Genomic DNA, 144,179 nt, shown 5'->3' with positions numbered 1-144,179 from the left:
TTCTTGCCACTCTTCCATAAAGGCCAGATTTGTGCAATATACGACTGATTGTTGTCCTATGGACAGAGTCTCCCACTTCAGCTGTAGATCTCTGCAGTTCATCCAGAGTGATCATGGGCCTCTTGGCGTGTTCCTTGTTCTTCATGATGCTCTCTGCGCTTTTAACGGACCTCTGAGACTATCACAGTGCAGGTGCATTTATACGGAGACTTGATTACACACAGTTGGATTGTATTTATCATCATTAGTCATTTAGGTCAACATTGGATCATTCAGAGATCCTCACTGAACTTCTGGAGAGAGTTTGCTGCACTGAAAGTAAAGGGGCTGAATAATTTTGCACGCCCAATTTTTCAGTTTTTGATTTGTTAAAAAAGTTTGAAATATCCAATAAATGTCGTTCCACTTCATGATTGTGTCCCACTTGTTTTTGATTCTTCACAAAAAAAATACAGTTTTATATCTTTATGTTTGAAGCCTGAAATGTGGCAAAAGGTCGCAAAGTTCAAGGGGGCCGAATACTTTCGCAAGGCACTGAACATATATAAAAATTGGGCAGGAATGATTGTTGAGGATGGCTTCATTGATCACACCTTTGAATACACATTGGATAGATATTATGGAAATTATAGATTTTCTGTAAATCTTTCTGGGTAATGTAAGTGTATTGCCTATTGTGAAAACGTTGTAATCTACTGTAATTTACGGTACTGTAGCATGTTACTTTCAGCAGCAGTACTTCTAAGGGCAGTTTGAAACATACTGTATCTTGCATTGCTTGCTTTTGGATTAACTGGTAGTTAAAACAACTAAATTGAAAATATATCCTATTGTGTTTCGTGTGTGTGTGGCATGGGCCCTCAGATCCTCAAAAAGTTATACAGCTGCACCATTGAGAGCATCTTGACTGGCTGCATCACCGCCGTTAGTGTGTTGGAGTGTGAGTGTAGCTTGTGTGAGTGTGTGGGTAGAGTCAAGTGAGTGTGCATAGAGCCAGTGCAAGAGAGTCAGTGCAAAAAAGTCCAGGTAGCCAAAAAAGTCCGGGTAGCCATTTGATAAGCTGTTCAGCAGTCTTATGGCTTGGGGGTAGAAGCTGTTCAGGAGCCTTTTGGTCTCAGAAAGATCAGTCTATGACTTGGGTGGCTGGAGTCTTTGTCCATTTTTGGGGCCTTCCTCTGACACCGCCTGGTATAGAGGTCCTGGATGGCAGGCAGTTCGGCCCCAGTGATGTACTGAGCCATACGCGCTACTCTCTAGTGCCTTGTGGCCGGATGCCGAGCAGTTGCCACACCAAGCGGTGATGCAGCCAGTCAAGATGCTCTCATTGGTGCAGCTGTATAACTTTTTGAGGATCTGAGAGCCCATGCCAAATCTTTTCAGCCTCCTGAGGGGGAAGAGGTGTTGTCGTGCCCTCTTCACGACTGTGTTGTTGTGTTTGGACCATGATAGGTCCTTAGTGATGTGGACATCGAGGAACTTGAAGCTCTCGACCCACTCACTACAACCCCGTTGATGTGAATGGGGGCATGTTCGGCCCTCCATTTTCTGTAGTTCATGATAAGTGCCTTTGTCTTGCACATGTTGAGGGAGAGGTTGTTGTCCTGGCACCTCACTGCCAGGTCTCTGACCTCCTCCTTATAGGCTGTTTCATTGTCGTCGGCCGCGCAGTTGTAGGTGAACAGGGAGTACAGGAGGGAACTGAGCACGCACCCCTGAGGGGCCCCCTTGTTGAAGGTCAGTGTGGCGGATGTGTTGTTTTCTACTCTCACCAATTGGAGGCACTCCGTCAGGAGGATCCAGTTGCAGAAGGAGGTGTTCAGTCCCTGTGTCCTTAGCTTAGTGAAGTGTTTGGAAGGCACTATGGTAATGAACGTTGAGCTGTAGTCAATGAATAGCATTCTCACGTAGGTGTTCCTTTTGTCCAGGTGGGAAAGGGCAGTGTAGAGTGCAGTAGAGATTGTGTCATCTGTGGATCTGTTGGGGCGGTATGCTAATTAGAGTGGGTCCAGTGTTTCTGGGATGATGGTGTCCAGTGTTTCTGGGATGATGTGAGTCATGACCAGCCTTTCAAAGCATTTCATGGCTACAGATGTGATTGCTACAGGGCGGGAGTCATTTAAACGGGTTACCTTGGCATTCTTGGGCACAATCTGTCTGGCCCTGCGGAATTGTGAATGTTAATCTGTTTAAAGGTCTTACCCACATCGGCTACAGAGAGCATGATTATACAGTCATCCGGAAGAGCTGGTGTTCTTCTATGCTCGCTTGACTGAAAGCGAGCATAGAAGGCATTTAGCTCGTCTGGTAGGTTCGCATCACTGGGCAGCTCTCGGCCAGGTAACCTTTTATAATCTGTGATAGTTTGCAAGCCCTGCCATGAGCATCAAAGCCGGTGTAGTAGGATTTGAACTTAGTCCTCTATTGACACTTTGCCTGTTTGATGGTTCATCAGAGGGCGTGGCAGGGTTTATTATAAGCGCAGCTTAGTGTCCATTTCCTTGAAAAATTGCAGCTTTAGCCTTTAGTTCAATACGGATGTTGCCTAATCCAAGGCTTCTGGTTGGGATATGTACATATGGTAAATGTGGGGACATTGTCGTCGATAGACTTATTATTGAAGCTGGTGACTGATGTGATAAACTCCTCAATGCCATCGGATGAATCCCGGAACATATTCCAGTTTGTGCTAGAAAAACAATCCTGTAATTTAGCATATGCTTCATCAGACCACTTCCGAATTGAGCGTGTCACTGGTATTTCCTGTTTACGTTTTTGCTTGTAAACAGGAATCAGGAGGATAACGTTATGGTCAGATTTGCCAAATGGAAAACAAGGGAGAGCTTTGTACGCGTCTCTGTGTGTGGAGTAAAGATGTTCTAGAGTTTTTTTCCCACCTAGTTGCACAGGTTACATGCTGGTAGAAATGAGATTAAACACATTTTAGTTTTCCTGCATTAAAATCACTTGCCACTAGGAGCGCAGCCTCTGGATGAACATTTTCTTATTTGCTTATGACCCTCCTATGCAGCTCGTTGAGTGCGGTCTTAGTGCCAGCATCGGTTTGATGTGGTAAATAGACAGCTACGGAAAATACAGATGAAAACTCTCTCGGTAAATAGTATGGTCTACGGCATGTCATGAGGCATTCTAACTCAGGTGAGCAGAAACTTGAGACTTCCTTAATATTAGAGCTGTTGTAGAAAAAGACACACACCTCCCCCCGATCTTACTGGACTCTGCCGTTCTGTCCTGCCGATGCATAGAAAACCAGCTAGATGTACATTATCCATGTCCTTGTTCAGCCATGACTATGAGGATCTGAAGAGAAGAATGGGAGAAACTCCCAAAATACAGGTGTGTAGCTTCATACTCAAGAGGACTCAAGGCTGTAATCGCTGCCGAAGGTGCTTCAACAAAGTACTGAATAAAGGGTCTGAATACTTATGTAAATGTACATTTCAGTATTTTTATTTTAGGGTTAGGGTTAGGGTTAGATACATTTAAAAAACTGTTTTTGCTTTGTCATTAGGAGGGAAAAAAATATTCAATCAATTTTAGAATAAGGCTGTAACAAAATGTGGAAGAAGTCAAGGGGTCTGAATACTTTTCGAAAGCCCTGTATATGTTTTTTGGGGGGGTTGGTTATATTTCGCTGGTTGTTTGGGATCAAAGAGAGGTGATTAATCCATGAGGGACTATACATTTGTTATCCTTTTTGTTCAGTCAGTAATTACTATGATTAAAAAAATACCCCAAAAGATTTTGAAAACTTAATGTGAAATGTCTGGAAAACAAAGATATGATAAATGAATTGAAATTTGAAACACAGAAAATATGTGAACTGGAAATATTAACAAAAACTGACCTGTGGGAAATTATGAAGTCCAGAATATATATATATTTTTAAATCAAGTGCCAATATTTATATAAACCACAAAATAACAGATAGGCCTATATAGAGATATTTAAATGATATCTTAAATCTCTTGTCTTTGAATAGGGACATTGTCCGTAGTTTGTAGTAAATAAGCTTAAGTTACTTGTTTTTCCTCCTTTTCTTCTTTTCTCTTCCCTTCTCCAGAGAGACCCGCTGTCTTTTCAGACCTTCCGGGATGATGTGAGTGCTGGTGGTTGGGCCATCATTGGGAGGTAGGGGAGGAGGGGACGTGGTCGAGGGAAACAGGGAGGGATGGGAAGAAGGATAGGGACTTTACTGGGTCCATTATTTTCTTCTTCTGCTGTCTTGGCTATCTCTCTCCTGGGCTCTGTCACCTGGACCAGCAGCTGTGACTGCACACACTGCCACAGCGTGAGCGGTAGTCTTGCTGACTGTCTGGGGTGCTGGGTCAGATGCTGCGGGCTCACTTTCTCTCTCTCCCTCCTAGTCAGGCCTGGGATTAGAGGCTGCACCTGTTTTTACCATGCCTGGGTAGGCCACTGGACATTAAAATAAGCTTCTTCAGTACAGTATTTTGCTTTATGGCCCAGGCCAGCACATTTCCAACATTTAACATTATGACCATCTCTGACCTGGTGGTCCAGACTCTGACATTGCCAAATCTGGCATTTCAGGTATTTTTCTAGAGAAGGTGCTCCACCCAGAGCTTGTTATTGAAGGGAAGCTTTGTACTGATTGGTCTGCCAGCCACACTATAAGTATATTGTTACCTGAGAAACCTAACTACAATAACACACATATGAACACGTTATGTAAGGGCAGTGGTGGAAAAAGTATCACATTTTCATACTTGAGTAAAAGTAAAGATACCTTAAAAGAAAATGACTCTCAAGTGAAAGTAAAAATCACCTAGTAAATACTACTTGAGCAAAAGTCTAAAAGTATTTGGTTTTAAATGTACTTAAGTATCAAAAGTAAAAGTATAAATCATTTAAAATTCCTTATATTAAGCAAACCATACGACACTATTTTCTAGTTTCTTTAATTACTTACGGAAAGCCCAGGGCACAGTTCAACACTCGGATATAATTTACAAACTAAGCATTTGTGTTTAGTGAGTCTACCAAATCAGAGGCAGTGAAGGGATGACCAGTTATTTACACCACTGTGTAAGGGAACATATTGAAGGGAACATAGGGCTGAGGGAACATAGGGCTGAAGGAACATAGAGTCCCGGGAATATAGGTTGAGGGAACCTAGGGCCAAGGGGACATAGGGCCCAGGGAACATAGGGCTGAGGGAACATAGGGCCCATGGAACATAGGGTCCAGGGAACATAGGGTCCAGGGAACATGGGGTCTAGGAAACATAGGGTCCAGGGAACGTAGGGCCCAGGGTACATATGGTCCAGGGAACGTAGGGCCCAGGGAACATAGGTTCCAGGGAACATATGGTCCAGGGAACATAGGGTCCAGGGAACATAGGTTGAGGGAACATAGGATCCAGGGAACATAGGGTCCAGGGAACATAGGGTCCAGGGAACATAGGTTGAGGGAACATAGGATCCAGGGAACATAGGATCCAGGGAACATAGGGTCCAGGGAACATATGGTCCAGGGAACATAGGGTCCAGGGAACATAGGTTGAGGGAACATAGGATCCAGGGAACATAGGGTCCAGGGAACATGGACTAGGGAACATAGGGTCCAGGGAACGTAGGGCCCAGGGAACATGGGGCCCAAGGAACATGGGGTCTAGGGAACATAGGGTCCAGGGAACGTAGGGCCCAGGGAACATGGGGTCTAGGGAACATAGGGTCCAGGGAACATAGGGTCCAGGGAACGTAGGGCCCAGGGAACATAGGCTCCAGGGAACATAGGCTCCAGGGAACGTAGGGCCCAGGGAACATAGGGCCCAGGGAACATAGGATCCAGGGAACATAGTTTGAGGGAACATAGGATCCAGGGAATATGAGGTTCAGGGAACATGGGGTCTAGGGGACATAGGTTGAGGGAACATAGGGCCAAGGGAACACAATGTTATAATGTCATTGCAGTTTCACAACCCAGGTATGCAAACAACACTAGGGAGATCACATTAAATGTTTTTCTTCACTGCTCTAATTTATGCTATTAGATTATTATATTTCCTGCTAAGAATGTGTTGTCACCTAGCTAGCTACCTACTCCCTGTACTCGCCCAGTAGCCCAGCCTAGCTACCTTGTTTTCACAGTGAAACTAATCCTCACAATTGAATCAACTGTTCCTCCTCCCTGAATAGGGCTGAGACCTCATAAGAAAGAAATGTCACCGGTCTTCATTTTGAGCATTCCTGTCATAGTGAGTCATTGTTCTGCGACCTTGTTGATTCTTATTGATTGTTTCGTCATTGTTCAGCAGTTTCTAGACATGTAGTATCTGGATGGGTGTGGTTTACCAGAACCATGTTTGTATGGCCTAGATCTGCCATACCATGAATCACCACAGATAGTTTTTTAGGTTGGATGACTATATATAGGCATCAGTGGAGAGACAGGTGTGCATCAGCACCGCACATAGATGTTTATTTTCCTTTCCTTCTCACTGTTCTGTTCTTTCAGAATGTTCTTATAGCCTTCAGATTGATCTTTGTGATTTTTCTATTGGTGACATGAGCCTGTCTTCGATGGAGAGGCACTACGGCCATTTAATGGCTAAACTAACCCTCTGAAATCTCACTGGGTGAAATCATCTGGCTAGGTTCATTTGAAAGACAGGCCCAGCAGGAGTCTCACCCATTTTGACTGGTGTCCAGACCAGGGCTTGCCTTCTGGGGTTTTTGTTTCCACTGGGGGGAATAATGTGTCACCACCAAACTCAGATAGCCTGTCTACACAGGAGGCATTGCAAGTCTGCATATTATTCTGGTGCCTCACTTTGACATGGGGGAATAATTGAAAGACACTGCTCCCCTAAGTCTCTCCCAAGCTGGGAAAGTTTGGGGAAACAGAAGTGAGAGAATGGTAAAGACATCCAGGTCAGACTGAGTTTGGTATTTTAAGGGCATTTAACTCTAAAATCCCATGATTCATTTCATGAACCAGGGCCAATAAAACGTACATTTAAATCAAAACTTAAGTAACAATCACAAAGCAAAACAAGGATAATATACCTCTCAAATTCACTCTCCAGACACATTGTTGGCCCCCTCAACATTAGGAAAGGATAGCAGCGAGTTGGGATGATTCATTATATCATGGCCATTTTCCAGAAATCCCATTAATCCCGTGAATTTATTTGTTCTATGTAGACCCCCCCCCCCCCCCCCCCCCCCCCCAGTCCCCCCTACTGTTTGGGAGGCTGTGGATGCACATTCAGTGTACTCAGAAACATTCCACAGGCCCATCTGTCTCTTATCGTTTCACAGCATCACTTCCTTCTCATAAAAACCAGGGAGACTGGAGAAATGGAGCCAAGTTCTGAATTGTGTGAGTGTTTTTAAAAGGCCGTACGTGCCTATCAGACATCACCACTGCCTGTTTGTTTACCTTGTCCCAGGACCCCGGCCCTCACTTGACCTGTTCTATGCATCTGTCAATTCATTGGCAGTAATGATACATTGCAACTTGCAATGTTAAGTGATATTTTAAGTGCATTGTTAAGTGACATTATCTTGACAAATGAATGGGTCTATGCCATTTTGTCTGACCCAGTACATTGACCAGGTCTACTTACTGTCTGGAGTGGATACGGGGTGATACGGCCAAGGTCGATGACCGTCTCTCGGGAACATGATGTGCTGCACGTCTCCCCGGAAGTCTCTTTAAATTCCTCCACCAACAACTGATTCCTCAGCTACACTTGACCCTGATTTGTTCTGTTCTCTGTTTGCCAGAAATCGGTCATACTTACAGTGATTTTAATAAACATGATTTATTGGTTTGGACAGTAAGTAACGTTGATTATGTAAGGACTGAACGAAAACAGCCTGAATAGCGTTCATAAGCAGCCTGGCCATGCAAAATCATGTCAAACCTGTCCTGTGGCAGTTCAAGTTTAGCTCTGGGAGTATTTCCATTCAAGTATTCTATTGACGTTTGAGAGGAACGCCAACTCCACCCAGATTAAGACAGAGCAGAGCTTCCAATTCAAGTTAACTCTCCTTTACGAGTTCCAGTCATTCAGAAGGGTACTTCCTATGCTCCTTTCTAGGTGTCATCACCCATCCCTCTCGGATGTTCCTCGTCCTGTGAACAGCACCCTGGGAACAGCACCCTGACCAGTATTCTAAGGCTTACCTAGAACATAGTGTTTAACATGTAATCATAAAGGACACTTGTCATGACCGGAGTCCTCTGCTGAGCGGCCGGTTGTATATTTCCGACCCAGGTCCGTCACGCTCTCATGCCTGACTGAGTGAGATCACGTGACTGTTGTTATGTGTCTGTCTCTTTGATCAGCGCCTGGTATTGTACACCACAGTGGACAGATATTGGGGTCGTCAGCAAGGTCACTCTGCCCACAAGAAAGAGACAGCTTCAAAGGAACTGGGAAAACACTGAACTGACAAGATAAGCCAGATCTGCCTTGAATTACTGCCTTGAGTCTGTTCGCTAGAACTTTGATAATGTGCGAAGCGTGAGAAAGATTTTCCGACACATTACATTAATGTCGTAAAATATGTCATCCACGGCATGTGGTATAAGTATTTTGATCATGTCATTGTCTATTGAGAGTAGAGGGAGTGATTCATGGCATGTGACAGTAGGGTTGGTGATGTGTGTGAAATGCTCTCTGACTGCCCCAGTGTTGATCTGCTCTCCGAGTTGGTCCACAGACAGTCTCAGGCCTGTCTCTGAGTTTAACACTGGAGTGGCAGCAGATTCTTGTTGGCCCAGCCTTGCGTCAGCAGGGGGATTCCTCTGGGCTCTTTGTCTGTGAGCTGCATTCCTCCCGGTCCCCACGTGTTGCCATCCCCACACTCACGTGCCAGCACAGTGGCCCTGCTGCACACAGAGACACAAGCAGGGCCTGTGCTGCAGCTGAGGAGAGGCAGGGGTGTGAGAAACATGCACACTGAGGTCAGAGTTATGGTCCGGGAGGCGAAAAGTGGCCCACACCCAAATAACCTCAGCCTACAGTGAAGAGCGCTCCCTCTTCATCAGCACCCCTCAACCCCCTAACAGCCCTTCCTCAGGCGAAGAGACGGGACAATGGTGCAATTCAACATCTCTCAACACAAGAGCCATCAAAATGCTCAATTCTGCTCTATGTATGGAAAGGAAGTGTGGTCAGCCTAAGTTACCCGACTTCAAAAACACAACAGCAGGACTTTGATCTCATCGGGATGGGAGAAAAAAAACATCTGGAGAATCTCCACCCACAAGCTTCACCACCAACACCATGTAGTAATCTGATTATGAAGAGGCTGTTTAAGCTAACAGATGCACCCCTTCACCCCTCCCTCAATGGACCTTTTTGGAGGAGGAGTGTCGTCGTCCTACCCCCCCCCCCCCCCCCCCCGGACCCCTCCCACAACCAGAGGTGTATCCGTCTAGGGTGCAACAGTGGTGGGACATCTATTCTAGACAGGCCACTCCCTCTGGATGTCAGTACAAGGGACAGGGTGGCTGAATCGCAGCCAGTGTGTTGTATGGCCACATTTACAACATTTACAACACGGAGAGGTCTGAGCAAGGTGCAACACACCAGACGAGTAAAAATCTGACACCCTCTGAGATCCTTATAGTATATTTTGGGGGAGGCCATATTTCACCTTTCATCATCTTACACATCCGTATGTGTACATTTGTACCTAATCCTCTGGAGTACTGTAAAACGTGAACTTCTGTTGAAGCCTGGCTTTGTCAATGTTTCTGGTGGAAAATCTGGTCATCTGAGGGAATTGGTGCTGAGCGTTGATGGTCTGGTTAAGGGAGTAATGTGTTGAAAATCAGAGGGGGAATGGGGAGTTGTATGGTAGGTCGTTTTATCACCGGGGTCATGAGGGACACATGATTAACTGGCTGCTGACATGTGCTATAACTCATATATGTTGGGTCCTCAAGCTGGAGGAAACACTGACACTCTCAAGATGTGAGGTCGCCCTGAGGTGTCTGATAGGCCAAGGGGTGAAGGACTACTAAAAGCACCCAAAGAGTGGGTTTATGAGAGAGGAGAGAGCTACACCCTCATTTAGGGTTCCTAAAAAATCTCTAACTTGGGATTTAGGATCTACAGGAGGTGATCTGTTTGTGTGGAAGTGAACAAAACACAGGAAGCACAGGCAGAGGCAGCTGGGCAAGCGCCAGTACTGCTCCTCACCATTTAATGGGGTGAATCTGAATGAGTTCACCAGACAGACGAGCAGGACTGTGCATGATCAGCTCACACGGACAGAATCAAAGAACTACAGCGTGGAGAGAGAAGTACCCCCCAGCCCTTCTTCCTTCTTTCGTCAGATTCTGCAATGGTCTGCTTGTGTTGCCCCCCTCAGAGTTCTCAAGGACCCATCAGCTCTGCCCTCCTGACCTCATCTCTTCATACACGCTACGACCCCTCACTGAAGCCAGCTGTGAGCTGGATCTGGTCCAACGCCCCCCTTTCATCCAGCCACTTTGAGGTACCGCAGGAAATCCAGGAAATTCCGAACGGATCTGTGGTCCAGTCCAGTGTTCCACAGGGGGAGGTTCAAGTTAGGAAACGCTCGCTGTCATCTAATGTCTGTGGAACTGTAGCAACTATAGTGTAAGGATCATGTACACTCAGTGGTGATGAAGACGTTGCTCATGGCTTTGTTGTGGTGCTTGTATGATTATTCTGGCTGCTGTTGAGTATGAGGTAGACTACATTCCAAGGCCCAATATTAAGATTAAAAGAATTTCCCCATGCAGAGGTAGTTTGGACTCCAGACGCCAATGGTCATACTTTTGCTGTAATGCCAGAGTATGAGTGAGCTATCAATATTGTAACTGTGGACATTATGTATAGCGTCTGGATTACTCATATTGAAGAAGTAAATCAGTGAAACAGGCCACTTTTTATATTTTCCATGTATTTGTGGGGGAGAGGGAGAGTCATCATTTCATGGAGTCTGTGATGGAAGAAACCACATGGAAAAGGTGGTAAGCAAGTTGGGTCCACATTTATTTTGTTCTAGGTTTCATGATGCTTGTATCTAAACCAAGGTAGATGTTTTAAGATTCATTTGGAGTCTCTATAAGCTACAATATGAGGTCCTAAACGTAGCATGAAAGTGCAACCTTGTAGCTGTGTGGGTTAATATAGTCAAAATGTTTGCCTTGGGTTAAGTTGAGCCAATAGCCATGGGGTAAATTGAGCCAATAGTCACCATAACCCATACAAATTATAATTAAATTTGGTCAGTTTTATACATAATATGCATAGTATTTTTGCAATGTGTCATGCTGTCATAGGGTTTACGCCACACCGGCGGTCACAAGTTATGAAGGCAGTCAAATTCTGCCTGACCGTTTAGTCACGGTAATTAGGGTTAATTAGGGTCATTAGTAGCCTACAAAACTTGATAACTGCCTGGTACTCAGTACTCTATTGTCCCTCTAATCACTCTGACATCAATGCAAATGTATTCGAAAATCGAATCAAACACTTCATGAGAGCCCATGAACTCATGTTGTACAACATTTTTACAGGCTATCCAATTGCGGGAGAAAACAGAGTGATGACCTCTAATAAAAAGAGGAGGTTCAGCTTTCTATAGGCTAGGCCTACTATATTTATTTTTCAACTTTCCTAATATTAAGCACATTGCTTATATGTAAAGAAGGAGTATGCCTGACTGGCATGAAAATCAACCACGGGGAAAACATCCTCCATTCGTTATTTAAGTGCATAGATTACATATATTTTACAGCTGCCCCCGTTTCGATACAGGTGCATGATAATGGTCCATTCCAAATCAAAACAAAATGTCACACATATATTATTTAGTACATTTAAAGACAAGATGAAATCAAGAATAGTCTGACGGGTGAAAATAACAGCCTATCACTTGTGAATTATATATTATCACTTGTGAATGATGCCCAGCATCATTTTTTGGGGGTGCATTATGGTCACAAAGGGGATGAGGCTGTAAAATTCGAGGCATTATCAAGTGCTTGTCAAATTGTGAATGAGAGACTGATGTAGTGTGTACAGCCTGCGCAAAAAAAAACCCAGAGCTCATGCCTTTCAAACAACTATTTTCAAATCATCATTAGAGTCTTGTCATGCAGCCTTACAATGTCTTAAACATCAAAACATATAGCTCAATGTTTGTAGAACAACTAAAGATACATTAACAACTGTAAATTAAGCATATAGGAGTACATATTTCTTTGTTTCTTTGTTAACCATTCAACACAGAATGGCTGCATGTGTACACACCCTCAAATCGTTTGGAGAAAATATTTCTATTTTATTCAGCTTTGTTCAATTGTATTCTTCATACTATGAAATAATATAAAATAATGCCACATAATTATGAGCAAATCCTGTCTGCTAAATTAACCACTGTCGCCCACAGCCATTTGGCAAAGCCACATCAGACCTAACATAAGGACAACTCAGAGTATGCTTTTAATTTCTTCTGAAAAAGACCACATCTTCTTCATATCATGCTTCTTTAGACCTGTCTAAATTTAATAATGGATTTATTGTGAAGGTGTAGGCTATATTACATGGATTTATTAGACTTTTTAAAATGGCTGTAGGCCAGGTGTGGAAGCCAGGAGATGCTAAACGTGTTTATGTTAATTAAGGGCCGATTTCTGTGAGACCAACAGTTATTTGCTTGACAATCACCGCCACAGCCCTCTGCATATGAACTCAAGATAATGTATTTTTATTATTTCAGAGATGAATCATCATGCCCCGTGTATACAAATGTAAAACAAGCACGGATCTAGCCCCCTTTGATGTCCTTGAGAGAGCATCCAAGGGAGTGAGAGAAGGGAAGAAGTCCATTCGAGCAGCAGAAAGTGCTAAAGAAATGTACCGAATTACACTGAAGAAGTACACTGACAAATAATACAACAAACGTACCTGTGTGAAAGAGAGGCTATGATAGAGTTGCAGAGGCACGCAAGGTCTTATCTGATGATGTGGAGTCTGAGCTTGCGAAACATATCACAAATCTTGCAGACCAGTTTCGTGGGTTAGCTAGTAGCCTCAAATGCAGAGGAAATTGCCTATGAATTGGCACATGGAAACAACATCCCCGTCCCAGACAACAGGTCAAGAAATGGAAGGGTAAGTGGTATTGAACAGAGAGACCTATATTTGAATGTTGGCATTCATTTTAGATTTACAATATACCACACCCCCATTCCATGAATGAAACTTTGCCCTTCCAGCACCATCACCCACTCTCACAGGACATCACCCACTTACCCCAAGATGGCTCACCTTTCTCTGTCAATGTACCCCATAAATTGTGGCAAGCGACCACTTTTTTTGGACAAGCTATGTTTTCAAAACTGTTATGTTTACATTAATTTAGATTATTTCCAGGGATACACAAGATTCTGACATATACAGTACCAGTCCATTTTTTTTTTTTTTTAACAAATCCAAATATATTTGGGATTTTAGATTCTTCAAAGTAGCCACACTTTGCCTTGATGACAGCTTTACACACTCTTGGCATTTTCTCAACCAGCTTCATGTGGAATGCTTTTCCAACAGACTTGAAGAAGTTCTCACATATGCTGAGCACTTGAAGGCTGCTTTTTGTTCACTCTGCGGTCCAACTCATCCCAAACCATCTCAATTGGGTTGTCGGGTGATTGTGGAGGCCAGGTCTTCTGATGCAGCACTCCATCACTCTCCTTCTTGGTAAAATAGCCCTTACACAGCCTGAAGGCGCAAACCAGATGGGAGGCGCATCACTGCAGAATCCTGTGGTATCCATGCTGATTAAGTGTGCCTTAAATTCTAAATAAATCACTGACAGTGTCACCAGCAAAGCACCCCCACACCATCATACCTTCTCCTCCATGCTTCACGGTGGGAACCACACATGCGGAGATCATCCGCTCACCTACTCTGCATCTCACAAAGACACGGCAGTTGGAACCAAAAATCTCAAATTTGGGCCAAAGGACAAATTTCCACCGGTCCAATGTCCATTGCTCGTGTTTCTTGGCCCAAGCAAGTCTCTTCTTATTATTGGTGTCCTTTGGTAGTGGTTTCTTTGCAGCAATTCGACCATGAAGGCCTGATTCACGCAGCCTCCTCTGAACAGTTGATGTTGAGATGTGTCTGTTACTTGAACTCTGTGAAGTATTTACTTGGGCCGCAATCTGAGTTAACTCTAATGAACTTATCCTCTGCAGCAGAGGTAAACTCTGGGTCTTCCTTTCCTGTGGTGATCCTCATGAGAGCCAATTTCATCATAGATGGTTTTTGCGACTGCAAGAAACGTTCAACGTTCTTGAAATTTTCCAGATTGACTGATCTTCATATCTTAAAGTAATGATGGACTGTTGTTTCTCTTTGCTTATTTGAGTTGTTGTCCTTGCCATAATGCGGACTTAATTTTTTACCAAATAGGGCTATCTGCTGTATACCAACCCTACCTTGTCACAACACAACTGATTGGATCAAATGCATTAGGAAGGAAAGAAAATCAACAATTTAACAAGGCACATCTGTTTATTGAAATTCCAAGAGTGTGCAAAGCTGTCTTCAAGGCAAATGGTGGCTACTTTAAAGAGTCTCAAATATAAAATATATTTTGATTTGTTTAAGACCTTTTTGGTTACTACATGATTCCATATGTGTTGCTTCATAGTTGTGATGTTTTCACTATTATTCTACAATGTAGAAAATAGTAAAAATAAAGAAAAACCCTGGAATGAGTAGGTGTATCCAAACTTTTGACTGGTAATGTATGTAGATATATTTGTTAAAAAGAATACCTTGTTATAGTGATTGTCACGTTCTGACCTCTATTTCCTTTGTTTTGTATGTAGTTAGTATGGTCAGGGCGTGAGTTGGGTGGGCAGTCTATGTTTGTTTTTCTATGATTTGGGTATTTCTATGTTTCGGCCTAGTATGGTTCTCAATCAGAGGCAGGTGTCATTAGTTGTCTCTGATTGAGAATCATATTTAGGTAGCCTGGGTTTCACTGTGTGTTTGTGGGTGATTGTTCCTGTCTTTGTGTAGTGTTCACCAGATAGGCTGTATTAGGTTTCACGTTCCGTTTGTTGTTTTCGTATTCATTTAGTTATTTCATGTATCGTCTATTATTGATTAAAGAACATGAGTAATCACCACGCTGCATTTCGGTCCTCTCTCTCAACAAACGAAGAACGCCGTTACAGAATCACCCACCACCAACGGACCAAGCAGCGTGTTAACAGACAGGAGCCACAGGAGAGGCAACAGAGGCAGCAGCAGCAGGAGCAGCAGCAGCTGCAGTGGGAGAGGCTGCACCACCTGGAGAAATGGACATGGGAGGAAGAACTGGACGGTAAAGGACCCTGGGCTCAGCCCGGAGAATATCGCCGCCCCAAGGAAGAACTGGAGGCGGCGAAAGCTGAGAGGCGCAGATATGAGGAGGCAGCACGGCGTAGCGGATGGAAGCCCGGGAGTCAGCCCCAAAAATTTCTTGGGGGGGGGCTAACAGGGAGTATGGCTACGCCAGGTAGGAGACCTGAGCCAACTTCCTGTGGTTACCGGGGGGCTAGAGAGACCGGGCAGGCACCGTGTTATGCTGTGGAGCGCACGGTGTCCCCAGTGCGGGTGCACAGCCCGGTGCGGTACATTCCAGCTCCGCGTATCGGCCGGGCTAGAGTGGGCATCGAGCCAAGTGCCATGAAGCCGGCTCTACGCATCTGGTCTCCAGTGCGTCTCCTTGGGCCGGCTTACATGGCACCAGCCTTGCGCACGGTGTCCCCGGTTCGCCTGCATAGCCCAGTGCGGGCTATTCCACCTCGCCGCACTGGCAGGGCGACCGGGACCATTCAACCGGGTAAGGTTGGGCAGGCTCGGTGCTCAAGAGCTCCAGTGCGCCTGCACGGCCCGGTCTATCCGTCACCACCTCCACACCCCAGCCCTCCGGTGGCAGCTCCCCGTACCAGGCTGTCTCTCCGGCCCATCCGTCCAGAGCCTTCCTCTTGTCCGGCGCCTCTGCCGGAGCCTCCCGCCTGTCCGGCGCCTCTGCCGGAGCCTCCCGCCTGTCCGGCGCCTCTGCCGGAGCCTCCCGCCTGTCCGGCGCCTCTGCCGGAGCCTCCCGCCTGTCCGGCGCCTCTGCCGGAGCCTCCCGCCTGTCCGGCGCCTCTGCCGGAGCCTCCCGCCTGTCCGGCGCCGCTGCCGGAGCCTCCCGCCTGTCCGGCGCCGCTGCCGGAGCCTCCCGCCTGTCCGGCGCCGCTGCCGGAGCCTCCCGCCTGTCCGGCGCCGCTGCCGGAGCCTCCCGCCTGTCCGGCGCCGCTGTCCGGCGCCGCTGCCGGAGCCTCCCGCCTGTCCGGCGCCGCTGCCGGAGCCTCCCGCCTGTCCGGCGCCTCTGCCGGAGCCTCCCGCCTGTCCGGCGCCTCTGCCGGAGCCTCCCGCCTGTCCGGCGCCTCTGCCGGAGCCTCCCGCCTGTCCGGCGCCTCTGCCGGAGCCTCCCGCCTGTCCGGCGCCGCTGCCGGAGCCTCCCGCCTGTCCGGCGCCGCTGCCGGAGCCTCCCGCCTGTCCGGCGCCGCTGCCGGAGCCTCCCGCCTGCCCGGCGCCTCTGCCGGAGCCCCTCTGCCCCGAGCAGCTGCCCCTCTGTCCCGAGCAGCTGCCCCTCTGTCCCGAGCAGCTGTCCCTCTGTCCCGAGCAGCTGTCCCTCTGTCCCGAGCAGCTGTCCCTCTGTCCCGGGCAGCTGCCCCTCTGTCCCGAGCAGCTGCCCCTCTGTCCCGAGCAGCTGCCCCTCTGTCCCAAGCAGCCCCTCTGTCCAGTGGGGTCATTGAGAGGGGTGGGCAGGGTGAGTAAGCCACGGAGGCGGACAATAAGGCGGACTAGGACAATGGCGAAGTGGGGTCCGCGTCCCGCGCCAGAGCCGCCACCGTGGACAGACGCCCACCCAGACCCTCCCCTATAGGTCAAGGTTTTGCGGCCGGAGTCCGCACCTTTGGGGGGGGGTACTGTCACGTTCTGACCTCTATTTCCTTTGTTTTGTATGTAGTTAGTATGGTCAGGGCGTGAGTTGGGTGGGCAGTCTATGTTTGTTTTTCTATGATTTGGGTATTTCTATGTTTCGGCCTAGTATGGTTCTCAATCAGAGGCAGGTGTCATTAGTTGTCTCTGATTGAGAATCATATTTAAGTAGCCTGGGTTTCACTGTGTGTTTGTGGGTGATTGTTCCTGTCTTTGTGTAGTGTTCACCAGATAGGCTGTATTAGGTTTCACGTTCCGTTTGTTGTTTTCGTATTCATTTAGTTATTTCATGTATCGTCTATTATTGATTAAAGAACATGAGTAATCACCACGCTGCATTTCGGTCCTCTCTCTCAACAAACGAAGAACGCCGTTACAGTGATGCTGAATGTACCCCTCTCTCCCCTACTCAGTAAACTGTAAACACAAGTCAGCACAAAGCAGGAGAATAAACCTCAGCCCAAAAAGAGATTGTATTTGAAAATAACTATAATTTAATATAATTTCACATGATCACATATGTATTTATTATTTATTTGTGGGAATACTTGGTGAACAGATTTCCTAAATGAAACACATTGTTATCTGAATTCCTGGTTATTTTCTTATTTTTGACCAAAGAAAATCCCCTGCTGCTGACCCCTGATGTAGAACATAATGCTGAGTAAAAGGTATATAGAGCAGTCATTCAGAACTTGGGTATTAATCCGCCTGTGCTCTGAGTTACCCGTGAGACCCACGGTATGTGGACTACGCCTCACAAATTTTAACTGTTGTATATTTTATGAGGTATATTATGATTTTTGACTCTACTTTCAATGCATTTGCTGTTGGGACATTCCCCCTGACCCAAACCACAAAACTCTCCCTGTCAGTCTGGCTCTGTGGTGCGATGGATACAAGGTCCATGGCAACCTCTTAAAGATCTTGTTGGCTGGCGTTTAAAGCAACTTCTTCCTCCCACACTCGTTTATTCTCTGGGAAAAAACAGTGCTGGAGCTTTTTCAATTCCTCATTAGATTCTGTAACCAAGAAGGCTGTTGAGGATTTTGATTTGTGTATCCTCTGATATATTTGTTGTTTGTACTTTTGTAGTAGTGCACACTGTCTGAACATGTTTTATGGTAAGTGTTGTTTACCAGAGTCCTGTGTCAGAGTGTTAGAGCTGATAATAACCCACGTTCCATCCAACAAATTGTGGACAGTGAGTATACAGAGGCCTTAATCCTTAAGAGTCTATTAACGCACCCGTGCTACAATCTACGTTACATAATAAAAAATACCCATCAAAATCCGTCAGTTTATCACATGGACCCACCTATGTAGGTCTTCCCCATCTGCGGTGGAAGGTGGCCGAGCTACAGCGGTGTTTGTCCGACCAGGAGACATCCTGAAAATCGTCCTTCTCACAGAAACGTCTGTAGCGTCTGAACGGTTTGGCCTACAAAACTAATATGACCCCTCTATGGAAAGATGAGACTCACAGGTGTCAGGGTCTCGTCTGAAGGTAACCCATACAAATTCATGGAAGTATGGAGGTAGTTCTGTGGCAACAAAAATAAGGGGTTAAGTATGTGTCCAAAAAAAAAATATATATATATTTTGTGAGCTTTCTTATATCTCCTAGATATAGGACAGACACTTTACAACCTTATTCCTAATGATTGATTTTTTTGACTGTCTTTTTGCCATTTATGACTGTTCTACTCCATGCTTTTCTATGAGATATAGTAGTAAAGGCCAAACTCAATAAATATTATTTTTTGATACCTAAAAGGTTCCTTAAAATGTCAAAATCAAATAGCTAAATGATCCATGGTACTTAGTACTTTTAGAGGCATCTGCATGCTTCTCAGATGAAACAGTTTGGAAGAGTTTGTGGGTATATTATGATAACATTTTGTGACATTTTAGTTTGTTTTGGTCTTCATTAAGTTTTTTTTTCGACTGTTCGAGCACACCCCAAAAAATTCTCAAGGCAAGCTCAAGTCAGTAGCCGAAGTCTACGCCCCTTCGTCGGTGAACAGTATGGATTCTTCAATAAAGTCTTTGTTGTCATTCACCGAGAGATAACTCATTTTCATGCACATTTTTTCATTGAGAAACACTGCATCAAACATCTTGGTAAGATGTAAAATTGTGCGATTAAGATCTCTCCTGCGAAAACGTCAAAATTAATGACAGATTTCTTGAGTTATCTTAGATTAATTCGGACTATTTTAGGAAAGTGTGTACTGCTTGAAAACGAGTTGGACTTCAGGAAAAGGAGGGCCGCACAGGCCTCCATTAACATAGGCAGAGTTGTAGTGGAGCGTGTCGAGAGTTTCAAGTTCCTTGGGGTCCACATCACCAACAGACTATCATGGTCCAAACACACCAAGACAGTCGTGAAGAGGGCACAACATCTCCCTTTCCCCCTCAGAAGGCTGAAAAGATTTGGCATGGGTCCCCAGATCCTCAAAAAGTTTGACAGCTGCACCATCTAGAGCATACTGACCTGTTGCATCTCCGCCTGGTATGGCAACTGCTCGACGTCCGACCATAAGAGGGTAGTGCGCTACAGAGGGTAGTGCGCACAGCCCAATACATCACTGGGGCCAAGCTTCCTGCCATCCAGGACCTATATACTAGGCAGTGTCAGAGGAAGGCCCAAAAAATGTTCAAAGACTCTAGTTATCCAGGTCATAGACTGTTCTCTCTGCTACCGCACAGCAAGCAGTACTAATTCTAGGTCCAAAAGACTCCTTAACAGCTTCTATCCCCAAGCTATAAGACTGCTGAACAATTAATCAAATGGCCACCAGGACTATTTACATTGAACCCCCAACCCCTTTGTTTTTACACTGCTGCTACTCACTGTTTATCATCTATGCATAGTCACTTTATACCAACCTACACATACAAGCTACCTTGACTAACCTGTACCCCCGCACATTGACTCGGTACTGGTAGCCACTGTATATAGCATCGTTATTGATATGTCATTTTATTGTGTAACTTTTTTAAACTTTAGTTTATTCAGTAAATATTTTGTTATACAGCATTGAACAGCATCGTTGGTTAAGGACTTGTACGAAAGTATTTAGCGGTAAAGTTGTTGAATTCGGCGCATGTGACAAATACAATTTGATTTGATTTGGCTACGGCATCTCAAAATGGACAAACAGTACTATTGCCGCTTTCAAGGAAGGTCTTTTAAGGGAGTATGCAAAAACGCTTGTTTGGTTTGTCTAGCCGTTGCTAGGTGCCAGCCGAACTGAAGCCTGCTGATGCCTTTAGTGGGTGCTGCAGTTGGCAGGGGGGAGGAGGGAGGGAGGGCATGTTGTTTGAGGTTAGGTGGTGTTGCTGGTAGAGCCCTCTGCAGCACCATCTCTCTGTTTTTCATTTTGAAGTAGAGACGTTACCATATTATTCTAGGACCTTTTGTTTTTGCATCCTGGAAGTGTGTTTGTTACGCCTGACTGCACAAGGCGACAGCAGTGAAGTGACTTTTGTTTCTCCCTCATTAAACAATAAAAATGATTTCTTAATTGGCGGAAGACACAACCAAAAGCCTCTAAAATTAAGGCAAATTAATTTATCATAATATCTGTTATTCTCAGACGATGGTCTGTGACTGTGTGTGCAGTGTATTGGTATAAGTTTACAATGCTCTGTTTTGGAATCTAGTGTCTTATACACAGGGTTTCTTTTTTGAAGCGGTGGGACGGAGTGTTGTGTAGTGTCTCCAGCTGCTCCATGGTATTTCCGCCTGCCAGACTAGTGTTCTCTATCTCTCTCTCTGCACACCACTAATCACAGAAGCCAAATCAAACATATTTGACCATCTTTGGACCTGGAGTCAGGTGTTCTAACTTGACTCCTATCTCTCCACTTCCTCCTCTCCGCTCTCCATCTTCCTCCCTTCTTCCGCCACCTCTTCCACATCCTCCGTCCTTGTGTTTTTAATATTCGTCCTCATGCAGCTTCTTTCCTCCTTCTTCACTTCCTTTCTTCCTCTACAGTCTTTCCCTCTGTGTTTGATTTGGTCGTGACTGTCTAGACCAAGCCTTGTGCTATAGCCGTCTCCTATTACTTTCCCCCCATTTATACACCAGTCATACAGAAGCCCATACATAGGAAGTGTAGGCATACGGCTCAGCAGCTGAACCCTTCCCATTGAGAAAGGCTCCTCTCCCACGGTTTAGCAGGATGTTATGCTGGCCATCTAGAGATGGTGGAGACAAATACCAGGGCTTGTATGTTTGTTTTGGGAGATCATCTGTTTCTCTTGCTTTCTCTCTGCAATTATTTGTTCTATTTTTTCCACATCATCAGACAGCCAGGAAGAGACAATAGTAGCTTGTTTTGGTTACAACTAAACCCTGACACAGGCATGCTGTTGATGGATGGCCACGGGTGCAACATTGCGGTTGCCCAACACAATCCTCTCGTCTGGGCCTGCAACAGGCCTACAGTTTCAGCAATCTTATTGCATCTTGTTTGATCACATCTGACATCTAAACTTCAGGATGAGGCATAGCCAATGGTATGTACAGTAAATCTGGCCCGTGTCATTTCTAGGTCTCGTGTTGCCTTGTATTGGATTAGGGAGACAATGTGCCGGCTATGAAGGGGATGGAGTCTGGAGACACTTGGCTGCCTAAAGGAACAGCTGAGAAAGCTCTGTCTGTCTGTCTTCCTGTCTATCTGGGGCAGGGCAAGGCTGCATCTGCTAGAGCCATGCAGACCCTAGATGTCTTTATGATGGTGTAATAGCTGCATGTAGTTTGTGACCACTGAAACTGATCTGGGCAAACTGTAACATGCTTTTGAAAGCCTCTGCTCATGTGACCATTTGTGGCGTTAGCTTGACAAAGCTGAAACTATTGCATGCTTGTCTGGTTTAGCTAGCAGTACTGTATACGGTTTTCAGTAACTCACAGGTTTGGCTTCTCCTTTTTGCAGAGACGTTCCCTGAATCTCAGTGTAGCCCAACCAACATATTTCAATAGCATGGAATCAAGGTTGCTCATACTGTATCTCTACCCTAATCTGATTTTTTGTCACATTTTACAAGTAATATCAGTCCATACATGTATATATTGCCTATTTCAACCTATCTGCATGCTATAGACACACCTCAACACATGAAGACACGTGCAGTGTGTGTCTGATAACCATGTGCAGTGTGTGTCTGATAACCATGTGCAGTGTGTCTGATAACCATGTGCAGTGTGTGTCTGATAACCATGTGCAGTGTGTGTCTGATAACCATGTGCAGTGTGTCTGATAACCATGTGCAGTGTGTGTCTGATAACCATGTGCAGTGCAGTAGAGTTATCGTTTTCATCTTCCTCCAGTCAGAGAGGTCACACGGTGGATCATGGTAGGATGTGGCTGAACATCACTGCTGCCTTTACCCGAGAACGGCTTTCGTCTTCGCTTTTTTACTCTCTTTCACTCCTCACTTTCTTTCTCTCTCTTCTTGTGTCTGCTTTGCAACAACCCACGCAGCTTGAGCTCAGAGAGAGAAAACATCCTGTCCTCTGGAAAAATGTGAAGTCTGTTGAAAAGATGATTGAAACATCAGCACTGGGCATCCTGCCGTGCATCTACAGAGCTACTGTAGCCCACCGTGTGTACATTCTGGTGAGCGATAGCTCTATCTCTCTCTTCCCAACCGATTCAGACCTGTTTCAGTGATAAACACATTCTGCTGCCAGAACACTGTAATGTACTGGTAATGAAGCAGTGTGTGTGGGAGAGACAGGCCGCTGAGCTTCATACTCCTAGCGTGCCTCAATCTGTCCCTCATCATTGACTCACCTTCTCTCTCTCTCTCTCACTTTCTCTCTCTCTCTGTCCCATCATTCCTTCCCTATTAGACAGTGTTCAGGAGAGCTGAACTGGGACCAGCCAACCAGCCAAGCAGTGTGTGTGGGAGAGACAGGCCCCTGAGCTTCATACTCCTAGCGTGCCTCAATCTGTCTCTCATTATTGACTCACCTGGGACCAGCCATTCTAGTTTGATTACAGTTTTTCTCAATTGGTAAAACACAATATCTGAAACCTTGCTCCAATTCCTGAAAACATTAAACACAAAACCTCATCTTCAAGCACTATTTACATAACCTCTGACTCCTCTCGCAAAATGAAACATTCGCCTCAAAACAGTTTTACCTGTGTTCAAAATCAAACACTTCTCTCAAATCATAAACAAAGTAATCAAAATGATATACACTCTCAAGCAGTCAGTAAACAATACACCGAAAAATAGAAAACACATTGTTCAAAACATACAATTCTCAGGGAGAAGTACATTTGTAATCTAAAAAAATATTCATATTTTTCCGTCATGTCTTTTGATGAATGAAAACATGTTCTGTCATAGTAGCTCAAAATTGATCAGAAATTACTACCCTGCTTTGCTCTTTGCAATTTTGTTTTTTGTTCTTCCCCCTCCTTGTACCCCTATTTTTACAGTACTGTACCCTGCATCTCACAAACTTGTCCTTGTCTCTGTGATACTGTATTTCTCATTCTTTGATGATATGAACCTGCAACCAGTCAAAATCTATTGAGCAGTCAGTACTGTTAATAAATGGAAAGCACAATGTTCAGGGCCATACAATTAGTCCATTGTACAGTATACAGCCTACATTGCACTGTACTATAGTATACAATACTAAAAGGGACAAAAATCAAAGGAGTAAACATGTGATCAATGTGCTTCTTCTTGTCTTTGGGCTGGGTCAGGCCAGAGCACTTCGTCGACATCACAAGCAATATTGTCCCTCCTGAAGCAACGGGGGAAGAAGCCTCTTGTATTTTGGCCTCTCCTTCTCCTCTTTGTTAGATTGAAGCCTGCTGCATTGACAAAGAGGAACTCATGGGGTCTGTCTAAGGAATCCAAGTCAAATATTGTCTGTGTAGAAATACAATATACTGTATGTTGGATTTTGTAAGTCGTACAGAGACAGTGCTATACTGTAGAGTACAATTAAGCTTCTGATTCACATACATTGTATGTACTGAAGAGTAATATCATTCACATAGTATGTGTTAGTACTGTAGACAATCTGGATTACAGTAAATGTTTCTGAATGTACACTTACTTGCACATACTGAGCTCGCAGTTCTTTCACCCTTGGTGAGTTGCGCTCAAAAGGTACTCTGTATACTTGTTTCATTCGCATCCTGTTACGATGGAGGACACGGTCAATTGTGGAAATGCTCACACTGTGAATTCCCTGGAAGTGTGTGTTTTTTTGTATCACTCGTTCCTGGAATTCTCTGAGTCGTATTGCATTATCTTGAAGGACCATGCCAACTATAACGGCCTCTTGCTCCCGAGTGAATATAGCTGTCCTTCCACCTGCATGTGGCAGCCTTGCAATTCAAAAAAAAAAAATTGTGCAGTTACAAAACATATTCATGCAGTACAATACATACAGTGATTAACTTTATAAAGGTATTTTGAAACAGCTGCATATAGTGTAGTACAGTAAATTTGCAATTACAAAAATACAGTAGTATCCTGTACCTGTTCTCTTCTCTGAATGTCCTTACTATGGTGGACACAGAAAATCGGCTCAAATTGGGTTGCACTCTAAATCCTGCTTCCCTCATTGTCAGTCCATGGACAGGAACATGGTCTATAACTGTTGCTCGAATTTCATCAGATATTTCCACTCTTTGTCTTCCTCTTCGTCCTCCTCTTCCTCTTTCTTGCCCTCCTCCTCCTCTTCCTCCTCGTCGCCCACCTCGCATACTGTAACGTTTGTCGTCTTCCACTGATGAGGAGTAAGAGAGATCGGTACAATTTGCAGCGTGGTAAGTGTCCATTTTAATAAGACAAACTGAACACTACAGAAATACAAAATAACAAAGGGAAACAAATGAAACGGTCCCGTGTGGTAACAAACACTAACACGGAAAATAATCACCCACAACTCAAAAGTGAAACCAGGCTACCTAAATATGGTTCTCAATCAGGGACAACGATAAACAGCTGCCTCTGATTGAGAACCCTACCAGGCCAAACACAGAAATCCCAAAACATAGAAAAAGGAACATAGACAACCCACCCAACTCACGCCCCGACCATACTAAAACAAAGACATAATAAAATAACTAAGGTCAGAACGTGACAGTACTGGCTGACGGACGGCTCTGGCAGCTCCTGGCTGACTGGCGGATCTGGCAGCTGCTGACAGACGGGTGACTCTGGCAGCTCAGGACAGACGGGCGACTCTGGCAGCTCAGGACAGACGGGCGACTCTTGCAGCTCAGGACAGACGGGCGACTCTTGCAGCTCAGGACAGACGGGCGACTCTGGCAGCTCAGGACAGACGGGAGACTCTGGCAGCTCAGGACAGACGGGAGACTCTGGCAGCTCAGGACAGACGGGAGACTCTGGCAGCTCAGGACAGACGGGAGACTCTGGCAGCTCAGGACAGACGGGAGACTCTGGCAGCTCAGGACAGACGGGAGACTCTGGCAGCTCAGGACAGACGGGAGACTCTGGCAGCGCTGGGCAGTAGGAAGGCTCTGGCAGCGCTGGACAGGCGGGAGCACCTGTAGGGAGGAGACGGAGAGACAGCCTGGTGCGGGGGGCTGCCACCGGAGGGCTGGTGCGTGGAGGTGGCATCGGATAGACCGGACCATGAAGGCGCACTGGAGTTCTCGAGCACCAAGCCTGCCCAACCTTACCTGGTTGAATGCTCCCCGTAGCCAGGCCAGTGCGGCGAGGTGGAATAGCCTGCACTGGGCTGTGCTGGCGAACTGGGGACACCATGTGTAAGGCTGGTGCCATGTACCCCGGCCCGAGGAGACGCACTGGAGACCAGATGCGCTGAGCCGGCTTCATGGCACCTGGCTCGATGCCCACTATAGCCCGGCCGATACAAGGCGCTGCTATGTATCGCACCGGGCTATGCCTGCGCACCGGGGACACCGTGCGCCTCACGGCATAACACGGTGCCTGCCCGGTCCCTCTCTCTCCACGGTAAGCACGGGGAGTTGGCGCAGGTTTCCTACCTGACTTCGCCACACTCCCTGTGTGCCACCCCCCAATACATTTTTGGGGCTGCCTCTCGGGCTTCCAGCCGCGCTGCCGTGCTGCATCCTCATACTACCGCCTCTCGGCTTTCACTGCCTCCAGCTCAGCCTTGGGGCGGCGATATTCTCCAGCCTGTGCCCAGGGTCCCTTGCTGTCCAGAATCTCCTCCCATGTCCAGGAGTCCTGAGATCGCTGCTGCTGCCCGTTACCACACTGCTTGGTCCTTTGGTGGTGGGTGATTCTGTAATGTTCGTCGTCTTCCTCTGATGAGGAGTAAGAGAGATCGGTACAATTTGCAGCGTGGTAAGTGTCCATTTTAATAAGACAAACTGAACACTACAAAAATACAAAATAACAAAGGGAAACAAACGAAACGGTCCTGTGTGGTAACAAACACTAATCACCCACAACTCAAAAGTGAAACCAGGCTACCTAAATATGGTTCTCAATCAGGGACAACGATAAACAGCTACCTCTGATTGAGAACCATACCAGGCCAAACACAGAAATCCCAAAACATAGAAAAAGGAACATAGACAACCCACCCAACTCACGCCCTGACCATACTAAAACAAAGACATAATAAAAGAACTAAGGTCAGAACGTGACACATACGCACTCGTCCTCGTCCTCTCACATTGTTTCTTCTATCCATTCTCAGACTTTCTCCTTCCCACCTTCAACACCCTGTTTGCTCTCTGAACTGGCTTATATTGGTTGTGTCGCATCATTTGAAACAGGTCAAATCAATTTTGAGTGGTTGTGTTCAATCAATGACATATGTTCTCTATTTGTATTTGATTGTTGCCACTTGTGTTTACCAGTATGGATGACATGTGCATTAGCGAGACCTGCAAATTGTGTTTTACCATGTGAAATGGTTTAAGGTATTGACAACAGACTGCATAATTAGCTAAATGAGTCCAGGCAACTGAGAACTTTGTTCAGCCAATGGGTTTTAGTGTTTTAGCAATTGAGAAAAACTGTAACAGTGATGATCCATAGAGTCGGCCTGTTTCTCCTGTTGGTATACTATTGTAGGTGTGAAGAAATGACTAACATTATTCACGCTTATGGATGCCGCTCCCAGGCTGGCAAACAGGGGGTGTTAGCTTTGGCTGTTGTTCAACTCGGAGAGATGTTAGCAATTAGGAGTGTATATACGCCCTGGGGAAAAGGCTTGATAGATGAGGCTATTTGGGTCTGCCGGAGGAAAATAAATAGTTTCACCCCATTTAGACAGAGGGGTGTGGGGTTTGCACTAATTCAACCCAAACAGTAGTCTACCATGATAGCTGAAGGAGTTCCCCCTTTTTGGTCACCAAGGAAAAGTGAATTAGACTGGAACAAAGAGAGTACTTTTAGCAGTTAATGACCAAAGTAATTCATTAAACAGATTTTACCTTGAAGCAAAACAGGAACTCTCCAGGCCTAAGGTTAGATGCCAATCAAAAACAAGTTGGTATCTATTTGTGAGCTCAATATTATAAAGTACATATGTATATTTGTAAGTTTGTGAGGCAGTTGGAACGCATGTGAAACCTGAGTTTTTCCATGGAAACTCAAATGAAAACATTACATTATCAGCTGGTGATTTCAAAAAAATGAAGTGATACTGAAGTGATACAAAACAGAAACCAAACCCAGTTCAATTTGGAAGGTGTAAATATGTCACATCCATCAGATTGCATTGTGAATGTGACAGCTCTCACCTAGCATTAGAATCTAAATGGGAACACACATAAATGCAAATAAGTCCCTCCCTTGCCCTCCATTTGGCAAATCAGACCATAACTCCATCCTCCTGCTTCCTACTTACGAGCAAAAACTGAAACAGGAAGTACCTGTGACACGCTCAATATGGAAGTGGTACGATGAAGTAGATGCTAAGTTACAGGACTGTTTTGCTAGCACAGACTGGAATATGTTCCGGGATTCATCTGATAACATTGAGGAGTTTACCACATCAGTCACCGGCTTCATTAATAAGTGCTGTGGCAGAACAGATGTGACGGTTGTCGTTGGTGGAAGAAGGTGAGGACCCAAGCGCAGCGTGGTAAGTGTTCATGATTATTTAATAGAACAGAACACTGAATGACAAAACAACAAGAGACCGAAATGAAACCGAAACAGTTCTGTCTGGTGCAGACACAAAACAGAAAACAAACACCCACAACCAAAATGGGGAAAACAGGCTACCTAAGTATGATTCTCAATCAGAGACAACGAACGACACCTGCCTCTGATTGAGAACCATACTCGGCCAAACACATAGAAATATACCAACATAGAAAAAGGACATAGACTACCCACCCCAACACACTCCCTGACCAACCTAACACAAAGACATAAAAAAAGGAACTAAGGTCAGAATGTGACAACAGGAGGTTTGATCAAAATGTTTACACTGATCAGACATGGACACAAGTGTGATAGCTCAGTTTCAAGGGTGTTTATTAAATCAATAAAGAAAAGAAAATAATAGCTCTTCTCCAGGAGACCTCCTCCAGGTTACTGTTTTCTGGGCTCTGGTGTATTTCTGTCTCCTTTGGGGGGAGAAATGGATCCCTTGGTTCTAGCAGACGACTATATGTGGGCCAGCTGGAAAACAGTTCCCACAAATCGTTGGGGCAACAACAGCACCTCTCAAAGTTCCCCATGTTGGTGTGACACCTGATACAAAAGGTTATTCTTGATTTGGAAATGGTATGATATTATATCGCCAGTCACTCACCCCCGGAAGTAGCTGGCCATCCATCACTATCACATGGGCCCTGGCGGCTTTCAAGTTCGGGTACTCCCACTGTCCCCTCAGTTGGCCCATGGCAGGTGTCTCGGCTGGTCCCTCGAAACTGATGAGGGTGAGAATGAGCTCCTCTTCTGGTTGTTCACTGGGGGAGATTGGTTCCGGTGCCCCCTCGGACTTGGACTCCAGACCCGTAGATGCGGGTTTGGCAACCGCTTGGTTCCGGGCCACGCAGGCGACGGGCTATCCTCGCTCTTGTCTCCTGACGGCTCGTATCTTTTTTCCCAGTTCGTGCCTCCGCAGTGCCGCGAACAGAGGACAATCTCATCCCACAAGGAGGGGTCCCGGCAATTCGGGTACGGCACCCACCATCATCCAGCAGTTCCCTTGTGCCGTCACAATGTTGGCCTGCACGGTCAGATAACGCTTGGTGTCGCCGTGGACACAAGAGATGGACATCTCCTCGCTACGTTCGGTCTACTTGGCCAGCAGGTGCGTGTTTCCGAGCGTAACTCCCGGAGTCCAACAGAGCTTGGGTGTCGTGTCCGTCGACTTTCACTGGGACCATGGGTGCCGGTGGTTCACGGTGGGCCCAACATGAGGTGACGTAGTTTACTGCGTGGCCTGTCTCGTCTCCGGGGCTTTCTGATGGCACCGACTCCTCTCAACCCGGGCAATTCCATGCGAGGTATCCAGGGCGCCACACTCAAAATGCCTCCTTTGGTCTCCATCCACCAGGAGGTCCTCCAAGGTCTGGGACGTGTGTAGACTCGTCGCCCTTTTCATGTCATGGGTTAGCACCCGTAAGAAGTGATCCATGACCACTTTGTCTATGATGGAGAGGGTGAATACGTTGGTTAGGAGCCATGCCCTAGTGATGCGTAGTAGGTTGCTCATTTGGGGGGGGGGGGGGGGTCTCCTTTGCAGTCTCCTTTGGGGGGAAAAACAGAGCCCCCACGTTTCTAGCAGACTGTTAGGACGACTATAAGGGAGCAACCTCTCTCCCCGAAAAACCCCTGTGTGATGCCCTTCTGGCAGCTTTATGGGATTCGTATGGTTGGTGATCAACCCCTTGATTAAGCACCAGCCTCAATCAGCCCCAATTAGTCCTGGCTGGAGGGCCCGTCGAGACCTGGCACGTCCTGCAGAGGGTAAGAGGGTCCAGCAGAGGCTTAATCAGGTTAACATTCACAAGCGTGTGGGGCCAGGCGTAATACCAGGACACGAACACAGGGCATATGCTGAATATCTGGCATGTCTTCACCAGGGGTTGGAACCAAAATTATTTTTCAATTGTTTTTTTCTGAACAGAACCACAATTTATTTTCGGTTACATTGTACCGACCAGCAAAATAAAGTTCTGAACAAGTTTGAACCAACAACAAAAAAGTTACGGTTTACATAGTTCCTTTTCTGAAATTTTTTAACCAGTGAAATCACGTTTCTTTTTACATTTAGCTCATTAAATTACTTCACCAATCAGTGCGGTTGGAGCAGGCAAGCTAGTTGTTTACATGCACGCTGGACAGACAAGTGTAGCCTCCCCTTATGGGTGGGGAGAGAGCAAGAGAGGGTTGAGGAGCAGGTTTGAACCCCTAGGCATCTTGTTATGACATGCATTATCTGAATTAGGTCCACAGAAGGAGGAGGAGTGGCTAGGAGGAGTGGCTTCTATGAAGGAACTTTGAATGCCCTTTGTGCTAGCTAGCTAACAAGCTTGAGCTAGCTAGCAAGCTTGCTCTAGCAAGATAACAAGCTTGTGTGTGCAGAGCGGCACCAGAATAAAAAATATGGCTTACGTTTTTGTAGTTAATAAATCCAACATGAAACGTGATAACTAGGCCTATAGTCTCCTTAAATTGCATTGAAAAAGTTAATCCAGTCTTCTACACAGCTCAACATTCAACACCATAGACCCCTTCAAGCTCATCGCCAAGCTCAGGACCCTGGGATTGAAAACCTCCCTCTGCAACTGTATCCTGGACTTCCTGAAGGGCCATCCCCAGGCGTTGAGGGTAGACAACAAAACATCCCAGACGCTGACCATCAACAAGGGGGGCCCTCAGAGCCGTGTGCTTAGTCCCCTCGTCTACTCCATGTTCACCCATGACTGCGTGGACGCTCACAACTCCATCACCATCATCATGAAGTTTGCTTACAATACAATGCTGGAAGGACTGATTACCGATAACAATGAATCAGCCTATAAGAAGGAGGTCAGAGACCTGGCAGTGTGGTGCCTGAATACAACCTCTCCTTCAACGTCAGCAAGACAAAGGAGCTGATCGTGGACTACAGGAAGCGGAAGGGCGAGCACGCTGCATCCACGTTGATGGGGCTATAGTGGAGTGGGTCGAGAGCTTCAAGTTCCTTGGTGTTTACATCACTAAGGAATTAACATGGTCCACACACACCCACACACTTGTGAAGAGAGCATGACAGCACATCTTCCCCCTCAGGAGGCTGGGTCCTTAGATCCTCAAAAAGTTCTACGGCTGCACCATTGAGAGCATCTTGACTGGCTGCATCCCCGCTTCTCAAGGCAACTGCAAAGGCACCCGGCCGCAAGGAGCTACAGAGGGCGGTGAGCTCCCTGCCATCCAAGAACTATGCAACAGGCGGTGTCAGGGGAAGGCCCAAAAAATTGGCAAAGACTCCAGCCACCAAAGCCATAGACTGTCTCTGCTACCACATGGTAAGTGTTACCAGTGCACCAAGTCTGGGACCAATAGGACCATGAACAGTTTCTACCCACAAGCTACAGTGCCTTGCGAAAGTATTCGGCCCCCTTGAACTTTGCGAACTTTTGCCACATTTCAGGCTTCAAACATAAAGATATAAAACTTTTTTTGTGAAGAATCAACAACAAGTGGGGCACAATCATGAAGTGGAACGACATTTATTTGATATTTCAAACTTTTTTAACAAATCAAAAACTGAAAAATTGGGCGTGCAAAATTATTCAGCCCCTTTACTTTCAGTGCAGCAAACTCTCCCCAGAAGTTCGGTGAGGATCTCTGAATGATCCAATGTTGACCTAAATGACTAATGATGATAAATACAATCCACCTGTGTGTAATCAAGTCTCCGTATCAATGCACCTGCACTGTGATAGTCTCAGAGGTCCGTTAAAAGCGCAGACAGCATCATGAAGAACAAGGAACACACCAGGCAGGTCCGAGATACTGTTGTGAAGAAGTGTAAAGCCGGATTTGGATACAAAAAGATTTCCCAAGCTTTAAACATCCCAAGGAGCACTGTGCAAGCGATAATATTGAAATGGAAGGAGTATCAGACCACTGCAAATCTACCAAGACCTGGCCGTCCCTCTAAACTTTCAGCTCATACAAGGAGAAGACTGATCAGAGATGCAGCCACGAGGCCCATGATCACTCTGGATGAACTGCAGAGATCTACAGCTGAGGTGGGAGACTCTGTCCATAGGACAACAATCAGCCATATATTGCACAAATCTGGCCTTTATGGAAGAGTGGCAAGAAGAAAGCCATTTCTTAAAGATATCCATAAAAAGTGTTGTTTAAAGTTTGCCACAAGCCACCTGGGAGATACACCAAACATGTGGAAGAAGGTGCTCTGGTCAGATGAAACCTAAATTGAACTTTTTGGCAACAATGCAAAACGTTATGTTTGGCGTAAAAGCAACACAGCTGAACACACCATCCCCACTGTCAAATATGGTGGTGGCAGCATCATGGTTTGGGCCTGCTTTTCTTCAGCGGGGACAGGGAAGATGGTTAAAATTGATGGCAAGATGGATGGAGCCAAATACAGGACCATTCTGGAAGAAAACCTGATGGAGTCTGCTTCTATCTCAAGGCCATCAGACTGTTAAACAGCCACCACTAACATTGAGTGGCTGCTGCCAACACACTGACACTGACTCAACTCCAGCCACTTTAATAATGGGAATTGATGGGAAATGATGTAAATATATCACTAGCCACTTTAAACAATGCTACCTTATATAATGTTACTTACCCTACATTATTCATCTCATGTGCATACGTATATACTGTACTCTATATCATCGACTGTATTCTTATGTAATACATGTATCACTAGCCACTTTAACTATGCCACTTTGTTTACATACTCATCTCATGTGTATATACTGTACTCGATACCATCTACTGTATCTTGCCTATGCTGCTCTGTACCATCACTCATTCATATATCCTTATGTACATATTATTTATCCCCTTACACTGTGTACAAGAGAGTAGTTTTGGAATTGTTAGTTAGATTACTTGTTATTACTGCATTGTCGGAACTAGAAGCACAAGCATTTCGCTACACTTGCATTAACATCTGCTAACCATGTGTATGTGACAAATAAAATTTTATTTGATTTGATTTGAAAAGACCTGAGACTGGGACGGAGATTTGTCTTCCAACAAGACAATGATCCAAAACATAAAGCAAAATCTACAATGGAATGGTTCAAAAATAAACATATCCAGGTGTTAGAATGGCCAAGTCAAAGTCCAGACCTGAATCCAATCGAGAATCTGTGGAAAGAACTGAAAACTGCTGTTCACAAATGCTCTCCATCCAACCTCACTGAGCTCGAGCTGTTTTGCAAGGAGGAATGGGAAAAAATGTCAGTCTCTCGATGTGCAAAACTGATAGAGACATACCCCAAGCGACTTACAGCTGTAATCGCAGCAAAAGGTGGCGCTACAAAGTATTAATTTAAGGGGGCTGAATAATTTTGCACGCCCAATTTTTCAGTTTTTGATTTGTTAAAAAAGTTTGAAATATCCAATAAATGTCGTTCCACTTCATGATTGTGTCCCACTTGTTGTTGATTCTTCACAAAAAAAATACAGTTTTATATCTTTATGTTTGAAGCCTGAAATGTGGCAAAAGTTCGCAAAGTTCAAGGGGGCCGAATACTTTCGCAAGGCACTGTATACTACTGCTAACAAGACTGCTAAATAGCTAATCAAATGGCTACCCGGATTACCTGCATTAACCCATTTTTGCACTAACTCTCTTGCAGTGACTCTATGCACAAACACCGGACACTACCCACACACTAACACATACTTACACTAACACCCCAACACACACATACACACTATATACGCCCACACACATGCATACTGACGCCACTCTCTCTCTCTCTCTCTCACACACACACGCATGCACGCACGCACACACACACACAAAAACGTTCACACTCACCACATAAGCTGTTATTGTCTGTTATCTATCCTGCTGCCTAGTCACTTTACCCATTCTATATGTACAACTACTTTGTGTCCCTGCACGTCAACTCAGTATTGGTTCTTTTTATTTGCTATTCACGGTGTATTTATTCCTTGTGTCACTATTTCTATTTTTATTTAGCATCTTCTCTTTAACTCCGCCTTGTTGGAAAAAGACCCGTAAGTAAAGCCTTTCACTGTTAGTCTACACCTGTTGTTCACGAAGCATGTGAGCAATCTTATGGGAAGTGCATTTTTCACACTGATTTAAAAACGACATGTGTCTGATAACTACTTCAAACCAGGCACCTGGGTGACCCCCCTCTTCCTGTATGATTGATCAACGTCCCACAGTTCATCAGGAAACGTTTCATCATTGGCCTTTCCTTAGTGTTGGAAAAGCTGCAGCAGTAAAAGAAGAAGAAGAAGAAGATTGCGCTATAGGTGATTGACACCTTTCTTATTCAGCCTCACTGATCAAAATGCAACAACAATGGTTTGACTGTCATCATCCAAAACAAGATGGTTGGGCATGAAAGCAGTTTTAGGATAAAGTTGATGGTCTGCATGTCAAGAGTGATTTGCTGTTAAACAGGCTAAGTCAGTATTTCTCAGTATCAGTCACGTCCTCAGATAGTGGTAAATAATCCTATCAGGGATCTCACTTTGACAGCTTTATCTAAATCTTAATATAGCAACCCTACCCTTTGTCATCACCAATTCTAAGTTCCCATAGCTTATACTGTATGTTTGTCTCCATGAAGAAGTGACTTCAAAGCCACTCCAACTAACATGAGTAAATACCAGTGGGGGCTGGTGGGAGCTGTAGGAGGACAGGCTCATTGTAATGGCTGGAATGGTATAATGGAACGGTATCAAACAGATCAAACATATGGAAACCACGCTTGACTCCGTTCCATTGGATCAATCCCAGCCATTACACTGAGCCCATCCTCCTATAGCTCCTCCCACCAGCCTCTTCTGGTAAATACACATTGATGAAACCCCATTACTTTTGGACCTGACTGCTCTTTGTTCCTCCGATTACCAATGAGTGAATGATATCACTTTGACGTTCTCCTCCTTAATTTGCTCTTTCCCTTTGTTGTTTTATTCTCTACCCTCGGCTGCCAACGGTATTTGGAGTCCGTCTTTTTGTGCCTTTTCTATCACTTGAACGTCACCACGGTACGTCAGCAAGCTCTGTTGTGGCGAGTGACGCACAGCACCATTGTGTGGCCGGCGAGTGATCAGGACAGTACAACGGCTCCCCGCCAGCCTGATGGAGGGGACATTTGTTCCTTTTGTTAGCCACAATAGATGTGCCACAAATACCACAGGTTGGACAAAGAGGGTCTGGGGGGTAAGACATGAGAGGTGTGTGTGTGGTAAGGATCTAAATCAACCCTATGTGGTTTTATGTGGTGTGAGACCTTCCTGCTCCTTCAAGGCATCTTCACACTGAGGTCAGAACAAACACAGAGGAGATAGCAACAGTGTGTGACCTGGGCCCACCCTCATTACCTCATCGCTCCAGTTTCACAGAAGTGTCACCATAGTGACTCTGGAATGACATCATCCAAGATGACCTACTGTCAACTGGCCCAATCATTCTGCACTTGTAGAATGGCTTTAGGTACCAAACCTACAAACCTTACAAGGCTAACAACATTTAGATATTGTTTCTAGTCCCATCTGCCAAGGGTTTCAAACACCCCTGGATGACAGATGGCTTTGGCTCCCAAATACTGAGAGGCCAGAAGGACAAACAATGCCTTCAGAAAGTATTCACACCCCTTGACTTTTTCCACATTTTGTTGTGTTCCAGCCTGAGTTGAAAATGGATTAAATTGAGACTCAATTTACACTCACTCTGTGTGCAATAATAGTGTTTAACATGATTTTTTAAAATAAATACCTCAGCTCTGTAACCCACACATATGTAAGGTCCCTCGGTCAAGCAGTGGATTTCAAGCACAGATTCAACCACAAAGACCAGGGAGGTTTTCCAATGGTTTGCAAAGAAGGGCACCTATGGTTTTGGTAGTTGGGTAAAGAACATGACATTGAATATCCCTTTGAGCATGGTGCAGTTATTAATTAGACTTTGGATGGTGTATCAATACATCTAGTCACTACAAAAATATAGTTGACTGAAAGGAAGGAAACCGCTCAGGAATTTTACCATGAGGCCAATGGTGATTTTAAAACCGTTACAGAGTTTAATGGCTGTGATAAGAGATAACTGAGGATGGATCAACAACATTGTCCTGAACACAAAGCGTTATGCTTGGGACAAATCTAACACAACACATCATTGAGTACCACTCTTCATATTTTCAACCATAGTGGTGGCTGCATCATGTTATGGGTATGCTTGTCATTGACAAGGATTAGGGAGTTTTTAGGATAAAAAGAAACGGAATAGAGCTAAGCACAGGCAAAATCCTAGAGGAAAGCTTGGTTCAGTCTGCTTCCAAAAGGCACTTGGAGACAAATTCACCTTTCAGCAGGACAATTATCTAAAACACAAGGCCAAATATACACTGGAGTTGCTTACCAAGATAACATTGAATTTTCCGGAGTGGCCTAGTTACAATTTTGACTTAAATAATCTTGAAAATCTATGGCAAGACTTGAAAGAGGCTGTCTAGCAATGATCAACAACCAACTTGACAGAGCTTGAAGAATTCAAAAATGAATAATGGGCAAATATTGTATAATCCAGGTGTGGAAAGCTCTTAAAGACTTACCCAGAAAGACTCACAGCTGTAATTGCCGCCAATCAAGATATTAGTGTTTTAAATTTATATTAAGTACAAAAAAATACATGTAATTATTCTTCCACTTTAACATTACAGAGTATTTTGTGTATATGACAATTAAATAAATTTGAATCACACTGTAACACAACAAAATGTGGAAAAAGTCAAGGGGTGTTAATACATTCTGAAAGCACGGAATGTGCAGGTATGGTATTCTTCTGTAAACAAGCAATGACAGGCAATGCAGCTCATTCATCCAAGATGGATTTAGGCAGAGATTAACTAAAGTAACCTTTCAGGGCATCACCCGTTCATTACTGAAGATCCCATAGTGCGTAAGCAACAGTTTATATCTAAGAACCATAAACACAGCAGGTCGACAACCAGCAATCATCCTCCATGGGGATTGAACATGGTGTAAGTCTGCAACTGAAGTCGTTCACCCCTTTCAACATGGCAAATGTCTTCATAGGGGTAAATCAAGGACTCTGTCTTTGTGAACATTACATTCACTCTATAACTAGTCAAGAAAGCCCCCCATGTTCATTTCAAACAACAGCCCTATGGTTGGTTGCATCAAGTCATCACTAGCTCAATGTTTTCTGTCTGTAACCACTGAAAAAGATACTTACAAACTAAAGACATATGTCTAAAGACATAAGTGTGCCAGAAACTCCATCGTCACTCTGTCAATTCGACACTTTTAGATACAAAGGTGCTATCAGGAACCTACATGGGTTTTTCAGCTGTCCCCATAGCAGAACCCTTTGAATAACCCTTTTTTTGTTCCAGGAAGAACCCTTTTAGGATCCACAGATGGTTCTAACTGGAACACAAAGGGGTCTATCCTGTGGGGACAGCTGAAGAACTCTTTTGGAACCTTTTTTCTTCTTCTAAGAGTGTAGCGACATGTTCAGTGTGTGTCAGATAGGGCTTTGAAATGCGATGCCTCTCATCGTTGATGCCACACATGGCGTGTGTGGAGACGGCACACCCTCCTCAGACCGCCTGCCTGCCTGCCTGCTGGTGCCTGTCCATGACATGCTGCCTCAGCCACCCTAACGCCCTCTCTGTCAAAAAACAACCAAAACAGAGAGAAAAGGTCATGGTGTTCCTTCCCTCAGACAGAAAAGGAAAGTCACAGTAGTTTATCAAAGCAGAAGATCTCCACTTAACTGCTCCACGAAGGTTTCTGAGGAGCCTCATAAAGGAATAGCAGCAGATGCCTATCTACCAGCATGTGACAGGGTCTAGGCCTAGGGAGAAAAACACGTATATAACAAATATCCCCATTAACAGACCCTAGTGGCTCTAAAAAAAGAGAAAAGAAGAGAAATATTCATATTGATTACTTGGACAAAAGATCTGTTTCACTAACTTTAAGGCAGTTGTAACTAAGGGTGCTTGGCAGCGCACATTCCTCCTGATCTTTAAGTTCCCAATTCCCCCGGTACATTACACTCATCCCTTTCTCCCTCCACACGGATGATGGCAGACACCTCACGTGAGGAAGGATTGTGTGTCACATGATCAGTCTTGTGAGGAAAGATTCACTTAGAGGGCCCTTTGCCTTGACATGTTTGTCTGTGTCTCTAGCTGGTCTCTCAGTGCTATTGGATGTCATTGGATTTGCAATGTTGTGACTGAGACAACTTGCCCAGCCACACCTCTGTGCTTGTTTGTTTCTTTTTCACTTGTGCTTGCCGTATGGTCATGTAAGACTTGCACACAAGTTTATGCTACTCTTTTACTGAATGGAACCATTTAGCTTAGGTACATAGCTAAGAGTTCAGGTTTTCCCCTGATATACAGAACCATTCAAATGCCCATTGAAGAACATCAGGTACATAACTTTGACACTTTATCTATACACATAAACTTTTTTTTTTTTTAACCGACAGCAGTCCAGACCGATTGGTTCCAGTCCCTCTGAAAGTACTCACGGTCCCCAGGTCACAGCTGAACAGCTTGTATGTGTGTGAGTTGAACTGCAGACTGGTAGGCTAATTCAATGGTATGTTTTCATTAGGTCTCAGGGGCCGAGTAGAGCCCACTCACTAATGTTGCCTGTCTGGACTCTGACCCCAGTTTTATGCAGGGTGATAGCGATGGGGGTCAAGGCTTTGGAACGCACCCAGCCCAGACTTAAGGTAACAATTTGAGGAGGCAGGCAGCAACATTACAGGGTTATGTAACCCATAGTCGCCGGTCCTTAATGACTTCACAGGCCCTTTGGAATGTCCAATTCTCAAAAAGTCTCTCTTTTCACAGCTCTATTTGTGGCAACACAAATTAGGTTTGGTATTGTAACCTTAAACAAATCCTTTGTCTGTGCTGTGCTGTGCTGTGCTGTGGTGGAAGAAGTACTAAATTGTCATACTTGAGTTAAAGTAAAGATACCTTAATAGAAAATTACTCAAGTAAAAGTGAAAGTCACCCAGTAAAATACTACTTGAGTAAAAGTCTAAAAGTATATGGTTTAAAATGTACTTGAATACAGTGGTGGAAAAAGTACTGAACTAGTAAAAGTAAAAAGTAGAGTAAATACTATTTTGTTTACTTAAATACTGTGCACCAGACCAGTGGTGATTTTCCACCTGACAACCATAACTAGACGCCTGTATTTTAGATTGGGTTCTTTCCATTTGTCTTTTGTTGTTTCATTATTTATGCATTCCTGTTCTTTCCCTCTTAGCTGCTCACATATCTCTCTCCTTCAGTATAAACACAGAGAATGAGGATTGGGCTATCATGTCCAAAAACAAAGCCTCACCCAGTTTCAAGATAATTATGTTTCCTACCATTATGACACCGTTGATTGATATTCAACATCAGCAGCAGCAGTACATTTGCATCCTTCTACAGCAATACCCAGTAAGCTGACTGGTCCTGTGAATGAATGGCTTGATAAAGATCAACATTGCACCTTGCCACATGTGGTCTTCCCACTCTACACCATTTGTAAAGTGAGGTCATAACCTCAACCCCCCCCCACTCCTTTATTGTCTGGGATGTGTCTCAGCTGTGTAGGAAAACTATCTCCCATACAGAATGACCAGCTCTGTTTGTCCATGGGGCAATTCACCCCAACACAGGGGCCTTCAGCCCTATAACATTGAACATCCTCGGCCCAGGCCAGCCGTGACGTCAGCAAGCCTCTGGCGCTTAGGTGACAAATTTCCTAGGGGACGGAGCCCAGCCCAGGTCTGGTGCTGCTGCATCGTGGGCCAAGTCACTCTGCTCTGCTCTACTGCCAGTTGTAAACAGCAATTACTTAATGAGGATGCCTGAATTCCTGCCATGCATGTTGCCCAATTTTCTGGGACTCCATTGTGGCTGCCCAATATACTGGGTCTCCACTGTGGCTGCCCAATATACCGGGTCTCCACTGTGGCTGCCCAATTGACTGGGTCTCCACTGTGGCTGCCCAATATACTGGGTCTCCACTGTGGCTGCCCAATATACTGGGTCTCCACTGTGGCTGCCCAATATACCGGGTCTCCACTGTGGCTGCCCAATTGACTGGGTCTCCACTGTGGCTGCCCAATATACTGGGTCTCCACTGTAGCTGCCCAATATACTGGGTCTCCACTGTGGCTGCCCAATTTACTGGGTCTCCTCTGTGGCTGCCCAATATTATGGGTCTCCACTGTGGCTGCCCAATATACTGGGTCTCCACTGTGGCTGCCCAATATACCGGGTCTCCACTGTGGCTGCCCAATTGACTGGGTCTCCACTGTGGCTGCCCAATATACTGGGTCTCCACTGTAGCTGCCCAATATACTGGGTCTCCACTGTGGCTGCCCAATTTACTGGGTCTCCTCTGTGGCTGCCCAATATTATGGGTCTCCATTGTGGCTGCCCAATATACTGGGTCTCCACTGTGGCTGCCCAATTGACTGGGTCTCCACTGTGGCTGCCCAATTGACTGGGTCTCCACTGTGGCTGCCCAATATACTGGGTCTCCACTGTGGCTGCCCAATATACTGGGTCTCCACTGTGGCTGCCCAATATACCGGGTCTCCACTGTGGCTGCCCAATTGACTGGTTCTCCACTGTGGCTGCCCAATATACTGGGTCTCCACTGTAGCTGCCCAATATACTGGGTCTCCACTGTGGCTGCCCAATTTACTGGGTCTCCTCTGTGGCTGCCCAATATTATGGGTCTCCACTGTGGCTGCCCAATTTACTGGGTCTCCTCTGTGGCTGCCCAATATTATGGGTCTCCACTGTGGCTGCCCAATATACTGGGTCTCCACTGTAGCTGCCCAATATACTGGGTCTCCACTGTGGCTGCCCAATTTACTGGGTCTCCTCTGTGGCTGCCCAATATTATGGGTCTCCACTGTGGCTGCCCAATATACTGGGTCTCCACTGTGGCTGCCCAATTGACTGGGTCTCCACTGTGGCTGCCCAATTGACTGGGTCTCCACTGTGGCTGCCCAATATACTGGGTCTCCACTGTGGCTGCCCAATATACTGGGTCTCCACTGTGGCTGCCCAATATACCGGGTCTCCACTGTGGCTGCCCAATTGACTGGGTCTCCACTGTGGCTGCCCAATATACTGGGTCTCCACTGTGGCTGCCCAATATACCGGGTCTCCACTGTGGCTGCCCAATTGACTGGGTCTCCACTGTGGCTGCCCAATATACTGGGTCTCCACTGTAGCTGCCCAGTATACTGGGTCTCCACTGTGGCTGCCCAATTTACTGGGTCTCCTCTGTGGCTGCCCAATATTATGGGTCTCCACTGTGGCTGCCCAATATACTGGGTCTCCACTGTGGCAGCCCAGGGAGGGAGGGATGCTTTCTTCTTATTTTGGGTCCTGATTAAATTATGTAATTATAAGATAAAGTGAAAACTGTGATCCTTGACGACTGCCCTACTTTTCAAGTTATTTTGGACTTTAACATTGTTACGGGCCATGATATTTCAGGCCATGGTAGTTTCTACTTTGTGTGTTCTTTGTCTGCATCTGTCTTCCATGAATAAGCTGCCAATGGATGGGGACCTGTTGTGCATTCTTGCCAGATACAGGCAGCAGGGCAGGGGCACTGACATAAAATGTGCCACTCCCAGTGCAGAGGTGAAGGACACATGTTCAGGATGAGAGAAGAGCAGTTCCTAGCATCATGCCCCATGGTCAGTCTGACTGACTGCCATGATTGCAGTATATGTGGGAGAGATGCATGCCTTGATTGGTAAAATCTTTCCCAAAGTAATGATTGACACATTTGATTGCTCACTTGCCTACAGCATGTTTCTGTTACATCAAACTCTTATTGTTTTTAGGTGTGTGTTGCAAAATCTAAGCAGTAGGCGCTAAAGTTTGGTTACTTACTACTTGCATTAGAGGTGTAGCTGTGTCCATTTATTTTAAAGACATCTACTGAGGCAGTAAGAGTAGGCAACCTGTTGAATGCCACCCTAAGTAGGCTAGTGCCTGTCTATCAGCCGTGTCGTAGTATGCGCACTGACTTTAACCCTCCCCTTAACAAAGCCAAATTACGATTGGCTTTCATGGCACAGCGTCACTGAGAAAGGCTGGCTCTGCGATCGAGCTAATTTTTGGGACTGTCTATCTACACGCAAACTAACATACAGCGCTTGGCTTGATTACAGCTGCGGTGTATTAGTAGTTCCTTCATACTTTAATGATTCATCTGTCTATTCCTGAGGGTCACAGAATTAACCTGGGGATTTTTTGGGTGCTGAGAAGTTTGCTGTTCTGAAGTTTCATTACAATTTATTTTCCTGTTTATTTAGCTTTCTCTATATATTTTTTTGTCATGAAATTAACTTGAACGTATTGAACAGCTAATATAACTTCTGCCAAGGAAATATATTTTCTCTCTCTCCAATCGGACTGCAATAACAATGATGAACAAGAACGGGATGGTGACGAAGATTCACACGAGAATTAGGACCGATCCTTTCACGAGCAATTATGAGTTGCTTGGCAGAGAATTGGGCAGGTAAGTCGGATGAAATGTTTAATAAATTACCCTGTCCAGATCATGAAATTATGAGATAGAATAGATGTCAATGCGTGCTACAGTGCGAAATAAACACGGGGGAGGCAGGGGTAAACGCACTGTTAATTCTTTCAAGTGAGGAATTACAAATTCTAAATGTTTGTCATTTTCTCTCTGCACGTGCAAACGGGAGTAAGTGAACATTTCACCTTGTCGGCCCAATCCGGATGAGTGGCGCTGGCACTGCCATGGAGAACTCTCGATCTGCGCCCATTGAATTGTTTTGTGTGGTTGGCATTTTTTTGTTGTAAGGGAAATCTGTGGGATGTGTTTGTGTGAGCCCTGATATTTCTTTAAGTATAACCAGCCTGGTCTCAAAGACTAGACGTAACATAGTAAACGTAATTCTGAGACACTTAAATTAGTATATGTTACTTTTGGTATGGTTACTTATGGCAACAAAAAAAGGTTGGTTGGCCAGGCGTATAACGTGAACGTCTAGCATGCGTGTTGGATTCTCATCACAAACAACTTTAGCATTTTAGCTACTTTGCAACGACCTAGCATGTTAGCCAATCCTTCCTCTAACCTTTAACCCTTTAACTTAACTCCTAACAGTGGTGTAAAGTACTTATTAAGTGCCATATGTTTTTTTTGTGGTGGTGGGGTGGTGTATCTACTCTAGTATTTATATTTTTGACAACTTTTACTTAACTACATTCCTATAGAAAATAATATACTTTTTACTCCATACATTTCCTCTGACACACAAGTAGTCATTACATTTGAATGCTTAGCAGGACAGGAAAATGGTCCAATTAAAACACTTATCAAGAGGTCCTCCCTACTGCCTCTGATCTGGTGGACTCACTAAACACATATGCTTCATTTATAGCCAGGGTACACTCCAGCAGTCTATCTGCTAATGACAAATGTAATTATGCCATCTGGGTTGCTTAATAGAAGGAATTTAAAAGGTTTTATTTGACCTTTTTTTGTTACTTTAGTATATTTAAAACAAAGTACTTTTACTCAAGTAGTATTTTATTGGGTGACTTTCACTTGGGTTTTCTATTAAGTTAGTTTTACTTTTACTCAGGTATGACAAGTGAGTACTTTTCCACCATTGACTCATAACCCTTACTCCTAGCATAGTGAACATTACCTGCTAGCTAACGTTAGCAACAACAACAAATTGGAATTCATAAAATATCAAACTTTTTGCAAATTTGTAACATATTGTATGAATTGCGGTTAGTAACATATCATACTAAATGGATGATGGACAGCCACAAATTAATACATACCATATGAAACGTATCATACTAAATGGAGTGGTAGGATTTACGTACATAATAATGCGAAATTGGTATAAAAAAAGTTGGTATTACGAGCTCTGTTGAATAACAGCTAATGCACAATTGCATGGGTAGATAATTCTGAAAGGTGTTCATGACAAAGATGGTGGATAAATTATGATAATTCACTTCGGTTCGGTCTACTTAACTGGGTATGTCGCCCATAGACGCACTAGCAGCTGGGTCTGGTCTACTTAGTTGTTCATTTACTTTCATTGAACCAGAAAAAAACAGCGAGTTGGGTGTCTCACTCCCTCTTCTGTCTCTGTTCATGATCTTGTAGGTGTTCTTGGGAGTCCACCTGACAACTGCGCAGTCACACATTTTCAGTCACAATAAAGAGCATCATAATTATGCCCCTTGTGGTCTGAACTGGTTTTGGTTTGTAGGCTACTTTTTGTCATGGCTGATTTTACATGAGTAAGGAGTTGATAAATGCAATGGTAATTGAACCTTGTTTTTCTACGTGGTGATTTATTTTGGGGCAGATGGTATGTTGAATGTTACTTAATTCTAAAACGGGACCATTTTTCTGCTCATGATACACATACTGTATCAACACTAGCACAACAAAAATGTCCTTCATTTGGAATTCATCCCAGCCTCGAGCAATGGCATGTCAAATCAAATCCAATTTTATTTGTCACATACACATGGTTAGCAGATGTTAATGCGAGTGTAGCGAAATGCTTGATTCTCCTTCAATTATGGCACTTTCTGTCCCCTATAAACTGAATTGATGTCAAAGGAGAACTTTACCCTAAATCGCTATATCTCCCCTCTTTAATTGCTACTGCTGTGGGGGCTGTCGGTAGAAGGGTGAATATGCGATGCATTTTACCAGCCCCAGAATTATTAGCATGAAATATGCTCTGACCTACATGTGCCATCCCTGAACTCAGTAGCTCCCGATCTCTACCTCCACCAAGGAATCTCTGGCATACACAAGTTAACACAGGAAGAGATGTTTGCTATTATTTTTTTTTTTCCCCAGGATCCAGACCATGCCTACAGCCTCACCCATGGCTGTTTGTTTGGGTCTGTTACAGTGGGCTATTTCCCTGCCAATCAGCCCTGTTTTGTCCTGGGGGTCAGGGTGCGGGATAACATGTAATTACCATCACCGCCCTGCTCCGGCCCCCTGTTGTTCTCCACAGATCAGCGAGTGTGACGTACCATGCATTTGAACCCAGACACTAACGTGTGCATTCCAAGGGAGTTGAATGGGGAGGTCTCAGATTTTAAACTCCCCAGGTCCAATACACATGGAGAATGTTTTATCTGGAACCTGTTGACTGGGGTTATTGTATCATCTGGACTTGGGTCATCACATTGCTTCTGTCTCGGGTGATATTGTACCAATACCCCATGCAACCGTCCTTTATAACTTCATAGGGAGATGGGGGGGGTATTTAATTTGTCTCTTTTCTTGATAGTATGCAGTCAGGTGCTAAATAAAGACTCATTCACTTTGCCAGTTGGTAGCAGCCATATTTCCCTGTCAGACACCATGGGACATCCTGGGCCAGCAGCCAGGACCTGGGGGGGCTGTTTGAGCTCTGAGAGAGCCCAGCGTCCTCTCGGCACTCCTTCTACCCCCATCTCTCTCTCCTCCTCATCCTCCTCCCATTACTTCCTCGCCCCCACAACATCCTGATCTGGCCTCATAAATCCCATTAAGTGCAGGAATGTGAGCTGTGTTGGATGCCAGGAGAGCAACTTGTCAAGATTAGATGGCCAGTAGAAGAGGAGGGATGGATCCCCCCCCCCCCCCCCCCCCCCCCCCACTATGTGTGAGACATTGTGGCCCCTGCTGGAGCGGATTTCCGCAATAACACTTTTGATGGCTTCTGATATCTGCCCCTGATTGCTTCCCTTCAATGACCCCCCCCCACCCCCCCTCTGTAAATATGCTCACACAAATCAGGCATTTTGATAAAGTAGAAGAGTTTTGACTTTGAGGGCAAGTTACGAGTTGACATGAAAGGTATTGACTTTAAACTGGTTGGAACAGGTCCCTGTTTCTAGGTCAAATGGTTGTCCTCTGATATTTAGTTAGTGAAAATCTAGGCTATCTTCACTATGATTTAGAAGGATGGCAAAGGGGTTGTCATTAACAACAATGTGTGGGTTTTTGTGTTTGAGGGAAGTTTGTGTGAGCGAGGCAGCTGAAGGCGATCAGCTGTCTGTGCTCTCCCAGACATGAGTCACTCCCCTTATGAGAAACCCCGGGGGGGGGGGGGAACAGTTTCTCAGTTAGATTAGTGCCATCACCACCACAAGTTTCTGGGTTGGTGTCTATGCATTCTGAATGAACGTCCTTTTATGGTCCCCTGTTGATTTGGAAGATTGACACATCACATACATGCAGACATGCTGACGTGAAGCTGCATCATGATGGATCTGCAAATCAGGTGTTGGTGTGTGATGCATAATTGCCTTTTCTGTGGAATTTGGGATTTACACAGAACGTTAAAGACAACCTTCAAGCGGCAGACGTGGTTTCTGTCCGAGTGTCTTTTGGAAGCAGCTTCCTGCTCGAGGAGAAGGCTGGCAGTAATGTCCTCTCGTGGGTCAGACATTTTGAATTGAAGCATGTTGAATTTTATGTTTGCATCCACTTCCACTTCTAACCCCTGTGCTCTTGTCTCTGGTGTGTTACTACAGACAGTGTGAAAACGGCAGGGTAATGATGGCCTAGTTTAGCAACCTTTGACCTGGTGTCACCATCTTAAAAGGCCTCCTGTTGCTCCTCCGCATCGCCTGGGGTTTCTTTTAATATCATCGGCAGTTCCCAGCACAGAGGTAGCTGCTCTGAACTTGGGGAATTGGCTAATTAAAGGAGAAAGTCTTTGACTTTGAATGGTTTGGTTCTTTTGATTTGGAACAATGTGCCCTAGCAATCCTCACTAGGGCTGGGAAACCAGTGAGAGTGATGAAAGGGGAAGGAGGAACAGCCCACAGGGAATGGCCTTGTGCCAGCTAACATATCCAGGAGGAGTAGCAGGCGTTGGTCTACAGCACCGCCAGCCTGGAGGAAAGATGTTAGAAAATGACCGGCACCAAGCTGACATTCCCTCTCCATACAGGCACGGCTTTTAATAGCAGAACCGTAGGGATGCCATTATGTCTACCTGTGCAGTTTCTATGAATGGTTACCTTTCACTGCCAGGCTCAGTCTGGCTGAGACATCTGACTCCAAAGCAGTGTTTGTCAAGTAACATGGCAGAAATAGTTGTCAGTTGAATCAGGAAAGTGAGGGAAGGCCGAAATTCACTAACAGGGTTGCCAAATGACTTGCTAAGTGACGTTGCGGCGGCCTTTAAAAATATATATATTTTTTTAAATCGAGGGGTTGGGTGGACTCCGCTGTGGCCTCCTGGACCCCCATCTCCCCTAGTCCAGCCCCAGGGAAGTGGGTGGTCCTAGTGCAGGGGCTGCCATGTTTGCTGGTCATCCTGCACAGGCCTTTGTGTGGCTGTCCGAGGAGATGCAGGGTCTGGGTGGAGGCGTTTGGGAATTGCGTTTGTCCCCTGCCGCTGTAAGAATGGGAAGTGAACAAGGCTCCTTTATCGTCCTGGGATGGTGTTTTGTAGAAGGCTGGACACAGTGGGGTGATTCTACACATCGGATTTCCTGCCCACACCCGCAGCCTGGCCCGAAACACCTCTGCTGAATCCATCAATGTAATGCAGCAGCAAAAGGAATGCTCAGATGGTATTCTAGAATTGTGGTTGTACATTCCTCTTTTTTCTTTTCTCTGGGGGTGGGGCTTGTGGACAGACAACAAGCCCAGCTGTTGCCCTTCTCTCTTTATGTTGACCTTTAAAGAGTGCTATTAATCTTATCACCCCCCCCCCCGCCGCCTGTCCATACAGCCACTCAGGCCCACCGTCGCTCCTATCTCCTGCCTGTCAAGCCCTCCACTGTGGAAGAGGAGAGAGGGATATCTTACTACACTGATGAGGGAGCCTATCACTTGGTGTTCATCATCAGTCCTATATTGCATAACAATGGTAGATGACTCCATGTGTATCCCTCTGTTTTGTAATACCACTCAGTCCACCTCTTCATTTCCCTTGGTGGTCTTTCAGTGACCTGTGCAGCCTACCTATTGTAATCTGCTTCGCTGCACTGCAAAAAAAATAAAAATGTTTTGCTTTATTGGTGTCATAATTGTTTGGAACTCTCAGTGCTGTAATTGCTGTTTCTCTCCCATGATTACTCCCTGCAGGTTCATGGCCAGAGTCAATCACATTTACCGATAAGACATTGAAGACAACCAAATCAAACGTGTAAGCCTCCTGTAAATGAAACTGTTAATTGTGTTTCTGATTATTCAACATATCCCTTTCCCCCACTATTTTTCTCTTCCCAGGGGAAAGTTTGCTGTGGTGAAGAAGTGCATTGAGAAGGCGACAGGGAAGGAGCACGCTGCCAAGTTCTTGAGGAAGCGTCGGAAGGGCGAGGACTGCCGCATGGACATCCTCAACGAGATCGCTGTTCTGGAGTCAGCCAAGGCTAACCCTTATGTGGTGGCGCTGCATGAGGTCTACGAGACCAACTCTGAGATCATCCTCATCCTCGAGTGGTGAGTGAGCTCGTAATGCATCAAAACGCAAAGACCATGGAAAAACGTGGTGTGTACAGTATGTGCGTGTGTGTTTGGATCTCTGCACCGCCCTTAGTTCATGTCGCCAGTGATGGGAGAAAATGCTGGTGATGGTAATCTAGAAGACCTTTTAAACTCTCCGTACATGTTGATGCTCCACCACAATGCAGCACTGCCAGGAAAAAATGGGATGAAATGATAAGGTTTCTAATGAGGGGGGAAATGAGAAACCATTATGCGCCATTTGCTGAAAGAACTTTCCGTCTCTGCAGGTTTTTCTATTTCTGCGTAGTTTCGAGGGGTTTTGATTTGATGTGGTCACCTGAGTCAAAATGTATTCTGCTTATATAAAACATGGGATTTTTTTTTACGTGATTTTTTTTTTGTTTCAAAACCGCATGAGATCTTGCGTAGACAGGATGTTGAGTGACGTGAATGTCAGAGCATTGGGTTTCTTGAGAAATGGTAGATTACATCTCTCCAGTCTAACCCTCACATGCCGACTTCCTGTGTTTTTGCTGTCTTTCTTCTGAGGATGCAGCTGCATGTCACTCAAGAGTTTGTCACCTTTAAAAACAGCTGCGTGTGCACGCACACCAAACACGCGCAGGCCTGCTTGAACCTTGTAACCTTATAAGGAAATGATAACTCCCCTGTGGTTGGTCGCTGTGCTCATAGCCACATCCCCGATTCTTGTTACCTTGTCAGACTGTGTCAGTGTTCCTGTAAACAGACGGACGAAGATGGGCCAAAGGACTCGATCTAGAAGATTCTTGAGAATAAGTATTTGTCACGTGATACATTTTTAAGGAAAGCTAGTCAAATTATTTCGTAATGCTTTTTACCAGCCCCAAATAGTGGCTCTGCTTCCTCTTTTCACACTGGGGGGTGGGGGGGGGGGGGGGGGGGGTGGGTGTGTGTGTGTGCTTGATCTTGGACCCCAGTGTGAAAAGAGGAAGCAGAGCCACTAATTCATGCCTTCAGTGGGTCAGCTCTGCAGGGGTAGGCACTGGTCCATAGCCCTGCACTAGCTGCCAGATAACTTTGCGCTTCCTTGTGCTGTCGTCCTTTGTCTGTCGTCCTTTGTCTATCTGAAAGTTTGAGAGATTCTTCTAGGCCTATGTTCATCCAGATCCCAATGTAGGTTATGGTTCCTAGTGAAATCCCCTACTAACTTGTCAATCTGCAGCCATTGAGATGCTGTTGCAGCCTGTATGACTGTGAACTTTTTAACTCTGTTAAAGGGCTCTCTGACCTCAGCGTGGGCTAGCTTTGCTGCAAACCAGAGAATAATGTTCCATTTCCTGTGGGTTTACATAGAAGCCGTTAGTGACGCTCCCAAAAGTAGCACACACACAAAGTAGCATACTCATACTCACACATTGGCACACATTGGTCTGCACATAGCCACAACCACATCCCCACGCAACTTATGAGAAATGGAAATGATAAACTACATTTTTCTCATCAGTAAGTTTTTAAAACCAGTCTGTGCGAGCACCACAAACGCCACACATAACGACTAGTCTAAACGAAAATGCCACTTTTTAATGAGAAATGAACCTGTATCATCTCTGCTTGGAACGCATTCTGACGGTTTAATCATAATGGTTTTCCGTACTCGAGGCGTAGTCCATGGCCTGCTTCTGATGGTGGTGAATAGTTGCATGAAATTCGTTTCTTCAATGGTTCTCCAACAAACCTTCGCTTGTCATCTGTGTGTTCCCAACTCTCTACATGTCTTGTCAAGGAAAACCCATGGTGTTACCAGAGATTAAACAACCCTCTAGGATGAGACCAAACATCTTATATTTTTGTCACATTGACAAATACAGTATTGTGCGGGCCTCCCGGGTGGCCTAGGGCACTGCATTGCAGTGCTAGCTGTGCCTCCAGAGACTCTGGGTTCGCGCCCAGGCTCTGTCAAAGCCGGCCGCGACTGGGAGGTCCATGGGGTGACGTACAATTGGCCTAGTGTCGTCCGGGTTAGGGAGGTTTTGGCTGGTAGGGATATCCTTGTCTCATCGCGCACTAGCGACTCCTGTGGCGGGCCGCACGCTAACCAGGTCGCCAGGTGCACGGTGTGTCCTCTGACATATTGGTGCGGCTGGCTTCCGGGTTGGATGCGCGCTGGCGAAGCAGTGCGGCTTGGTTGGGTTGTGTTTCGGGGGACGCATGGCTTTTCTTCCGAGCCCGTACGGGAGTTGTGACGATGAGACAAGATAGTAACTACTAACAGTTGTTTACCCCCTTTTCGTGGTATCCATTTTTTAAAAACATTTTTAAATACAGTATTGTGCAGGTGCATTTCTAGAGGTCTACATTATATGTGGGAAAATTAGCTGTAAGGTTTGGTCCAACCCTCAGTCACTACAAATTTGTTTATCATCTGGCAAACAATACAAGATACAAGTGTTGTGAATACTGTACTCAGCTGTTTCACCTCGGAGGCCTTGAACTCATGACACTGCTGTAAACTGAGGTAACTTCAGATAAGAGGAACTCAAAATCCTAACCAATTACAGGCAATCGGATAGTCTTGGGAATGGCAGTCCGGTCCACAGATTGCCCGGCCAATCATAACCCTAGAGCAGCTTTCAAGCTTTACACGGGTATGTTTATGAAAATGTATCACTTTGACTCACTCCAGCTTGATCTTTCAGCGCTGATGGAATCATTTGTGAGGTAATTTTTTTTCTACAACAGGTTTTTCAGCCCCTCTAATTGGGGAAGAGGGTGGTGTTTTCTTCTTCTTCCCCTCTGTCCTCTTAATTCTGCTTTCATCCTGAAGTGTAATGGTATCTGATGTTTTTCCGCGGGTATTGAGACATCTTACATTGAAACCCTCCTCTCCAGTCCATGTCAGCCATTTTATCTTTGTCACTTCAAATGTATGCAGTCAATGGATTATGTAAGAGTCTTTGATACACATCTCCACTGTCTGGCATGGGATGGCTTTCATTTAAAACTGCAATAACGTCTTCAGAAGATCATTTTTGGGAACTAGTAAAAGTGTTTTTGAGGATGAGGGCGGTCTAATTAATTGTATTCCAATTTTCGAAATTATCTTCATTCTAGTAAGGTTTGACACATCAAGTCTCCTGTAACGGAGGATGAGTTGTCACAGCATAATCCCATCTAAATGATGACAACTCTGAAACCAGAGTCTATGTACTGTACTGAGAACACAATGCAGTCAACACACAGGCCTTGTGAGAAGTGATCAGTAGTAGGCTTTGAGCTTCTCTCTCTGTTTGGTAGCTGGCCAGCAAGAGCATAATGCCTATTCCTGGAGATCTTAAGTGCAGACTAACCAATATTGTTCTCCTCTCATTGAGAACTCATGGCTCATCTGTCTTCAGCTCGTTCTCAAGTAGCTCTTTGCCTGCCCTCTGCCCAATCCTGATGTTCTGCGGGTGACGGCTACTGTGAGGCTCTTTGATGGGACTCTGTGCTGTTGTGCTGTTCTTCTGTCTTAAGTGGATGGGAAACCATTCCATGTCTGCTGACTGACAGTGGGGAGACTGGTCCACTGAGGCATAGAGGGAGAAATGAGACCATACATCTCCCGCCATCATGTTTGTATGTCCTCAGTCCATGTCATTTCTACAGGATGGCTCTTGTTCGTACTAAAAGCCTTGTCTCCTCCTAGATGAGTTTATTGAAGTATTTTGGAGGGTACCTTTGTTTCCGCCTATTGGTAATTAGTTCAAACGGGGGGAAAAAAGGGGTGGGATAATTAGACCTATTTGAGTCAATTGTATTAAATTGAGACCCAGCACATGGAACAGATGAACAATGAGTGGCACGATCAGTTAGCTTAAAAAAAAAAAGTATCATGCAGTTGTCAGCAAGCATAAATCAAAGCCATGCTTCCAACGACACACTGATGTCTCTCATTTCCTCTCTACCCCCCCAAAACTGGTAAACTAGGCCTGCTATACACATTTGGTATACATGGGTACTGTAGGGACTTGGGAGGGGGGGGGGGGTCAGAAGAGACGGCCAGCAATAAATGTGTGGAGCCCCAAACGAAAGGGGATTTATATGGCCCAATGATGGATATCCAGAAAAACAGAACCTGATATTTCTGCAGCGGAGGACAGTAAAGGTGAAGGTGCGAGGCTACCCAGGGATTAGATGGTGTGGTTATGTAACAGTTATGCCCGGGCCATGGTCGCAGATTTCCTCTCCAGATAAAAACCATGTGTGCTGACTAAATCCCCCACACGCGGCTGTGCTATTTGGCAAGCGTCCTCTCTCTAGGCTTTTCATCTGCTTTGGAGAAGCATCCAACACAAATGTGCCGTGTCCCAGACGGATTTGCTTACCACTGTTACACGAAGAGTGACAAACCAGGATTTTGCCTTAACAAAACTGAGAAGTCGCCATTTTAGTTTGGTAATTAGCCTTTCTATTTTCTAAGTGGAGCCAAAAAAAATAGGACAACCCCCCCCCTCCCTAATCCTGAGCAGATTGGATAAACTTCCAATTTTGGGGAGTGACACAGCAGTGTGGTGGTAATCCCTGCAATTTAGTGTCCTATCCACTACTTTAAAACTATGGGTTCGTTTCAGTGTGCTGTCACGGTCTTACATCTTAGGTAACTATTTTATTATACGACAGGGATCTCGAGTTTGATAGAGTTGAAATTCTTTCCCCTTCGTTTTTTGTTTGTGACTTAACTGATCTGGAATTTGTGTGTAACTCTGGAAAGTCTTATCCGGGACTGGCACTGACTGATATGGGTCCTCGTATCTCGAGTCCGCTGAGGTCAGGGAGGCACCATTTTTCTTCTGATTTCCGTGTCGGGAACGTCAGTGCCACAGATGATGGATGTGGAGCACTGACCCTGTTCCCAAGCCCAAAGTACAAGAACCACCGGGCCAGTGGCGTAACTTTAAAAATAAAAAATCACGGGCTAGGGCCACACTTCACTGTGTGATATAACGGGACAGGGGTGTGGCTGGCATTGTCGTCATGTTTTGATTTGATAGTGGTACAAATGCAGTGATTTACAATGTATACAGTTTATACTATTCATGAGTGTAAATGCTTTACAATGCATCATCAGCAATCAATTACAGCAGCCCATGTAACAAAGGTAAAGATATAATTAACCTGTACTGTTTGTTGTTCGTCTCATCACCATGGGTCTATTTTGATCCTCCATTTGCCTCTGTGTTTTCCAGTGCTGCCGGTGGAGAGATCTTCAACCAGTGTGTTGCGGAGAACGACGAGGCCTTCACAGAGAAGGATGTGATCAGGTTGGCCAGACAGATCCTCACCGGCGTGGCCTGTCTGCACCGCAACAACGTGGTCCACTTGGACCTGAAGGTCAGTAGAAAGCGCATCTCGTCACCCAGAACCAAATCGGCTACTAGTTACGGCTGTCAAAGCGAGAGACTTGTTTTTTGTTTTTTTAAACACACAAAAAAAACAGGGCACCCCTGGAATGGGTGACTGTTTCTCAACTGCCATATTGCTCCCCTTAAGCAATGAGAACCCCTTATTGTGGCAGAGCAATAACTCTCCCTGTACATGGGACTTGTCTAGCAAATCAAGACGCCCATCTGAGTTACTCTGTTAGCTTTTAACGAGTGACAACTGTTTTTATGTGAATGCTGCATAGTTTTCGTCCCCGGAGTTCCCGCTCTTACAAATGAACCTGTCAGGGTCTGGTTTCTCTCTCTCTAGAACTTATTTTGTAAAATACTGCAGGGTTGTGACACAGAACAAAAGCTGTACGTCTTGTAGGTTTGTTTTGTCTGCCCAGTGATGTCAAAAACATTTGTGTTGTTGATAATGATGAATAAAAAAAAACACTGTTTTGGAGTATGTTAGAACTTGGCAGGCAGGTTATATATATATATATATATATGTGTGTATGAAGAAACCCTCCTCTGTTCCAGAGGGGTTTATGAGGGGGACTGAACCGACTCTGTCCCCAGACTAGATTTTATTGGCTCCCATTTTCTTTTTCTCCTCCCCCAGTGATAGACAGTATTAAATCTATTCTTGGTGAAATGTCGCTGGCAGGCTCTGGTCTGTGTCTCTTGCTCCTTCATTTATCCTAGCTTTTTAAAATGTATTTGACCTTTTTATTTAACTATGCAAGTCGGTTAAGAACAAGTTATTTACAATGACGGCTACCCCACCAAATCCTCCCCTTAACCGGACGATGCTGGGCCAATTGTGCGCCACCCTATGGGACTCCCGATTTCTAGCTGGTTGTGATACAGCCCAGGATCGAACCTGGGTCTGTAGTGATGGCCTTAGACCACTGCGCCACTTGGTCCTCCAAGATGTCCTGGCCAGAGGCCCCAGGCCAGGAATCTAGCCAGTATGACCCAGAGGTTAAGCATCATACATGATATATGAGCCATCTAATCTGATAGGCCCTCCAAGACATCCCACCTTTCCTTGGAATCATCTAATAGGCTAAGGGGATGAACCTGGTTTAGTGATATTGATGTCACCAAATTGAATCCCTCTGGGGCTGTACACTCTGGGTTGGGCTTATTCATGTAGAAGTAGATTAGACTCTTTAATGGGAGGCCTTGAGTATCGATGACTACTCTACTGATTCACAATCTATCAAGCATGGTATGTGACCTCTGTCAATTCACTTACCACGCACTCTTTGGATTTGGTCTCATCTGTCTTATCTCGGTCTCTCCCCTCAGCCCCAGAACATCCTGCTGACCAGTGCCATCCCACTAGGTGATATCCGCATCGTGGACTTTGGCCTGTCCAGACGCATGGACAATGTGACAGAAGTCCGAGAGATCCTGGGCACCCCGGAGTATGTGGGTGAGTCCTGGCTTCTGCAGTCGGTCTATATCAATAAGGAAGATGGATAAGCAATTCTTAACTTCAGTACTGTAAAAAAAATGATCAGGACTAATTGGCGTTGTCTATGCTATTCCAGCTCCAGAGATCCTGAACTATGAACCCATCAGCATAGCGACAGACATGTGGTGAGTATGAGTTAAATGAACTGCATCAAGCAGATATCAGCTAGTGTCCTCAATACATCTCGGTTTTTCCAGAAGCCATAAAATATTGATATCACTAGCCAGCTCCACAGTGGAAATCTGAGAAAAATACTCATGTCTTGTAGTCTGACACCATTCCCCCCTCCTCCTCCTCCTCCTCTCAGGTCCATAGGGGTCCTGACCTACGTCATGCTGACGGGCGAGTCTCCGTTCCTGGGGGACAACAAGCAGGAGACCTTCCTAAACATCTCCCAGATCAACGTGGACTACTCCCAGGATGCCTTCGAGGGCATCTCCTCCCTCGCCATTGACTTCATCAAGACCCTGCTGCTCAAAAACCCCAGGTGAGGAACAGGATAGGGTCAAGAATCAACACTCAATTAGTTCAGTGCCACAGCCCGACAGATGGATCTTCTCCCACATGTCTCATATTGAGTTCAACGCTAATTAACACGTGAGCGATGTCATTCATACTGCTGCTTGCAGCACAGCCTCGTTAAGTCTCCCGATGCGTGGTAACGTATATGAACAATTTTAATATAAGGATACTGGTCCTTGTTACGTTTCGTCTATTAACACGTTCTGTGTCACCACTGTCGCTATTTGGCCAAGTGTTCCAGCACAGAAGGGCTACATACTGTATGTCACCATCATGTCTCAATGACAAACAGCAGTAGTCGATCGCTGTGATCCAGGGCCGTAATCTTCACTCAATATAATTTAATTGCTGTAGATTATCGGCGGCATTAAAAAAAAAAGTGGAAAAAATTCCTGTGTGTCTGAGTAATCCCAAAGAGGGGAAAAGGCTGGGATGAAAAAGTGAGCTTTGGTGGTTTTTCAAACAGACTGTCAGGGAAAGAAGAGTGTCTGGGGGAAGGGGAGGGACAGGAAGTTGTAAAACTGCATATTTGTCCCCTTTTTACCATTGGCTTTCCTTTTACATATATTCACCCTAGCTATTTCAGTTTTCAAAACGGATGAACAGAAGCTTTAATTAAAGTCCTTGCTGCCTAGACATTGATTGATTTGAGTTCTGACACGCATCCTCTGTGTCCACAGGAAGAGAGCCACTGCAGCAGAGTGCCTTAACCACCCCTGGCTGAATGGACCAGCTGACCTTTACACACAGCTCCACGCCAGCTCTCTACCCTCATTGGACGAGCCTGAGACCAGCCAATCAGAGTCTGAGCCTGAGAGCCCGGCACCCTCCCCAGAGCTGGAGAGCATGGGTTCGTACCTGATGTGCCCCGGTCAGGTAGACCTGAAGACGGGCCGCAATGCCTTTTCCTTCACTTCTGAGCCCTTCCCCGCACTGCCAGAGATCCAACAGGAGCTCATCTGCTGAGGAAGGGCTCCACTAGACACTGTGTGTAGTGACTGACTGGACTGCTGTCACAGAATGGACACTGTCTGGAAGCCAGTGAGACTTGGTCTGGTCCTACGCAGGGCCTCCAGCTCTGTTTTGACTCTGTATGTGTGCTGCTGCTACTGCTGCGATGGATGTGTGATCTCTGTCTGAGCTCAGCTGACTGTGTGCAGTAAATCCATGCGTGTTTGATGCATGTTACCCTGTGCTGATTAGTGTGCTGATGCGTGGCGTCTGGTAATGAGCCACACTGACACACTTTTAATGCATGTGTAGCGAGGGTACTGTAACTGTATGAGTGCTGTGAATGGAAGGAGTGGGCCAGTTCTTTGTGCTCGGCTATGAAGACTAGAACAGTGGGACTGACTTCATCCATCACTTGGTCTGGTCTGCACTCTGTGAGTCCTACTTTGTCCCAGGCTGGGTTGATCCCACGTTGGCCCTCAACCTGGCTCTCACCTTGGCTGCCCTTCACGTTCCACTCCCTAACTGACCTTTGAACCTGTACTTCTCCTCTCCTTTGTGAGGATGTAACTGCTCACCCTGAGAGGAAATGACGTTGGCCAACAGGAAGTTGGAACCACTTTGCTTTTGTTGAGGTCTGAGCCTTAAATGCCTTTCATGATGATGTTGATTATGAAGGATGCCTATGTGGTTAGACAGATGTCCCTAGATGAGATGCTGCCTACGCAGCAAAGGAAACCTAACTGACGGACTGTGTTCGGGGAGTGCCCTCACAGAAACCAGTCAGAAGGGTTAAATAGTCCTCTCTGATTTTGTTTGTTCATATGACCACTTCAGGCCCCCAAAACATAGAAAGCCATCTCAATCACCAATCTAATTAAATCACATCCTTTGTTTAGTGGTAAGGACAATCTTGATGTCAATTTAAAGCACTTTTTTATTTTAAGAATGAACTACACAAATGGTCAGAAAGTAATAACCAAAGTCTTGATGAAATGGCTCAAAAAGCACAGTTTAGTTAAGACACAAATGTACATGGCCACTTCCCACCATCTATTGTTAATATATTTGCATCACTCGTTTCCACCAAGTGCCATATAGTTCACCTGTTGTGTTTCTGTTTATTCTTGTGAGATATATTTTTTTTGCTATTGTTGCACAATTTCCATGTACTCATGTTTTGAAATATCAGTTTGCCATGTTGGATATGTCACAATATATTTCCCTTTCTTCAGGCTTTGTGAACCGATGTCTTTTTGAAGAGGAAGTGACTAGGATTCAATGATTTGCAACCAATTGAAAGGCTTTGAAGAGAGCTCGTTTTGGATATGTGGTGTTTGAGTGAAGATCACTTACTCTTGAGGGCTTCTCAAAAAGTACTGAAGTGTATATTGTTTGATAGTGTAAGAATAATCTGTAAAATATTTTAATATCCATAATGTATGAACATTTTAATAATTATTGTATGCCTCCTTTTTTGTTTTTGTTTATTTTTATCTTGACTCTGTACTTATGACTTTCATTCCTGGTTACTGCTCATGGAATTTCAGGCAGGTTTGCACTTGTGTCCAGGTGGACGTTACATTGAAATGAATAAATGTTGATGGCATGCCTCGCAAAAATGTATCGAAGAACAATAAATGTACATTTTGTATTAAACTATTCATCTTGATGAATTGACTTCATTGTGTGGTCTGTTTTAAGGCATGGAACAACCCCTGCTTGTCTTGTTCCCTCAAACCACAAAGCTTTAGTCTGGTCAGAACGTAGTTCCTTGTACAAAGGACCGGGGAACTATTGTGACCCAATTTAACATTTATTCTCCTCTTGTGTGCTGAAATATTATGGTCTCTTCACTTGGAAAAACATTCCTCAAACTACAGTATCTTTAGTTTACACTTAAGACCATTTCCCAAGTGTCTGTCTTTCCTGTTTTTGGTACTTTTGGGGAAACAAGTTAAATGTAGCAAGAAGAACTGATGGATTTCCAGAAATATCTAGCCACACTTCACAGGAAATACCAGTCACTTGAAAAGGGACATGCTGTGATGCTTTCTTCACTGGTGTGTACACACATACTAGTTCTCTCTTGTTTACTTGCAGCAGGTTGAACAATGTCCCTGCGTGCCAATGTTCTGGAATCTTGCTTTAATGTGCTCTTCCGCTGAGGGTCGGCACTGGGCCCAGTCCAGCTAGCTCCACTCAGGCTGTGTTGAGCTCTGGACAGACGGGCCCTGCCTGGAGTGACCGTTTCCCTTGAATATCCTGCTCCTTTGACCTTCGGAATGCAAGAAATGTTAGTAACTTTCCCTCTCCCTTTATTCACCCTTGTTAATATAGCCTTTGTTTTCTCAGCAGGAGTGGCTCTGTTTTGCACCGTGGCTATATTTTCACACCTACCAACCCCATACACACATTAACGCCCTCGGCACGCGCACATTCTGCAAAACATGACAGAGATGATTGACTATGTGGCTGCGTTTCTCACCGTTGCGGGAACATTTTGTCCCGATATCTGGAAGACAGCCATTGTGAGGATATATTTTTAAAATTAATTCAGGTGTAGTTCTATCAAGACCAAAGCCTTCACGGAAGAACTACAGCTCAAAACCACAGGACCAATACAAATGGAAAGAACAAAGAGAAGCTTCCATAGACACGAAGATAACCTGCTCTCAGGAGGAGATGCAAAGGCTTTGGTGTACAGAGGTTTTCCTTCGGTTTATCAGTCCTGGCCATATCAAATTGATTCAAAGATCTGTTACAGCATCTAACTCCTCTCCATTGACCTTCGCCCTCACATCTCCAGCCATGATGTTAGCAGTACTCTGTGTGAACTGTGTTGCTGATGTACAAAACAAAATGTGGCCGTTCTGTTTGAAAATGTCAGACATCTGGATTCTAAATCGTTCCTGCTTAAAGCAGCCAGCTAGCTTTTTGTTCCCTGGTAACCAAGCGTCCTAAAAGAGCAGAAGTTGTCACAACCTTGATCCCCGTGTTGAAAATGTAACAGGGAATCAGAAAAACAGAACGTGGGGAAGAGGAGGAATCTTTTATCTTCCCATATAGACTCCATTGACTGAACTCAACATCACCAGTTACAAAACCAAGATTGACCATGTTTGACAACCGGTTGGAATTAGGGATATGGATCACTGCATCGGTGTTAATTTGAATTGTTTGAGCATAGGGCAAATAGAATGTTGGACCTTGTTTCCATAAGATCATATTGATATGAAGTCACAAGAGATCTTCCTTATGAGATTAGTGTGAAGGCTGTTTGTATGAAAGACCAAGCCAACACACGGCTTTACCATGCTCTATTTCAATACTTAAGGACATTTAGCAGCTGACACCAGGGACTTTTCTTTTATACCCCTGCCTACTTATTTTTTTCTCTCACTTTTCTCTTTTTGTTTGTCTTTATCCGTCACGTTTCTCTGGTGCTCTTTCATCTTTCATTCGCCCCGTTCTCTTCCATCTCTAGATCTCTGTCAGTCTTTCAGCTTTCCTAGAAGCTGCCCCCTCACACCTTACAAAATGGGGAAATTATTGGATGCTTATGTTCCTGATTCAAGTTTCATTATGGTGTGATCATGTGGATGTCTGAGTAGTCAAGGGGGGATCACAAAACAATCCCTGCTCAGGGGCTTGGGGGGGGGGTTGGAGGTTGGGCTGCCTTAGGATACTCCCTCTCTCCACCCCACCCCCTTTACGCTCCTCTCTCTCAGAACCTGCTCACCTTTTAAATATCAGAACTTGTTTCAGTTTGACAAGCTTTGCATGTGAACAATTATTAAGGCATTGTTAATAATGGTACAGCAATTAGATTCCAGTGAACAAGCCTGTCAATCTATCAACCCCTCGTCACATCACAGGGCATTCCATTCCCCAGGCCCAGGCAAATGATCCAACTGCGTTCCAGCAAATGACTCTAGTTGCCCTCTAGTAGTGCACGTCTAGCCCACAACATTGACAGTTCATTGACATACCAATTCATCTGGTATGTGCCTGTTTGTCTGGCCCTCTCCAATGACTTTACTTGTTGTGTTACATTCCAGCATTGACCTCAAGTATCTCATGTCATCAAGTGCAGTTCACAGGAGACTGAGAGAAGACTCACTGAGAAAAGACTCAGAGGTTCATGTCTTTGTGTGTCATGGCCAGTAGTGTTTCCTATTGATAACAAGACCAACCATTGCACATGCAAATACTGTTCCTCTTACTGTGTAGTGTTGTGTCCTCTATAGATATCAACTAAGACAAAATGAAGAGACAATTGTCGTCACAAGTAAGTCACGCTTTGAAGAGAGAAATGTTCAGAGAGCACAAAGCCTATCCTAACCACGGGTAATATGTTTCTCATGGCGAGGCATTCTCAGCCAAGACATTGACTGCCTTTGGTTAAGCACAGCTATTTATTTTTTTCCCTGTAAAAATCTTAAGAACACAAAAGCATTCTAAACTAAAAGTTGCCTGGTCAGATGGCTGATGTCTGTTTTTTCTCCGTCTGTGGCAACTGTATCCTGCCACAACATGGAAGAGGCAGGCAGCATTGACAGAAATGATATTATTGAACTTGGTGATGCTCAACTCAGGGTGAACCTCTCAACTTCAACTCAAGACCTTTGAAAAGGCCCCAATCAAAACAAGAGGCACAACTAAGCCAGTCCTTATAGGGTTAATTTTCTGTGTGGTGGGTAAGATCACGGACAGCAATAAAAATCCTGCCAAATACAGTTGTTTGGACTGGAGTACTGTACATGCACGCACGGACACACACACACACACACAAAGAGTGAACTCTGTGGGCTCATTGTGACTCTACTAGCACGTAAGGGAGTCCAGTGTTTCAGAGTGAGGGGGAACAGAACTGAATCTAGTGGTCTGGATCATTCAGAGCTCTTAGTCATTTCCATCCCAATCACAACATGTACACTGTTCACTTCAGCTCTGGGGTTCTGGGGTCGGGGAACAGTCAAGTACACAACACGCTCTCTAGCTGCTATAGGCTGATACGGTTGGTCTTTCCCTCCTCTCCCGGCCTATCTCATGCTCCAACTGTCTTTCTCAATACCGCTCTACCCTGCCACGCTTGTAGTTGTCAAAGAGGAAGGGAACAATAATACTCTGGCCTCCTGGATTTAATTGCAAGCTATGACTTGCGATTCTTCAGTGACGCGATATAACTGCCACTTGGTGTGCCCATGTGAGTTGAGGATCAAAGACTATTTACCATAATGGCTTCAGCTGGTGGCCGGCATGGGCTGTTTTTGGTTCTGGTTTGGTGACATAACTGTCATTTTGTGTGTGTGTGTGTGTGTGTAAAGGAGAATGGTGACAACGTTGTGCTGTGCGATGATATGATGGCCATGGCAGCTGGTATTACTGGTTCTGTTCTGCCGGGTGTGTTGTTGATGAGGAGGCAGGGAAAACCAATACATTTGTGTTCTTTCAGTTTAGGACCAGCTGATTTATCAGGATACAATGGAAGAACTAAGAATACTTTCAAAGGTTGCTCGGGGGAGCACAGGACACTTTAATTAAAAGAAAGCCTGTCATCGTTTAATTTGTGTCTGCAGCTACTTCCTCCTCCACTCCTCCTCCTTCCCTCCTTGGTGTGATGTAACTCACTCCCACAGAGGTGTGTTTGTGTATGTAATGCCGTCATTAGAGTTAGATGTTCATATTGTGAGAAACTTCCTGATGTAATCGGCCATATCGCTGTGCACAACAAACCCCGCTGAAAACAATGGCGAGGCCAGACAGGTCGTGGAAAAGTGTTTCTGTAACAATGTTATCAGCGCTCTTAGCAGTAATAACACTATCGTGAGGAAAAGCCCCTAGCCCTCAGAATAGTGGGTTTCTCTGTCCCGGCCTCACCTGGGCGTTTAACATACCTAATGTACCTGTCACTCAAGTGTCTAACGCATCTGTCTCTCCGACTCTACCTTCTTACACCATCCGTCAGCTGTGCCAATTTAAATTTAAGGAGTTTCTCTTTAACCTGTCTCGGGATAAACTGACAGATGGTACATCATTTAAGCTTAAGAGGTAGCTACCGCTGTGAGGAAAGAGAGGGGCCTTCAGAGGAATGTCAAGAGGTAACAAGTCCTACAACTCCCAGGACAAATGGTCTCGTCTTTCCTCTGTTATTAAATAGCAAACAAACAGGAGAGACTTGATTTTTTTTCAATCAAAGTTGATTTCTGTTTTTAAGTCAGATGTATTATTTGAAGGATACATCCTCTGAGACGGGGTCAGTCATCCTGGTCAAAATGGGTAACATGCTATGGTTAGGCCATGTTCCACAGTCGGGGTCATTAATGATCCTCTAATTCACGGATCATTTTACTCCCGTTACTGAGTAATGGCTGTGGTTTATAGCGGCGCCTTGGATTAAAGCTAGAATAGGATTTCTCCATCATTTCAACTCAGACAGTAGAAGCAGATGCACATTGGAATAACTCAACAATAACTGGGGCCAGAAATGATTGGATACGTGTGCTGCCAGTTTGTCACCTCTAAGAACCTTGTGGTTGGCTGAGCACTGGCGTTGTCACATCCAAGGTTCATTGGCCATTGGGAGGGGAAAAAGATGTGCCAACCTAAAGAAAAGCATATGATCGATCGAATTGCGAGTCACAGATTGTGGTAAACGGGAAAAAAGAAGCTTCCGTAAGCCTGTCAAGAGGATGTTAAAGGGGTGTTCGAATCAGGCTAATGAGTTTAGCAAGGTACAATGTTCCAATTCCATGCTGGAGTACACTGCCGTCCCTATAGACCTGTGTACTGTACACACAGGCCACACACAGACAGGCAGTGTACAGTACACACTAATGTATAAAAATAGACTATGCAAATACTGTTATTCATCAAATTACTGTCAATGGATAAGGATTGGGCTTTGAAATAGGTATCACACACCCCCCCACCACAGAGCTGTGACTGTGCACATATTTGTACCTAATTGATTAATATCACCTCTTGAGCAGGTAAGTCTCTATATCTTACTGTACCTGGATCAGTGGATGTGAAGAGATTTGAGAATCGGAGCCAGTTCAATTACAACAGCTGTAAAATCATATTTTGACCCAGGAGAAATCTCTTGTAACCATACTAGAAAAAGAACATTCCAAAGGAGATTAATTGTGGTCAGCTAAAGAACACTATATTTTAATTAGGTAAAGGAGAAAAATAAACTCATTCTTACTTTCTGCTTTGAAACATGACCAACGGGGGGCGGGGGGGACGGGAGGGGGGCGGGTAATGTAAACACAGTGGGGATTCTAGGCCTCTTTCGCAAGCCAGCTCTTAATGCTGCTTATCCATGCCGGGCAATAAAAGTTGTAAAATAAAATAAAAAGTATGATAAATAAACAACTATTATTACTTTGTGCCGTTATGGCAGATGGGGGCCTAGTGTTGAGGGCCCTAGAAAAAAAATATTGTCTAGAGAAGAACACAGTGTTCCCTCTTTCTCCCAATGTCTGAGGACTACTGTTTAACAGGGCACTTACAATAACACATGGATCAGAACCACACTAGCCTCAGGGCCACACCATGTAGACAGAGACCCCATAGACATCAATTGAGGAGCCCCTCGACATGCCTTCCCTTGTGTTGTCATTCCTCGAGATAAACCAGGTCAGGTTTAATTATGGGATGCGGGGGAGCCTTCTATTTTCAAGCTGTCTTCCACCAGATAAGAGGGTCAATGTGACTCTGAGTTAGCTGTGCAGCAGGAGAAATATCTAGTGTGCACTTAAGATGTTCGGAGTAAAAATATCATAACACAATCCCCTGCCATAAAAGTCTTAATCAGGTCAATCCATTAAGCAATGAAAAGTGGTTTTACTATAAGAAAGACCCATTATGTGAGAGCGGATGAGTGTACCTTGATGTGCTACAGTAAGTGCTCAGCCGTTTCTGAACTCATTTCATTCTGGTTAGCACGGAGCTTTAAGATATCCCATCCCAGCCACAAAGTGCACATGTAGAGCAGGTCATTCAAATAATTGATGTGTCACGGAGACGTTTTAGCTGATGTTATTAAGACCTTTTTACACACATCGGATTCTGGTAGGACAGCCAAGGAAAAGGTTTCTTACGGAGCAAATAAGGTTTCTTTCCTAGTTCTGAAGAACAGAGCACTGTCTACAGAATAACATTTACCTTACTAGAATGATTCAAGTGAATAAGCGTTTGCAGTGAGAATGGGTTTGGCTGATTGACCAGTGATAACACCAGTCCAATAGCTCCCCCATGGGGACTGCTGAGAAACTACAGATACTGAAAACCATACCTGCACTACACTCAGGAACCACCAGAAAGTGCCCTTGGCTTGTGTCATCCCTGTAGTCAAATAGCCAAAGTTACAGTTTTAGCACAGGCTGAGACCTTGATGTTTGTGAATGGAGTATGAAAGCATGCCACATGCATTAACCGTTTGCCATAATACACCCCCCCCCCCCCCCAAAAGTGTTGAAATAGAATGTAAAAAAAAGTGTGGTGCTAGCATTCAATTAACTATTATCCACTTAATGGCATCTTACCACCTTAAACACTCAAAACCCAACACATTTACTTAACTGCTCACATGAAACATGACCCTCCACCAATCCCAGCCATGAAACATGACCCTCCACCAATCCCAGCCATAAGAATTGCAATAAACAGTTTGTTTACCCAGCTCTTTCACGTTTATTGACAAACACATACAGACAGATTCTCAATGCAGCTACCGTCCTATACAGATTTAGTTGGTGTCTCATAGTTATGACAATACACTGATCTCCTTTACATATTCCTGTTGTGTGGTCTGTCCTTCCCTCTCCCCTCACACAGACCTACAGTCACAGTGTGAATATTTCATTCAACAGGCGTGGAACAAAAACAAAATCAACACACAATGACCAATAATCTCATAGGTCACGGATTATCACAGAAAAACCCAGCTACTTTCTACACTTCTGAAATACTCCACATTAATATGACACGTGACAGACAGGTTACCCATAGTTCACTGCACATCACAGATATGTAGTCCAAAACAGTGCCGTCAGTATAGAACACATCAGGTCAAAAACAGCAGAAAATTACAGGACACGTGTCAAGATCTACCTCTCATACATAAGAGATTCAATTCACTGCATCACATAGAGAAGAAACTATCATGAGTAGAATGGTAGTAGTATGGTAGAATTCATTCCCTTTAGACTTTTTTTTACAGTAGAGGTCAGTCTGATTTTACCTGCTTCAGAGAATGTGTGGGTGAACATTTTTTCTATGTGTTTTGTGTATTAATATGAGCAGCGATGTGACAACTAACAAACAAACACTTAAAGACCTCCAGTAATCTCCTTTACTGGATCTAAGCCTGGTGCCATTTTCTCTCATTTTCCATGGACATCTACTGTATCAATGACAATCTGTAGATTAACTCAATTTAGACTACCGGAAAACTAGTCCTCGTTTACAATGATCAGAAGGGCAATTCTCACAGTGAGGTTCAAACACATCATTGGACAGGTTTCACAACAACAAAAAACACATTAAATAATTTAATCGAACAAACAAAACAATCACGGTACCAGGATGTGAAATACCGATGTCATTAACTTCAGATTTTCAGAAAGAGCTATTTTACCCAAGATCCTGACCAGTGAGCTCAGAGTTAATCACATGGGTTCCTATGGCAACACCCAGGGTGGGTGGAGTCTACCTTACACCAGCATCACATTGGCTGTCAAGAGGAACAGAGTGAGGTTATAGGAGCAGTGGTCAGGACAGTGTTCAGTCCTCAAACCTTCCCTCCAGAATGCTTTCAAAGGTGAACGGGAGGAACTTGAAGCCCTGGCCTACGTAGAACTTATTCTGGAATTCCACCCTAGAGAGAACAAGAGAGGCAACAGTTAACGTAAGGCATATTGCTATAAGAATCAACGCAAAAATCAATGCTACACAGACATAATTACAAAAATCTTTTGAAAGTAAGTCTGAGGAGTCCCTTTAAACTGGAGTGTCTTTGAGGTGCAATATAGGTAGCCCTTAATGATTGTATCAAGCCAAAGCCAGACAGAGATGGCAAGATGAGATGACCCCTGGTCTCCATTCCACGACCTCCCTGTGTAACCCACTTTAACACACCCACGGTAGGACCTAGGCCTGGTCATCAGAAGCGAAACACAACCCTCTTTCCATCTCCCCATTTATAAAATCTCCCTGCAAACTAACGGCTGGATAACCTTTCAATGGAGGAAGCAGACATGCTCGTCATTCCTCCCTACGTCTGGAGGTAGATGTTCATCTGGGTAGGCTGGGGCTCTAGAATATTTCACTAGAATAGACTTACAAAGAAAAGGTCAAACCTAGTGGCATTATATTTGATGTGGTCAACTAGCACTGCTGTCCTTCAGAACATTTAAGGCAACAAAGGAAAAGTGACAGGCTTTGCGTTTCTATGAATCTGAGATCGTAATTACTCCCTAGGCTGAAAACTGATTTACAGCGAGCTCCAATAGTATTGGGATAGTGACAAATGCTTTGAGTCTTCAAATCCAAAATGCTGGTGTGCAATGATGCACACAAATATCATACCCGCCACAGAATGCTAACCTCACCCTGTTATTGTAATGGTGAGAGGCTCGCATGTCTTGGAGCGTATGATATTTGTGTGTCTAACTTTCTCAATCATTATTATTCACGATTATCTGTAATCATGGTAGCATCCACATGAATGTAGAAGTGTTTAGAAACATATTCTGTTCTTATTTACAATAAAAGTTACTCCAAAATGACAAAACATTATTTACCATTCATTTCTATTGGGCACAAAATAATCTGAAAACAACCAAAACAAACAGCAAATGCATCCAACAAGTTTGTAGAGTCACAAGCTTGATGTAGTCATTGCGTACTAGGAATATCGGTCCAAATACCAAACTTTTGACTACTTTAATACACAAGTGAATGTCCCAATACTTTTGGTCCCCTAAAATGGGAGGGGGGGGGCGTACAAAAAGTAATTTCTAAAACATTTCACCTGATATGGATGAAAATACCCTCAAATTAAAACTAACAGTTTGCACTTTAACTTCAGTCATTGTGTCCTTTCAAATCCAGAGGGAGTATTTGTTCGAAGTTAAAATGTAACAATCTACAATAGACCAAGAAGTGTTTAAGGGATGACTCCTCTCTCAGCTACTGGAGGAATCTCTCTGGCTGGATCAAATGCTGGTTTTGGAATAGGAGCGAGTACATATGCATGTTGGCCACAGCTAGATCAACATTTACTACTGCTCTACATTTTACAGACACCTGACATTACTTTGGCAGTTCAAAAATCACATTTACAACTGTGTTAGATAGCAGCCACTAAGCAAAATAAGTTTAAAAAAATAAAATATATATATTTTTTATTTAGAAGGCCTCGTGTCCTAAGGGCCTTTCAGTGAGAGTGGAGCATTAGATTCCAATGTGCTGGGTAAATACAGTGATGAGGGTCTCTGTCAGTGCTGTGAGAGGGTGCCACTGGATGATCACTTCCAGGTCAACAGGGCTGTTCTGAGACACCAGAAGTTTCTCCATGATGGAAAGCACACACACTCACACACACAATCCTCCACTGCTTTATGGGATGCAGAGAGATTCCAGGTTCCTGGCCAGGAAAGAGCTGGAGGTGAGAGCTGGAAAACCACAGCTCCCAGTAGCACCGGTCTGCTTGATACCAGTGGGACGGAGAGACACGCCTTGTTTCCATTGAGACACACACACGGTTGAGTGCTCAGACGAGGCCCCGAGGAACTAGAGCTAAAACGTCCGTTACCATAGTTTCACCAGCAGGGAGAGCTACAGGGCTGTGCCACACCTCCATGCCCCCTGACAGAGATGGAAACTATTGAAGACATGCTCCTTCCTTTACAGGGTCTACAGACAATCGCGGATTACAAAAACAAAACCAACCTCATCGCAAGCGTCTTGCTTCCAAACAAATCAAATCTTCTTAGTGCGCTTTGAGAGGACACAGGTGCCACCGATGTGGCCCGCTACCAAGGACCGTGGGCTCTCCTTCTCCGTGGCCAACGCCCGGCCGGCATCCCTAGACGTGTCCTCAGAGAATGTAGCCCGCTACCAAGGACCGTGGGCTCTCCTTCTCCGTGGCCAACACCCGGCCGGCATCCCTAGCCGTGTCCTCAGAGAATGTGGCCCCCTACCAAGGACCGTGGGCTCTCCTTCTCCGTGGCCAACACCCGGCCGGCATCCCTAGCCGTGTCCTCAGATAATGCGCAGACCAGTTGGCTGGCGTTTACGGACATATTCAATCTCTCCCTATCCCAGTCTGCTGTCCCCACATATTTCAAGAGGGCCACCATTGTTCCTGTTCCCAAGAAAGCTAAGGTAACTGAGCTAAATGACTATCGCCCGTAGCACTCCCTTCCGTCATCATGAAGTGCTTTGAGAGACTAGTCAAGGATCATATCACCTCCACCCTACCTGACACCCTAGACCCACTCCAATTTGCTTACCGCCCCAATAGGTCCACAGATGACTGCAATCGCAATCACTCTGCCCTAACCCATCTGGACAAGAGGAATATCTATGTAAGAATGCTGTTCATTGACTACAGCTCAGCATTAAACACCATAGTACCCTCCAAACTCATCATTAAGCTTGAGTCCCTGGGTCTCGACCCAAACCCTGTGCAACGGGGTCCTGGACTTCCTGATAGGCAGCCCCCAGGTGGTGAAGGTAGGAAACAACATCTCCACTTCACTGATCCTCAACACTGGGGCCCCACAAGAGTGCGTTCTCAACCCCATCATGTACTTCCTGTTCACCCATGACTGCGTGGCCATGCACGCCTCCAACGCAATCATCATGATTGCAGACGACACTACAGTGGTAAGCTTGATTCCCAACAACGACGAGACGGCCTACAGGGAGGAGGGCGAGGGCCCTCGGAGTGTGGTGTCAGGAAAATAACCTCTCAATGTCAGCAAAACAAAAGAGATGATTGTGGACTTCAGGAAACAGCAGAGGGAGCACCCCCCTATCCTCATCGATGGGACAGCAGAGAAGGTGGAAAGTTAAGTTCCTCGGTGGACTCATCACAGACAAACTGAAATGGTCCACTTACGCAGACAGCGTGGTGAAGAAGGTGCAACAGCACCTCTTCAACCTCAGGAGGCTGGAGGGGGGAAAAAAGTGGTTTGTCACCAAAAACCCTCACTAACTATTACAGATGCACAATCGAGAGCATCCTGTCGGGTTGTATCACCCACCGCCTGGTACGACAACTGCACCGCCCACAACCACAGAGCTCCCCAGAGGGTACTGAGGTTTGCACAACGCATCACCGGGGGCAAACTACCTGCCCTCCAGGACACAGCACCCGATGTCACAGGAAGGCCAAAAAGATCTTCAAGGACAACAACCACCCGAGCCACTGCCTGTTCACCCCGCTATCATCCAGAAGGCGAGGTCAGTACAGGTGCATCAAAGCTGGGACCGAGAGACTGAAAAACAGCTTCTATCTCAAGGCCATCAGACTGTTAAACAGCCACCACTAACACAGAGAGGCAGCTGCCTACATACAGACTTGAAATCATTGGCCACTTTAATAAATGATCACTAGTCACTTTAATAATGCCACTTAGAATGTTTACATATCTCGCATTACATCTCATATGTATATACTGTATACTACACTATTCTATCTACTGCCTCTTAGCCGCTCTGTCACTGATCATCCATATATTCTTATCCCATTTCTATACTAGATTGTGTGTATTAGGTTTTGTTGTGGAGTTGTTAGATGCTGCACTGTCAGATCTAGAAGCATAAGCATTTCGCTACACTCACAATAACATCTGCTAACCATGTGTATGTGACCAATAAAACGGGATTTGACCCAAGTCAATGAGGAATCCAGACTAGCAAAAGATGGAGCCCTAACAGCCCAACAGCTGTTAAGTGCAGGGAAGGTTCTAGAGACCTTAGTTTGAGAATCCACAGACTGAACAAACATGTTGTCTATGTGCAAGAGAGCAGTGTCTCTCTCACCAGTGCAGGCGCAGTGCGTGCAGGAAGGCAGACAGGCCCTCCATGATGAGCAGGATGCAGACAGTGAGGACGGCGAAGGCGCCGAAGATGATGGACAAGGCAACGAAACCCCCAAAGCTCCTGGAGGACAGGCCAAGGTGCATCACCATGGTCCACAGAACCTCTGACAGCTCTGTTGGATCACAGAGGAAGAGAAGGAAATCAACTGTTTTACTGTACCCTTTCAAAGAGAAAATAAAAAAGGGTAGAGAGGCAGCGAGAGGGGAGAACATGAGGTTTATGTACTCACGTGCGTGGGCCAGGCTGAGGGCCCATAGGCGTAGGTAGGAAGCTGTGTTGGAGATGCAACCCAGACAGTATTCTATGGTGTGAATGGCCTGGTGCACAGCCACGTCCCCAAAGTTAAACTGGAGGAGGAGGGGGGGGAGAGAGAACACACATCCAGTATAAACCCCTCGGTGACAAGGACACAACAGTACAGGGAGCGGGAGACCGGTCCAAATGAGGTCCGGGGCAATCTCATTTGGCTAAACGGTACCACATTGAGGAAGACATTCACCAGATTAAAACCGCTCCAGAAACAGTAGCCTGACCCACTAGTCAGACCTCTGTAGCAGAGGTCTCCCAAGAAGCTCCTTCCTTACGGCCCATGAAGCAGACAAATGCTGTGCAGGATATGCCATTCTGGTAATGGTACCACCTCATGATCGGGGCAGACAGGAAGTACTACTAGTCTCAGTGTTCAGCTGCGTGTTAGAAGAATCCCTTGAACACCCAGAGCCAGCAAAAACTCAGACCACACAGCCTCAGGGGACAGAACACACATGCAGGACAGAGATACACACTATCACACACACAAGCGGAGGCTCAGAGACAGACTAGCAAGACATGCGCTTTGGGTAAGGGGATGGGGTGGGGGCATGAGTGCCTGGCTTACCACTTCCTCCTCGGGGGCCTTGAAAGCAATTGACAAGTTAGGTTTGTTAGTGACAGGTGACAGGACAACAGAACAGATGAGAGAAACAGGAGAAAACAAATGACAGTAAAACATGGGAAATGGAGATGTATAATATACAGAAGGTAATTAGGTGTTGCAGTCGTCACAGGCACTGGATCAAAACTACTGACAACGTTTCTTAAGGGGCTGCATAAAAACAGTATGGCACTGGTATCTAGGTGATGCATAGCAATTCCTCCAAAAGCATGCATTTGAGCATGCCTAGTACTGTGACAACATTCTACTGTGACATTTCCAGATATATCTATGGCATATCGTTGTTGTGTTTGTGTCTGTGGTTGCTAGGGGAGACCGTGATGGGGAATGTAGTGACCAATGGGGTTGGTGACCCACTTCTGACAGTGGCAGCAGGTGGGAGTGGGCTGTTTGGGTTACACCCTGCTCAGCCATTCAGAGAGGCTGGTTAGGAGAAAGCTAACTAAAGCTTTAGCCTAGTTAACGGTAGTACAGCCATTTACCATAACGAAAACCAAAGACGGTACTTCCCAATTGAACACAAATTAATTAAGTTCTGTCGCTGAGGATTAACACAGTTAGCCTAATTTGGATACTTGACCAGATGACCCGAGTAGTTTATAGGTAAGAATTCTGTAAAGGTGGCCTGTTAAAATGAGTTCCTCCATGTTAAAACAGAAATGCTATATTTACTGTTAGCTACTTAGCACCCTGCCTGCCTGAACACCTGCTGGCCAGAGGGAGGAGCTGCACAACTCTAAAACACACACTATGCCATTAATAAAAATGGTTTGAAGCGGATTGCATGGTGATACATGAGCCAGAGCTCACATTATCAACATGCGATGTGACACGGCTCTAAAATGTCTTGGAAATGAATACAACATACTAGAATTAAAAGATTTGTTCCAGCACAGCCCTGTCCACTGAATCACGTGGAGCTCTCTTCTCGTTCAAGGCCATAGAGTTTATAGTGGCACGGACTGTAGAGACTAACATTGCTAAATAAAGTAACCTCCAATCAAATCAAATTCCTCTCCACTTGAAAAGGTCAACAATGAGAGAGGGTAGGAATCTGTGTGAGGCGCTTTGAAAGCTGCTCTATAAATCCTGGGTCCTGGAACCATAAAAGAGCAAACTGTCTGTAAACAGCCATAACCGCTTCCTGAGAGCTACAGAAACAAACTGACAGCTTGTCTGGTTTGAGGTTCACAGGAGCCTGTTGTATCGTTTCATATGTTAATCAGAAATCCTGAAAAGGCGAGGGAGTCCCACTGAATCAACTCTAAAAATGTAAAAACGACATTTTTGTAGGTATTACAATAACGCACATGTTGAGTAATAAGAGCTGCTGGATTAGCTTTGTGGTCAGTTTCATTTGCTCCTGCCAGATCCCACTTCTATAATTAATACGTATTCTATGCTGCTGTTAGTGAAGCAGGGAATACGAGAGCTCTGGTAATGTAAAGTAAATGGGTTGGGTTTCTATGTGTGGCTGATGGCTTCATTATTCAAGGTCTGGTCTAGGTCTGGATCATATTGCCGACAGCAGTGTCCAATGGGATCCGCTATTAAGTCTTGGGCCAACATTATAATAGACTACTCTGGTCACATACGTCGTATATGCTAGGCTAACAGAGTAGAGGCTGGGGGCATCCTGGTCTCACCTCATGCTCGTCGTTCTCCGAGTGCTGGGAGAGCTGGTCATGCTGGATGATCTCAGCCTGGTCCTCCGTGGGGCCGTTTCCCACCCGGATCCCCCCAAAGTTCTGGGTGCCCTGGAGGAACATACAAAGAGGACGACAGGGGTTATTGCTGGGGTCACAAACTCTACACTCCAGATCCCAATGGAACAAATGTGTGTGTGTGTGTGTGGGCAGATGTTACTACAGTACCAAGTTCTTCTTCCAGAGGTACTGTCGCCGCAGAACCAGGGTTTTCACTATCAACATACAGGGAACACATGCCAGGGCTATCAACACCAGCAGCGTCTGAATAACCATCTGTGGAGGGGAAGGACGAGAGAACGAGGGATGTTAGATGCGTATGGGGCGTCAAACATTATCCCACCATAAAATGGCTCGCACAAAAAATATTTGAAAAAGGACAGATTGACAGATGAAAGGATGGATGGAATGATCACCTGTCCTCTGTAGAGGGGTTGGTTGGTGGGGTCGTTATAGTTGAACAGGAACATGTTGATGAAGGCGATGAGAAGACTGGGAGCATTTCTGGAGGTGTGAGCGTCGTAGGCCAACCACTTATAGAAGACCAGAATGACCAGGTAGCCAAACAGACTGGCCATGAACACAATCTCTGGGATGAAACCCAGGTAGATGTTCAAGGGTTTCTTGAAATACCTTCAGAAAACAACAAGACATGTTTACCATCGGATAAACCAGTCCTGTACAGACAGGAAACAAACTGTCATGGTTGCTTAAAGTTAGTCTGGGATAAAAAAAATGTTTAAAAAAATAAAGAATTAAATCGCCCCACCACTTGTTTTGGTAGACAGCAGAGGGATAAGGATGGGGAAATATAAACCCTTTCAAATTCATAGACAGTGCTCTATATACAAGGACTGTAGCTTAAGCGTGACTCACAGGTGGTTGAAGAGACTGAGAGACACTCCAAACAGCATGTGGATGACCCCCAGGATCACTGACATCTTCATCTTGAAGGAGTTGAGGAAGGTCAGCTTGTTGGTGGCGATGTTCCAGATCTGAAGAACACAGTTATAAGACAATGAAATCAGGATGATAGAAATGTAACATAACATTTATCAAAATTACACTTTATTTTAGCTCACATTCCATCTTTATTGTAAGGGGACTTTAGCCTGTTGTCACAGAGACGGAGTACTCACTGGGTCAATGCCAATGGGGTACGGTCCATTGAAGACTCCTCTTACTGCAGGGTCCAACTGTAAAACCTTGTTTTCATCAAGTGTCTGAAACCTGAGAAGATCAAACATGACATGAATCATCACTTCAGAGGGCACTGCCAACAAGGTACAGGAGGTAAACTAATCCAATCCACAGGACGGTACGAGACAGACAAGGGGGTTACTTACGACCAGGTGAGGTTGTTAGCGCGGGGGTCGAACATGGGCCTGACGCTCCAGCCAGAGCCAAACAGGTTGAGGGACTTGGAGAAGCAGTCGTTGTAGATGATGCCGGTGTAGATCGAGAAGACGCCCATCAGTAGGATGATGTAGCGCCCAGCAAACACCATGCTGAACATCTACACACAGACAGGAAGTGACACGTTCAAACTATGACCACGTTCCGTTGCCAAACACCGTAGAACGTTGCAGACAGAAGAAACACGAATAGAGCCGAAGTGATTCCTTATTCTACATGTCAGAGGCATGTCTGTTCTACATAGAATCATTTTTATCTGAACGTTCCAAAATATTGCGTCCTGCTGAACGCGCACCACATCAAACAGCCACACAGACCAGAAGTAATACTTTACACTGTTAGAATCTGGTCTCAGTTACATTTTGTTTTAGCCAGAGTATTTGGTTATTTATTCACACTCAAAAAGCACCAACTTGAAAGTTAGACTGGCCATCATGATGCCACTAGTGTTAGGGCGATAGAATCTGTCTAAAGCAGAGAGACAACCAAGCCCTGTTTAGTCCCCAGTAATGCAGCTAGAGGCTGGATAAGGTGTGAGGGATGGAGCTGATGGGCTGATGGCAGGGGTAGTGATGTCCCTACCTCGTTGTCGTTCTTCTGGGCGACCAGGCGGCTCTCTCTCAGGACCAGGTAGAGGGCAGCGCAGGTCATGAGCACCCCGTGGCCCAGGTCCCCAAACATGACAGCGAATAGGAAGGGGAAGGTGATGATGGTGTATGGGGCTGGGGACAGGGAGGACTCATGAGCGTACACATTGAGGAATAGGAGAGTGAGCCAACCCAAGCTCACACCGACACACGTACCAGTAATACACAATACAGCATGATCGACAGTGATGGGGTGATAATGGGGGAAATAGACTTGGCACCGGGGGTGAACATTTATCACCTGCTTTGGCACAGTGATCTAGCCAGCTGGATACATAGACATTATGTGAGTTATGAGATCCCTACAAAGTCTGCTGCCTAGTGAGGTACATGAAACAACAATGCCTATCATTTGAACAATAGGTAGTTGAATGATGGAGAGAGCGACAGACAGAGAGAGACGAGGTTGATGGTGTCAGATGTGGTTACCTGGGTTCATCTCGCGGTAGTTGCCGATACCGTAGGCGTCTACGATGTTCTGGAAGCCCGAGGTGAACTTGTTGGTCTTGTTGAAGGTGGGCGGGGTCTGCTTGGTCTGCATCCTGTTGAGGATGGAGGGGACGGTGGAACCACTCTTCTCCTGGAGGCCAAGACAGAAAGACGGCCAGAGAAACACACTCAGAGGATGGTCAGGAGGACACAACAATACCACTCAGTTAACCTCTACAGGGAGTTGAGGTATACAGCCCTACAAGGCATTGGGAACAGCAGGAGTTGCCCTGCAAGCTCAATCTCCCATGAATGTGTCTAACAAAGGGATGTTGTGTTGTTCCAGCCAGAGTCTGACTGTCAGCTGGCCTGGGATCTCCTCAGCACTCAGGAATGAGAGGAATCCTCCTGCTTTCCCCATTAGTCTGTAGACTGGGCACTGGGACCTTCCATACCTCCATCACTCAAAGATCTGCAACAACGTCTTCAATAAATCAGATTAATATGACATTCATTTGCACAGCTGGTTTGGAGAGGAATCTATCATACTACATGCATCATCTGATCTCCCATGCCTGCTGTGTGTGAAGGACAACAGCTTGTCCAAGGGACGGTTCGATGGCTGACATAGAAGCAGAATCGTTGTGTGTATTGAGGGCAGTATGTCCCTGTGTTTCTCAACGAGACATGTGGGGTAAAAATAGCCTGGTGGGATAAATGAGCATGGAGACTGAATGCTGTGCGTGACAGGGTTAAGCCCTTACTGGCATGAACAGGACTACAGAACAGGACTACAGAACAGAATGACGTCCTGATACCGCTGGAATCTAGCCCCATGATATGCGTAAAATCCTCACATACCCAGCACTCACGCAGTGCCTCTCCACGCCCTGTTAGCACCGTCTCTCAGTTTGGATCTGTTATGACTTAACGGCCTAGCATAATGGCCTCAAAGCTAGGTTAACTGGTGCCTATGAAGCTAGCTGGTTCTTAATGCTACGGTATCTTCCTTCAATGAACTTGACCTAAACAGTATGATAGAAATGTCCCATTAAATAGATATGGAATGAACCTATTCCCACTATTTTCAACCAGAGCCCTATGGACTCTAAAAAGGTAATAGGGTGCTATTTGGGACGCAACTTAAAACTTCCTGTACCTCCCCCATGCCTCTAGTCGAGAAGGGCGTCCACTCGACTTACCGTGCCTCTCCGCAGGGCGAACTGGATTGAGTCCATGTCTGACACGGGGCACCACACCTCAGCGATCAGACACTTCTGGGTGACATCGATGTTGCACAGGTTCAGGGTGTGGTAGACGGCCTTCATCTTCCTCACCTTGATGAACCACACCCTGACGGTCTTGGCTGCAGCCTGCAGGACCCGCTGTCTGTGGTCCTCTGTCTGGTTCAGCACCTGCAGCGGGGAGGGAGATCAGGGTTTGAGATATGAAGACAAGATGCGACTGTAGTTGAAACCTTGCGTGGCTGGGTACGGAACATATCCAGCTGTGTATAACTAGCTCAGGTGCTCGGTCCTAGACAGTCTACAGTCTGTCAGACACATGAACAAAGTTTGCAGGCAGTTCTTAATTAACACCCTCGCACTCCGCATTTATTAAAATAAAATAAAAAAGAAGAGGTATATGCCTAACTAAACCGACCTCAAATGGAAAACTAACAGATGCAGGCCAGGGCCGGAGACTGTGGCATCAGGACAATCCTCTAGTAGTTTCCACTCAACGCTAGAATAGTGTGGGGAGTGGCATTGAACTGTCTGCATAGTGTGCCTTCCCTACATGTCCAGAACAGCAAGTGCTGTTACAATGAATCAGGTATCCCTTCTTATTTGTGGAGGTGGTTCACATTAATAGAAGGCTTTGCTGGACAGTGTGCACTATGTGATCAAGTTTGATAAGGGGTTATATCAGACCCAGCGTAGCAGGGTTTCCCGTAAGAGCCGGCGGAGGCGTTCTCAGGTATACAGCACTGACTCATATCAAGTTAATGTCTTATGATCAGCGGATTGCTAACATGCTGCTACCCTACACCCGCTCTTGCCCACGTTGTCGAGACCTTCTCACGCCCACAATCACACACTGTTCACTCCCAAACTAGCGGGCCGGGCATTTCCCTTCCACCCTCGCCCTTCTCTCTTGACGACGACTATCCCGCCCCCGTAGCGACGGGCATAACAGTGGCCCCTCAAACAGCGAGGCAAGCATTCCCAGGCACTTACTGGCAATGAGAGGATGTTAACATTTCTGGCAGACAGGCGGCCTGACAAACGTAATTCATAGTCTCTTGCGCTCTCCGTCCACACTGGGGGCTGTAACTGATCCTGAACCACAGAGACTCAACACACACACACACCACTGAAACACACACACACACCACTGGGTGTGTATCTATCAGAGAGAAGTGGTATGTGAGTGACTATTTTTTAAACTTCAAGCTAAGCCCATTCCTGCGAATGTGAGTAGTAAATGTGGTCACTATGGGAGTGTGGGTGGCTAATTGGCTGAACTCAGTGTAAGCCACCCTGATGATCAGCTGGTTTCCTATATGCGAGGCGAGTGAGGGTTCCTCCTAGCCAAACAAGGAAAGGATGCCTCCTGTCCATCCAAGTGCAAACCATCTGCGCCACCAGACTACGTAGGGCTTTGGAGCAGAACAACAGAAGTGGGTATTCCCAGAGGGAGTATTGGGTTTCTCTTAGTATAGGGAAGGTGTTGCACCATACACTGCTGCTGTTCCATGGAAGGATAAACTGAAGTACTGTCTGTGTGGGCTGGACTTCTAAAGACCACAGCTCACATGTTGCTCAACAGCTACAAAAACCAGAATACTCTGAGACAGGCATTGTTCCTGGGTCACCAGACACAGTTGGCACAAGGAGACAGGGTGTTAGACACTGGATTATAATACCAAAGAGGTGGTGTGTGTGTGTGTGTGTTGGCCTTTACTCCCTGTCCCGTGCCTGTTTTTGCCCCGTTTTAGAGCAGTGAGTCACTGTGCCAGGTTTAGAGGTCCTCTCCCAAAGCCAGGCCAGTGTGTGTGTAGGCAGGAGAGTATATCCACTGGCAGAGGCAGGTCCAGTTCAGCCACCTCATGGGCCTGGCACGGCACGAGAGACAACCGTTTGTGACCTCTCCCTGTAGCTTTTTCACACCCAGCCCATTGATGCCGATGCCCACTACCGCCGAAGAGGTTGAGTGAGTCAGAAACTGAAGCAGGAACGTTTGAGATATGAACACTGCAAACAGACAGAAGTTAACTCAATTTGAAGGCCTCCCTAATGTGATTAACAAACATCTCCTCTGTGGTCTTGTGTGATAGATATTTTATCTATTACGGCAACACTGCTGGGGGAAGTAATCTGGTATCAGTCTTTCCCTCCACTTCATCATAATTTGGTTGAGGGCTTTGACGGCTCAGTACAAAGGAAATGGAAGAAAGAGGAACTGCAACTTCCGCGGACATTGCATCAGCAAAAAGTCGAACGTTATTTAAGTGGAGGTCCATCCAAAAAGCACATCAAAAGATGACTAACGTCATGTTGAACAATAGAAAGAAGGTTTCGTTCCTCAAACGAATGACTAACAGCGCCTTTGAGTTAGCCACATACCTCATGTGGTTACCTACCACTCCTGTCCACCACAGCCTCTGGCAGCTGAGTATACAGTTGCAGGGAAAACAGAACACTGATCAGAAGCCATGATAGAGCCCAGAACAAGTTCACAATGAAAACAGATGAAATATTGAAAGGCTAATTCACTTGAAAAATGTAAGGATCTGTCAAATTTAATTTATGTAACAAAACATGATTTGTTTTGGCTGGCGGACTGACTGTGGGTGGACTCCCCTGTCTGTGTTACAATAGGCCAGGCAGGTCGTACCATCTGCAGGTCATCGATACGGGTGGCCACCCCTGCAGCCATCTCCTTCCTCTCCTGGGGGGTCTCTGGACAGGGGTACAGTGACGCTCGGAACCTGAGAGGTGAAGGAGAGAGGGGTTGATCAACTCAGAGTGCCTGGAGCGGAACAGAAAACCAATTACAACATTCCTCTGTCTAGATTAGTTAGGGTTTCTTGAATTTCTCAACCAATCATAGCCCCTTACCCTTCACATATCTTCTTAACCCGAGTCTTCAGCTGATCTCCTTGGAAGAATATGATGAAGACAGACTTATAGACCTGGTCACCCTGTAGGGGAAACATATCAACATGAGTTAAGTGAAGAGGAGACAAAACCTTGCCTGATAGTGATACTTCTGCTCTATCATAAAGTGTATGGATGAGGTAGCATGAATAAGGACATCAATGCCACTCATATGACAATCACACAATGCCACCAAGCTGTCATGGTACAACAGTACCCCACTGAATAGGTCACACAAAATCCTGCACAGTTTTTGTTCCCCTAAGTCCTACAGATGATTATACTAGTATCAGTGAATAGTTACTGACCGTGGCAGGGTCCTCCAGTGAGTCTTCAATGTCTGCCTGCCTCAGGAACACGTTGCCACGGCAAACCCTCCACAGCATCCTCTCAAACGTAGGAATGCGCTCCCTGCTGATCACCCCGGCAACAAACCTACAGGAAGACGATAAGGCATGGATCAGCATTTACAGCAGAATAGTTACCAAACGTGTATCCCTCACCTCAAAATAAGGCGTTTGATATTTGCAATAAGTTAGGTCGCTAAATGGCAGCTCAAGTTGGAGCTGGTCCAAGATCAGTCCGTAATGTAATGGCATTACAGAATTAAACCCGGGCACATAAGGACAGAGGTCATTGATTTTGTTTATTCACACTGGTGATGGGCGCACTACTGATGAAAACATCCTCTCTGGATAAGGGTGGACATAGGAATGGGAGCTGAGGGCATGGATCACAGCTCACATGTTGCTCAACCGCTGCAAAAGCCACGGAGGAGCATCAAACAGACATCAGATGGGAAGCCCTAGGGCCTTGAGGCACTGCATCCGGACAAAGCAATCCATTACCAAATGAGCACTAAGCTTTGCCACATCCACAGTATTGAGCTATTTTAGTTACGGTTTTCTGAGTGATTTTTTCACCCCATTTTCTGTTGAAATTGTCCCCGATTTGCTAACTCATTATGACATTTAATCAAATCTCTTTTCTTTGTCTCTGTCTGCAAATAGATTACAACCTGCATGCTCTGAACTGCTTACCATCAGTCTGTGATTTGCCTATCTGCTCACTCTCTACTCTCTACTGAAGACAGAACCCTGATAAACAGAGCTACATCTTACTGCCAGGCAACAGGCGAGAGTGGTAGCACCTGTAGTAGTAGCAGTACTGGCCTCTTACCAACCATTAAAAGTAATTAGGAAACAATTGTCCACCAATACTGACAGAGCATGTGGGCTGTCAGCTTAGGGACTGAATACGCAGAGAGACACAGAGCACCGCCGCACAGACACTTGTCTAGTGACCTCAGTGGCCCGACTAATCTGACAGCCTGAGCTAGTGTGAGCCAAACCAGTTAGGTGTTACACTGACCCGACTCCACCTCCAGGAAGAACCGATGGTTTAACGTAATGACAGTCTTTTCATTGACCTTTAAGTCTTGAGGAGATGGCTAACCCATCCGTAATAGTGGACCAAGGACTCAGACTCACCCCAGTCTGAGAGGAGCGCGGGTCCCTGCTTCAGAGGGATCCATCAGGGTAGACGACTCCTCCAGCAGGTTGGGGTCCTCCATCTGCAGCGGGGTGGAGAGAACGACAACCATTACATGTAGACCAAGAGATTTTCAGCCAATTAGACGTATGATAGCACATTCAGAAATGCATCCCTGTTTCCAGGAACAACTGGCTTGCTTTGTTGGGGGAACTATTTACACCCTGGGAAGGTTTGACAGATCAGTGGCTTGAGCTCTGGGCAGGAGCATGATATTGAACACAGGCCAGGCTCTTCATAAAACATAGTAAACAGCGAGCTGGGGTTTATATGAACAGTAAATGATTGGCAAAAAAGGCTACACATTCAGCTGAATGATTTACCCCCATGCAACCTCATAAGCGCTTGTAAAATAGGCAATAACATTCTAAGTTCAAGTAGCTTTGCTTGCAAACTCAGTGGAGTGGAGTTGATGCAGGTCAAAGGTACAGACAGCAGGTAGTCTCGTCTCCGTCATATGCGAAAGACTATCTGTGTATGGCGTATCACTCTGCTATGTAACCTAGTTGCATCATTAAACTTGAATAACTGGTCTGGGGTTGGGGATGTAATTACCTAGCCGTTATAAATACACAAGCCTTATGCTACCATATACTGTACACAGGATGCAGACATCTGACCCATACTAAGTTAACATAATCCTATGATCCATTATGAAGTCTTCAAGGGGCCTAGTCAATAAGGCAGGCACAGAAACGCTGTGAATATATAGTGAATTGGTTTGAGTACAGTGGAGTTGACCTCGTCGAAGAATTGCTGGGTGCGGCGCAGGATGTGCTTGAGCTCCGTCAACTCTAGGAAGTTCTTCTTCAGGGCCTCCTGGTTGGTGTTGATCTCCTTCAGCTCATTCTCCAGCTTCTCAAAAGTGGCCTATAGAGACAGAGGGTGATGGGGGAGTTAGTGAGCTGGGGACATGGTGAGTTGAGCACTTTGTAACCAGAGTGGATTCTAAGAGAGAACGGAGAGAAGTTACCTCCAGGTCAATCATGTCCCTAGGGAGGGGGACCTCTGGGTTCTCTCCAGTATCCACCATTGGAATGTTGGCTTTCTTGATCTCCTTCTCCACAAACCCTGTGAGAGAGCAAGGTTTGCCACATCCACAAACCTTGAGTAGGGATAACTAATAGCAGTGATACTGTTGTAAATATGGGGGAGTATTATGAGTGAAGCAACGGGTTAAACGCTTGAGCTCACTCACGAAGCTTGCGGTCCATCTCCTCGCATCGACGCACTTCGTTGACAAACTTGCGCTGAAACACGTTCACGTCTGGGTTCAACTGAAATGCAAACATGCAAACTATTCAAAACCTTTGCCATCGCAGGGATAAAAATGCCTTCAATACATTTGCCATTATTTGTCATTTACAATTAGAGACAAACATTGTCTTGTAACACTAAGATGCATTCAAAGAAATTGTCACTTAGGCTACTTCTATAAAAATGCAATAACTCATCCAGAAAGCTCAGAGCGTAAACAGCACTACTGATATCTTCTGAAAACAGTGCAGACACCAGTTATCTATCATTTGGTCTTATGAATGATGAGAGGCAATAAAACCAAATAAAGGGTATAATAACATCATACTGGGTACAACAGCTAGTCCCTTTCAGTGTTTCCCCTGGGATCTTTTTCAGAACGTGTGGCAAAGTTGGTGTGGGGGATGGGGAGAATGTCCTTATGCTGGGGCAGTCTGGGGGGAATGCACACCAGTGAGTTTGAGGGAGAACGACTGAGAAATTAACTTCCGGTGACTTTAAAAAATAAAACATTCTACGGCAAAACGCATTAAAGTTAAATTATGTTAACACGATCTGAAATATAATTTTCCCTTTAAAAGCAATATAGCCTAACTGATGCAGCATAGCAGCTTCAAATACATTGGCTGAAACATGGCATTGCCCATCTGTATTTACCTAATTGAAAAACACCAAAGACCCAATGAGTCAAATATACACTGAGTGTACAAAACATTAGGATCACCTGCTCTTTCCATAACAGACTGACCAGGTGAAAGCTATGATCCCTTATTGATGCCACCTGTTAAATCCACTTCAATCAATGTAGAGATGAATAGTAGGGACAATTGACTATGGACTGTGTATGTGCGCAATTCAGAGGTTGAATTGGCAAGACAAAAGATTGAAGTGCCTTTGAACGGGGTATGGTAGTAAGCGCCGTGTATGGTCCACCACCCAAAGGACATCCAGCCAAATTCACACAAATGTGAGACGCATTGGATTCAACATCGCCCAGCATCCCTGTGGAACACTTGACACCTTGTAGAGTCCATGCCCCCAACGAATTGAGGCTGTTCAGAGGGTAAAATGGGGCGCAACTCAATATTGGGAAGGTGTTCCTGATGTTTTGTACACTCAGTGTACATTGTAACTTCAGGGTTTTTTTCTGGAACAAAATGGGGCTTAAGTGGCGAGTATTGACGTGGTCAATAGCGCGATCTCCAACAGAACATTTGAGGCCCTCTTGGCTAAAAAAAGTGTTCCTGCAATTCTACACATTTTGCAGTGTTCTTATGCTATCTGAGTGATTCAAAAACTAAATCAATGGGGGCCCCATGGGTTTTTTTTCTCTTCTTGGAAATTCTCCAACTGTCATTTTTATTTTGATGATTGTTAGTTCTCAAAGATGATCTTATAAAAATAAATGTTTAGGTCCATTGTATTTCCTACATACTTCCTCAGGTCTCAGTCATTCATATTCAAAATGAAAACATTATGCAATCCCAAAAATGTCTAATAATAAAATGGAGAGGCAACGATTTAGCAGCGGCGGCCCGCAGCTACTAAACGAATACGGGAAACACTGCCTTAGTTTTCCCTTACGCCATATGATCCCTGGAGGGATGTCACGTGTGAGCTTTCCCATGCGCAGCCTAAAGGGTCAGCTATGTGCACATGATGAAAATGTTGCAGACGCCAAGGCATGTGCTTTCACAACATTCTGACTGAATCGATGTTACTACAACAGACTACCATATTCATCTACCTCCTTCCTGAGTGTGTCCTTTGTTAAGAGCCATACATTACACTGCTCTAGACCTACATAGCCTGAAGATGGATTGACAGAATAGCACTCAAAATAGGAAAGGAGAAACAATAAGCACAGGGTCTAGCTCTAGAGAGAGCATCACGAGGAATGGAAGAAGAGAAGCCTGGACGACTCACATCACGGAATTGCACCATTCCGATCTCTCCCAATTCGCTGACGCAGCAGTAGGCAGACTCTGATTGGAGGTAGAGCTGGGCCAGGGTCATCTCCTCACTTCTGAAGAGTTCCCCCATGATGGCGTAGTGTGGTGCACCTGCTCAGCACAGCGATCAATGGGATCCTACTGGATATATAGCTAGGGACAAAATGATTGAAACCGTCACCTGCACAGTAAACAGGAGAAGCTGAGTTCTACCAGAAGGGATGAGCCTCCAATGTTGTCAAAAAGACAGCCAACTGAGAATACATAGGCCTACACTGAGTTCCCTTTCACACTACAATAGCCTTACCTTCTTTGTTTGAAGTGTAATTTCAGAGAAAAAGATATTGGCATAGGCCTGCACCCTCTTCCTAATGTGTGTGTTGTAAGGATGACCCTAATTGTACAGCAGTAATGAACATTCTGTATTAGTGGTGTGATAGTTTATACTTGAGCCAGAAGCAGGCATGAGACTGAAAGAATCTGACATCTAGCCCCAATAATCGTTGAAAGAATTCAGTTTGGCTCATTAGTCATTATTTTGTCATGAAACTGGGGAGACACTCTTCAAGAACCGTAATACATGTCAAAGTACCATCACGTGCCAGTACAATCCTCATTTAGTTTCATCTCACAATAGGCTCATCTTGTACAATCAATTACAGCATTTCTAGCCAAGCCATTGAATTTCTCAGTCTAGGGTGCAAACTGACTCAGGACAGACAACAGGTTCACACTATATTCATTAGAAATAAGTTCAACACACATAGTCATATGTTCTTGAAGTGCAAATGCCTCGAGTGCCATAACAGGTTTAGCTAGCTAGCTGTGGATTAAGCCGCATCATGTGATCTGATTTAACAGTCAAGCAGGATTAAATCTTCAATATTAACGCCAACTACAACGGTCGAACAAGTGGGGATACATTTAGCAAACTATATCGTTAAAGTCCATGCAAGAGGATCTCTTTAGTAGGGTCACTGCTTGTTCTGCGTGACCATTTGTTTTGTCCGCATCCTCGACACCTCGAGTTAGGCAGTGTGTCTGATCAGCTGTCAAAACACACAAACACTAACGTTAGTTACTCGTTAACGTTACATTATAAGAACAAAGCAGTTCGTTCAAAATTTAATTTCGGAAGCCAGCGGTACAATTAATTGTCCGCGTATATCGATGCAAAGCCGATATGAACTGACAATTAATTGCACCACTGGCTAATTTAGCTAACTAGCTAACAAACATTACTAGCAAGCTAGCTAGTTAGCCAGGGCGCAGGAGAAGCACTTGTTGGACCTCAAACTTTCTGGTAACGTACGCTGGCTAACGTTGTTCAGCAAAAACAGCAACGTTATATTACAGAACAAAATGACTAGCTAACGTTTTTCCTCGACTGACACTCAGGTTATTTGACAGAAATCTAGCTCATCTTAAATCGTAGCAAATTAAAACCTAGCTACGGTAACCGGATAACTTTAGCGAGCTACACAGTGAGGTGGATGTTACCGAATCATCCGTAACGTTTGCTTTACTAGCTACAGGGGGTGGGGGAAAACACATTTTGGAAACAATGCTGGTATTGAACAGCGAATACTGTCACCAAACCATCAATTTCTTACTATTGTTGTAGCTAGCAACGAGTCTTCCGCTCCCGGCTCCCAGTTTCCAACGCTGTTCCACACACAGCCCTCAACGAAATATCAGCTGATCAGAGGCTTGGCTAATGCGCGTCACGTCACCTTTGCATAATATTGATGATCATGATGATGCACCCCTCAACTCATATGAAGATAATATCTAGTTGTTGGCATTCACATAAAAAAATGTTATTTAGCAGATGCTCTTATCCAGTGCGATTTACAGGAGCAATTCGAGTTAAGTGCAATGACAGATTTTTCACTTAGTTGGCTCGAGGATTCAAACTACCGACCTTCGGTTACTGGCCCGACTTCAGAAAGTATCCACCCCCCCCCCCCCTGACTTATTTTCTCACACATTTTCTCCCCCATCTACACACACAACCCATAATGACAAATGTTTTTAGATATTTTTGCTAATTTCTTGAAAATGGAATACATAAATATCTCATTTACATAAGCATGAACACCCCTGAGTCAATGGACCTTTGGCAGCAATTACAGCATTTTTCTTTAAAAAAAATGTAGTCAAGCTCTGTCAAATTGGTTGTTGATCATTGCTTGACAACCATTTTCAGGTCTTGCCATAGATTTTCAAGTAGATTTAAGTCAAAATTGTTTTCCAATTTTACTTTAGTGCCTTATTGCAAACAGGATGCATGTTTTGGAATATTGAGTTAGTATTGTGGAGTAACTACAATGTTGTTGATCCATCCTCAGTTTCCTCCTATCACAGCCATTCAACGCTGTAACTATTTGAAAGTCACCATCGGTCTCATGGTGAAATCACCATGGAGAGGAGAGATGCCTGTATTTGTGTAGTGACTGGGTGTATTGATACACCATCCAAAGTGTAATTAATAACTTTACCATGCTCAAAGGGATATTCAATGTCTGCTTTCTTTTACCCATCTACCAATATGTGCCTTCTTTGTAAAGCATTGGAAAATTTCCCTGGTCTTTGTGGTTGAAATGTTTGAAATTCACTGCTTGGCTGAGGGACCTTACAGATACTTGTACGTGTGGGGTTCAGAGATGATGAGGTAGTCCTTCAGAAATCGTGTAAACCCTATTATTGCACACAGAGTGAGTCCATGCAACTTATTATGTCACTTGTTAAGCACATTTGTACTTATTTAGGCATGCCATAACAAAGGGGTTGAATACTTAAGACATTTCAGCATTTAATTTTTCATTCATTTGTAGACATTTCCAAAAACATCATCCTACATTATGCGGTATCGTGTGTAGTCCAGTGACAAAAACAAATCTAAATTTAATACATTTTACATTCAGGTTGTAACACAACATAATGTGGAAAAAGTCAAGGGGTGTGAATACTTTCTGAAGGCACTGTGTCTGACCATGAAGCAGAGGTTAGGGGCAAACAGAGCCATGTATTTATTCTAAATATATAGCTCTGGGGGGCAACTATACCAACACCTAGTAGTGTCTGTGATTGTGATGTGGCCCTCAATTGAATAAGTGCACTTACAAGACTAGATACTCACATATTTCCTTTTCTCTTTCAACAGCTTGTTGCTAGAGTGTGCAGATGGGCCTGTCCTGTGTGAGTAAGTTGGTCTCCGGTGTGCCCGTGCATGTGTGATTGCTGGACTGCCTAAGTGTGACTGGTCAAAAAATGTACTACGGACCCTGTAATGAAGAAAATGTATATTTGGAAACAGGAATGGCCATGAATGTAGAGTTGAGTGACTGACTAGTATTCACCTGGCAAGAATGTGTTAGCTTACTGTCATTGGAATTGATTGCTGAAAAATGACATTGTACACAATGTGGAGGGCCCATGAAGACAATATGCCCTCTGCTGGCGATAAAAAAAAAAAAGCGTAAATCTCCATATATCTTCCTCTTTATGCAAGACATGTAGCATCCCAAAAAAGAGAGTCCACATGGCTTTACAAATAGATTTCTATAAGGATACGATATTCAGGTGAGGTCGGTTTGTCTACCACCCCTACAGCAGAAACATAAATAACACTTGGACAAATGTAGCAGATAAAATCGAATCAAATCAAATTGTTTTAGTCACATGCGCCGAATACAACAGGTGTAGTAGACCTTACAGTGAAATGCTTACATACAAGTCTATAACCAACAATGCAGTTTTAAAAATGAATAAATTGGCAAAATGTATTTATATTGACAATTCTGTGAACTGTCTTGTGCAAATTTTAAATTGACACAATAGCTGTTAGCAAAGAGGTCTGCTAGAGATGACGTGCAGGAGCTTGCAGGGATTTGTAGTCTTGCATGATGTCCACTTTGATGCTAATTACCATTTTCAAGTCTGAGAGTAAATAGAATATATTGATACATTCACCTTGTCCGAGAGATTTAGAGGCTATCAAAACGTCACGCCAGGGTACGCCTACACAAAACACAGCTCTTATTTTTAAATGTTTCTAAAATTCCCCGTGGGAAAAGTGTATGGTGGAAAAACAATTGGAACCATTTCCCTGTTTGACCGCTAGGTTTTATGGGTATTATGACACCTCCACTGTCGGGCTCTATTCCCAGTCATAGAACATGTATAGCCAAAACTCTATTCTGACTAAACCATGTGGTATGATATTTGAAATGACAGATTTGATTAAATGAATTACGCAAGTGACTGGAGCTTTAAACTTTGCACTTAATCTGTGCCGGTTTGTGCCATTGTGTGCATGTTTGGCTCCTTCCCCTGCCTCCCCTCTGGAAGTCCCTACCATGGGGGCGGGGTCTGCCAGGCTCTGCCCAACCACTAGGGGTGGAGACAGGGGCTTGTGGTTGTTATACCCTCAGGCTGGGCAGGGGAAGGGGGTGGAGCCCCAGGAGCAGGGTGGCGGGTGGGGTGGGGTATAGTGGGGGCCGGGTGTAGGAAAGGAAAAGTTTGACTGGGTGGTATCACAGGGAGTCCCGTCATTTGAGTCAGGGCACACATGCCTCAGCAGTGAGAGGCTCCACTCCCGTTGGTTGGCCAGCATCCCAGGGTAGACGCAAAGACAGAGAGAGAGAGAGAGAGAGACTGAGAGGACTGAGAATAAGAGAAAAAGGAGGAAAAGAAAGACAGCAAGAAGACAAGTAGACTAGAAAGTGGGAAGAGGAAAAGCTCCAAAGAAGTGGAAGAGTAAGTGTCCCTTCATAGAAAAGAAAAGTATTTGGATTTGACTTTTGGTCAGGGTGGCCCCTTAAAGTTTGTTCTCCCGGTAGTCTATTTTTATCCTTAGTGAGCGTGAGAGCTGAGCGGTGTGTGTTTGGACTTGACAGCCATGGCGGATCCAGCAGGCTTGCAGCAGGAGCGAGTTGCTCTGACCGAGGTGTCTGACGACGAGGAGGTGTCCCTGGTAGCCGCAGCGGTCCAGCCCGCCACCGACAGCGATGAAGACGACATTTCAGAAGAAGTGGACCTGGTGCTGGCCACGGGCTCGGGCACCAAGAGTGAGGCGCAGATCAACGGGGTCATGGTGCTGACCCTGCTCGACAAGATCATCGGGGTGGTGGACCAGATCCAGCAGACCCAGAACGGGCTGGAGGCCAGACAGCAGGACATGGAGAAGTCTGTTTCTTGCATCCAGGGAGAGCTGGCCAAGCTGTCCAAGAGCCACACTGACACGGCCAACACCGTCAACAAGATGCTGGGCAAGGTGCGCAAGGTCAGCGTCAACGTGAAGACGGTCCGCACCAACCTGGAGAAGCAGGCGGGCCAGATCAAGAAGTTGGAGAGCAACGAGAACGAGCTGCTCAAGAGACGGCACTTCAAGGTTCTCATCTACCAGGTGAGAGTGGGAAACGGAGGGGTGTGTGGTCATACATGTTTACAAACAGGCTCTGAGGACAGGCTGAATACAGGTGTGCTATCTGTATTTGACCAGTTTGCTACAGCATGAAAGTAATCCTGCTGGAACAGGAAATGTGAAATAGTAAATGGATTAGAATTCATGGACATTTTTGGAGGGGTTGATACATTTTTAGTTAGGATAAATCAAGTCTGACATGTTTTAAGTGGAAATGACAAACTTTAGAAGCCTTTTTAAACCTTGAATACCATACAATTGTCATTTCCTGCTACGCAGGAAAATTCTCTGCGGCAACAGAGGGATAAAATGAAGGTAGCATATACATGTATGTAGTTTAGTAATGCTTATCCATAAAAGTTATTAGAAAGTGTTAGCAGTGTATCAGTGTTTGAGTGGATCAAAAGATGGATACACAGCCACTTGTGTATGGTAGATTGTAGCAGTGGATTGCGGTAGGCTGCTTCAGATGTGAGGTGGAGAAACCTTGTACAAGACCACTAGATTCCACCACAGGGTTGGGTGAATTCTCCATGATGCATGGGAAAATCATGAGCTGGTGCGAAATACACTCTGAACTTTATTATAGCGTTACAGCAACTGTTTTAACGTTCTCTCACTAGAGTGAGTGGCTCCTCACTCAAGGATGAGTTTACCCTAAACTGGTACTGCTCTAGCTGGTATACTTGGTCAAAGCTATTCGGCCTCAGGCTTTCCATGTCCAGTGAGTTATTTAGGACCAGGGAGGTATTTAGACCAGTGAGTTACTTAGACCAGGGAGGTATTTAGACCAGTGAGTTATTTAGACCAATGGGGTATTTAAACCAGTGACTTATTTAGACCAATGAGGTATTTAGACCAGTGAGGTATTTAGACCAGTGAGTTATTTAGACCTGTGAGTTACTTAGACCTGTGAGGTATTTAGACCTGTGAGTTATTTAGACCAGTGAGTTACTTAGACCAGTGAGTTACTTAGACCAGTGAGGTATTTAGACCAGTGAGTTACTTAGACCAATGAGGTATTTAGACCAGTGAGGTATTTAGACCAGTGAGTTATTTAGATCAGTGAGTTATTTAGACCAGTGAGGTATCTAGACCAGTGATTTATTTAGACCAATGAGGTATTTAGACCAGTGAGGTATTTAGACCAGTGAGTTATTTAGACCAGTGAGGTATTTAGACCAGTGAGGTATTTAGACCAGTGAGGTATTTAGACCAGTGAGTTATTTAGACCAGTGAGGTATTTAGACCAGTGAGGTATCTAGACCAGTGAGTTATTTAGACCAGTGAGTTACTTAGACCAGTGAGGTATTTTGACCAGTGAGATATTTAGAACAGTGAGGTATTTAGACCAGTGAGATACTTAGACCAGTGTTTTTCAGCTTAGGACCTTGAGGACCCCCTAACCGTACACATTTTTGCTGTAGGCACGGACAAAAACACCTGATTCAACTCATTAGAGGGCTTGATGATTAGTTGACAAGTTGAATCAGGTGTGCTTGTCCGGAGGCAACAATACAAATGTGTAAGGGGGTACTCGAGGACTGGAGTGGAGAAACACTGATTTAGACTACAGGAGAGGAAGCTAATTCTTGAGAGCCGAATGCTGATGCGATGGTGTAATTTATCATTTGAGATGTGTGTGTAACGTATACTTTCTTGTAAAACATAATGTCAAAGATTTCAACATTGGAGTTACGTGCATGTATCCCAACTTAGGATTCAGCCCTTTCTGAAAAACTCTGAACACTGTCTATCAACAGGAAATCATATTGCACAGATTGGCTATCTATGTTAAGTGTGTTAGTTAGTAGTGAAACTCATCTTAGCCCCACTGGACACACACTGGTTGAATCAACATTGTTTCCACATAATTTCAATGAAATTACGTTGAACCAACGTGGAATACATGTTGAATTGACGTCTGCACGGTGCTGTAGTTTGCATGAAGAATGATACATGGAGTGAGTTCATTGACCTTTCCCGGACCATAGTGTCTTATGGTTGACAAATGCGGCTAATGCTATATAAAGCCAGACCTGTGGGCCGAAATCATAATATGACACCATAAACACAGTAGTACCGGTGGTCCACATGTGATTAAACCAACGCCCGACCTATGACGACTGATTGTGACAGATAGTTGAAAGCCTCAACTCAGTGTAAGATGAAGACGTAATTTTAGTCCTGAAGCGGTGCCATGCTGTCTATTCATCATGGCCTAACTGGCTGGAAAACCCACAATAACGCTGTGTGAATATAGAACTGTGGAAAGAGTCAACTCTACTCTACTATAAGTAGTTGTAGCCTCCAACTATATGCTCTTCGCAAGGCTAACCAAGCTGCTATCAAAGCGTTTCTTTTAATTCCGTGTATTTTTGTACTCACTTTCTGCATTACCATTGATTTCCAGAGTTACAATTTATTTGTTTACAGTATGCGCTTGGGGGTATTTGTCTTCTCTTTACTTGAGCGTATACAGTGAGTGAAGATACAGTACATATATTGTTTCATGCTCAAATAATAACTTGCTTATGCCCTGGCATGTATTCCTACATTCCTCCCTTACATGTACAGTTGAAGTCGGAAGTTTACATACACTTAGGTTGGAATCATTAAAACTTGTTTTTCAACCACTCCACAAATTTCTTGTTAACAAACTATAGTTTTGGCAAGTCGGTTAGGACATCTACTTTGTGCATGACACAAGTCATTTTTCCAACAATTGTTTACAGACATATTATTTCACTTACAATTCACTGTATCACAATTCCAGTGGGTCAGAAGTTTACATACACTAAGTTGACTGTGCCTTTAAAAAGCTTGGAAAATTCCAGAAAATGATGTCATGGCTTTAGAAGCTTCTGATAGGCTAATTGACATAATTTCAGTCAATTGTAGGGGGACCTGTGGATATGTTTCAAGGCCTACCTTCAAACTCAGTGCCTCTTTGCTTGACATCATGGGAAAATCAAAAGAAATCAGCCAAGACCTCAGGAAAAAAATAGTTGACCTCCACAAGTCTGGTTCATCCTTGGGTGAAGTTTCCAAACACCTGAAGGTACCACGTTCATCTGTACAAACAATAGTATGCAAGTATAAACACCATGGGACCACGCAGCCGCCATACAGCTCAGGTAGGAGACGTGTTCTGTCTCCTAGAGATGAACCTACTTTGGTGTGAAAAGTGCAAATCAATCCCAGAACAGCAAAGGACCTTGTGAAGATGCTGGAGAAAACAGGTACAAAAGTATCTATATCCACAGTAAAACAAGTCCTATATTGACATAACCTGAAAGGCCGCCCAGCAAGGAAGAAGGCACTGCTCCAAAACCGCCATTAAAAAAAGCCAGACTACAGTTTGCAACTGCACATGGGGACAAAGATCCTACTTTTTGGAGAAATGTCCTCTGGTCTTATGAAATATAAATAGAACTGTTTGGCCATAATGACCATTGTTATGTTTGGAGGAAAAAGGGGAGGCTTGCAAACTGAAGAACACCATCCCAACTGTGAAGCACTGGGGTGGCAGCATCATGATGTGGAGGTGCTTTGCTGCAGGAGGGACTGGTGCACTTCACAAAATCGATGGCAACATGAGGAAGGACAATTACGTGGATATATTGAAGCAACATCTCAAGACATCAGTCAGGAAGTTAAAAGCTTGGTTGCAAATGGGTCTTCCAAATGGACAATGACTCCAAGCATACTCCAAGTTGTAGCAAAATGGCTTAAGGACAACAAAGTCAAGGTATTGGAGTGGCCATCAAAGCCCTGACCTCAATCCTATAGAAAATTTGTGGGCAGAACTGAAAAAGCGTGTGCTTATTGTGGGAAGCTTGTGGAAGGCTACCCGAAACGTTTGACCCAAGTTAAACAATTTAAAGGTAATGCTACCAAATACCAATTGAGTGTGTGTAAACGTCTGACCCACTGGGAATGTGATGAAAGAAATACATGCTGAAAGAAATAATTATCTTGTAACGTTCGTCGTTAAGGGTAGGCGTGATTGAAGTTCATCATATTTTATTAAAAATGTGAACCAGCCCCCAAAAAAAACAATACAATGAACGAAACGCTTCATCGTGCAAAATACATGCAACCAAACAAAGACAAGATCCAACAACTGAAGGTGGGGAAAAAGGGCTGCTTAAGTATGATCCCCAATCAGAGACAACGATAGACAGCTGCCTCTGATTGAGAACCATACTAGGCCAACAAAGAAAAAGAGAACCATAGATATACAAAAACTAGAGTACCCACCCTAATCACACCCTGACCTAACCAAAATATAGAGAATAAACAGGTATCTCCAATGTCAGGGCGTTACATCTCTCTACTATTATTCTGACATTTCACATTCTTAAAATAAAGTGGTGATCCTACCTGACCTAAGCCCGGGATCTTTTACTAGGATTAAATGTCAGGAATTGTGAAAAATGTTTACATGTATTTGTCTAAGGTGTATGTAAACTTTCTACTTCAACTGGATGACTGTCTCTTTGTATTGCCTTCTCCATAGCAACAAGCGGGGGTACCTTTCCCCTGTGTCTCAATACAGAGTAGCCTAATTACATAGTACCAGGCTGTATACCTCCCAGTCACACCACTCCAGTGTACATACATAATGTCCTAGTCAAGCAGAGGGATTCCGTTATGATGAGTGAGGGAAAGGGAAGGGAGTCTGAACAGTCCCTCTCTCTGTGGCAGCCTGCTACTCCATGGGCTGGTGTTTTTTTAGCCTTGCGTGCTGCAATGTCTGTCTAATGGCTTGCAGCTGGCAGCCTCATGACAGGGCGAGACTTTTGGTAGTTTGCAACCTGGCTGGGGGCAAGTTCTGTGATGTCTTGTCTCCTATTCAGACCTGGGTACAAATACATGTGCCTTTGAGTATCTGGTATTTAAAATACTTTTTTTTGTGTATTTGAGTATTTTCCGATACACCGCCCAAAACGAGTACTTTTATTTGAGTATTTTAATGGTTATTTGTAAAAATAATAATAATAATAATAATAATTTTAAAAAATGATTAAATAATTGTATTTCACAGCGTTTTCAAATATCTGTGTTAATTGCATGGGAGTGTTTTTCAGTGAGTGTTTTTCAGTATTTCAAATACTTTCCAAGTACATTTCCAAATGCATAAAAATATTACATTTCTTGTCTTTTCAATTAAAATATATCTGAATACTTACTTTGAATGTATGTGAAAGTAATTGAGATATTTTAAATACACTCATACTATTTTCAAATATCTGTGTTAATTGCATGGGAGTGTTTTTCAGTGAGTGTTTTTCAGTGTTTCAAATACTTTCCAAGTACATTTCCAAATGCATAAAAATATTTACATTTCTTGTCTTTTCAATTAAAATATATCTGAATACTTACTTTGAATGTATGTAAAAGTAATTGAGATATTTTAAATTGTATTTGAACCCAGTTCTGCTCTTATTAGCTGGCATGATTACAGTACAGTATATCAACCAGAGGAGAAGAAAGCAGAGGAAGGACCTATTTGGAAAATCTATTTTTTTTATCTTTAGAAATGCCTATAGAGCAGGTCAATATAATGCCTTATAAAACATTGACAGATGTTCACATGGTCTGCCTTTTCTGAACATAATTAACTAGAAGAGAATTAAAGGTGTGTCAATATTAAAGGTGCGTCAATATCTGGTTGCTGGCTGTTGGAGGCCATCTTGATCAGTTTATTCTAGAGTGTCTGCATTGGCTTGCGGTCTTGTTTTCAGATCCCCTTCCTGGAATGTCCACTGTGGCACTAGGTTACACTATTGGTTACACTATTGGCATTTAGCAGGAACCCAATCGGAGACGGCCGGTCTTAATAAATTACCTCAGTAAAGGAGGGCCCCCCTGCTGTTTGACACACTGCTCCTATCGCTCAGTCCCGGATTCTGTCTGAGGCATTCTGACTTCTTTTACAATCTGTGTGCGTGGGAGCAACCTAATGTGAAGTGAAAAGTATTACAACACTTTTTGGTTTCTCTGTTTACTGATGCCTTGTCATTCCCCCAAATTCATGCTTCATCAAGTTCCAACAAAGGCATGGATGGAGCTGAAAATTCCTATCACATTTAGTTCCTCATCCTCTCCATCACCTGTGCTTTGCCATTCAAGACAACTAATACTTACCATTGAACTGTGACTGTGTTAACCTTGACTCCCATATTACTCTATGAACTTTGACCCCTATGTTACTGAATGTACTTTCTGACTTTCAGAATGGTGACTGACTGAATGCCACTGCTGTTACTGTCTGAACTGTCAACTGTGACTCCACTCCACACCACTGTTACTGTCTGAACTGTCAACTGTGACTCCACTCCACACCACTGTTACTGTCTGAACTGTCAACTGTGACTCCACACCACTGCAACTGTCTGAACTGTGACTCTACCAGTAGTCAGTCGTATGAACTGTGGCCTTCATGTTGCCGTAGTCCTACACGGTTCAGTCCCAGCTCTATTTATTGCCAGCAACTGCACGGTGTCGCGTTAAATGATATTGGAGGAGCTTGGCCAGAGTGTCAGCATGGTGAATCAACACTGGCTCTGAGTCAGGTTTCACCTCTTTCCACTGTCTCTGTGGCAAACGCTCTTAGCTCGTTGGTGTGTGTGTGTGTGTGTGTGTGTGTGTGTGTGTGTGTGTGTGTGTGTGAGAGAGAGTGAGAGGTCAAGCAGGGAAGATTCCCATCCTCTATGCATCAATTGCTTGGGTAGGAACATGCCCAGTGCTCACAGGACCCTGCAACTAAGCCCAGTTGGGGCGAGGTCATGGCGGATAGCCTTGACTCCCTCCCCTCACTGTCCGACAACGTAGTGTTGGGGGAAGTTGAGTTAGGGAATGATGAGGATGACGATGGGATTCATCTCACGGAGATCCTCGAGATTACGACCACGTTCTCCCACCCTCTCAGGTCAGCTGACCTGATGGCCCGAGAGCAGTTGAGCTGCCCCCCCTCCAATGGAGTTTGGGCTCCTTCATACAGTATCTGCAAGCGGGCTCAGGGCCCGTCAAGGGAACTATACGACAGAAAGAGACGCCAGTCACATACAGCCCCAATAAAGGAATTGCTCCCTGCGGTACCAGCTTGCCTCAGGGAAGCTAAGGTCTTGTGGGAAAAAACCCTCACTAGCAGGATTTTTGCTAAGGGTACCCCAAGCCTGGCTCACCACACCAGCCCCATGTGCTGTGTTATTAACAATACCAGCGCCTCACTGCCTCTGTTTTTCAGAAAACTAACATGGTCTTGGCCCAAGCATTTAGAGCTCTCAACGGGACCTCTTTACTGTTGAGTAATATCCGGCTGAGTTACTGGTGGAGGTGAGGAAGAAACTGAACTTGAACTTGGAGACCCTAGACCCAGATTGGGAGGAGATCTGTATGATTACTGACCATAGCATCCGTGCTTCCGGTAGTGTCAGCCAAGGATGTGGTTGTACCATGAGCCTAGTGGTGGTGGGAGAAATGACACTTTGGCTGAGAATATCCAGCTTAACAGGCAAAAAAAAAGTGGACCCCCGGGATGCCCGAGCGACACCAATCCTTTCCCTCCTCATCTTCGAGCCCCCTGATGACCAGTGATTTTTACAGTCGGCAGTTACAATCCTGCTTATGACTAGTACTGGCAGCTATCGTCATGCAGGGCTTTTTTTTAAATGTGTTTATTTAACCTGGTAAATTGACTGAAAACACATTCTCATTTACAGCAATGAATAGTTACAGGGGAGAGGGAGGGGGATGAATGAGCCAATTGTAAGCTGGGGATGATTAGATGGCCATGATGGTCAGATGGGAATTTAGCCAGGGCACCAGGGTTAACACTCTTACAATAAGTGCCATGGGTGCCAATAAGTGCCCACAGAGAGTCAGGACACCTGTTTAATGTCCCATCCAAAATACAGCACCCAACACAGGGAAATGTCACCAATCACTGGGGAATTTTAGACCAGAGGAAAGGGTGCCTCCTACTGGCCCTCCAACACCATCTGGCCTCCCATCCAGGGACTGACCAGGACCAACCCTGCTTAGCTTCAGAAGGGTGGTAGGGTGGTACGCAGGGTGGTACACAGTTGGCTAAGCGTAACATAGCAGTTATCCATCCTCACTTGGAGAGAGAGGCCTAGCCAGTGAGAGAGAAGAAAAAAACAGGCCTGCCAGCTACTTATGCACGCTCTATGTTTTTACAGTTGGTGCGTTTGTGTCGTGGAGCAGTTGTGTGACTATATCATTGCGTTTCCCCTGCTCGCGAGAGTGTGAGGAAGACAATTATGCTTGAGAATAACCAGATGGGGGAGACTGGCTCCTTTTATGGTCTCTCACCACATTCTCCACTCTACCCGTCTGTCCCCAACAGACGCATCTGATAGGTACTTTCGAGAGAGTAGGCGGTCCTAGCAAACCCCACATGTGATACGTCTCATGTCCATTATCAGAGAACTGGGGTTAGGGGGGGGGGGGGGGGGGGGGGGTTACAGTACGAGTTACTGTAAGTCAGAGGATTAGCTGAGTATGTTTGCATAGGTGGATGCACTCGGGATCCACTGCGAGTGTGTTTTCCATTTGTGCATGTTCCCGTGTTCCATGTTCTGTTTGTGCATGTTCCCGTGTTCCATGTTCCGTTTGTGCATGTTCCATGTTCCGTTCGTGCGTATTCCGTGTTTGCGTGTGTGAGCTTGTGCTGGCGTCAACCACAGCTGTTCTTCTCTCGTGGGAGTGCTCTCTGAGAATAGCCACATCCTTTCATGTGGCTAGAATCAGGGAAACACTCTGACAGTGATGCTTTATAATTAAACCTGGATCGACAGGAGAACACGCGATCCCCTTGCAACAGCAGGGTGTGGCCATACTATTGGACACCGGCACCCAAAGATATACCCAAAGACATATCTCCCATTTGTTATAGAAGAGAAAATCATAACAAATCACATAAATGGCCTCGCCCATGTGGTGCATAACCTATGCTATAACCTATTTAGGTTTTTCCCTGGAGAGAAACACATACCACTCAAACACTCTGTCCTTGTGAGAGAGTGTGAGGAGGAGTGTGAGGAGGAGAGTGCGAGGGAGGAAGAGTCTCTGAGGGTCCCAGAGTCCCAGCAACAGCTGACAGTGTTGTGGCAGGCCTAGGGCAAAGCTACATCTCATCGGCCCTCTCTCAACTACAAATGTCCCTTGACCCATCTTCTATCATCCTCTCTCCTCCTCCTCCCCTCCTCCAGGGATGCTTCAGAGGTGTCTGTGGACCAAGGCCTCCCGCCCATCTGATCATTGCATTGAGGGTGTGGTACGGGCTGTCAGTCCACTCATTCATCTGTTATTGAAAACTCAGGATCTGTGTGTCTATGATGGACGAGCCTCTTCAGCATCCCTGTACTGCTCTGGCATGGAGTCAGGGGACAGTGACAGTCCTGTCTCTGACTCTATCACAGGGGACATCCAACTTCTCAGTTACAGCTTGTCTCCCTCAGTCTCTGTCCCCAACCCCAGGCAAACCTGGCTGCACTTCAGAACCAATTACCTCAAGCTTGTGACCTCTCTATGGTCCAGTCAGACTCACTGTGATCACTGTGGGGGAACCGGGGAGGGGTGTGATAATGGCGTACAGTAGGGTGGAGAGAGAGAGGAACGAAGAGATAGACAGCAGCACCAAATTAGTACGATGATTCATCCCCTTGGATTCTCCCACTTTACCTCACTCACTCTCTGTCTCTCACCGCCCTCTGGGTCAACCTCTCCTGTCATCCATACTCCTACACCCCCCCCCCCCCACCCCCCACCCCCCCCCCCCCCCCCCACCCCACCCCCCCCACCCCCACCCCCCCCCCCCCACCCCACCCTCCGGTACCTGCAGCTTGTGGAGAGATGTCTGGCAGGCTCTACATTTCACTGTTGCATGTCAGCTCTTCTGTAGAACACTGGCCGAGAGATTCAATACTAGGGTGCATGAGTGTTTGTGTGTGTGCAAAGTCAGTTCACTGCCCCTCTCCCTCACTGTTCACATTTCTGAATGACACACTGGCACGGTGTTATGTTCTATGTTTAGTGCAAATTCAGAAGTTGTATTATATCGGTTTTGGTAAGCCATTCATGTACAGTTTATTTGAAGTGTATCCCTTCATGCCCTTTCACCTTAATTCCACTCACTTGATTGTTATTTCTGTTCTAAGATGTCTGCCTGAGTATTCAGGGGATCCTAAAAGTTGTATGGACAGATCCGAAGGAAGACCACAGCCATAACATGGCAGGAAAAAGGGGAAAGCCCCGCGCTTTGGCAAGGAGATCCTACATTCTTGTAGGTTTGCGTCAAATAAAATGTTCCTCTTCTTTCCTCCGATGTGTTTAGTTTCCTTGAACATCCTGAGTCCACTCCAAACCACAGGCTCTTTCTGTTGGCTCTCCCTCCCATCATCACCATCTTTATCATGGCCCAGGATCAGACGGGAACAGCCTGGGGCCAGCTAGCTACATGGACTGTATCTATTGGCACAGTGCAGCAGTCTGTGGTCCTCTACTGATTATCTCCCTCTTCTCTCATATCTGTTCTGGCTTTAGGAAGAGTTCAGCCAAGAGCACTGAGCTGTCATTAATTTTGTTTTTCTTTCCTTTTTATACTTGGGAAAGATCAAAAAGCGCTGTGAAAGGTGCACTTGCATAGGTTTCACATCACAGGATCAGCTTGAAAGGATTCTCTCTGCCTTTGATCTAACTTGTGTAAAAGGATTGTGTATTATTTTAACAATGTGGTTCCACTCTTGACAAAAGGGGCGTACGCCTTCCCTTGTTATGGTTCTTCGTGCTTTTTGTCCTGTAACTTCATGTTTCAAGATCACAGAATAGTTATTTTCAGGTCTTTATATTCTCTTGTCACAATATTCATAGAATTGATGTCCTAAAGAATGCAGCGTATGCCTGATTTCAAATCAACCCCTGGCCCCTAACACAAGACACGGATATAGAAACAGATATACCAGACATGACTGGATAGGTTTAATCATTTAGCTCCACCTATTAACTCAGAGAGCTTGGTAGACTTTCAGCCATATTGCTTACACAGTTGTGTCAGATCGAGGAGGGCTTTGCCGGGGTCTGGTCTGGTGGTAGTGCAGCGTGCCGCTAAAACCCGACTACATATGCCCCCCAGCGGTGGTTCTATCCACCTCTCTTCTGTCTTTCTTTACACCCCTCTCTACCATTAGAGTCCCCAACTAGATTCTGAGTGGATGATCTGGGGGACGGAACATAATTATAATCATTTGTAGACTGCAAATTGACAGAATGAAGCCCAAACAGATGGGCCACCTGTTGAAGACCCCTGCTCCACCCTATCACACCCAGTCAGCCCCAACAAATACTAATTGGTAAAAGCTATTCTCCTTCTAATCATTTCTTTACAAAGATCAATGGGTTCATGAAGGTTGACAGATCTGTCTCATAGCTAGTATCTGGGTGTCATGGCTGTGTGAAGGCTTGATAAGGGATTGGCTGATAGACAGTGTTACTCTTGCGTACAGGGTTTTATATCACTGCATTGTTAACAATGTGCATGGTTCACGCTGGGCTCATTTTGATGCTGTTGGGGGCGAGAGGTGGGGTCCTGTTGGGAAACAGCATCACTTGTTGTGTCGTCTGACTCGCAGACCCACAAGACTGTTGTTTCCTGCTACCCATTAGCTAATTCAGCTCACATCCTGTCAATGAGTGCATGTGCGTGTACTTTTGTGCGTGTGTATGGGTCAAAGCCTACTCTTGCACTTGAGGACCGAATTATTAAGGGGACCAGGCGAAGTCACTGTGAGCTGCACTTATTAAGAGATACAAACATGAACTACTCGTATGACCCAGACGTCTGCACGGGTCTCAACCACCCACTGCCCTCTTGGCTTACAGAGCTCGCTCCCACAACAGAAGACGATGATTTGCCAGGCAAGCTAAAGGTCAGGGCACCTGTCCATCCGCCACTCAACGTTCCTGGGTTGGTCAACAGATATTTTGTTCCTATTCCAGTCCACAGAATTGTGGGCGCTGGAGCAACATGTTACTTACTGTACGTTGTAGCCTACGCTCTAGCCGCTACTTCAGAAGGCCACTGCCAAGATCGTAATAACTCGGCCAAATTTTTTTCAGAAACCGTGTAAATGAAAATCTGCTCTGGTGCTTTGATTATAAATACTCTTGCAACGAGAGTGGAATGGAATGGAATGGCGGCGGGTCCTGTTTCATAGAGTGAGACTGGATTTAGCCACCGGCAGCAGCACAGAATGATGGTGTCAGTGTATGTGGGTGTGTGTGTGGATGTGTCTCTGTGTTTCTGTATCTCTGTGTGTGCACACCGGTGTCTTTGCGATTGTGCGCGGCTATTCAGATGTCAACATCTAAACACAGTGCATGGCTTATTTCTATCTGGACAGTGTGTCCTGCAGTTCCAGGTGCAGCTGTGTTAGCTGGTGACATGTCGCCAACACTGATGCCTGCTGCTCGGACGGTGTGTTCCTGGCACTGGCCTGTGAGTTATATCCTGTCACTGAGATCTAGGCAGGGCACTGGGTGGGTTATGGCCGCTCATAACTCTGATTATTAACCTAGCAGACTCCACACAGAGGGCATTAGGCTGATCAAGCTTTTAAAATGGTTTCTTATCAAGGAGCTTTCGTGGGTGGATGGAGGGTTTGACACTGGCTTTAGTTGTTATTACTCTTCCTATACTTCACCCTTATTAAGACGCACCACTGCCTAGAACTACTTAACACCTCTCTCTCTGAGAGGGAAGACATTTAAGTGCGGGTAATAGAACTAGTGCCTCCCACCCAGGTAGGTTGATGTCAACTATGAGGTATGAACTTCAGCGGTAGAGATTCTGACAACTCTGGCACATCTCATAATAGGACATTGATCAGTCGTCTCAGGTGGCCTAAACCTCCACCAGAGGTGGATGAGGGGAAGGAAAACACATTGGATTGTGTTGGTCCCAATAAACTCCAGGGATAGTCTGATAGTGTAAACCAAAACAGAGGCTGCTGCACACCCGACGAGCAGACCAAGAGCGAGAACAAAAGCTCTTTCTCTAATGTCAAACTTTTTCCATAAAAACATCCCCCTCCCTCCCCCAGGGATGTGCCCTTTAGATAAAGCATAATCAGTTCCACAGTGGACACAGTCAGAACAAAAGGCAGACTGACGTGACATGGGATTAATGGCTTGACGTGTGTCTTATGTTATTGGGCAGGAATGATGGCTCCACTAATCATTAATCATCATCATCAGCCCGATGCGATCTGATACAGACTTTATGTCTGAACTGTCAACCTGGCGTTAATGTTAGACGTTGGGAGCAGATCTCAGTACAGACGTTACAGAATCACCACGTTAGAGAGTCAGACGTGTCAGTCCTACAGAGAAACGTGTGGAAAGGAAAAGGTTCCATGATAGCTGGTGATGCCATGTTGACAGTGGTTGTAGTTGTAGGGATTCCAGTGGCTGTAGTCATGGAGAGAGGTTGAGGGGATTGGCTGAGCCCTGGAAAGGGATATATCCCCGCCAGACTCCTGTGTGGTGAGGTCACACATAGCTCTGAAAGAAACCCCAAGGAACTCCCTTCCGGTGTCAAACAGAATGTATTTCCACTGCTTCATTTCATGTGAAGCCATCACAGTTGGGCTATGTTACATTGTTTGCCATAGTGGGATGGTGAGATCAGAGGTACCGTGGGTCACTACACAGAATTCCCTTTGTACTCCTCTGCTGCGTCCGGATGGTGGTCATGACGATTCCCCAGGATGCTCGAGGTAGATGGAACGAGAACCCGATCTCTGTGCCTTGACTGTGTCTGACTGAACTAAAAGGGTGAGCTGGGATGCGTAAGACTATTTCCCAACACCCTTCTGTAGTAGCTTATTGTAAATAAATATTCTCATTGTAGTCGTGTGTTAAATGTGTTGAGCCCCCCAAAAAACTATGCCTATAGAAAGAGGCTTAAGCATTGGAAAGCATTACTACAGTAGTACATCAGCTGCTAGCACCATGTTTATAACTGCCAGGGGCCCTCCACCCTCTGCTCCTGTCCCAGAAGGGGCCCAGATGGGTCATTGTGAAAGCTGAAGGCACAGCTGCATACTGCAGACTGGGGCTAGACAGGATCAGACAGCTGCCAGGGTGACTCACAAGGCATGCCTCTCATCTCATCTCATCTCATCTGCCCCAGGAGGAACGATGGCGTGAGGTCACGGGTATCTGATTAAGATGGGAGTAGAGGTCATTTCTACAGATGTAGGATCTTAATTTGATCGCTCTTTTGTTACTGAGAATTTTCCTGCGCAGCATGAAATGCAAACTTGTAGTATATTCAAGGTTTTCAAAAGGCTTGTAATTTTCATTTTAAAATGTCAGACTTGACGAAAAATGTAAATTCATTATAATCCATATAATAATTCACATTTACTGTTGCTGCAGGATTGTTTTCCTGGTGTAGCGAACTGGCTCATAATAAGATCCTACATCTGTAGGTAGACGTCCATTGTCTAGTAAAACCCAAGTAGCTCTTCTTACCTCACTAGGCTTCCTCTCTTGTTCTCCTGTTCTTGTGAAATATCTGATGCATGTGGGAGGGTACCAGAGTAAAGGGTTGGCATCAATCCTAATGTCATCCAAACTTGTCCTAATCTACATTCCCTAAACGTTTGTTGTGAAAACCTTCCGTTCCATCCAAAAGGGCAAGGACCGTCATTTACAATACAATTTGGTCTGTGACATTCCTTATCTACAATTATTAACAATTATCAAATCCACATGACATTTTTGATAGGTCATGAAAGACAGGCAGACATCTATATTATGTTTATTTAATTGACATTATAAAATGCTGATGTCATAGGACTGTGATTGATATCTAAGGAGAGAGAGTCTGAGAGTGTGGCTTTGTGTTGCAGAAAAGGGGCCATGGGCTGGCTAGGAGACGGAAGAGTGCCCTTATAGCCATAGCTGCTGTAGTTTTTAGCTGTGGTTTGGACAACTGTTTGCTCTGTCGTCGTCCATGGCAACGAGTGTGTGGTTAAGAATGAGTCAGAGGCAGAACACTCACCCTCAGAGAAAAATAACCAAACTATAATACCTTTTTAGGTTTTAATAGTAAAACGCTGCATTCAGATGCCAAAACAGGATAGCATCGATGGGGACTGCAAGACTTTAAATGTTAAGAGGCCTGTTTACCACTGTACCTTCTACTATTCTTCTCATACCTTTCTCTCACTCTCACTCTAATACATACACACACTCTCTCTCTCTCATTCTCTCTCTCACACATACACACTCTCTCTCTCTGTTATTTCATTCTCAGTCAGTAGAATGTATGACTTGTTTACTGTGTTCTCTGGGCCTCAGGCTGGTTTGTGTATTTTCAGAATACCTCCTAGGGAGTGTTTCCCTCAGAGAGACGACTCATGAGCAATAGACAGATGTCGACTTGCCTGGACTCAGCACCCTGCATAGGATAAACTGTCACAGCCAACACACACTGTACACAAACACACACAGTATTGCATATAGAGATTTACAGACACTCTTGTTCCACATACACGCACGCACGCACGCACGCACGCACGCACGCACGCACGCACGCACGCACACACAGTGTAACCAGTGCTAAATCTCCTCCATCTGCCAGCTTTTCCATGAGCAGCCCCCCCCCCCCCTCCCCCCCAGGCCACGATGCAAAGGCAGAGACACTAACAAACAGAGCTCCCTCTTTCTTTCTGTGAAGACACACACACTCAACCAATCACATTCTCCACAGGCACTCCTTCAAGCATAGTAGCGTACACACTCACATGTAGACCAGACTTTTCCATGGCTAGAGTGGGAGGAGAGAGGAGGGTAACACAGGGACACTCATGGAGTTTCCATCTCCGTCCTCACTCTTTCCCTCGGTCCTTTCCCTCTCTCTCTTATTAATCATATACAGGGAGAGCTACTGATGGCCGCGAAGACGTGCATTTCCTTTCCTACATGATTTTAATCAGGCTACGTCAGGGCACCACCCCGACACAGGAGATGGCGATGCCTTCAATGATGTAACATCATTGACTGTTCAGCCGGGCATTCTGGGAAAGGCTGTATGACTTGTTGTATGACTTCCGAGGTGGGCGAGGCACCCATCATCTTATTACGTTCACCCCAATGGAGTCAGTGGCAGGCAGGGCCGACATGCTGCTTAGGGGTCATGTAATGTACAGTTTAGCTGTAGCAAGACTGTTGATATTAGTATGATGATGACAGTTATGTTCTGAATCTAATCTGTCCCATAGAACAGTAGCGTGTTAGTACAGTAGTTCCTCCGATGGTGTCGCTGGGGGGGGGGGGGGGGGGGGGGGGGGGGGTTCATCATCCTCCGTAGTAATTTATCAGGCTTAGCTTCACACCCCACCAGGGGCGATGTTCCACAATGGTTGTTGCCGTGGTGACATGATCCTATGTTTATCTGTTGCCCTGTTGAGGACTGGGAGGAGAGGCTAGGAGGGGAGGGGGCAGAATGTTACAGTGGCTAGTAGCCAGGGAATGGTGGATGGAATCCGGAGAGAGGGAAAGGCGAGCCCGAAATAAACACACACACTGCGGGCCGAGTAGGACACAGCACCAGATAAGGAAGCGATGGTCATTTTATGATAGGTTCCACTCATACCATTGTGAACGTCAGACCAGCGCAAGGATTAATAAGGGGAAGGGTGTGGTATTGGTTAATGCCGATGCAAAAATACAGTATATGAAACGTATGAACATACTATCTGCCTGGCTGTGATGAGGTATGATGTTCAGTATGTCAGAATAAACCAAAGTACGGAATTCAAAATCACAAATGATTTGTCCCAGGACATAATGTTGCAGGCTTGAGCGTCACATTATCCTGTTTAACAGTGCACGCTGCTCCAGTCAACTACTTTTTAAATGTATTTCATCATTGCAAAAAAAAAACACTCACATCTCCCCCAGTACAAGAGCAATGAAAGCCATCATAAAAAGCCTTGGCTTTGCATGAGCTGTGAACCCGAGCCGCTTGTTTGAACTATGATGAAACAAATAGAAAATGTCAAGGGATTGTTGCCTTGACGATAACAAGGGAAGAAAGGAAAGTGTTACTAATTGAGGAGGAGGAGGAGGAGGAGGAGGAGGAGGAGGAGGAGGAGGAGGAGGAGGGCTAGATGCTATGGGAGTACACCTACACAAGAAGAAACAAATGATAAAGAACGATTTAATATGAGGTAACAGCAGGGTGGAGAGGAGAATGAGTACACATTCAATGAGATGTTAAGAAACATTACAAACCTGCTTTAATGTGTCACAATGATGCAAAACTCCACCTTTAACCTTATTACTGTGACGGGTTGCCATGGCATTGTTTTTACGTCGGCAGTTCCTGACTTAGTTCAAATAAAGCGATACAGATCTGTTTCATCGCAGTGCCTCAAATTATGCCCAACTCTGTCAACAGGTCAAATCCAGCTAACGGACGGATTATCTCCTCCAGCCATCGCCTCAGGAATCAATAAGCAGTGTGATTCTGCAACACATTGCAAAGTAGACAGGGAAAGGGGAAAGACAGTGGAGATGAGTGTTTTATTTTTAGGCAGAGGAAGAGAAATGGACAAACCAAACATGGGCCCTCCCAAGTGGCGCAGTGGTATAAGGCACTGCATCGTAGTGCTAGCTGTGCCACTAGAGATTCTGGGTTCTAGTCCAGGCTCTGTCGCAGCCGGCCACGACCAGGAGACCCATGGGGCGGTGCACAATTGGCCCAGCGTCGTCTGGGTTAGGGGAGGGTTTGGCCGGAAGGGATGTCCTTGTCCTATTGCGCACTAGCGACTCCTGTGGCGGGCCGGGCGCAGTGCACGCTGACAGAGTCGCCAGGTGTACGGTGTTTCCTCCAACACATTGGTGCGGCTGGCTTCCGGGTTAAGTGGGCATTGTGTCAAGAAGCAGTGCGGCTTCCCGAGTCCATACGCCTCTCCCGAGTCCATTGTTGCAGCGATGAGACAAGACAAGTTAATATTTTTCTAAATAAAAAACAAAGCAAAGACCTCACAGCTGGCCACGACCACCCATGGGGCGGTGCACAAATAGCCCAGCGTCGTCTGGGTTTGGGTTAGGGGAGGGTTTGGCCGGAAGGGATGTCCTCATAAAACCACACGAGCTCACCAACCCTCAGTGTCATAACACAGACTCAGTTGTGATTGTTCCGCTCCCTGATTACAAGCCAACCTATTCCCATTCCCCCACAATGCTCTCAATGTGAGATCACACACACCCACACACACGGCAGAGGAGAGGTAAAAGTGAATCAGCGCAGACACTCAGGACTGGGCCAGTTTCCCAACATTAAATCTGGACAGTGTGTACAGAGACAGAGAGATTGTTGAGAGAGACAGGGTGAAAGAGTTTAGAGAGAGAGAGACAGAGAGATTGTTGAGAGAGATAAGGTGAAAGAGTTTAGAGAGAGAGAGAGAGAGAGAGAGTGAGAGAGAAGCAAGAGACATTTGACGAGATAAGTGATACTATATAATTTTTCAGAATGCGTGAAAGTCAAATTTAAATACAATTTTATAAGTCACATGGTAACATGAGGAACAGTAACACGAGGAATAAAATAAAATACACAAGAATGGAGCTATATAGAGGGAGAACCAGTACCAGATAAACAAGGTAATTGAGGTAAATACAGTTGAAGTCGTAAGTTTACATACACCTTAGCCAAATGTATTTAAACTCAGTTTTTCACAATTCCTGAGATTCCCTGTCTTAGGTCAGTTAGGATCACCACTTTATTTTAAGAATGTGAAATGTGTAATACTAGAGAGAATGATTTATTTCAGCTTTTATTTCTTTCATCACATTTCCAGTGGGTCAGAAGTGTACATACACTCAATTAGTATTTGGTAGCATTGCCTTTAAATTGTTTAACTTGGGTCAAACATTTCAGGTAGCCTTCCACAAGAATTTTGGCCCATTCCTCCTGACAGAGCTGGTGTAACTGAGTCAGGTTTGTAAGGCCTCCTTGCTCGCACACACTTTTTCAGTTCTGCCCACACATTTTCTATAGGTCAGGGCTTTGTGGTGGCCACTCCAATACCTTGACTTGTTGTCCTTAAGCCATTTTGCCACAACTGTGAAAAGCATGCTTGGGGTCATTGTCCATTTGAAAGACCCATTTGTGACCAAGATTTAACTTCCTGACTGATGTCTTGAAATGTTACTTCAATATATCCACATAATTTTCCTCCCTTATGATGCCATCTATTTTGTGAAGTGCAACAGTCCCTCCTGCAGCAAAGCACCCCCACAACATGATGCTGCCACCCCAGTGTTTCAGTCCTTTGCTGTTGTTCAGGGATTGATTTGCACTTTTCGCACCAAAGTACGCTCATCTCTAGGAGACAGAAAGCGTCTCCTTCCTGAGGGGTATGATGGATGCGTGGTCCCATGGTGTTTATACTTGCGTACTATTGGTTGTACAGATGAACGTGGTACCTTCAGACGTTTGGAAATCGCTCCCAAGGATGAACCAGACTTGTGGAGGTCTACTTGTTTTCTGAGGTCTTGGCTGATTTCTTTTGAATCTCCCATGATTTCAAGCAAAGAGGCACTGAGTTTGAAGGTAGGCCTGTTTAAAGGCACAGTCAACTTAGAGTATGTAAACTTCTGACCCACTGGAATTGTGATACAGTGAATTATAAGTGAAATAATCTGTCTTTAAACAATTGTTGGAAAAATGACTTGCGCCATGCACAAAGTAGATGTCCTTAACCGACTGGCCAAAACTATAGTTTGTTAACAAGAAATCTGTGGAGTGGTTGAAAAACAAGTTTTAATGACTCCAACCTAAGTGTATGTAAACTTCCGACTTCAACTGTATGTACATGAAGGCAGGGTAAAGTGACTAAGCATCGGGATACATAATAATAAGACTAAATTAAAGAAGAAGAGTAGCAGCAGCATACTGTATGTTGAGTGTTAAAGGTTGTGTGTGTGTGTGTGTGTGTGTGTGTGTGTGTGTGTGTGTGTGTGTGTCTGTAGTGTGTGTGTGTGTGTCTGTAGTGTGTGTGTAGGTAGTGTAGTGTAGTGTAGTGTGTGTGTGAGTGTATATATAGTCTTATGAGTGTGCATAGAGTCAGTGCAAAATGTTATGTGTGAGGTGTGATGTGCGCAGTGCTATGATGGGGCAGGGCAGGGCAGGGCAGTAACAACAAAGACATAGCTATCTCTATGGGATGCAAGGGCATGCTAGATTTAGCATAGGGCATTAGGAGGTCGGTTTGAGGACAATACAGTGACACCAAAACGGCCCGCTACCAAAACCTGCCGGCTCTCCTTCACTGCAGCCAACGTGAGTAAAACATTTAAACGTGTTAACCCTCGCAAGGCTGCCGGCCCAGACAGCATCCCTAGCTGTGTCCTCAGAGCATGCGCAGACCAGCTGGCTGGTGTGTTTATGGACATATTTAATCAATCCCTATCCCAGTCTGCTGTTCCCACATGCTTCAAGAGGGCCACCATTGTTCCTGTTCCCAAGAAAGCTAAGGTAACTGAGCTAAATGACTATTCCGTCATCATGAAGTGCTTTGAGAGACAAGTCAAGGACCATATCACCTCCACCCTACCTGACACCCTAGACCCACTCCAATTTGCTTACCGCCCCAATAGGTCCACAGACGATGCAATCACAATAACAGTGCACACTGCCCTAACCCATCTGGCCAAGAGGAATACCTATGTGAGAATGCTGTTCATCGACTTTAGCTCAGCATTCAACACCATAGTACCCTCCAAACTCATCATCAAGCTCGAGACCCTGGATCTCGACCACGCCCTGTGCAACGGGGTCCTGTACTTTCTGATGGGACGCCCCCAGGTGGTGAGGGTAGGAAACAACATCTCCACCCCTCTGATCCTCAACACTGGGGCACCACAAGAGTGCGTTCTGAGCCCTCTCCTGTACTCCCTGTTCACCCAGGACTGCGTGGCCATGCACACCTCCAAATCAATCATCATGTTTGCAGACGACACTACAGTGGTAAGCTTGATTCCCAACAACGACGAGATGGACTACAGGGAGGAGGTGAGGTCCCTCAGAGTGTGGTGTCAGGAAAATAACCTCACACTCAACGTCAACAGAACAAAGGAGATGATCGTGGACTTCAGGAAACAGCAGAGGGAGCACCCCCATATCCACATCGATGGGACAGTAGTGGAGAAGGTGGAAAGTTTTAAGTTCCTCAGCGTACACATCACGGACAAACTGAAATGTTCCACCCACACAGACAGCGTGGGGAAGAAGGCTCAACAGTGCCTCTTCAACCTCAAGAGGCTGAAGAAATTTGGCTTGTCACCAAAAACACTCACAAACTTTTACAGATGCACAATCGAGAGCATCCTGTCGGGCTATATAACCGCCTGGTACGGCAATTGCTCCGCCCACAACCGCAAGGCTCTCCAGAGGGTAGTGAGGTCTGCACAACGCATCACCGGGGGCAAACTACCTGCCCTCCAGGACACCTACACCACCCGATGTCACAGGAAGGCCAAAAAGATCATCAAGGACAACAACCACCCGAGCCACTGCCTGCTCACCCCGCTATCATCCTTCTGGATGATAGCGGGGTGAGTGGCTGCTGCCAACATACTGACTCAAATCTCTAGCCACTTTAATAATTTAAAATTGGATGTATCACTAGTCAATTTAAACAATGCCACTTTATATAATGTTTGCACTCCCTACATTACTCATCTCATATGTATATACTGTACTCTATACCATCCACTGCATCTTGCCTATGCCGTTCGGCCATCGCTCATCCATATATTTAAATGTGCATATTCTTATTCATTCCTCTACACTTGTGTGTAAAAGGTAGTTGTGAAATTGTTAGATTACTTACTTGAAATTGTTAGAACTAGAAGCACAATCATTTCGCTACACTTGCATTAACATCTGCTAACCATGTGTATGTGACCAATACGATTTGATTTGAGGGATAACATCCTCGGCATATTCCTGGTCTCCCTCAGTAGACATTCAGTAATTCAACATTTCTCTAACGTTGTGAAAACATCATCACTGGGACGCTGAGTGAGTGGCAACTGTCAGAGAAGCATAGGTGTCAAGGGATGTTTTGGACAGGTGGGCCGTGTGTGAGTGTTTGTGAATGTCAGTGTGAAGTACTGGTTTTACGAACAGACAATGTCTTATCTGATGGGGCGTCCCTTTACAGGCTGCTAGAACTTTCTTGTCCCCTAGATGGAGTGCAAGACTGCATGATCCAGTCCATTTGGAAATACTGAGAACATTTGCAGTTATTTTGGTTACACTAGATGAATGACAACGGTACTTTAAATAAAGTCTGCCTGAAACCTCTGTTTGTGTGTGAGCCAGCAGACTGTGACGGATGTAACATTTAAGAGTGAGATACTTTAGTCAGATTGAAAGTCACACTTTGTAAGCGGTGGGAAAATATGTTTAATGGAGTCAAATGCCAAGTTCTGTGTCTCCCTACCGGTTGTGTGATAGCCACATCAAAGGGCTAGGCTATGCAATACGCTTACTGAGATGAGCTGTGAAGAGACAGGACAACCAGTGACATTGACACATGAAAGGTTGTAGGTCTCCATCCTTACACTCACTAAGACTGAACAGCCTATTAGAGAGAAAGAGAGACAGAGAGCGAGAGAGAGACTATGTGTGCACGAGGTACACCAGGAGAACATTTACCACAGTTATCACAATGATTCAGCGAGGTGGGAGTGTGCAGTAAAGTAGTTTACCAATAGCAGGAAATGCTTTTGGGTCTAGTTGGCTTAGTATGTTAGTTTCATTATTAGACACCATACAAACTTGTATGACATGTCTTTCACAAGCTGTTGGTGATTACACTTATTCTGTGTGCTGAACATTCACCAAGTATTTTGGCTGAGAAGACCCTGACACTGGTTTCTAGTAGGGTACATATGGAAAGTCTGTGCTATTGGCTGGACAGTATTTCATAGTCTGTGCTGATTTTGGAGTCTTGGTCAGTTTGTATTGTATGACCACTAGATGGGGTTGGCCAACAGTAGCAGGCATGTTTGAAATACATTTTTTTTGCGACTGATAAATGTAAGGTTACGTGTCTGAGGCAAGCCATGAAGATTAATAATTTATCATACACATAAATGTCAAATTTCATTTCCATCTCAGAGCCCACATACATTTGAATTGATATTAATTTATTTTTCCAGCCTCAGGCTTTTACGGGACACTTCAATATAACCTCCATAATCATGCAGTCAATTTGAAAATGTGTGTGTATATATTGGACAAATCCCACACTGTGAACACATTGTTCCCTATGAATGAACAAAATAGAATAGGAACGTCTTATCTCACTCAGAGTACTGATATGTAATGAGGTAGATTTAATACTGTCTTTGCAAACTTATGCTTGAAAGCGAATACAATTTTAATGATAAAACAGAATAAAAAAATTAAAAAATGTAATACTGTCCTAGTCTATCAGCTGGCTGCAAAACTGGATCTGCTGCTGTTTTTATTACTCTAACTGAAGGCTTAATAAACGTTCATACTTATCTTGTATGTTGACTCTTCCTGTTGTCTAACCTCATCCACTCTCTCCTTTGTGTCTTCACAGGATGAGAATAAGGCCGCTAAAGCCTCTCTAAAGTCGCCCAAGGTGGCAGAGAATGTAGCTGAGGGCTGCTCTGTGGAAGGGGGGCTGGAGCAGATCCCTGAGGAGGGGGGCGAGGCGGCGCTCACTGGCCTCAACTCAGACGAGGAGGTGGAGATCGAGGAGATCATCGAAGAGTCCCGGGCGGAGAAGATAAAACGCTCCAGCAAGGCGCGCGTGGACAACATCAAGAAGGCCTTCTCCAAAGAGCAGAGGGAGAAGAGAGCGCAGAAGACCAAGGACAACCTGGAAAAGACCAAGCAGAAGACCAGGGATAACCTGGAGAAGACCCGGCAGAAGACTCACGACAAGCTGGAGAAGACCAAGCATAGCCTGGAGAAGAAGATGGGCAAGCTGGGCAACAAGATGACCCCCAACATGGAGCGGAAGGAGAAGCTAAAGGGCTCCAAGGAGATGTTGAAGAAGTCTCTGACCCCCGACCACACCGTCTACGCCCGCTCCAAGACGACCGTGTACCGCGTGCCACCCTTCACCTTCCATGTGAAGAAGTTCCGGGATGGAGAGGTGGAAGTGGTGCACACAGAGGGCACAGAGATGGAGGAGGTGGCCGAGAATGAGGCCCTGGAGGCGGGAGAGGGAGACGTGGAGGTGGAGGAGCTGGTGAGAGTAGTAGACACCCCAGAGATGAGTGCTGTCCTGGAGTTGGATGAAGAGGAGGAGGAGCTGGTGAGAGTAGACACCCCAGAGATGGCAGCTTTCCTGGAGGTGGCTGAGGACCAGGTGGCAGAGCATCTGATCAGGCTGGGGAGTAAGGTCCCTGTGGTGAAAACAAGCATGAAGACAACCAGCAAATAACTCTGTCTACAGGGCCCAGCAGGATTGGAAGAATGATACAATAGAGGGATGAGGAGATAGGGGAGAAGAGAGAGGGGGAGAGTAAAGAAGAGGAGAGTAACATCCTACATTTGGATGACAGTGACACAGCATGCATGATAAGGACTGTCGGGACAGTGTTCACAATCTACTCATCTTATAATAAAAATTATAATAACACAATATGCCATTTAGCAGACGCTTTTATCCAACGCAACTTACAGTCATACGTGCCTACATACATCTTGTTTGAGAAGGAAAAAAATGACGCATCAGGAATTACTTTCAATGTAGTATGTGCTGTTCTAGACAACAACAACAACAAAACATTTAACCCCGCAATTTTGTTTCTTCCTTACATATTTTCTTGTCTTTTAGTTTGTGAATGACTCTGGTTGGTCTAGTCTGGGATATTGCTTGTTGATATAATTTTTTGTTGTTGTTTTTGAAATAGAATGACCACAATGCTAAGGGAATAAATAGTAGTTGCTATTGTGATTTGATGTACAATAATTGCTAACGTAGGATAAACAGTACATAACAATGTATATGGAAATATCCCCCACTGGGCACAGACGTCAATTCAACATCTATTCCACGTTGGTTCAACGTAATTTCATTGAAATGATGTGGAAACAAAGTTGATTCAGCCAGTGTGTGCCCAGTTGTGGTGGTATCTTGAGATTTTCTGATTTGATGGTTGGTGGTCATGTGATGTGCAGGTCAGAGAAATTACGTTTTGACAAATGAAGAGAAAGAGCACACAGTGGAAACACCTAAAGATGGTTTCAACGTGCATGGGGAGAGACACAGGGGACCGTCTTTTCCTTGACTGAAGAGTTTACAGATCGGTTAAACAAATGCTCACAGCCATTTTGAGCAGCCAACTTTCTACTGTAAGTGTGGGCATCCAAGCTCTGTCAACATGTCAAGGTTCTGAAAGGACGAGATAGATAAGATAATGATAAAGATTAAGATAGTTCTCACTTTTCTTAGAGGAGCACTATGAAGCTTTTATTTCTGATCAACAGTGTGGCCCTATTGGTTGATTGTTTTCATTTTGGAGGACCGAGATGGAGGGTCACGGCAAATGCAATATTAAAAAAGAAGAGGAAGAGACTCACTGATTGGCATAAATGGAACTATTTTTGTGCGTGTGTAATGTTTCAGCCGCAATCTTGAGCCAAACAGGGAAAAACTAGTGTATCTTTAAATGATGTCATGGAGTTGATGGATGCCAGACGTGTAAAGTAATCCTCCTTTCACATAAAAAACAGGATCGCAACAGATCCTGTTTGTTTTGTTTTGAAATGGAGAATGAGAAGGATGAAGGATTAGTGACGACTCGAAAGAGATGTGAATTTAGTTGCATAGTTTTACCTTCCTTTAAAAAAAAGAATGTCTCATTAAGTTTCTAAGTTGTACTATAGTGTGATATCTGGAAAATAGTTCTCCTTCTCTCAGTTTTTAGTTACCAGTGTAACCACCAAACTACCTGGTTGTTACTAGGGCTTGTCACTGATGACAGGAGAATGACATTTTGAGCCATCGTTTAATCAAAGTTTCCTAGTGCCATCGTTCTGTAGAAGTTCACTTTTTTCACTGTTTTTTCTCTCTCACTGTGCTTACATGATAATGTTCATTGTACTGACACACATTGTACAAATGTATGCACGTATGCTCACAGTGCTACAAGAATCATACATGTACTGTACATATATGCTATAATAAGCACAGACATACCTGTGTTAACCTGCCACGTTACTGTTACTCCAGAGGCTTCTCTCCTGGAAGAGGAGTCTGTCTGAGATTGACAGAGCCTTGCTTATTGAATCTATCACCATGGCCACAGCTAACGACAGGATATATCCAGCATTTCACCTGGACTGCACTGGGTGCTGTGATTGTGGGGAGAAAAATTAGAGAATCTTGTAGGAACCCCTTCAGCATATGTCAATATGCCAGGTGACAGTTTAATGAAAGTCTATAAGTGACATATAGAAATGTAAGTGCTATCCAATTTTGTTTGTGCCGGCAGCAAATTACAAGGGATTGTGAATAATGACATGGCAGTTACAAAGGTGGAAGAAAAAAAGTAATATCCGTTCCTGGACCTCAGTCTCTGTCTATTTGAATTACTTGTCAGCTTGTTTGTGCCTGTGTGGTCTGGCAAGGGTCTGATATAGGGAGACGATGGTGATTAGAATGGATGATTTGAGTTTGACGTGAAGTGAGACCAGTAAATGCAATACAAGCTAAAAGCTGTTGTCTCGTGTTCTTTCTCTACCTACAAGACGTGCCTCTGGAGAACAAAGTAGTGAGACTAAGTACAGAAGGACTGAAAGCACACAGGGCCTGGCTCGAAGACAGCGCTACGGAAGGCTTTTCTACGTGTCTCCATAGCTCTCTGTGTCTGACCAACCTTGATGAAGGGGCCGGGGTAGAGAGGGGAGGTCTCTGTGGAACACCATTAGGATAATCAATGAGGCAGGAATCTGATTAAGGAGAGTGCTTTCTCTGAGGAGAGTGAGACGGAACACAGAGAGAGGACGTGTGTGAGAGAGAGGGGGGAGTGGTCAGTGCAGAGAGAAGGAGAGATGATGCAGTCAAAAAGAAACCAAAGATATTCCTCAAAAAATATGTAGGTCTTTGTGCAGTTCACATTTTGTTTTTACTTAATTTTTTTACAAGGCTGAAATGGATTCTCATTACATAAATGCCAAGGTGAATACTGAACACACAGATACATTAAAAATTGACCAAGTTTTTGTCAAACATGAGCTAAGTTTACCACCATCTCTAAACACCCCTCATCTCCCCCAAGGAGATTCATAGCATTTCCTACCTTCTTCAGGAGAGAGTGGAGATACAAACAGTGACCGCTCATCTTTCAACTGTTTAATTTATTTGCCATGTAGTGTAGTCTCACAGCATTGTCAGTCAATATGCAGTTCTTTGTAAGAAATGATCAGTCAAACTACCGCAGGTTACCAGGGTTGGAGCCAATTCCATTTAAATTCCAGTAAATTCAGAAAGTAAACCAAATTGCAATTCCAAATGTTCCTAACTGAAAAGCATTTAAGATCATTGGAATTTTAGTGTACTTCCTGAATTGTCTGGAATTGAAATGCAACTGACCTCAAGCCTGCGGGATACTGTACGTATCCTGAGCACTGCCATTTTCAACTGACCTCAACCCTGCGGGATACTGTACGTATCCTGAGCACTGCCATTTTCAACTGAACTGAGATGATAATATCTCCGACTGATCTAATAACGAAGCTTGCTTTTTCTGTTGAATTAAATGACCATTTTTGTCAAACCACTTATATATCAATAAACGCTATATGATTTACACCAGACTGTACCACTGTGATGATTGAACATGTCAAAGTTCAACCCAATGCTATGTGAAGTGCAGCCAGTACAGCTGTATTCTAGACCATTACCATGACATTACTCAGATTAGTCATCCGGGGTAAACAGAGGCCATTCATTTTCTTTGAATGAATGTGCATCACAAAGAAGAAACCAACATGTTCACTTTTCCTTGAAAATCATTCAAACCTACACATGATAAATAATGATATTGCTCCATAAGCCAATGTTACTCCACGATAAGCACCGGCTAATGATGCAAAACACTGTAAAGTAAAGAGAAGAGTGCTTGAGCTATTGGTCATTAGGGATAGAGATTTGAGTCATGCTGCTTCAATGTGTGAGTGAGTTTGTAATGAAAGTAAAGTAAAGTACAACAAACAGCGGAAAATCTGGGAGTGGTAGAGGATCCAGAGTTCTAGCTACAGTGAAAGCAACTCCATTGAGCGTGCGTTTTAGTGTAGGTTTAGTCCTAATCTCGGGAAACCGGTCATATTAATTTTGGTTTTCACAGCATGTGACCTGACTTGCTATGATTCTCATAACCTCAGTAATGTTTCTACTCTTGTTATTCCCCTGCTGAAAAGGGACACTTAAATGATGCTATTGGTCTCACAATGCACTATAATGACCTAGGCCGATAAGGTTAGCTACCTGAGAGAAGACCACTCTCAAATTGATGGGCAATGCCGCACAAGAAAAATGTGAAAGCTCAGGAGCATAGAACCCTGTAATTCTTAGGTCCCATGAAACCAAGTAAACATGTTGATCAAATATTTAATTATTGCTGAACTGTTTCTGCTATAGCCTACATAGATGACAATGATGAAGACTAAACCAAATCCCCAATTTTTTAAATTTCAAATACTATAATAAAACTGTTTTCACGCCTTGGTTTGTGTATTTTTCGATGGCGAATATATATTGATTTGGGTAAAACATAAATATCAACGCTGTTCACATTTCTTCTTATTACACTTGTGATGACGTAGAGACTGCCAGTAATTCAGATGACTTCCAGATCAGCTGTTCTGTTGGTTATTTCTTCTCCCGCTGCAAGGTCATGCTTGTAAATGCAATTTTCCCTACACACGGAGGGAGTGTGATTACATGGAACAGCCTCCGTGTCGCGCGCAATGAACACTCCACCCACAACCTCCCTTTAGCTTTAATCCCGCCTTCTTGCAATATCCTACACAAAGATTGGACGAAATTGTGTTCTCGTCTTCTGTTGCATCCTAGTTATGTCAATCAAAGCTTTCTTGACGTTTGCCTGCACTCAGGTTGGAATTGGAAAACTAAGGGTCTGTGTGTACAGTACTGCGACATTGAAGTAGGCTAAAGTTACTGTAGTTGCGATTGTTAGAAATACAGTTTGGTTAAAAGTTCTCGATTGTCCTGTACAATAAGACATTTTGTTCTGGTGGTTTAAGGGTGGTGGCTGGCTACGATTTGACGGGATCATTTTTCTGACACTTTCCCGTGGACAGTAAGGTAAGTAGGCGGTCGCAGACCTCTTTGCTTCGTATCATTTATACATCATATTGTGGTTGGGCCATGAGAGTAAAGTTTTAAAAAACACATTATAGTCGTGTGTGGTGGGCGAGCAGCATCAATGTATTATCAGATTGAGAATCTCACTCGACGCAAAGTAACTGGAGCTACGTCCTCCATGCTATTACATAAATCGCCAAAAGTTTAATCACACTGTTTCGCAAATAGATTAGGCCTACCAGTCGTTGCAGCTGTTGTTGGTTATACGTTTGCTTTCAAAGGATAGTATACGCCGACCGTTTATGCCTAATTCTTGTGTTGATGTGCTGGCCATTTCTTCAAGGATGATATTGCACATTTTTATGAAGTTGCATGTGCAACCATGTTGGGATGCTGACTTCGGTCAAAGCCACATCCAGTGGTGCAGGTTGTAATGACCACTCTCACGTGGGCATGTCACGGCCATTTGATCCATCAAACGGTGCTTGGGGAAGTCATAACGTCAACCATGCATGCCCTCAGGTTTGCAACAACCAGTCTACAGTTTGAGGGATTACAAACACACACAGCCAGTGACATGTGTTAATGGATGCCAAGGGAAGGCCAAAAATGACCGACAAAAAAAAAAACACCGATTTCGTCTGTTTCATAATTTTACTACATTCAGCCTCTTGCGAATTGAATATATCAGGAAGAAAGCATCAGAGCGATCAAAACAGCGTCTGGCCTCACTTGACAAAAGTATAAGCAATTAACCAATCAGCGTTGAGTTCAACTGTGAATGGTCCTGGCGCACCTCCTTTCGTTACAAGGAGTCAACATGTTTTTCTACTTGCAGGAAGGTGTACACACACACACACACACACACACACACACACACACACACACACACACACACAGAGTAATTAGAACCATGGACAGCTTACTTTAATTGGACTAAATTGTTTTTTGGTATCTTTTAGTTGTCACTGATGTTGAAATGGTGCTGGAATAGTCGAGGCAGCTCCGGTTTTCTTTGTGACTTGCAGGAAGGTGTACACACACACACACCGAGTAATTAGAACCATGGACAGCTTACTTTAATTGGACTAAATTGTTTTTTGGTATCTTTTAGTTGTCACTGATGATGTTGAAATGGTGCTGGAATAGTCGAGGCAGCTCCGGTTTTCTTTGTGACTTGCAGGAAGGTGTACACACACACACCGAGTAATTAGAACCATGGACAGCTTACTTTAATTGGACTAAATTGTTTTTCTGGTTTTAAATCAATAGTTGTTTAGTGGTCCGAAAATGTCGGAAACATGAACTTGATTGACCACGGTGTTGTTCATGTTACTGTTTGTTACATGCAATATGCTTTGTGGACTTCAATGGACAGAGGTAGCTATCCGGTTTTGTGATAAAACAAAGGTGTGGTTGAATTTATTCTGCCACTGTGTCTTCTTATTGTCTCGGCCTTTAGGCCCACAGTACCAGTCAAAAGTTTTTTTTTTTTTTTTTAAATATATGACCTTTATTTAATTAGGCAAGTCAGTTAAGAGCAAATCATTATTTTCAATGACGGCCTAGTGGGTTAGCTGCCTGTTCAGGGGCAGAACAACAGATTTGTACCTTGTCAGCTCAGGAATTTGAACTTGCAACCTTTCGGTTACTAGTCCAACGCTCTAACCACTAGGCTACCCTGCCGCCCCAGATTTTTCAAAGTAGTCATCCTTTGCCTTGATGACAGCGTTGCACACTCTTGGCATTCTCTCAACCAGTCTTCCTGAGGTAGTTAAAAGTTAATTTGTGGAATTTCTTTCCATAATGCATTTGAGCCAACGGTTGTGTCGTGACAAGATAACCCTATTTGGTAAAAGACCAGGTCTATATTATGGCAAGAACATCTCAAATAAGAAAAGAGAAATGACAGTCCATCATTACTTTAAGACATGAATGTCAGTCAATCTGGAAAGTTTCTTCAAGTACAATTGCAAAAACCATCAAGCGCTATGATGAAACTGGCTCTCATGAGGACCGCCACAGGAAAGGAAGACACGGAGTTACCTCTGCTGCAGAGGATAAGTTCATTAGAGTTACCAGCCTCAGAAATCGGCAATTAACTGCACCTCAGATTGCACCTCAAAGTTGAAGTACAAACACATCTCAACATCAACTGTTCCGAGGAGACTGTGTTAATCAGGCCTTCATGGTCTAATTGCTGCAAAGAAACCACTACTAAAGGACACCAATAATAAGAAGAGACTTGCTTGGGCCAAGAAACACGAGCAATGGACATTAGACCGGTGGAAATCTGTCCTTTGGTCTGATGAGTCCAAATATGAGATTATTGGTTCCAACTGCTGTGTCTTTGTGAGACGTAGAGTAGGTGAGCAGATGATCTCCGCGTGTGTGGTTCCCACCGTGGAGCATGGAGGAGGTGGTGTGGGGGTGCTTTGCTGGTGACACTGTCAGTGATTTATTTAGAATTCAAGGCACACTTAACCAGCATGGCTACCACAGCATTCTGCAGCGATTCGCCATCCTGTCTGGTTTGCACTTAGTCCCACTATCATTTTGTTTTTAACAGGACAATGACCCAAATCACACCTCTAGGCTGTGTAAGGGATATTTGACCAAGAAGGAGAGTGATGGCAGGCTGCATCAAATTACCTGGCCTCCACAATCACCTGACTTCAACCTAATTGAGATGTATTTGACCTTTTATTTAACTTGGCAAATCAGTTAAGATCAAATTCTTATTTACAATGACAGCTTACCTCGGCCAAACCCTCCCTTAACCCGGACATGTCTGAGTCAATTGTGCGCCGGCCTATGCGACTCCCGATCACGACCGGTTGTGATACAGCCCGGGATCAAACCAGGGTCTGTAGGGATGCCTCTGGTACTGAGATGGTTTGGGATGATTTGGACCGCAGAGTGAAGGAAAAGCAGCCAACAAGTGCTCAGCATTTGTGGGAACTTCTTCAAGACTGTTGGAAAAGCATTCCTCATGAAGCTGGTTGAGAGAATGCCAAGAGTGTGCAAAGCTGTCATCAAGGCAAAGGGTGGCTACTTTGAAGAATCTAAAATATAAATATAAAATATATTTTGATTTGTTTCACACTTTTTTGGGGGGGTTACTACATGATTCCATATGTGTTATTTCATAGTTTTGATGTCTACACTATAATTATACAATGTAGAAAATAGTCAAAATAAAGAAAAACCCTGGAATGAGTAGGTGTCAACTTTTGACTGGTACTTTAGATATCACGGTCGCAAGGCATATGAATTGTAGTACGGCTTAGTGGGGAAAAAGTCCCTACATACATACAATCGTCCTATTTGTCATCATTAAGTTGTTTACATAGCATTGGCGAGTGAATGTAAAACTGTAAGGTTGTTGCTGATATTGTTCCTTATCTTGTCCAATGGTATAATGACACTGCATCAGGAAACACTTACCGGAATCAAGTAATGCATTTTCCTGGAATCTCTTCCTCAAATAATGTTTCCATTGTCCAATGTTCTCGTTTAGTTTTTGTGGTGCTTTTATGAGGGTGCTTTTATGATATCTAAAAGGTGTTTTTCTCTTGTTGTTTCCTGAATATTATATCTAAATATCATTGTTTTAAATTGCTGGGGTTTTTTACATTTATTTTTGAACCTGGGCCCAGTTTATCTAAACATTTAATCCAGAACAAAATGATCCGGTGTTGTGTCAAATTTCCCCATTTCAAATTGTTTGCTGTTTAAGAAGACAGACACAAAGACAATATTTCAACCAAATGTTATCGTATCACATAACATGATCTGTGTTGTAGCATATGATGCGGTTAGAGATTTGCTTTCATTTTGTCTTAAAACTACATCCAAAAATGAGGACGGACCACATCGGAAGGGGGAGCAAAACACAGGATGATTTTGATCTGGAAAAACTGGTCCCTGGTGACTGAAAGGAGAAGCAACTGCTTACTGCATCGAGTCAGGCTTTGATACTGTAGTGAGGTGTAGAAAACTGTTATACCTTCTCTCAGCCTGAGTTAGAGAAATATGGGGTTTAACAGTTCCCCCGCATGGCAATGCTCGTTTTTAGAAAGTAAGATACAGTAACATTATTTCTGTTACATAGAAAGTACTAGGCCCATGCCTAGTTACGGACAGGGCAAAGGATGTGGCTGCTTTTCATGGCCCTCATGACTGATGCTTTCTAGTCAAATTGTTATCTTTAGCTGAACAATGCAGACTAGATTCCTTGAAAGGCTGATCCCACCTCCCGTACTGTATAGTGTACAGTACACCACATTTTTTTTAGACAAACAGTGCTTAGACATGCAACAAATGTTTTTATGGTGTAGCCTACCCATAGTGGCTGCAGAGAGATACTGGTGATGAAATGAGTGGTGCCTTGCTGCAGTACGGAATGTTTCCTGTTCTTGAGACCTACAGTTCTCTCAACACCGGCTCAGTGAAAGTCAGTTCATGTTGACTTGCTTCTGTAGGCCAAGGCTGTAGAGATCCCCCAGGCCTGTCTGGTGTTGTGCCACTGTTCACACAGCTGTGTTGTTAACCCTGGTGGAGCTCTGTGTTTCTGTGGCTCTCTGTCGTCTGCCTGTGCATTCCACGCCACTCTGTAATGGCAATGATGGGACAAGTGCTGCTCAGACAAAAGCGCTGCTCTTTTTCAGTTGTCAATGGAGAAGTATAGTGAAGCCAGCAGTCTTTATAGGCACTGGTTCTTCCTACCAATGAGTAAGACATGAGAAATCCCCCCCCAAAATTGCCAGAAGCTACCCATGGATTCAGGGTCAGGTTGAACAAAGGAAGTTTCTGCTTTTTAGTTGTTCATCTATCTTGTCACCTATATTTTATGGGTTTCGACTGGGTTGTCACCTGTTGCCAAAGAGTTGGCTGTTTTGAGCTCCTGTAAATTACAAGCTTAGCTGTTGATTAACTAACATGTGATCCATTTAAGCCCATGCACTTTGTATGACTTGAGGAAGTTGAAAGAAAACAAGTAATTGAATGGGAAGGTGACAGTTTGAGTTTTGACACATGATGATGAGTCAGCTCAGCTGCTCTGTGTTGTGGTTTGAGTCTAGTTTTTGTATGTAGCACAATCTCACTCCAGGGGTGTATTCATTACGCCTTGCAACGGAAACCATTTACCGTTTAAGAACCAAACGAAAGCAAACCAAACCAAAAGATTTTGCAACCGAATCAGCGTAATGAATACACCCCAGGCAGGATGATGCACCTGTTTCCGTCAGTGTAGTGAAAGAGGAATGAGGAAAGGTGACATGTCTAACATGTGAAATGAGTAGGGGTGCCCTCTAACGTTCCTCGCTTTCCTTTTCTCAAATAACCATGTAATGTAGTGGACCCTCACAGCAGAGTTCAGTAGAGCACTGGGACAACATGTCACTCTAGCCTAAGCTCTCTCGAAATGAACAAACCCTGGAGCAGATATTTAACCAATATGAATATGTCACTAGTCAATACATCTCAATAGTTTAAACATCAATGGCCAATACATTTGAACATATCAGGACATATATTTATCACACAAAGTCAACAAATAGCGATATTAGGAAAACGCCCCTCAACATAACATACTAATTACTGAGCATGCAAACCTGCTAGGTACATATGCAGACGTGACCGACCCGGTCGCACTAGTCTGAACCCGCGGTGGTGAGAACAGAGCCCTACGTACCTGGTTTGAGGAGTTAGCGAGAACTTTGGTCAACTCGGGATAACCAGTACCACGAAAGTGGCTCACCTTTTAATGAGGCGCAGTGCTGTGAAAAAGTATTTGTCCCCCTTTCTAATTGTCTCTACTTTTGCATATTTTTTATACCAAAACCTAATATTAAATAAAGGGAACCTGAGTGAACAAATAAAACAACAATTACATATTTAATTTATTTCATTAAAAAAAAGTTGTGCAATACCCAATGCTCCTGTGTGAAAATGTAATTGCCCCCTTACACTCAATAACTGGTTGTGCCACCTTTTTAACTGCAATGACTCCAACCGAACACTTCCTGTAGTTGTTGATCAGTCTCTCACGTTGCTGTGGAGGAATTCTGGCCCACTCTTCCATGCAGATCTGCATGGAATAGTGGCATTTGTGGGTTTTCATGCATGAACTGCTCGTTTCAAGTCCTGCCACATCTCAATTGGGATTAGGTCTGGATTAGGCCATTTCAAAACTTAAAATTTGTTGCTTTTTAGCAATCTTCATTAGAGGTCGACCGATTATGGTTTTTCAATACCGATTATTGAAGGACCAAAAAAAAAGCTGATACCGATTAATCAGACTATTTTTAAAATGTTTTTTTATTTATTTGTAATAATGACAATTACAACAATACTGAATGAACACTTTTATTTTAACTTAATATAATACATCAATAAAATCAATTTAGCCTCAAATAAATAATGAAACATGTTCAATTTGGTTTAAATAATGCAAAAACAAAGTGTTGGAGAAGAAAGTAAAAGTGCAATATGTGCCATGTAAAAAAGCTAACGTTTGAGTTCCTTGCTCAAAACATGAGAACATATAAAAGCTGGTGGTTCCTTTTAACATGAGTCTTCAATATTCCCAGGTAAGAAGTTTTAGGTTGTAGTTATTATAGGACTATTTCTCTTTCTACCATTTGTATTTCATTGGATGTTCTTACAGGCACTTTAGTATTGCCAGTGTAGCAGTAATAGCTTCTGTCCCTGTCCTCGCCCCTACCTGGGCACGAACCAGGAACACATCGACAACAGCTACCCTCGAAGCATCGTTCCACAAAAGCCACGGCCTTTGCAGAACAAGGGAAACAACTACTTCAAGGTCTCAGAGCGAGTGATGTCACCGATTGAAACGATATTAGCATGCACCCCGCTAACTAGCTAGCCATTTCACATCGGTTACACCAGCCTAGTCTTGGGAGTTGATAGGCTTGAAGTCATAAACAGCTCAATGCTTGAAGCACAGTGAAGAGCTGCTGGCAAACACACAAAAGTGTTGTTTGAATGAATGCTTACGAGCCAGCCAGACTGTCAGACTGCTCTATAAAATCATAGACTTAATTATAACATAATAACACACAGAAATACGAGCCTTAGGTCATTAATATGGTCAAATCCGGAAACTATAATTTCGAAAACAAAATGTTTATTCTTTCAGTGAATTATGGAACTGTTACGTATTTTATCTAACGGGTGGCAACCCTAAGTCTAAATATTGCTGTTACATTGTACAACCTTCAATGTTATATCATAATTATGTACAATTCTGGCAAATTATTAACGGTCTTTGTTAGGAATAAATGGTCTTCACACAGTTCGCAACGAGCCAGGCGGCCCAAACTGCTGCATATACCCTGACTCCTTACACGGAACGCAAGAGAAGTGACACAATTTCCCTAGTTAAAATAAATTAATGTTAGCAGGCAATATTAACTAAATATGCAGGTTTAAAAATATATACTTGTGTATTGATTTTAAAGAAAGGCGTGGATGTTTATGGTTAGGTACACATTGGTGCAACGACACATTGGTGCTTTTTTCGCGAATGCGCTTGTTAAATCATCACCCGTTTGGCGAAGTAGGCTGTGATTCGATGAGAAATTAACAGGCACCGCATCGATTATATGCAACACAGGATAAACAAACTAGATAAATGAGTAATATCATCAACCATGTGTAGTTAACTAGAGATTATGTTAAGATTAATTGTTTTTTATAAGATAAGTTTAATGCTAGCTAGCAATTTACCTTGGCTTCTTGATGCATTCACGTAACAATCGGTGTCCAAAAATGCAGATTACCGATGGTTATGAAATTGTTGTTGAAATCGGCCCTAATTAAACATTCTTCAAAGAGTTTTGATGATCAACCAGATGCTTTTTGGCAAACATTTGCCTTTTGTCACAGGTGCTCTTCAGTGTACATCATCACAAGCGTTTTTGTGTGATCTTGTGGCTCAACCTCTGCTTGCATTAGACAAATGATTTGACTGACTTTTCATCATATTTGTGGAATCGACTGGAGTTATAAAATGTTATTTATTGGCCTTATTCCAGTCTGACAGGAAGTGGACAGGGTAAGGAAAGTAGAGGCGAAGTAAACCAGGATTGCAATCAAATCTACCAATTGCCAATACAAGCAGTAAAGGTCACAGGCAATTTCAACTCATTGTTTCACCTGCGTAAGACAAGAGGAAGTGACATTTTTATAAATGAGGATTCGTCCCAAATGGCAACATATTCTCTATAGTGTACTTCTTTTGACCAAGGCACAAGAAAATCTTGCCATTTAGGACGCAACCCTAGGTTTCTCTGCAAAGCAAGATGCGGTTGGAGCATGTTTGTTCACCTGTCATCCAAGGAATTGAGTCTTTGTGATTGGATAAGTTCTGTTATCTGAATCTGTCAATGGAGCATATCAGATATGAGGATGCAAAGAATGGAAGAAATATCAAATCCCATGATTTAAAATGTTACCCTAACTATACAGTTTGCTCCTCTGTTTCTCTTTTCTCAATTTCCTTACATCTAGCCTGCAGTAAAAAAAAATGGTCTTGCTACTGTATAGGGACTTGTTATCAGGACCGTTGTAGCCTAACCACCACCTTGCAAGTTATTGTGCAATTGAGCTACTAGGAGAACATTGTGTTCCTCCCTGTGTCCAGTACAATGAGAAGGGTGGCAGATGTTTGCTGATGACTGTGTGATCTCTCAGGGCTGGGGGCGATGCTCTGTAGTTCTCTACCTTTTTCACTGGTTGTAATTAGGATTTTGTCAAGGCTTTTAGGAAGTACACTGTAATGTAGGAAAAATACCAGGCCTGGGTTAGCATGGCTGCTCAAATAACTCACTGAAATCATGACCGCTGTTAATGGAAAATCACTTTCACTTTGAAAATATAATTCCATTGTTATGGAAGGAATGTGGAGCAGAAACCGTTTTGTGCTAACTTGCAGACGGTGTCATCTGCATTACATGACCTACATAATTCAATGGTTTGCTGACGATGACAACAGTGACATTCTATTCAACTGGGAATGAATATCAATGATGTGGTTCCTGTTTACTTTGAAGTCTGAATAGTTTTCTAGTAATGCTGAATAAATCTGCTCGCATCAGACCTGGAGGGAGACCAAAGGGTTTCTATCTGGCTCACCTTGCCCAACTGGGAGGCCAAAGGCCAGGGTTTATTTTGGTTTATGTTTCTCTGTGAAGGCTGTGCGTTGAGTTGAACAGGATGTCTGTTTATAGGAAGCTGGCTGAGGTACCATCAGATACTTTTGTCTTTGGTTTCTGAGGTTTTCCTGTCAGGGCGAATATGACGTGTGTCTATACATGCTCTCATCAGATTCAAGACAATCGGAGTTAAAACAAATTATCAAGGTATTGGAAATGTTTCAGTGTAGAGACATACTGTATGGTGGCCTCAAGGTTTCGTCCTGCATTGGCTAGCTGTCAAGAGCCGATCATTGTCTCAAGAGATCACATCTGTTCCCCTCATTAATATCTAGCTTCCTTGTGTCTTCCTTGCTTTCCATTTCTTCCTCGAACTATTTCCACGTGTGTGTCCTATACAGGGTTGTGGAGGCAGCCGGCAGCATGGCCCAGTGGAACCAGTTGCAGCAGCTGGAGACCAGGTACCTGGAGCAGCTGTACCACCTGTACAGCGACAGCTTCCCCATGGAGCTCCGGCAGTTCCTCGCCCCCTGGATCGAAAGCCAGGACTGGTGGGTACTTTCCTAGTTCCTGTGGTTCACAACACCACTACAGAATGAGTACCTAGTACCTACGGTTCACTAACACCACTACAGAATGAGTACCTAGTACCTACGGTTCACTAACACCACTACAGAATGAGTACCTAGTACCTACGGTTCACTAACACCACTACAGAATGAGTACCTAGTACCTACGGTTCACTAACACCACTACAGAATGAGTACCTAGTACCTACGGTTCACTAACACCACTACAGAATGAGTACCTAGTACCTACGGTTCACTAACACCACTACAGAATGAGTACCTAGTACCTACGGTTCACTAACACCACTACAGAATGAGTACCTAGTACCTACGGTTCACTAACACCACTACAGAATGAGTACCTAGTACCTACGGTTCACTAACACCACTGCTGCTGGCAACACTCGGCAGGAAGACATGGCTCATTGTTGTGCTTGCTCATTCTGTTTGTTATTAGTGGGGATGGAAATATGTCATCCACTCACGCTCAGTGTGGCATTGATTTTCCTCTACAATCGTTTTGATTTATTTTGAAGTAGCATCAACAACATTACAGCTAGACTGTTAGCAGGGAACACGTCATACACATTTTCCCATTGTGAAAGTGTTCAATAAGTGACTTTTTGGACCTGAATGCCAAAACCTTCAAGGGGTTAAGGTTCTCAAAGTTGACCTATTTTGCATACCCCGAGACATTTCCTCATCACTGGAAAAGATAAACGGCTGAGATGAATCTAATTTAAAAGCTTACGAACAGGGTTGTCAAACAATTTAATAATTTCATTTTTTAACCTTTAACGTCAATTATCAAAAACCGCGTAAACGCCAGTGTTTTTTTTCATACTCGCGTATGTTTTGGCCAAGAACCTATTTGACATAATCTAAGGTTTTGGTGTTGTGCCCGCCATTGGTTGAGACACAACATGCTCTTGAATACAGGTGGGTGTCATGTTTTGGCTCATTTAAATGTGCTCAAATGAGAAACTTTCAAATGGTACCACAAAGATGGTTGTTGGTCCACACACATCAGAGACTCTTGACTTAATGGGGATATGTTTTCAATTCTACTGTCAATCATCCATTAGAAACCTATTGGAAATATACATCATAGAATAGACATGACCATTTTTAAGTTGACATTCGTTGGTGGGTGCAGTCATCTTTGTGGTAGTAATTACACTGAACAAAAATATAAACGCAACAATTTCGAAGATTTTACTGAGTTACAGTTCATATAAGGAAATCAATTTCAATTGAAATAAATGAATTTGGCCCTAATTTATTGATTTCACATGACTGGGAATAGGGATATATCTGTTGGTCACAGACACCTTAAGAAAAGCTAGGGGCGTGGATCAGAAAACCAGTCAGTATTTGATGTGACCAGCATTTACCTCATGCAGCGCGACACATCTTCTTTGCATAGAGTTGATCAGGCCATTCTATGAATTCTATTTCTAGGATTGAAATGACACCGACCCTGTATTCAACAGCATGTTGTGTCTCAACCGACGGCAGCACAACACAAACACCTCAAAGAATCTGAAGTAGGGTCCAAAAAGTCACTTTCTGACCGCCATGTTATGGCATTGTTTTGGCATTCGGGTCCAAAAAGTCACTTTCTGACCGCCATGTTATGGCATTGTTTTGGCATTCGGGTCCAAAAAGTCACTTACTGACCGCCATGTTATATCATTGTTTTGGCATTCAGGTCCAAAAATTCACTTTCGGACCGCCATGTTATATCATTGTTTTGGCATTTAGGTCCAAAAAGTCACTTTCTGACCGCCATGTTATATCATTGTTTTGGCATTCGGGTCCAAAAAGTCACTTTCTGACCGCCATGGTATATCATTGTTTTGGCATTCGGGTCCAAAAAGTCACTTTCTGACCGCCATGTTATATCATTGTTTTGGCATTCGGGTCCAAAAAGTCACTTTCTGACCGCCATGTTATATCATTGTTTTGGCATTCGGGTCCAAAAAGTCACTTTCTGACCACCATGTTATATCATTGTTTTGGCATTCGGGTCCAAAAAGTCACTTTCTGACCGCCATGGTATATCATTGTTTTGGCATTCGGGTCCAAAAAGTCACTTTCTGACCGCCATGTTATATCATTGTTTTGGCATTCGGGTCCAAAAAGTCACTTTCTGACCGCCATGTTATATCATTGTTTTGGCATTCGGGTCCAAAAAGTCACTTTCTGACCGCCATGTTATATCATTGTTTTGGCATTCGGGTCCAAAAAGTCACTTTCTGACCGCCATGGTATATCATTGTTTTGGCATTCGGGTCCAAAAAGTCACTTTCTGACCGCCATGGTATATCATTGTTTTGGCATTCGGATCCAAACAGTCACTTTCTGACCGCCATGGTATATCATTGTTTTGGCATTCGGATCCAAACAGTCACTTTCTGACGGCTTCTTCCATTGGCAGACATGTATGGACAGTTTTGTTTAAAGCAAAAGTCATGCTGTCAAAAAGTGACTTCAAATGGATTTACCCAAAAGCTATTTCAGTTCCCAACCTTCCTTGTTACCGTAAAAGTCTGCTCCTTATGCAAATATCTTTCAATATTTCCTGCCAAATGGTTCCTAGTTTTATACCAAAGCAAATTAGATTCAGTGGGTCATATTTTCATAGATATAGAGATATATAGATCATGGATGTATTTGGAAAGTAGTCCGGCCCCTTTCCCTTTGTCCACATTATGTTACCTTACAGCCTTATTCTAAAATGGATTCAATTAAAACATTTCCGCATCAATCTACACACAACACCCCATAATGACAAAGCAGGTTTTTAGAAATTGTTGCTTTTTATAATGATAAAAAAAACTGAAATGCCTTAACATTAGTATTCAGACCCTTTGCTATGAGACTCAAAATTGACAGTGCATGTCAGAGCAAAAACCAAGCTATGAGGTCAAAGGAATTGTCCGTAGAACTCAGAGAAAGGATTGTGTTGAGGCACAGATCTGTGGAAGTATACTAAAACATGTCTGGAGCATTGATGGTCCCCAAGAATACGGTGTCCTCTGTCATTCTTAAATCGACGAAGTTTGGAACCACCAACTCTTCCTGGAGCAGGCACATGACACATGTGGCACAGGCACATTCCTGTAAAAGGCACATGACAGCCCGCTTGGAGTTTGCCAAAAAGAATCTAAAGGACTCTCAGACCATGAGAAACAAGATTCTCTGGTCTGATGAAACCAAGATTCAACTCTTTGGACTGAATGCCAAGCGTCACATCTGAGGGAAAAAACAGGCACCATCCCAACAGTGAAGCATGGTGGTGGCAGCATGTGGATATGTTTTTCAGGGACTGAGAGACGACTCCGGATCGAGGGAAACATGAGCGGAGCAAAGTACAGGGAGATCCTTGATAACCTGCTCAGGACCTCAGACTGGGGTGAAGTTTCACCTTCCAACAGGACAATGACCCTAAGCACACAGCCAAGACAACGCAGGAGTAGATTCGGGACATGTCTCTGAATGTCCTTGAGTGGCCCAGCCAGAGCCCGGACTTAAACCCTAACAAACATCTCTGGAGAGACCTGAAAATAACTGTGCAGCGATGCTCCTCATTCAACCTGACAGAGCTTGAGGATCTGCAGAGAAGAATGGGAGAAACTCCCCAAATACAGGTGTGCCAAGCTTGTAGCGTCATACCCAAGAAGACTCAAGGCTGTAATCACAGCCAAAGGTGCTTCAACAAAGTACTGAGTAAAGGGTCTGAATACTTATGTACAGTGCCTTGCGAAAGTATTCGGCCCCCTTGAACTTTGCGACCTTTTGCCACATTTCAGGCTTCAAACATAAAGATATAAAACTGTATTTTTTTGTGAAGAGTCAACAAGTGGGACACAATCATGAAGTGGAATTACATTTATTGGATATTTCAAACTTTTTTAACAAATCAAAAACTGAAAAATTGGGCGTGCGATTACAGCTGTAAGTCGCTTGGGGTATGTCTCTATCAGTTTTGCACATCGAGAGACTGACATTTTTTCCCATTCCTCCTTGCAAAACAGCTCGAGCTCAGTGAGGTTGGATGGAGAGCATTTGTGAACAGCAGTTTTCAGTTCTTTCCACAGATTCTCGATTGGATTCAGGTCTGGACTTTGACTTGGCCATTCTAACACCTGGATATGTTTATTTTTGAACCATTCCATTGTAGATTTTGCTTTATGTTTTGGATCATTGTCTTGTTGGAAGACAAGTCTCCGTCCCAGTCTCAGGTCTTTTGCAGACTCCATCAGGTTCTTCCAGAATGGTCCTGTATTTGGCTCCATCCATCTTCCCATCAATTATAACCATCTTCCCTGTCCCTGCTGAAGAAAAGCAGGCCCAAACCATGATGCTGCCACCACCATGTTTGACAGTGGGGATGGTGTGTTCAGCTGTGTTGCTTTTACGCCAAACATAAAGTTTTGCATTGTTGCCAAAAAGTTCAATTTTGGTTTCATCTGACCAGAGCACCTTCTTCCACATGTTTGGTGTGTCTCCCAGGTGGCTTGTGGCAAACTTTAAACAACACTTTTTATGGATATCTTTAAGAAATGGCTTTCTTCTTGCCACTCTTCCATAAAGGCCAGATTTGTGCAATATACGACTGATTGTTGTCCTATGGACAGAGTCTCCCACCTCAGCTGTAGATCTCTGCAGTTCATCCAGAGTGATCATGGGCCTCTTGGCTGCATCTCTGATCAGTCTTCTCCTTGTATGAGCTGAAAGTTTAGAGGGACGGCCAGGTCTTGGTAGATTTGCAGTGGTCTGATACTCCTTCCATTTCAATATTATCGCTTGCACAGTGCTCCTTGGGATGTTTAAAGCTTGGGAAATCTTTTTGTGTCCAAATCCGGCTTTACACTTCTTCACAACAGTATCTCGGACCTGCCTGGTGTGTTCCTTGTTCTTCATGATGCTCTCTGCGCTTTTAACGGACCTCTGAGACTATCACAGTGCAGGTGCATTTATACGGAGACTTGAGTACGTACAGGTGGATTGTATTTATCATCATTAGTCATTTAGGTCAACATTGGATCATTCAGAGATCCTCACTGAACTTCTGGAGAGAGTTTGCTGCACTGAAAGTAAAGGGGCTGAATAATTTTGCACGCCCAATTTTTCAGTTTTTGATTTGTTAAAAAAGTTTGAAATATCCAATAAATGTCGTTCCACTTCATGATTGTGTCCCACTTGTTGTTGATTCTTCACAAAAAAATACAGTTTTATATCTTTATGTTTGAAGCCTGAAATGTGGCAAAAGGTCGCAAAGTTCAAGGGGGACGAATACTGTCGCAAGGCACTGTAAATGTGATATTTCAGTAAAAATATATATATACTTTTGCAAACCTTTCTAAAAAACCTATTTTTGCTTTGTCGTTATGGGCTATTGTGTGTAGATTGATGGGGGGGGGGACAACTGAATCCATTTTAGAAAATACGGCTGTAACGTAACGATGTGGATAAAGACAAGTGGTCTGAACACACTGCGTTCGGAAAGCATATCTTATCTGTGGATTTATTTTTTTACAATGTGTTTGAGTAATAACTAGAGATATGAACATTTATTAGAGGCTAGGTTGTTACTATAGGTTGTTCTCAAAACCTACCTGGTTAATTAAATCAAGATAATACAAGAAAATGTGCTATGCAGGGCGTACGCAGCGAACAAGGAGTCCCACGCCACGCTGGTGTTCCACAACCTGCTGGGGGAGATTGACCAGCAGTACAGCCGCTTCCTGCAGGAGAACAACGTGCTCTACCAGCACAACCTGCGGCGCATTAAGCAGCACCTGCAGTCCAAGTACCTGGAGAAACCCATGGAGATCGCCCGCATTGTAGCCCGCTGCCTCTGGGAAGAGCAGAGGCTGCTGCAGACCGCCACCACCGCCGCACAGGACGGAACGGCGTCTCACCCGTCTGGCACTGTGGTGACGGAGAAACAACAGATCCTGGAGCACAACCTGCAGGACATCAGGAAGAGGGTGCAGGTGAGACTGCACGTTTAGTCCAAGGAATATGTGGTTTTACACAGGCTTGTTATTTAATACCTAGTTTGATTGACATGCTTTGCGTTGCTTTGCTACAGGATATGGAACAAAAGATGAAGATGCTTGAGAATCTCCAGGATGATTTTGACTTCAACTACAAGACCCTTAAAAGTCAGGGTGGTAAGTTTCACTTTTAATATTACAATTCTACATTTCTTTTTCTAGAATTTTATCGGAATTTATGGATAGGACATGAATCTGTTAGAGGCTCTAATTTTATACTCTACTACTACTATTGATTTTGCTTGTTCTTGTTTTGAAACTCTGGCCCGCCATCAAATACTACCAAATATCACTGACTCTTAAATCTACAGATAACCCACCCAACTCCTCTCCTATTTGCTCAGAGTTGTCCCAGGACATGAATGGGAACAGCCAGGCGGCAGCCACCCGGCAGAAGATGTCTCAGCTGGAACAGATGCTGAGTGCTCTGGACCAGCTCAGGAGGGTAGGGCCCTTATACACCCTCCTTAGTGTCCATCTGACCCAACATCCCTTCTTCGAGGGTCCTAATACCCTGAATCAGGATAGTCAGAATTTCTGCGATAAGTAGGAGAGGCTAGTTGACATTCTGCTCGAACCTCCTACGTGTGTGCAGTAAATTACATAAACCTGCATATTTACATGTTGTTGAATAGTAAACTGTAGAATTGGGTTAGTCATTCTCTAATTCTCAGCAGCAAGCTGAAACTGTCTGGCCCAAGCAGGGGGGCGTGGCAGCCCCGACAAAACATTTGTACTCAGCAGCGAGCTGAAACTGTCTGGCCCAAGCAGGGGGGCGTGGCAGCCCCGACAAACATTTGTACTCAGCAGCGAGCTGAAACTGTCTGGCCCAAGCAGGGGGGCGTGGCAGCCCCGACAAACATTTGTACTCAGCAGCAGCATCTTTCACTACACATGCAGAGCTCTGTATGTGTGCTCGATCATTCATTTTGAATTGAGTTAAATTAATATTCATGCTGCTGTCAAGCGCTAGATATTAATGAGCAAGATGAGGAGGGTGGTAATAGCTGTCAAATTTTGGAGAATGTGGGGCTGGAAACTATTTAGTTGTTTTTTTAAATCCCTGAGGCCAGAATTGTGAAACAAATTCACTAATCATGTTGTCTAACATGATAATCATGCGGAAGATATAATCGTACCCTCGATGTTCGAGAAGTGGGCCAGCAACCGGAGGGTTGTCGGTTCGAATCCTAGTGCTGGCAGGGAGTGAGCTGGCAACCGGAGGGTTGCTGGCATCAATATCGCAGGTGCAAGGAACTTAACCCCCTAAACTGCTCATTGGGCGCTGCACTGCGGCTGATGTCCATCTCGTGTGGATTAATAAAATATATCTTAAAAGTAATTCCAGAGCCCCCTGAATGTCACTTTAACACTGGTTACATCAGTGTCTGAAGGATGTGCTGTTGTCCCTCTCTGTTGTAGCAAATCGTGACTGAGATGGCAGGGCTGCTGTCAGCCATGGACTTTGTCCAGAAGAACCTGACAGATGACGAGCTGGCTGACTGGAAGAGGAGGCAGCAGATTGCCTGCATCGGAGGACCACCCAACATTTGCCTGGACCGCTTGGAGACATGGTCAGTTACCAGTAGTAGCCTTTACTTTCCACGTTAAAATCCTTTTCTGTGCCCTCCCCATGACCGTACACTGTCTATTCCCCCCCAACACTCACGTAGAGTAAACGTCAGAGGCGAAGAAGGAGAAGTTGCTGTTATTTGTAGTCAATGCAAGACACCATAAGATGAAATTGTAGTTCCAAATTTGTTTAACAAACAGGGTAGCACTGCCATAATGACGGACCTAGGTTAACCTTTGACCTCTAGGATTACTTCCCTGGCTGAGTCTCAGCTGCAGATCCGCCAGCAGATCAAGAAGCTGGAGGAGCTCCAGCAGAAGGTGTCCTATAAGGGAGACCCCATCATCCAGCACCGGCCCGCTCTGGAGGAGAAGATAGTGGACTTGTTCAGGAACCTCATGAAGAGGTGGGGAGCTGCTCCAGATCGTTTGGATATTTTTTTATAGGATCGAATTTGCATAATATTCAGATGTTTTGGATACATGGCATAGCCTTTGGCAAATATGGAGATATTTTTACATTTTATTATGATGGGCATTGGATGAGGCTTCAGAGTTTTGTTTATCACAGACTTCCATCATTGTGCCCTAATGCACCGCGTCTTATCTGGCCATTGTGTTGCAGTGCGTTCGTGGTGGAGAGGCAGCCTTGTATGCCCATGCATCCAGACAGACCACTGGTCATCAAGACAGGTGTGCAGTTCACCAACAAAGTCAGGTAAGAGGGGCTGCGGGACTCCCATGTTTCAACTCAGTGCCACCAGTTGATGCCTATGTTGAATACAAAACGGCCTTATTTGATGTCTTTGGCGTTTGCTTTATGTGCTCTCACCAAATGTTATTTTCCAAAAATGTTCTCTCTTTTCAGATTACTGGTGAAGTTTCCAGAATTGAATTACCAGCTGAAGATCAAAGTTATTATTGACAAGTGAGTTTTGCCTGCCTTGCGTCTATCACTCCCACGATCATGTATTATTTGCGTAGAACACCACGATCGACTCAGTCCCAGGGAAGTTGTGAATTGACTTCTGTTTGTTTCTCAGGGAATCTGGGGACGTGGCTGCCATTCGAGGGTAAGTGACTTTTATGTTACGTTGAAACCCTTTGTCTCCTAACCTATCAATCTTAGAATGTCCCTTTTGCCATGGAGCCTGTGAATAACCTACCCTACCTGCTCTACTCTGCTTCTCCCAGGTCTCGAAAGTTCAACATCCTAGGTACCAACACCAAGGTGATGAACATGGAGGAGTCCAACAATGGCAGTCTGTCAGCAGAGTTCAAACACCTGGTGAGTGGATGTCTGTTAGTCAGTATAGTGGTGAGTCTAGTGTGATACTGTGCAGTATGTTGCTTGACTGATAACTGCCCTTCTCTTTCAGACCCTGAGGGAACAGAGGTGTGGCAATGGTGGCAGGACCAACAGTGATGTGAGTCCCACACTCAATCTTGAATGCTCCTTTTCTTATGGTGACTGTTGTAGCTATACTGTTAACTTAAACTTATCATTTTGGGAGTTTATAGTACTATTGTCATCAGTATTGATAGTAGCAGTAGCATCAATCGACCTTTAACCCTGACTGTCCTGTTCCTCCCCAGGCCTCCCTGATCGTTACAGAGGAGCTCCACCTCATCACCTTTGAGACAGAGGTCTACCACCAAGGCTTGAAGATCGACCTGGAGGTGAGACCTAACTCCGCTCTCTACCTGTGTGCACACAGGCGGCTTGGGGGAGTTGCTGTTGTGCTTCCTGACTCCCAGGTGGTCTTTGTCAAGTCTCATTATGGCAACACCAAACACTCAGCATGTAGTCCCCTGACTCCACCTTAATCCTACATCAGCAGCAATTACATGGAGATGAGATATTTAAGGCCACGAGTCAGGTCTGCCACACACGCGAGCCAATAGACAAAATAGTCATTATCATTAGCTTGATGGTGCCCTAGGCTACCAGGGGCCTGGCTCTGCTCTCCCCATGCACTGAATACCAATGAGCTGATTCAGTAGTCGCACTTGTTCTCCGTGCTTCCCTACTGTTGCATCTCCTCGCCCCATCATCCGTCCCATCCACCCCCGGCCGGTGCAGCGAGTCCAGGGGTAATCCGTCTCTGACCTGTTCTACACCTCCCTTACCACCACCATGGTTCCTCCCTCTGATATCACTGTAGCTGGTCCAAGCCCCCTGCTGGGAAACAGGAATCATTCATCTAATGGTTATGTCCTGCCCCCCCTAAACACAGCAGTGTGAAAATGCATTAGCCGGGATAATTAACACATTAGCATTGAGAAATGGAGGGAAATTAGTGTGGGTGTGTGAGTCTTCTATAAACGACACCATTTAGCGAGGCGAGAGGTGCTGCTGTGTGAGTTTAAGACTTAATTCTCAGTGAGGGACTAAGCACTCCATGTCTCTGCCATGTCACTCAGGACACCGACAGCTTTTCCTCCCGTACGGCCGACCACTTTGTCACAGCAATCCAAAGAAGAATAGAATTAAAGGAATGTGTTAAATGGCATTTCATGTCAGACTTTAATAGAATGACCTAAGTTAGTTTTGAAAGCCTGACAAAAAGGTGCTACTGCACCATACGTGTGTATCTTAATTGATCCTACGTCCAGGTTAACCATTCTTCATGCGTTTTCTCTATGGTCTATTAGACCCATTCTCTACCAGTGGTGGTCATCTCCAACATCTGCCAGATGCCTAACGCCTGGGCCTCCATCCTGTGGTACAACATGCTGACCAACCACCCCAAGGTAAGATGGCTGGCGCCACCTCGCGTTCGACCGCTGTCCTGTAACTTCTGGCCCCCCAAATAGTCTTACTGATGTCATCTTTACTGTGTCATACCTTCTTGGCATTGGCGTCCGCCTTGGAGAGGGTTGGGTGTGAAATCCACCTTGACCTCCTCTTCCTGTTGTCGTGTCCTATAGAATGTGAACTTCTTCACCAAGCCTCCGGTGGGGACGTGGGATCAGGTAGCGGAGGTGCTGAGCTGGCAGTTCTCCTCCACCACTAAGAGAGGCCTGACCATCGAGCAGCTCACCACCCTGGCTGAGAAACTACTAGGCGAGGAACCTTTCTGTCTGCAACTCTACCTTCATCTGCATTGGATGGCTCCAAAGCAATAGCATGATGTCTATCACAGAACATTTAATGAGAGTCGGAATGAGTGTCCACCCTAGAAAATGTATTTCTATGGATGGTCTGTATGGCATCAATGCCTACTAAATGTGTTTGTGTTGTTTGTCTAGGGCCGTGTGTGAACTACTCTGGATGCCAGATCACCTGGGCCAAGTTCTGCAAAGTATGTCCCTGCCCAATCAGTCTCTCTTGATATGTTGTTATAGCTATCTATCTATCGTAAACAGCTTCACAGTTTGAATTGATTAGATCCTTCTTTGTCCTCAGGAGAACATGGTGGGTAAAGGCTTCTCTTTCTGGGTATGGCTGGACAACATCATTGACCTGGTCAAGAAGTACATCCTGGCTTTGTGGAATGAAGGGTGAGAGGTCGCTTCTGTTTGTTTACCGACTTGTTACTGGAACAGCTGGGCAAAATCCAAGTTGGAAGGAGTGGAGTTCATGACATTGAGTTCATATGAGCACTGCTGAGAACTGTAATACTGAGCCGTTGAACCCTAGATAGGGGGAAACTGGATTGAGGAGGAGTACAGGTTTTAGGCTTAAATGCACAAGTGTAAAGTGTCAAGTGTAATGGAGTTAAATTGTCTCCCTTTCAGTCTTTCTCTGTCCTATCCGGTGTAAGTGACCATTAAAAAAAAACGGCATTTTTTCTCTCTGCTCTCTTTCGGTCTGTGCAGGTATATTCTGGGTTTCATTAGTAAGGAGAGGGAGAGGGCCATCCTGAGCCCTAAGCCTCCTGGTACCTTCCTGCTGCGCTTCAGTGAGAGCAGTAAGGAGGGAGGCATCACCTTCACCTGGGTGGAGAAGGACATCAGTGGTAAGAGGACAGCGTGTTGGGCTGGCTGGCGCTCTGTCGGTCTTTCTCGCTTTTCTATTGTGCATGTCAATTTGGTCTTTGTCCATGTTGCACGTTATTTAGTTTAATCTCATTATTGCCCTTGTGACATGGTTTCAGATCTCTCTCATTCTCTCTGTGTGTCTTTAGGGAAGACTCAGATCCAGTCGGTGGAGCCTTACACCAAGCAGCAGCTCAACAGCATGTCCTTTGCAGAGATCATTATGGGATACAAGATCATGGACGCCACCAACATCCTGGTGTCTCCGCTTGTCTACCTCTTCCCAGAGATCCCCAAGGAGGACGCCTTCGGGAAGTACTGCCGACCGGAAGCTGCTCCAGAGGCTGAGCTCGGAGACCCGTGTAGTAGTGAGTCAGTCAGGAGGTTTTAACGTATTGTCATGGAAACTGCGGGATGAGTTAATGGAAGAAGATCTGGATGTACCTCCATAATGAATACTTCTTTACCGTTTGAGGTTGATGCTTTGTGAGATGGGGAACATTTTGATCTGTGTGTACATTAAAACGTGTTCTGGTTTTCTCCCGCAGCCATTCAACCATACTTAAAGACAAAGTTCATCTGTGTAACCCCGTAAGTATCCACTTTCCTTGAGAGCTGTTAGTGCTCACTTCCCTCCAAGGAGTTAATGCTCCTAAGTGACTTCACACTAGGTTGTGTAATGGAAACTGGGACAGTCATGTTGCAAAATGTTCAACTTTTTTTTTCTTTTTTCTACTAAATATTTGAGTGTCCTCCGCAACATCCCCTTGTTGGCTTCCTGTAAGGATGGGGCGGGTGGGAGTTTTACCCTGGAAGAGTGGTTCCCAGATCGTTCCTATATAGTCATCACCAACAAACTGACAGACGGATTCACTATTAGTCACGGTCTTTCCCTTATTTATACAGTTGTTGGTCTGGCCTGGGGACAGTGGAACAGGAAGCACAGGACTGTAGGCAGGCAAAGTGTACACATCTCTCTAGACAAAGCATAGTGGAGGAAGCAAGTAACGATCCCCAGACAAGCATACAGATTACTTTAACACCACTAGTAGAACCAAAGAGAAAGCTTTCCTTGCACTTCTAGGGGAACAGACTGTGTGTGTGTGTGTGTGGGGTGTTTTGTAGCCCATGCAGTGCTCTCTATTCTGGGACGGAGTGGATGTGTATGAGTTTAGCAGAGGGATCAGAAGGGTGTGTATACTGGCTAACCCAGGGGCGGAGGTACTGTTTTCGGGGTGTGTAGCAGCGTTGGGAGAGGTTTGCTCAGTGAGAACCTGACCTGTCTCTGTAGGATTAGATGAGTATGTGTGTATTACATAGTTAGAGGTGTCTGTTTGGGTGGAGGGGGGTGTTGGAGAGGATTGCTCAGTGAGATCCTGACCTGTCTCCGTAGGTGCCCTTCCGTGTTCATGGACTTTCCGGACAGCGAGCTGCTTGGGAACGGGATATTCCCTGGGTAGGCAGGGGGGGGGGGGGGGGGGGGGGGGCATGTAGGGCTGTGTGTGTGTGTTTCTCTACGTATGTGTGGGTGAGAGGGTGGGTGAGACTCAGACAGGGAATGGTGTAATAAGTCTCAGCCTCCTCATTTAGACCCCCCCCCCCCACACTGTTCTGTTTCTACCTCACTGCCACTCCTTGGTTCTAACACCAGAGCAGCTTCCAGTCATATTGTATTCAGCCATTTTGAGTTGGGTTCATCCTACTTGAAGATGGCTTCCCTTTCCCAATCACATCCTCAGTAGATCATTCACCTTTCAAACTCCCTGTTAAGTCTACGTACTGGTGTCATGACCACTCCCATTAAAATCAGTCCACGCTGGCCACGTTTAGTTTACAGCTTGATAATGGTATGAAAACGGTCCCCACTTCACGGTCCATTATGAACGGGCTAGAACAGCAGGAGGGGAGAAGAGGCTGTGGATTGATAGGCTGTAGACTGAAGGGCTCATTAGAAGTGCCTTCAGTGGAGATAAACTCCTAAAGGCCAAACGTTGGTCCTTCCTTTAGTTCTCCACCGCGGGAGGTTGGTGGCACCTTAATTGGGGAGGACGGGCTTGTGGTAATGGCTGGAGCGGAATCAGTGGAATGGTATTAAATACATCAAACGCATGGTTTGATGCCATTCCATTCGCGCCGTTCCAGCCTTTATTATGAGCCGTCCTCCCCTCCGCAGTCTACACTGTTCTCCACCTATGACTATAGTAGTAGGTTGTTGTGAGACGTCATGCACTTTTTTAGAACAGAATGTCTGTCAGGGGTGTAGAGGGTTTTGGTGTGTTTCTGCCCACTGGCCTGCCTGCTCTTCTTAACAAGCTAGATTGTCTAGAATACTTTTCATTAACATTCCCACTAACTAACTGCTCTCCTTTGCCCCTTTCGTTCTGCTACTGTCGTCTACCTTCAGTCATACGCTGGTCAAAAGGAAGCACATTGACACATAGTGGCTGAACGGTCCCAACCTGTCACTAATCTGACCCAGTCAACACTGAACTGCTTGACTCATGTATTTAAACCTGTAATACTGTGTGTACATGTAATAATGTGGAGTGTTGTCCTCGTCTATGGTGGTGTAACAGCTGTGATGATGTGGTGAAAAGGACCTAGAGATCTAATCACTATGACATCCGTATGTGTGTTAACATGTTTTCTCCCTCTTCTCCTGTATTTTCTTGTTGCAGCACCAACTCTGGT

At 44.7% G+C, this 144,179-nt stretch overlaps 4 protein-coding genes across 15 annotated transcripts in view; 3 read left to right on the top strand and 1 right to left on the bottom strand.

Moving 5' to 3' along the window:
• The first annotated feature begins 42,352 nt into the window (after nucleotides 1-42,352).
• LOC110486265 (serine/threonine-protein kinase 17A) lies at nucleotides 42,353-58,763 on the top strand. The gene is made up of 7 exons (XM_021557723.2): nucleotides 42,353-42,785; nucleotides 48,522-48,734; nucleotides 53,948-54,092; nucleotides 55,442-55,568; nucleotides 55,687-55,735; nucleotides 55,918-56,097; nucleotides 56,813-58,763. The coding sequence occupies exons 1-7, from the start codon at nucleotides 42,688-42,690 to the stop codon at nucleotides 57,096-57,098; spliced, it is 1,098 nt and encodes a 365-aa protein (XP_021413398.2). The 5' UTR covers nucleotides 42,353-42,687; the 3' UTR covers nucleotides 57,099-58,763.
• Nucleotides 58,764-65,762: 6,999 nt separating this feature from the next.
• Nucleotides 65,763-87,029, bottom strand: LOC110486264 (V-type proton ATPase 116 kDa subunit a1). 4 transcript variants are annotated; one of them, XM_021557718.2, is made up of 22 exons: nucleotides 86,873-87,029; nucleotides 85,234-85,412; nucleotides 83,249-83,327; nucleotides 83,024-83,121; nucleotides 82,780-82,920; nucleotides 81,990-82,072; nucleotides 80,808-80,934; nucleotides 80,461-80,543; nucleotides 80,237-80,330; nucleotides 77,542-77,754; nucleotides 76,340-76,490; nucleotides 75,846-75,985; nucleotides 75,194-75,363; nucleotides 74,987-75,077; nucleotides 74,724-74,842; nucleotides 74,264-74,480; nucleotides 74,016-74,123; nucleotides 73,788-73,898; nucleotides 72,085-72,102; nucleotides 71,437-71,554; nucleotides 71,148-71,319; nucleotides 65,763-66,972 (listed from the first exon to the last, which is right to left on the bottom strand). In XM_021557718.2, exons 2-22 carry the CDS (start codon nucleotides 85,348-85,350, stop codon nucleotides 66,879-66,881), a joined length of 2,544 nt encoding a protein of 847 aa, XP_021413393.1. In that variant the 5' UTR covers nucleotides 85,351-85,412; nucleotides 86,873-87,029; the 3' UTR covers nucleotides 65,763-66,878. The 4 variants fall into 4 exon arrangements, with proteins under 4 accessions (XP_021413393.1, XP_021413394.1, XP_021413396.1 ...); XM_021557719.2 differs by having other exon boundaries at nucleotides 82,792-82,920; XM_021557721.2 differs by lacking the exon at nucleotides 72,085-72,102.
• A 2,754-nt stretch (nucleotides 87,030-89,783) lies between these two features.
• Nucleotides 89,784-118,599, top strand: LOC110486263 (caveolae-associated protein 1). 2 transcript variants are annotated; one of them, XM_021557717.2, is made up of 3 exons: nucleotides 89,784-90,020; nucleotides 90,161-90,669; nucleotides 114,375-118,599. In XM_021557717.2, exons 2-3 carry the CDS (start codon nucleotides 90,163-90,165, stop codon nucleotides 115,224-115,226), a joined length of 1,359 nt encoding a protein of 452 aa, XP_021413392.1. In that variant the 5' UTR covers nucleotides 89,784-90,020; nucleotides 90,161-90,162; the 3' UTR covers nucleotides 115,227-118,599. The 2 variants fall into 2 exon arrangements, with proteins under 2 accessions (XP_021413392.1, XP_021413391.1); XM_021557716.2 differs by having other exon boundaries at nucleotides 90,104-90,669.
• A 1,247-nt stretch (nucleotides 118,600-119,846) lies between these two features.
• Nucleotides 119,847-144,179, top strand: part of rbtstat3 (Stat3) — a 27,194-nt gene continuing 2,861 nt past the window's right edge. For 2 of the 8 annotated variants that reach the window (XM_021556151.2, XM_021556150.2), the window contains exons 1-22: nucleotides 119,861-120,116; nucleotides 129,700-129,849; nucleotides 135,536-135,872; nucleotides 135,971-136,052; nucleotides 136,280-136,380; nucleotides 137,358-137,509; nucleotides 137,756-137,914; nucleotides 138,133-138,225; nucleotides 138,376-138,435; nucleotides 138,551-138,580; nucleotides 138,702-138,795; nucleotides 138,887-138,934; nucleotides 139,104-139,187; nucleotides 140,163-140,261; nucleotides 140,439-140,574; nucleotides 140,760-140,812; nucleotides 140,917-141,011; nucleotides 141,330-141,469; nucleotides 141,638-141,856; nucleotides 142,037-142,079; nucleotides 142,882-142,944; nucleotides 144,167-144,179. The exon at nucleotides 144,167-144,179 is cut by the window's right edge and continues 85 nt beyond it. In XM_021556151.2, coding sequence (XP_021411826.1) covers nucleotides 129,722-129,849; nucleotides 135,536-135,872; nucleotides 135,971-136,052; nucleotides 136,280-136,380; nucleotides 137,358-137,509; nucleotides 137,756-137,914; nucleotides 138,133-138,225; nucleotides 138,376-138,435; nucleotides 138,551-138,580; nucleotides 138,702-138,795; nucleotides 138,887-138,934; nucleotides 139,104-139,187; nucleotides 140,163-140,261; nucleotides 140,439-140,574; nucleotides 140,760-140,812; nucleotides 140,917-141,011; nucleotides 141,330-141,469; nucleotides 141,638-141,856; nucleotides 142,037-142,079; nucleotides 142,882-142,944; nucleotides 144,167-144,179 — 2,229 coding nt within the window. In that variant the 5' untranslated portion in view covers nucleotides 119,861-120,116; nucleotides 129,700-129,721. 8 annotated transcript variants of the gene reach the window in all.

This window comes from Oncorhynchus mykiss, chromosome 13 (assembly GCF_013265735.2).
Source record: "Oncorhynchus mykiss isolate Arlee chromosome 13, USDA_OmykA_1.1, whole genome shotgun sequence".
Lineage (NCBI taxonomy): Eukaryota > Metazoa > Chordata > Actinopteri > Salmoniformes > Salmonidae > Oncorhynchus > Oncorhynchus mykiss.
The sequence above is the reverse complement of the archived record's forward strand: the minus strand, read 5'-3'. Positions and strand labels throughout refer to the sequence as shown.

What these genes read in the sequence shown, in the direction of transcription:
- LOC110486265 (XM_021557723.2), top strand. Translation starts at nt 42,688, where the DNA reads ATGATGAACAAGAACGGGATGGTGACGAAGATTCACACGAGAATTAGG. An exon ending in TGGTCCACTTGGACCTGAAG is followed by an intron (nt 54,093 to 55,441) that starts GTCAGTAGAAAG and finishes CTCTCCCCTCAG; the next exon opens with CCCCAGAACATCCTGCTGAC. An exon ending in GGGCACCCCGGAGTATGTGG is followed by an intron (nt 55,569 to 55,686) that starts GTGAGTCCTGGC and finishes ATGCTATTCCAG; the next exon opens with CTCCAGAGATCCTGAACTAT.
- LOC110486264 (XM_021557718.2), bottom strand. Translation starts at nt 85,350, where the DNA reads ATGGGGGAACTCTTCAGAAGTGAGGAGATGACCCTGGCCCAGCTCTAC. An exon ending in GTTAAGAAGATATGTGAAGG is followed by an intron (nt 80,331 to 80,460) that starts GTAAGGGGCTAT and finishes TTCACCTCTCAG; the next exon opens with GTTCCGAGCGTCACTGTACC. An exon ending in CTACCGCGAGATGAACCCAG is followed by an intron (nt 75,986 to 76,339) that starts GTAACCACATCT and finishes CCCTGTCCCCAG; the next exon opens with CCCCATACACCATCATCACC.
- LOC110486263 (XM_021557717.2), top strand. Translation starts at nt 90,163, where the DNA reads ATGGCGGATCCAGCAGGCTTGCAGCAGGAGCGAGTTGCTCTGACCGAG. An exon ending in TCAAGGTTCTCATCTACCAG is followed by an intron (nt 90,670 to 114,374) that starts GTGAGAGTGGGA and finishes GTGTCTTCACAG; the next exon opens with GATGAGAATAAGGCCGCTAA.